We start from the raw sequence: 144,179 nt of genomic DNA on the forward strand, positions 1-144,179 counted from the left end.
GTATCAAAAATATGCTAGAATTAACATACTAGTTATATTTGCGATGATCAACTTTCTGTTATTTTAACACAGTTTGTCAGTGCACAGAGTATTTTCCCTACATAGATCACATTTCATGCAATGGTCTGTGCTTCAACGTACAATGAAGGGGTAAAAATGCATTTCTACCACAATCAAGAAACCCTTGGGTCTCTGAGGATTACTGTTGCAAATGAAGACCTTGCTAAGATGAAATATCCCTTTAAAAGGACGATTTCCCTCACCTACCATAGTTGGCATGCTTCCTTATTGGGAATCTCCTTGCACCATGAAACAACCCCCTCACTGAGAGGGAGGAGTTCAGGCATATTATGTTATAGAGAAAGGTATACTAAATACCACAATAATGAGCTCAGGGTAGTGGGGGCAGCAGAGTGAAAGTTAAAACTTGTTAAAGGGTATGTGGTTTCCATTATTTGTACACCCCTGGGGCAGGATTAAAAATAGGACACTGTGGGAGAAATATATATACACTGTTAGAGTCAATAAGAGGTCAACATGTTTCAGCATATTAACCCTCCAAATAGGTGTTTGCGGCATTCTTCAGGACTTAATCAAAAGTTCTGCCGCTCAATGTACTCAATCAATAACAAGCATTGTCATAGCCAATAGGTCTCGCCTTTGGGACCTCATAAGTGTTTAGCCATGCATATTCAGTAACAATGTGAAATAATTGCTATTAAAAAAAAGAAGACTATAAACTAACTAAGCTAGACGTGACTTTATAACTGGTTAATCAAACATTTCTGGAGGTTTAGTATATATAAACAACTCCTTTTTTCTATGGTGTGTCATATAAAGTTGATGCTTTAAATTTTGGTAAGAGTACACAACGTCAAAAAATTCAATACTGCTTTTATATTAATATACCTTTGAAAGCTTGAAGTGAAAGACAATTCTAAGTGGCATTTGGTTATGAGTAGGCGCTAATGACTATTTCCGGATGACAATGTAATTAGCATTTTTTGTATAAGATGTGTTAAAAGTATGGGTAGGGAAAATGGCTATTTTGGCCAAAGGCTGCCCTTTATATATGCATGCTAGTTTTATTTGTAAACAGAATCACAATTTGTTATGTGGTACACTGTAATGTTAGATGAATCTGTTTTACCCTTCTGATAAGCAAGGGATGACGATGAACCGTTTTTTCATCCCTGGTTTTAAATGGATTCAGGTTGGAACAGAAGAGGTGTTGGTTGACTTTACCTCAGAAAATGGTTGTTTCCCGCATGCTGCTTTCAAGCGACTTAAATCCCTTCAGAGGAAGAGGCGGCTGCATGCCTGCATATATGGCCAGATCAGTACTTGGCTGTTTCGGTTCTCCAGTGGGGCTAGAATAGAAGCTGTTAAGGGCAGGGGCGTAGCTTACCATTGGTGCAGCAGGTGCAGTGGCACCAGGTCCCAGATGCCTTAAAGGCCCACTGAACCCTGATAATTGCTGTTTGTCACAGTTCAAACAGAGGCCTGAGGGGCCCACAGAACAATGATTATTGCTGTTTTCCACAGTCCAAATAAACGGCAGAGGTCACATTTCCTTTCTTGCCTTGGGGCCCAAGGCACACTGGCTAGGCCACTGGTTAAGGATGCAGTGGGGAAGAAGTGGCGAGACAGGTGGATTATCTAAACAGCTTGACGATGACTTCATGCCTGGGTATTAAAGTATTCATTACAATTAAAGACTTAAGCAGGAATAGATATCATAATATAGGAAGGCCTATGTACAAATGCAGCTCGATTAGCGGCTGCCTTTAACTTCTCACTTATCACCTCTCCTAATTTAGTTTTATATTAGATGCAGACATAAATCGTGACCTATGAACATGTTTATCTATCTTTAGGTTCAAATGACCCATCTTTTCCATATACAAGTATCAGACAGGTCGGAAACGCCTAATGGCTTTGAACTTGATAAAGCCACATTAATCACTGGTCTTGAAATGCAAATGGCAGCATTAGGCACGCAGAGGTGTATTCTACATAATCTCATTATGTTCAGGGTACGGGAGAGTGTTTAGGGTATAAAGCACTTTAACAAAAACATTTCTGCCACCTTAGAAATTCAATCTTCCTTGTCCTACCCTAGTATACAAGTAGTACCACATTCTTTGTATACCTGAATTAAATAGGCACACAAAATAGTACCGTATTTAAAGGCCCAATTCAGAATTACAGGGAAGGTGCACTGTCCCAGACTACACAATGGTGCAGTTTTCAGTGGGTGCTATCATCCCACACAAGGGGAGTACACCAGATTATGCTGGAAAAAACATGTGGTGCCCCAACGTAGGCGCAGTTGTAAACCACCAGTCTGCTTACATAGTAAAGCGTCTGGCAGCTATTAAATGAGGTGGCATGTTTCCCCTGCAGGTGGTTGGGGTCTTTCACCATCCTGTCAGGTGGGGGGTATACAATCAGTGTGCCTCCTGACTGCTTGTTTGCCCTTTCGCCCGTGTCAAGAATACAGTGCAGTCCTTGGAGGAGCAGTCAATTTGTATTCATGAAAAACACTTGTGTTTCTCGGATATATAATCCCCAGATGATGCCTGAACTGTTCCCCAATGGGCTATTTGTACATGGTATTGAATTGTATGGTCTTATGAGCACTGTTAATAATAAAAAAAAGATTTAGTGGAGTGTTTATTGCCCCTATGTCACTCTACTTCTAAGCACCTAATACAGCTTGTACAGTGGTTACTGTCATCTGTTCACCCACATTATGCTTAATATAAATAGTGCACAATTTAGGCGTTTGTGTCTGCCTACAACGTGGACCTGATACAAATAGCAGTACCTACAAGGTGGATGGTACAATTCAACAAGAGTCTAAGATACTCCAGCACAGATGACGTTGCATCAACATTACGGGGCATCGGTCTTGATGGCAAGCCAACTTAAAACGTATCAGTATTGTATACATTATTATCAGAAACTATACTTGCCTCTTGGATACAACTTTACAACGGAATTGTATTAATTTTTGTACAGTTGTGTGTATACAGTAAAACAACCTCCCCACCATAAATGATCTGTCTATTCATCTTTGTGGGATCTGGAGTAGCATGCTACTCGCTGAAAAGCACTTCAACACTTCATCAGATAGCAAGCGCTATATAAATGCAAAACCTTCCCTCTTCTATCCCCCTCCTATCTTTTTTAACCCAACTAACAGACCAACATGTCCAGCTCTCAAATACATTTTATATTTCCCTATACTAATTCACCACTAATCATTTTTGGATCCTAGAGTAGTACTCGCCGAAAAAACGCTTCAAAATTCGTCAGGGGTAGTAAGCGTTATAGAAATCTAAATATATTAGAATTACTGTTTACATCGGGCTGCACTAACATGAGGATAAAAGCAGGGTGGGGCTTAGAGTTTATCTGCCCAGAACGCAGCATACTACAGAAAGTGTGTGAACAGTCTATATGTTGTGCGCCTTGCATAGAAAAATACAGCATACAATATTTATCGAAGAGTCTATTGGCTCAGTCAAGGCTTCTATTTTTAATACAAATCATGTTTGCGAGCGCAAGGATACGAAAAAAGCTTTCTAAATATACAAAAGAAAATTGGATGCATTTGAAAAACGTTCCGGCCCACACCCATCTTCCATATACCAGGTAGGATACACTGTGAATGCAATATCTTCTGTGGAAATGTACGCCTTTACAGGAGTTACATTTGAATTATCAAAAACATACCTCCTCCCAAAAAGAAAATGTTACTGGGCAAACTGGAAATTAAATGTAAAGGAATAAATTGGCACTGTATCAATACTGAAGGCATTTTGGACAAACCGGGGTTAAATATTTCAGAAGGCAACAATTTGAGGAACCAGGCTACCAAGGCACAGGAATGTGGCGGGAACCTCCAGCTCTGGGTCGGATTCCTGGAATGATGCACATGCCGCAGGGAACAGATGCAAGGGGCACGCATCATTCTTGTAAACTACCTTGACCTATATGGTGCAAAAATCTAGGCTCTTTCATTATTTGATATTAAAACGCATAGATATAGAAGACAGACCCCACGCTCTGGACCTCAAAAGAATGGATTCTAAGGCATTCTGAAATTTGTTGTGCAAGGAGAGATTTAAAATGAACTATGTCGCCTGCAAAAGGTCAGAGGGCATGGCATGCATGATTTGGTTCCCATAATTCCTTGCAAGAAGGAGCTCGTGAATTTGAGTCTCCACAGAGCTGCCATGGGATCTCTGACTGGTCAGTTCATCTCTCCAAGCTATCACAGAATACATTGCTCCTTGGTTAATGCTTAGAAACTGGCAGACCAGGTCCGTTTTTCAGGGGTTATTCGTACTCCAATCTGCCTCAGCTTCCAGGCACAGGGTGATTAAAAAAAAGCTTTATTAAAAGTACAAAGATCGGTCAGCAGGTTTTACAGCTTTTTGTTAAACATTGAAAAGGTCCCAAAGCAAGAGCGGGAAAGGCAGAAAAGGGGAAGGTGATGAAGAGAGACAGCAAGGATAAATAAGCACACGCGCAAGAGTGTGTTCAGAGTATAAAGCCCTTACTAAAAGCTTCGCAGAGCAACGCATGCGGCCTGGCTCAGGCGAGACCTAAAAATGGTGTATGAACCATATAAGTATAAAGAAGGGTTTTAATATACAAAACCATCCAGTGATCATATTAATCTTCATAGAGTGGTTAATTCACTGGTGGTACCAAAAAGAATACATGTATAGGAAATATAAGAATGGTTTGAAAAAATCGAGGTCAGACATTTGAACAACTGTGCTAGCGTTACATTTCAAAGCTATTCAGTCCAGGACATACAAACCCGTCCAAACGGGACACAACCATATACTGTATAGTCAATGTCTGTTATTCTTAGTATAGGTGAAAAATAAAATAATTTATAGACAACAAGATTCACAACAATAATAATATACTGTTAAAAAGGTTAATCCGCCGACGTCGGGAAATATGCCTCAACTCACCGTGGCATGCGGCTCAGGGTGACTCTCCACCCTAATAAAGAAAATAAGTCTTCTGGAAGGCTGTAACAGTTCTAGGCATTTCAGAACAAGTGTAAAGAAAAAGTGTGCCCATGTAGATTAAAAACTGTCCATATACTCATAGGCGGTGTCTGCAATAGTGACTGAGGTATTTTCGTATGGCTGTGAAGTTCCTAATACGTTCTCCGAGCATGTATTCAGATGTCACTTAGGTTTATCGAGACAAGCGGGCAGCGTAATGGTAGTTAACACTAGGGGGAGACACGCCAAGACCGTGGAGGCAGTCGTGTGTCTGCCTTGAAGTTTGTGTATCAATGTTTTTGATGGCTCGTGCCTCATAACAGGCTTGTGTTGCGGCAGCACAGGATGAACAAAGGCAGAACCTAGTGCAGTAACTTCCAAAGGAAACATGTGGTGTTGTGGGGAAAAAAAAGACACTTAGAGCTAGTTGGCCTAACACAAAAGTACAGCGTGCTTAGATTCCAGAAGCAACTGCCCCATTAAAATATGCAGCGGTAAGGCACATGATAAAACTGCCTAGTTTAAACATAGATGCAGCATTCTTCAAGTTGAAAACTGCGGACGTGTTTGATGTGCACTGCAATAACAAAGCTGCAATGCAGTGGAGTAAATGGCTTAAAATAGTTGACCTCTGCATGGGGGCAGCGTGCTTTGTTTTCAAGACACAACCCCTGCCACATGTGCACTGAGAACTTTCTTACAACACGAGAGAGTGTGCTTTGACACTTCCATATCTTTAACATGAATACAGCGTTCTTTAAATTTTCATAACAATAAAAAAATGAAAAGACGCGCTCAATGCACACAAGATTCAAGTTAAACAAAAAGGTAGGTTCAGGGACCCATTTCTGTATACAGGGAACTCGTTGAAGAAAAAATTACAGATATAACAAACGTAGGGTCAGAGACCCATAACTGTATACAGTGAGCCAGCAATCCGTTATACCACAGGATGGAGGACGGTGTCCAGAGTAATCGCTGTTGCTCGAATAGAGGATCCGGAGCTAGCTAAAGCCTAATTTGGTGTGTGGCTACTGACTCAGGTTGTATAAACGCATTACTCTGATGCAGTCACGTGACCACGAGTACTTGGGAAATGTAGTCCCATGCCAGCAGCATGAATGTGAATGAACGCGCACTACATGCTGAAGGCTTTCTTGCCTCTGTCACACACAGCCACTTTTTCACGTGGAAAAGAATAACTAAAGATGGGCCTCCATCGAATTTAAATGCAAATACCACAATGTACTGGCATGTGTTTTTAAAGGGTCAGCGCTGTATACCCAAGGGCGAAAGAACCATTAGGAAAATCAGCACACCCGAAAACCAGATTGCCCATAGTAGAAATGAGTGATGGGTGTGTAAACAATTTCCCTTGGACTACGCATGTATCCTGTTGCAAGCGGCCAGTCCCATATGTCTAAGGGTATAGAGAGGTCAGTGCACCTGAATCAGAGTGCCCAATCTTGTATGGATAAGTGTAGGATGTTTGGACCATGTCCAATGGACAGTCTGTTACAGGAATCTGGTGGAGGTGAACACCTGCACCACTCTTCCTTTGAAAGAAAGAAGGAATGCCTTCAATGCAAGACGAATCGCCCGGACTCAAGAGGGTTGATGTGGTGCCTGGACTCTGCCAGAGACCCGAGGCCTTTGATCTCCGCCATTCCCATATGGCTGCCCCAACCCAGGAGTGACGCATCCGTCACTACTGTGAACTCAGGTTGGAGAAGGGAGAGGGATCTCCGCATAGGCTTAATCTTATCATTAAAAAATAGATATCAGTCATATGTTAAGAAACAAGGGTGAGTAGAAACCTTTTGGGTGGAGTAATATTTAAAACATTATTATTGTGATTTGTTCGGCAATTAGTTGATTTTTGCAAGCACTAACACTTCTCTGTGTAAAGTAAAGACCTGGAGAGTTTTGTAACTTTCAGATACTCAAATTGTGGATTCTGTTGCAATTAAAAATATTTCCAGGCCTGAAATTTCTTTGGAGGTTGCATGCGGCAAGCCTAAGTTATCCTGCAAGAGTTTCTTGATGAATTCTATTGAAACTACAATATGTGCTCTCTCATGTAAAGTCAGGTTGTTAAAAGCTTTTCTGCAACTCAAGATATGCTTTACTTTACACCTGGTCTGGATGCATTTCTCATGTTTAGTGAGATCTCCTTTCTGAGTATAACGTTTCTGGCTTTCCCCTCCTGTATATGGCTTTAGTCCAGTGTGAATTCTCTTGTGAAATGACATTGTATTCAAGACTAAACATTATCTGACATTCAGAACACACATAAGGCTTTTTTCCACCGTGTGAGTTCGCTCATGTCAAGTGAGAAGTAATTTGTAACCAAAACTTTGCTTGCATTTCTAGCACTCATAAGGTTTTTCCCCAGAGTGGGATCTCTCATGAAGCATAACACTGTCTTTCAGATTCAACCTTTTATGGCATAAGGATTTTCTCTAGTGTGGAGTTTCTCATGGTGAGATAGCGTTTTTCTCGACAGCTTTTCTGGCATTCAGAGCACTCATAAGGTTTTTCATCAGTATGGAGTTGCTTATAGTTAGTGAGGCTGTTCATGTAGAGTGAGATTGAGTTTAAAATGTATGCTTTTCTGGCATTCAGAGAACTGAAATATTTTGATGGTGTGTTTTCTTATGGCGCTTGTAACCATCTCTACCTCTGAATCTTGTCTGACATTTAGAGCACTGATAAGTCTATTCACTAGTGTGGATTCTCACATGTTCAGTGAGATGAGATTTTTGGCTGAAACAATTTTGGCATTCGGAGCACTGATAAGGTTTTTCCCCAGTGTGGACTCTTATATGCTGAGTGAGACTGTTTTTTTGACTGAAACATTTGTGGCATTCAGAGCACTGATAAGGTTTTTCCCCAGTGTGGATTCTTATATGCTGATTGAGACTGTTTTTTTGACTGAAACATTTGTGGCATTCAAAACACTGATAAGGTTTTTCCCCAGTGTGGGTTCTTATATGCTGAGTGAGACTGCTTTTGTCACTGAAACTTCTCTGGCATTCAGAGCACTGATACGGTTTTTCCCCAGTGTGGAATCTCACATGTGCAGTTAGAAGTGATTTAAGTTTGAAATCTTTTGGGCATTCAGAGCACTGATAAGGTTTTTCCCTAGTGTGGGTTTTTATATGTAGGGTGAGATTTCTTTTTTCACTGAAACATTTCTGGCATTCAGAGCACTGATAAGGTTTTTCCCCAGTGTGGAATCGCACATGTGCAGTTAGAAGTGATTTAAGTTTGAAATCTTTTGGGCATTCAGAGCACTGATAACGTTTTTCCCTAGTGTGGGTTTTTATATGCAGCGTGAGAAGTCTTTTTTCACTGAAACATTCCTGGCATTCAGAGCACTGATAAGGTTTTTCCCCAGTGTGGGTTATTATATGCAGCGTGAGAAGTCTTTTTTCACTGAAACATTCCTGGCATTCAGAGCACTGATAGGGTTTTTCCCCAGTGTGGGTTCTTGTATGTCGAGTGAGACAGCTTTTTTGACTGAAAGATTTGTGACATTCAGTGCACTGATAACGGTTTTCCCCAGTGTGGATTCTTATGTGCCGATTGAGACTACTTTGTATACAGAAACATTTCTGGCATTCAGAGCACTGATAAGGTTGTTCCACAGAATGGATTATTGCATGTCGAGAAAGACTTTGTTTGTTACAAAACCTTTCCTGGCATTCAGAGCACTGATAAGGTTTTTCCCCAGTGTGGAATCTCAAATGTGCAGTTAGAAGTGATTTACGGTTGAAATGTTTTGGGCATTCAGAGCACTGATAAGGTTTTTCCCCAGTGTGGGTACTTATGTGCTTTGTGAGACTACTTTTTAAACGGAAACATTTCTGGCATTCAGAGCACTGATAAGGTTTTTCCCCAGTGTGGGTTCCTCTATGCTGAATGAGACTGTTTTTGTACATGAAACATTTCTGGCATTCAGAGCACTGGTAAGGTTTTTTGCCAGAGTGGATTATTAGATGACGAGAAAGACTTTGTTTGTTACAAAACCGTTCCTGGCATTCAGAGCACTGATAAGGGTTTTCCCCAGAGTGGATTCTCATATGTTCAGTGAAATAAGATTTTTGGTTGAAACTTTTTTTGCATTCAGCGCACTGGTAAGGTTTTTCCACAGAGTGAGAGTGGTTTCCCCCTGTGTGCATTCTGTCAAATTCTGTGAGATAAGATTTATGGCTGTATCTTATTTGGCACAGGTAACTTTTTTCCCCAACTTCAGTTATTTTGCCTCGCTTTAAGAGTCGGGCTTGTTTAGATAATGTTCAGCACTTATCTCTAAAAGACAGTGTGTGTAATCTTCTCAACACTTGAATTCAGCAAAAAATGTCAGGAACCAGCCCTGTAACACCTGTTGAAATTTTTCTAGCAGATAATAGTCTTTAAGTAATAGCCTCTCCGGCAGCAACTTCATTTGTGACTGAAGTTTTTCTCAAATCTATTTGTATAGGTTCTTAGCAATGCAGTAATAAAGTGTTAGTCTGATATTTAATGATTAAACTGATAAGTACCTTTTTGCACTGATGTAATGGCAGTAACTGAGGGTGTTAGAACGTTCAGAGTACTATTGTGGATCATTAGTCGCAGAACATCAGTTCCTTCTACTCTTTCTATGTTTGGTGTAAGGTTAAGGTTTGTAGTTCTGAAGACGAGGATTTATTTACATTAGCTATAGCGCAATGGTGATCCTTTAATCCATTTTTATATTTAACAGTTTTACATATCACTCCTGCACAACAGATAATGTTGAGGCGATTTACATAGAACTACAGAACAGTACACAATAAAAATGAAACAATCTGAGATGGTCATGAACACAATAAAGTGGTGAATATTTAAGGTTTTCGCAAGAGTGAGCAGAGTGGGTCGAGGTGTTATATCCCGATAACTCTCAAACTTGAGTAACTGGCTAAAAACGGTTGTTGAACAAAGGTGATTTTCCAATCTTTTGGTTGTTAACGTGTCAGCTTCGTAGTCTTCTTTCAGCGTCTTTTCTTTGATGGTATCCAGAAGAAACCTTTAGTTGTTACTTTCTTTTATGCAGTGTGTGTTTCCTCTCTCGAATTACATGATGCTTTAGATGAACGTTCTTCTGTCATGCTTAGGTAATTTGTCTTTCTGATAATATTTTAGATGAGGATGCTGAAGTGGTCTTCCTACATTATTTCTGAGGCTGTGTGCACAGATATGGCTTTGCTCTGGGTTAATGAAATGCAAAATTAGTGACTTCACTTACAGGTATAGTACTTTCCTCGCCACACTTAGATTTTTGGAAATTGTTTAAACGTATAATGCTGGATGTCCTTCAGTTTTTCAAAACAATCCTTCAAATGGAACTGACATTCAGTTGCTTAGTGCTAAATCTTGCTTTCTTCCTCCATAATTTCAATCACCTATAGTATTAAAATTAAATAGTTAATACATGTACATTTCCAAAAATATAACTAACAAACCAAATCAATGCAGAATTTTGAAAATGTTGAGCTGTTTTTCAGACAGAGCAGAGTGTAGAATGGTAGCATGAGAGTACTTGGATGTAGGAGGGAGGATTTGTAGAATTTTCAACATTTTATTAAGCACACAAAGGATACATGTACCCTATGGAATTGCAACATAGAATCCCAAAGGCAGATATTAAAGTCATATGGACCGGCACCAAACAGATATTTAAAAAATATATACTATTAATTAATTTGTAATGCAGATTTCTGGGAAGGGAATGACTCCTCCACGGACAACAGGCATTTCCCCCTGCCCTGAGTTACCTGCTACTTGTATCTGGTATCCTGACTTTTGAGTTCTGGCCTCTGCCGCACGCAAATCTATTGTGTGCTGCAAGGACTATGCCTAGACCTATCCCTCAACTATGGTCCAGAGTATGAATCAAGGGCAATGAAATTAAGGCGTACTTTCATGTGTTCATTTTATTCCACCTGATTATCAGTTGTTAGGTTTTTCTGCACCTGGATTTACTGGGTGCAGAAAACCAGGACACAATCTTTTTCCAGACAGAAAAATTAGACTGAAAAGTCGCATAAGACTCTGGGTGCAGCAGAAGCAGCTAAGACTTATGCTGTTTTTTTTAATAACTGGGAGAAACACACAATTCTTCCCTCTGTTGGTGTTCACAGTCGTTGTTGACCTGTGATTCGGCGTTGAGTGCAGAGCATATCGGTTAGAGCCGAGGGGCCGAGCCGAGGAGGAGTTGATGAGCAAGCGTGGCGGAGCTTGAGACGCCTGCCCGGGTTTGTTTTGTGACAGGTTTCCGCTCCCGAAGGCGCTTTAAGTTCTACGGATCTGCTGTGGGGGCAGGAATAGCCGCTGCCGGCACGCGGTGCTAAGGCGCTGCTGGTGCTGCTCGTGTGGTGGCTGCTGCAGGGCACCGAGGAGCACAGAGGGGCACAGAGGAGCCTTGGCCTGCTGCCTGATTTTTGTCAAAAATGTGTTTAATCGGGGGGTGGGGGGGGCGTGGCTGGCCGAGCAGCGACATGGCCGCTTTCTAAGCGAGCTCCGCCGGCTGCGCTATTAATCCTGTTCATAATCCTGCCTGGGATGCGAAGTTCACACATCTATCCTGACACAGAGGTTGCTGAGAGCGAGGGGCGGCTGAGGTGAAAATTTGCCGTTGTGGGTGCGAACCAACATTAAGTTATTGGCCTTGAAAGATCTGCCGGTGTGCTGCAGGTGCGGAGCCTGCCTGAGACGGAGCCCTGCTTGGGGGACGCGTCACACTATGGCCCGGTGCCTGGTAGGCCCATTTGTGCAGACCGGAGATATACACTCGGGACCCTGACATCGTGTAGGTGAGCGAGCCACTCCGCCTGATGTGTGCTGGGCGCGTGCATAAACGGACGACCATATCTCCGTGAGGGGGTGTGAAGCTGTGGCCGTGGTGTGTGCTGTTTGCCTGACCTTCGCGAGGCCTGGAGAACCGCCATCTGGAAAGCGGAGGGAAGATCTGATTATTTTGACCGGCGGGCTCCAGACATCCGCGCTCAGGATGACCATAAAGTGGTCATGCGGGGAGGATTTGTAGCACTGCCTCTACAGAGATTGAGCTGACCTTATACCAACGTGGCCGTATCATTGGGCTAAACAGAGACACATCGCCATTTTGCGCGCTTTCCGATGTGAGTGCTTGGGAACCTGACCCGAGTGGCGGAGGGAGTGCTGTGCGATAATTGTGCTGGTGAGAACCCCGGAATAATCCTTCGATCAGTTGACGCAGGCAGGAGAGACGGTAGGTGGTCCCCGCCGCCTTCAACTGCCGAAAGTATTGCTTTCGCCGCATCTGGGGGTTGCGGTGAACACCCTTTTGGATCTGGATCATTTGCTCATCGTTGGTGCCGGGCCTGCGCGATGCATTGCACCTGACGCTTGGCCAGCTGATCTCGCCTGGTAACGACCGCGAGGTGGCCCTAGCTGGCGAGTATTGACCTCCTGGGGGGTCGGCGATTTATAGTGAGCTGCTGGCAGAATTTCCCATACCTGGCCCATTACAAAGGCTCTCGGGAAGTGAACATTGGTCCTGCACATTGGAGGACTGGGGTTTGATAGCGCCCACAGTCTCGGCCACACGTTTGCCTGCATCACCCCCTACATACTTACTACTTCCTGGCCGGGTCCCTATTATATTAATAACAATGGGCAAGGGCGACCCGAAACAACCTAAGATCAGATTTGAGCAGAAACGTCAAGCTAGACAAAATGACCAGGTTTGCGACAATACAGAGCTTAATGCACCTGATACTGAACAAGACATTGATATTAAGGCACTAATGCTGGAGGTGCGTTCCAGTCTTAGAAGTATTGACACTAAACTCGACAACATGACGTCTCAGCTTGAATCGGTTAAAACGCTGGTCGGAACACACGAAACACGCCTGGACTGTCTCGAAAACAGACACACGGAATGCTGCGAATTCCAGCAGGAGTTCAAACAGCATATCACTAATCTGGAGAAAGAGGTTGAACTTTTGCGTGCCAAGGCTGATGACTTAGAGGCGCGTTCCCGTAGATGAAACGTGCGCATAACTTGTATTCCGGAGTCCACCGCCATTGACAGGATGGAGTCCTTTGTCACGGTCCTATTGCACGAACTATTCGATCCACACTTGTCTCAGGTCTTCACAGTGGAGCGTGCCCATAGGGCGCTGGGTCAGAAACCACCTGTGGGCGCACCGCCGAGACTGATCCTTGCCAAGCTACTTAATTATCAGGACAGGGATCTGATACTGCGTCTTGCAAGGGAGAAGGGTAAAATAACGCATAGGGGCAATGCCATCTCGTTTTACCCAGATTTCACCCCACTGGTGCAGGCGTCCAGAAAGGAATTCCTCCCAGCTAAGAAGCTCTTAATGCAGGCCGACATAAAGTACTCCCTTTTGTACCCAGCTAAACTGCGAGTGGTGCATGATGGTACTACTCATTACTTTACGGACGCTAAGTCTGCATTGAAATTCGCAAAACATGTTTGCAGTACCAGGCCAAAGAGGAAACATGCACAGCTGGGGGATGAAGTTGGTCGCCTAAGTGACAATGATTGATTCTACTAGTCTCGTTTTAAAACCCTCTGTACTTAAATAGAGAGCTCTTACTTCCGTTACAGGATTATGTTGGTTCACTGTACGAGTATCATACTATGGAACATTGTTGGTTTGCAGTTGTTGCTCTTTTGTGCCCTTGAGATTGCTGGGCTCTTGTGCTGATCTCCGTGGAGCACCCTGTGCGTTGGCTGCCACATAAATTTGTTGTTATCAAGATCGGTGGCTAGCAACCTAGGCTGAAATGCACAGCCACCCTGTGCAAACAGGGGTGTATGCTCAGGATACCACGCCCTCCAGGGGTGATTCCCAATGTTTGTAACTTTTATTTTATTTTTTTTATTTCCAGTATTTATAAAGCGCAACACTCATCCCGTGGGATATCACGGCGCTATGAAACGAGTTAGACTGCTGATGGCTATGCTGGGGGATTTAGTTTTTTGTGAAGAGGTGAGTTTTTAATTTTTGCCGGAATTGAAGGTAGTTAATGGTATGTCTGAGGTCTACAGGTAACTCATTCCACCTTTTGGCTGCCAGGTATGAGAAGGCACGTCCACCCATTCTTGTCTTATGGATGCGTTTAGGTTTAGCCAGGGCTAGGTGATTCGATCTTAGGTTCCTGTTGGGGACGTAAAAATCAATTTTCCCTTGGAGGATGGTAGGGCCAGTTTTGTAAAGAGCTCTGTGTGCATGACAGAGTATTTTGAAGGTGGCCCTCTGGCGCATCGGTAGCCAGTGAAGTTTCCGGAGGCAAGCGGATGCTGAGTCTCGCTTGCCTTTATTGCAGACCAGCTTGGCCGCCTGATTTTGTAAAACCTGTAGGCGGGAGAAAAGTTGTTCGTTCATTCCTTCGAAAAGTGCGTTGCCGTAATCAAGGCGGCTGACCAAGAGGGCTTGGGTGGCTGTGCCTCGACAATCCAGGGGTATCCAGGGAAAGATTTTTGCCAGAAGTTTGAGTATTGCAAAGCCCTTACCCCAGAGTGATCGTATGTGGTCCTTCATGGACAGTGCGTCGTCCATGATGATACCTACATTTCTGGCGTGTTGTTTTGGAGTAGGGGCTGATCCCAATGGGGTGGCCACCATGTGGCGTTCCATGTCAGTTTTGCTCCTCCAAACAGTAGTATCTCCGATTTGCCGGCATTTAATTTTAAGCAATGGTTATGCATCCATGATGCCATTTCGGTGAGACAGCTGTGTAGCTTTTTCTTTGTTGTCTCCGACCTTTCATCCATTGTCACCATCAGCTGTGTGTCGTCGGCATAGGAACATATGCCGATGCCCCACTTTCTACCAATGTCAGCCAGAGATGAAACATAGACATTGAAAAGAGTGGGGCTCAGCGAGGCCCCTTGTGGGACCCCACGGCTGATGGGACAGGGTTTCGAATGAAACTGGCCCATGTGCACTGCCTGGGTACGGTTGCTAAGAAACGATCTAATCCAGTTTAGTGCTGAGGATTGCACTCCTTTACTCAACAGAGTGTTTAGTAGACAGTCGTGGGATACGGTGTCAAACGCCGCTGACAGGTCAAGCAGTATCAGAGCCACCGATCCACCTTGATCAGTGGTGCATCTGATACTGTCCGAAACTGCCAGCAGCGTTGCCTCTGTGCTATTATTGGTTCTGATGCCGGTCTGTGAGGGGTCTAGGAGTGAATTGTTTTCCAGATATCGGGATAGTTGTATATTGACCAGTTTCTCCAAAGCTTTGGAGAGATACGGGAGCTGAGAAATTGGCCTATAGTTCTCCGGGTTGGAGATGTCAGATCTGGCTTTTTTCAAAAGGGGAGTCACGGATGCGTGTTTCCAGGCTTCTGGAAAAGTTGCGGTGGTGAGCGATTTATTGAAGAGTTTGGTGATAAAAGGGCAGAGTGTTGGTAAAATGTTGGAGAACACGAAATGGGGACAGGGGTATGCAGGAGAGCCGGATTTAACTGTTTTCAGAACTGCTGATACTTCATCTTCAGAGAATGGTTGGAAGCAAGTTAGGCAAGGTGTGTTGCCTGAGTCTGGTTGGTTGTTGCCTTTGTCTGTTATTGGGGTGAGCTTTTCAGGATTGTCAGGAACGGTGGGAGTGCTTAGAGGGGTGAAGGTAGTGTAGATTTTGTTAATTTTATCGACAAAGAAGGTGCTGATGCGTTCACAGGCCTCTGTTGATGGGGTGAGGGTTTGTGAGGTGCTGGACGGGTTGCTGAACTCCTTCACTATTTTGAACAATTCTTTAGCGGAATTGTGGTTCTCATGAATTCGTTGAGTGAAGTATGCTTTTTTTGCGTCTCTAATGGCCAATAAGTATTGATTTTGTTTGGTGACATAGGCAGCTCTAGTTTCCGAGTCTTTAGTTTGTCTCCATCGGTGTTCGTCTTTTTGACATTCCTTTTTGAGGCTCTTTAGGAGAGGGGTATACCATTTCGCCGTTATAGTCGTTTTTTTTCTTGATTTCCGCATAGGGGCTAGTTTGTCTAGCGTTTGGCGAATTCCAGAATCTAAAAGAATGACGTTGTTACTGATAGAGGGGTCATCCAGTATTGTGACATCTGTCTCAAGGAAGTGGGTTTGAAAGTTAGAGTCATCAATTAGTCTCCAGGCTCTATTGGTGACGGGAGGGGTGGATCTAAACTTCAGGGGTTTGCCAGGAAGTTTAAATGAAAAGAGTAGTAAGGAGTGGTCGGACCAGGACAGAGGGAGGATTTCTTTTATGGTGGTTGAATCAATATTAGTAAATAGAAGATCAAGGGTGTGCCCGGCTAAGTGCGTGGGGCCCTCGACCCACTGTTTGAGTTGTAGGATTTCCACATCGTATTTCAACTGGGCGGATCCGGGGGCGTCTGTTTTATCGTAATGAACGTTGAAGTCACCGACGACCATGTAGTTTTCCTGTTTTAAACATAGTGGTAGCAGTTGGTTCAATAATTTGGCGCTTACACTGGCTTGTTGCCCTGGAGGGTTGTAAACAACTGCGCCAGCAAGAATGATGAGGCCGTGGGATACAATTTTGAATGGTAATATCTCATGTTCAGGGTACACAATTGTGTTTTCCGCAAAGCATGTCAGATGGTCTCTAAAGATCACGGCGACTCCGCCTCCTTTTTTCTTGCCTTGTCTGTTTTGTGTAACTATTTTGTATTCTGGGAGAAGGGCATTAGCGAGGTCTGGGGTATTAGAGTCCGATAGCCATGTTTCGGTAATAAAAACTAGGTCCGGGGTCCTGGATGTCAGCATGTCCCAGATTTCTAGGGCATGTTTAGGTAAGGATCTGGCATTAAGGTATAGGCATTTCAATTCTAGCTGATTTTTGGTAGAGTTTGTGCGGAGGTCAGTTGGGGGTTGGCCCATACTCGACCAGCGACAGGCGAGACAGGAGAAAGGTCCATACGATAGTCCGGGGCCGGTTTGATTGCAACGGTGAGATCTAACATCCGTGTTGAGGGCTAGTAGCTCGCTCCGTGTATACTGGATAAGTATCGGCGCAGATGGATTAAGGCCTATAGGGGGTATAGCCCCTAGTCCCGGCCGGTCGCGGACGGGCGCAGACGGGCTTGCCTTAGGCGCGCCTTCGGCGCGCAAACGTCGCGCCCGCTGCGCTCGCCCGCTGCGCGACCGAGGATTGCACATATTTTATACTACTCTGGGGTTGTGGGACGAGGGGGTGTGGCCTGAAAGGGGCGTTTCCTCCGCAGGGGGAGTGTGCGTGTAACGTCAGCGCTGGCTCCGCTGCGTGCACGGCTGTAGTCCGGTAAGTGAAATCACAACACAATTAAGTCTGTGACAATAATTTCTAAAAACAATAATAATCAAGTGACACAAAGTTTAAAAACAATGCTGCCTTACATTTCAATGTGTTTGCGCTATGCGTAATTTAGGGGGGGCTATGACACAACCTGATTGGGGGGTTGCTGTGGGTGGAGGGGGGACGGGGCTGTTGGGTTGTTTGGCAAGTGCTGAGTATTATTCTCGATTGTGCGGTGTGATCATTAGTCTTGGACATGCAACTAGACAATTACTGTATAGTGGTAATGCAGCATCAACATTGCAATGGAATTAACAGGGGTGTTAACTTGGAATATCCGCGGACTTAGAGATGGCAAAAAAGGGAGATTGATGCATGGATATCTTATATGACACAAGATAGACATTTGCTTTTTGCAAGAAACGCACATTAACTCCACTCCATCCCCCAGACTAAAACACTCCAGATGGGGTTCGATTTATTCTGCCATCTACTCTAATTATGCCTGTGGGGTGGCTATCCTTATACGTAGAGGACTAGACTGGAAGGAACATACTGTGCACTGTGACCCTGAGGGCAGATTTGTTGTGATCTACGGCACCCTACTGGGAAAGCCATTGGTGTTGGTAGCGATGTATGGTCCGAATGTTGATGACCCAGAATTCTTCAGATCTGTATGGCCGCAAATTGCATTGATGGATTGCTCAACAGTCGTTTGGGGTGGAGACTTTAATGTTGTACTGAACGATGATCTGGATCGCAAGGGAGCATCTAGACCGCTGCACCCACATGCCAGGCAGGCATTGTTAGACATTCTCCAAGAAGGTTCATTGCTTGACATATGGAGGTGTAGACACCCGAACGTGAGGGAGGGCACCTGTATTTCGAGTCACCATGCTGCCTGGTCAAGGCTAGATTACTGGCTGGTGTCGCCCGATGTGGCTGCATGGACAGTGTGGGTGTGTAATCAGGCTAGATCGCTATCTGATCATGCTCCATGCCTACTGGAAATCAGAATACCAGATGCTCCCACTCGGGCCTTCACCTGGCGCTTACCACCACACTCATTGTTAGACACAGCATTTACCGAAAAAATAAGAGCAGACATAGTCCAATACTTTGAAACGAACGCGGGCTCAGTATCAACGGAGTCTGTGCTGTGGGATGCATTCAAAGTGGTAATCAGGGGGCAGTGTATTGCATGTAGGGCAGGGGTGCTGCGAGCCATTAGAAATACACTAAGCAAGATTGAAGGGGAACTGAGGGCGGTGGAATCCCGTTTCTGCGATAATCCCACGCCTGAGTTAGCGGTTCAAATGAAGGCTAAACTCCTAGACTTTAACGAGGAGGCACAACGGGAGGTAAAGTTTCTGGGCAAACAAGCAGAAGCCGTAGGTACGGGGAAGGTGATAGACCTAGCAGGACCCTGGCTCACCTCATCTCCACCAGACCACAATCCACATACATACACTCCATTAGGGACCCAGATGGGGAGATGGTGGTAGGTCAGGAAGCAGTTCTTCACACTTTCGCTGACTCTAACCTATATAAAACCAGACAGAATGAGACTCCAGAATCCCTCGATACATATTTAGACACGATAGCCTTGGTATGGTTTAACAACGCACACCGCCAATACATGGACGTCCCAATCACAGCGCAAGATATAGCCAAGGTGATTAAGAGTATGCCGTTAAATAAGGCCCCCAGCCCTGATGGTCTCAGGACAGCTTTTTATAAGACTTATGCAGAGGAACTGGCGCCGCGGCTGCACGCAGTGTTCGCTGAGGCCCTTGAAACTGGAATTTTGCCTAAGTCCATGCGCGAAGCCCTAATAATAACGCTTTTAAAACCAGATAAAGACAGCCAGTCGTTAGATTCTTATAGGCCTCTTTCCCTCATCAACGTGGATGTGAAAATCTACGCGAAAATAATTGCTGACAGACTGCAGCCGTTGCTACCGATGGTGGCCCTGCCAGACCAATCAGGCTTCATGCCGGGGCGCGCAACCTCCCATAACTTAAGAACTATATTCTTGGTGTTGCACTACCTTCATCCAACTGTACAAGCAACGGTCGTGTTTTTAGACGCTACAAAAGCCTTCGACTCGCTAGAATGGCCTTATTTATTCAGAATCCTCAGCAGGATGGGATTCAGCCCACTATTCATTAATTTAATACAACTGTTGTACACTTCCCCTACAGCTAGGGTACAAGTGAACGGTTTACTATCCGAGCCCTTTGACATCTCACGTGGTACGAGACAGGGCTGCCCCCTGTCTCCGTTGCTTTTCGCCATTGCCATGGAGCCTCTTTCTGCAAGAATCAGACAACACCACACGGCGAGATGCATAAGTTTTAGTTCCCGTAGTCTATTGATATCTGTGTACGCATATGATGTCCCTCTGTATGTCTCAAACCCCACTGTAAACCATAATCCTCTACTTCGCGTTTTTGTAAAATTTGAAGGTCTGGCAGGTGTATCAATCAATTGTTCTAAATCTGTTGCATTCCCGCTTACAGACACTATCCCTGAAGTGAAGTCCGACTACCCCCTACGCTGGGAAGCGGATTCTGTTAAATATTTAGGCATTTGGATTAGCCGTAACATACAGGACATATGGGCCCTTAACTTTGGTAAAGCGGTGCACTGGCTGGAAACCAAAGTGGCTATTTGGAACACACTCCTTCTGTCCTTGGTCGGGAGGATCGCATTGGCAAAAATGGTGGTATTGCCAAAGTTCCTCTACCTCTTTGCGAATATCCCAATCCCATTAACAAAACACTTTCACACCTGTCTGTGATCTTCCTTATTATCACTGGTGTGGGCTGGAGGTCAGGCCAGAGTATCGTGGGCACTCCTGACACTACCACTCCGACAGGGGGGATTGGGCGCTCCTGACATGCAGCTTTACGCATTGTGTACGCAGGCTCTATTTGTTCATTTTTGGGTATATCCTATGCCGTACCAGCCTCATGTTGCAGTGGAATCAGACTCTGTGGCCCCGCTACCACTGAATGTAGCCTTATATAGCAAAACACCACGACCCTCCCTGGACCATAGATACAGCCAATATGCTTAGGTGGGTGTGGCGAGAACTCCAGAAGAGAGCTCGGCTTCCGCTCCTGTCTGCACCAGCTATCCCGTTGAGATGCAACCCTATGTTGCCCTGCTTGGCTGTCAGTGGAGGGGATGTCTCTATACGTGGCGCACCATTGCGTACCTTTTCTGATTTATACCCGAATGGCGCGTTTCAGGACCCCCAACCGGGTGGCGACGACGAGCCCCTGACTTTCAATTATATTTTTACCTACCATAAGCTGAAACTGTCCTGCAGGGCGCTCTGGGGGTAGTTTCCTGAAGAACCTCCACAATTGCAAGCGCTCCAAAGCGTGCTCGCTAGGGCATCCCCCAAAAAACTGGTCTCTAGATTGTACAACAGTATGCAGGAGCACTCCCCTATTATGGTACCAACATCCATGCAGGCATGGAATGCGGAACTGGAGGACCGTCTGAAGCCGTCTGAAGCAGCTCATCAGAGGTCGCTCCCCCTCGCTCCCTGCCTGTCCCGAGACGCTTTTGCTGACGCTCTGCTGCAGAATTCACCCACTCGAGCGCTTCGGCGATATCGCAGCGCCTGGTATCGTTTTTACATATTTATTTATTTGCGCTGCTCATTGGCCCTGCATTGTGCTTTATTAAATAGCGCTTGGCTCTGAAAAGTGTTTTAATAATCGGCGACTGTGCCCCTGCTTTGTTGTGAGATACCCTACTCCATTTTGTTAGTTTGTTTACCTGGACCCCGTGTCTCCTCCCCGCTCCCGCCTCCCAGCTGCCCCTCTCACACACTAGTTTTGTTCTGCAGCCCCGTCCCCCACTGCCTCTGTGACCGTCTGAAGCAGCTCATCAGAGGTCGCTCCCCCTCGCTCCCTGCCTGTCCCGAGACGCTTTTGCTGACGCTCTGCTGCAAAATTCATCTACTCGAGCGCTTCAGCGATATCGCAGTGCCTGGTATCGTTTTTACATATTTATTTATTTGCGCTGCTCATTGGCCCTGCATTGTGCTTTATTAAATAGCGCTTGGCTCTGAAAAGTGTTTTAATAATCGGCGACTGTGCCCCTGCTTTGTTGCGAGATACCCTACTCCATTTTGTTAGTTTGTTTACCTGGACCCCGTGTCTCCTCCCCGCTCCCGCCTCCCAGCTGCCCCTCCCACGCTCCGCCCCCTCCACTCTCCATATATAAGACAGATGAACCTACGTGCAGCGTCCACGCGCTGCGGCCGCGCCGAAGGTGCGCCAAAGGTAAGCCCGTCTACGCCCGTCCGCGCCTGGACCCCGCCCAGAGCCAGACCCCCTGGCCCCCGCCATGCCCAGCCCACTAGATTCACATATGATGCCGCAACTCTCCTCGCCCTCAACCCCGGACGCAATCAATCAATCAATCAATCAAAGCATTTGTATAGCGCGCTACTCACCCGGAGGGTCTCAAGGCGCTAGGGGGGGGGGGGGGAACCGCTACTGCTCGAACAGCCAGGTCTTGAGCTGTTTCCTGAAGGCGAGGTGGTCCTGGGTCAGGCGGAGGTGGGTCGGGAGGGAGTTCCAAGTCTTGGCGGCGAGGTAGAAGAACGACCGTCCCCCTGTGGTGGCTCTTCGGATGCGGGGGACGGCGGCGAGGGCGTGGCCGGTCGATCGAAGCTGGCGATTGGGAGCGTAGAAGTTGAGGCGGCTGTTGAGGTATCCTGGGCCTTGGTTGTGCAGGGCTTTGTGTGCGTGGGTGAGGAGGCGGAAGGTGATTCTCTTGTTGACCGGGAGCCAGTGCAGGTCTTTCAGGTGTCCGGAGATGTGGCTGCGACGGGGGATGTCCAGGATGAGTCGAGCTGAGGCGTTCTGGATCCGCTGGAGTCTCTTCTGGAGTTTGGCGGTGGTTCCGGCGTAGAGGGAGTTGCCGTAGTCCAGTCGGCTGGTGACAAGGGCCTGGGTGACCGTCTTCCTGGTCTCGGTGGGGATCCACCGGAAGATCTTGCGCAGCATGCGAAGGATGTTGAAGCACGACGAGGAGACGGCGTTGACTTGTCTGGTCATGGAGACGGAGGAGTCCAAGATGAAGCCCAGGTTGCGTGCCTGGTCTGTTGGTTTGGGTGTGCTGCCTAGGGCGGGAGGCCACCAGGAGTCGTCCCAGGCGGAGGGTGAGGATCCCAGGATGAGGACTTTCGTCTTGTTCGAGTTCAGTTTCAGGCGGCTGTTCTTCATCCATTCGGCTACCTCTTTCATCCCTTCGTGTAGGTTGGCTCTGGCGGTGGAGGGGTCGTTGGTGAGGGAGAGAGTCATCGTAGGAGATGATGTTGAGGTTGTGCTGGCGTGCGATGGCTGCGAGGGGATTCATGTAGACGTTGAAGAGGGTTGGGCTCAGCGAGGAGCCTTGAGGAACGCCGCAGATGACTTCGGTGGCTTCTGATCTGAAGGGTGGGAGGCGAACTCTCTGTGTCCTTCCGGCGAGGAAGGAGGTGATCCATTCCAGTGCCTTCTCCTGGATTCCGACGTTGCTGAGGCGCTGTACTAGGGTGCGGTGGCAGACAGTGTCGAAGGCCGCGGAGAGGTCTAGGAGGATGAGGGCCGCTGTTTCTCCGTTGTCGAGCAGGGCTCGGATGTCATCGGTTGCTGCGATCAGTGCGGTCTCGGTGCTGTGGTTGGCCCGGAAGCCAGACTGCGAGAGGTCGAGGGATCCGTTCGACTCGAGGAAGGTGGCCAGTTGCTTGTTGACGGTCTTCTCGATGACTTTTGCGGGGAACGGGAGCAGCGAGATGGGACGGTAGTTCTTGAGGTCCGTGGGGTTGGCTGATGGCTTCTTTAGTAGGGCGCTGAGTTCGGCGTGCTTTCAGCTCTCCGGGAAGGTAGCGGTGTTGAAGGAGGTGTTGATGATGTCCCGCAGGTGGGGTGCGATGACAGCGTCGGCCTTGTTGAAGATGTGGTGAGGGCAATGGTCGGTCGGAGATCCGGAGTGGATGGAGTTCATCGTGCGGATGGTGTCTTCAGTGCTGATCGGGGTCCAAGCGCGGAGGATGGTGGTGGGGGGCGGTGGTTCGGTCGTGGTGTGCGTTGGTTGAGTGCTGAAGTTGTTGTGTATATCCGCGATCTTGTTGTGGAAGTAGGAGGCGAGGGAGTTGCAGAGGTCTTGCGAAGGGGTGGTGTTGTTGTTTCCGGCATTGGGGTTGGAGAGCTCACACCACAATGCTGCGAAGCCACCCCAGGACGTACCCACGGTCCATTCGCCTGTCACACCTGCAAGTTCACCTGCTTCAGGACCCTCTCCAAATCCACTTCCTCCAAACATAGCTCCGACTCTAACCACCTGAAGTGCATCCTGCTAAACACCCGCTCGATCCATAGACACACCACTGAACTCTGGGACCTACTCAACACTGCGTCACCGGACATCTCCTTCCTTACAGAAACTTGGATGAACACATCATCAGCACCCGACATCGCTATAGCCATCCCGGACGCTTACAAGATCACCCGAAAAGACCGCACCAAACAAACAGGAGGAGGCATCGCCATCGTCCATAGGAACACCATCAAAATCACAACCAGCACCAACGATAATCTTGCCACCGCCGAACATCTCCACTTCCAGATCCACACCGACCCTAGGACCACACTTAGAGGCACCTTCATCTACAGGCCTCCAGGACCCCGTACTCAATTCAGCGATGACATCACCTTGAAAACAAACACAACAGCAACACCAACTCCCTTCTGGACAACCTGTCCAATCTCGGACTCAAACAACTTGTGGACACTCCCACCCATGTAGCCGGACACACGCTCGACCCTATCTTCACCTCCAGCAAGCACATTTCCTTCGACCGCACCACAGCCCTCCATGGACGGACCACAGCTGTGTTCACTTCAGCTTCAAAACCACCTTGACCCACAACCGCCCACAACCTATTCCTCGAAGAAACTGGAACAAAATCACCTCCGACCAACTCCTCACATCACTCAACCAAAACCCTCCCACCCTCTCATTGGACCCAAACCAAGCGGCCACCAACCTCAAGCAATGGATCACCCACAGCGCTGACGAATTAGCACCCCTGAAAAAGCACCAGATCAATTCAGGCAGCAAAAAGGCCCCCTGGTTCAATGATGACCTTAAAAAATCTGAGAAGCTATGCCGCACCCTAGAGAAAACATGGAGAAAAAACCCAACCACCGACAACATGGCCACCCTCAAGGCGGCCACCCGCAAACACCACCAACTGATTCGATCCACCAAGAAATCAGCTTTCAAGGATCGTCTCGACAACAACGCCCACAACAGCAAGGAACTTTTCAACATCGTCAAAGAATTCACCAACCCCGCCGCAGCATCTAACGACATCACTCCCTCCCAAGACCTCTGCGATGCGTTATCCTCCTTCTTCTACAACAAAATTGCAGACATTCACAACAGCTTCGAGAATACTCCCGGCGAACAACCCTCCCCACCCCCCTCAGATCCTACACCGCCAACTAACAACCTCAGCACCTGGAACCCAATCACCACCGAAGACACCATCCGCCTAATGAACTCAATCCACTCTGGCTCGCCAACAGACCCCTGCCCCCACCACATCTTCAACAAAGCTGACTCCATCATCGCACCCCATCTCCGTGATGTCATCAACTGCTCGTTCAACTCTGCCACCTTCCCAGATAGCTGGAAACACGCCGAACTCAGCGCCCTCTTGAAGAAACCCACAACAGACCCCTCCGAACTTAAAAACTACCGACCCATATCCCTCCTCCCCTTCCCCGCCAAAGTCATCGAGAAAGCCGTCAACAGCCAACTCGCCGCCTTCCTTGAAGCCAACAACTCCCTCGACCCCTCACAGTCCGGCTTCCGAGCCAAACACAGCACCGAAACCGCCCTCATCGCAGCTACAGACGACATCCGAACGCTACTGGACAACGGAGAAACAGTGGCCCTCATCCTACTCGACCTCTCCGCCGCCTTCGACACAGTCTGCCACAGCACCCTTATACAACGCCTCAGCAACATCGGCATACAAGGAAAAGCCTTGGACTGGATCATCTCATTCCTCGCCAGGAGAACTCAAAGAGTCCGACTTCCCCCATTCAACTCAGAGGCCACTGAAGTCATCTGTGGAGTACCACAAGGATCATCACTCAGTCCCACCCTCTTCAACGTTTACATGAGTCCACTCGCCTCCATTGCGCGTCAACACAACCTTAACATCATCTCCTACGCCGACGACACCCAGTTAATCCTTTCCCTCACCAAAGACCCCAACACCGCCAAAACCAATCTTCACGAAGGCATGAAAGAAGTAGCCGAATGGATGAAACACAGCCGCCTTAAACTCAACTCAGACAAAACGGAGGTGCTCATCCTAGGATCCTCCCCCTCTGCCTGGGACGACTCTTGGTGGCCTTCCGCTCTGGGCACAGCACCCACACCCACTAACCACGCACGCAACCTGGGCTTCATCCTAGACTCCTCTCTCTGGATGGCCAGACAAGTCAACGCAGTCTCATCCTCCTGCTTCAACGTACTTCGTATTCTCAAAAAGATCTTCCGCTGGATCCCCCTCGAAACAAGAAAGACTGTCACCCACGCACTGGTCACGAGTCGACTGGATTATGGTAACACACTATACGCCGGAATCGCAGCAAAACTACAGAAAAAACTCCAACGCATCCAAAACGCATCAGCGAGACTCATATTGGACATCCCTCGCCAAGATCACATTACCGGACACCTAAAAGACCTCCACTGGCTTCCCGTCAACAAGAGAATTACATTCCGTCTTCTCACCCTCGCACACAAGGCCCTCTACAAACTAGGACCCGAATGCCTCAACACTCGATTGTCCTTCTACACACCCACCCGCCAACTTAAATTGTCCAATCAAGCCCTCGCCGCAGTCCCGCACATCCGAAAATCCACCATGGGTAGCAGATCCTTCTCCTTCCTGGCGGCCAAGACCTGGAACTCACTCCCCACTCACCTCCGCCTTACTCAAAACCACATCTCCTTCAGAAAAGAACTTAAAACCTGGCTATTCGACAAAAATTGAACACCCTTCCCCAAGCGCCTTGAGACCCTCTGGGTGAGTAGTGCGCTATATAAATCCCTTGAACTTGAACTTGAGGAGCCTTTAACAGATGATCAGTGGTCCTTTTGCTGTAAACAACTCACTGAACTATCACCTAACTATAGGCTCCAGCAAATTCATTTCAAGTTTTTACACAGATTTTACCGCACACCAGTGTCTATGCATCGTATGTGACTGAAAGATGACTCTAGCTTTTGGAAATGCGGCACCAAACAGGCTTCTTTCTTACATGTCGCCTGGAGCTGCCCTGTGCTTGCTGATTATTGGTCCGCCATTTTTCTGCTATTAATCAGATACCTTTTAGAGCAGATGACCCTTCCCAGGCTCTTGGCCTGTTGGGATATGTAATTGATACTGCACCTAATAATCATAAACTTCATGCCTTACTCCTTCTTTGTGCTAGAAGACAGGTGGCGGTACACTGGGGTCGTAGGGCATTGCCTACATTCGATGCATGGTTAGCAGACGTAACTTATGGCCACACTCAACTAGATAATTATTGGGAGCTCATGCCCTCCGCTTCCCGACCCAGGGACATTTGGGAACCGTTCCTACACTGGACAAGTGCTAGAGTAAACACCCCCAGCTCTGAGCAATCTCCCTCTGAGGTGAGAGACGATGTTCCTAGATGAGTAGATGTAATATCTGGGACTTTGGCTACGTGGGGAGGCCCTGTCTGATGTTTGTCGTATAGGATTTTGTAACTGAAATCTTTCAGTGGTGATTATGTTTCCGAACACTATGTGCACTTCTGCGTGTGAGTGTCTCTATATTTGCCTGGACGAGTAATTGTGTGTCCTCTCGCTCGCTGTATTGAACTGTGCCACATGTCCGGATATAATGGCAATGTTGACTGCAAAGACTGGATATGTAATGATTACGCACGCTGATCTGCTTCCATTTTACTTACAGCACTGAGTTTTGTTTGTATTGGTTTCGTTTAATGGTTGAAAGGGGGGGATAACCGGGGGTTAAAACTAGAAAATGGTCATATCCTATGAACCCTTCATTGCAGTGTAAAATCCTGATTTTGCATGATCTTCTATAGTTCTCATTGCTTATGCCACTGTAATGTAATGACTGTGCAACTTTGAATAAACAAATAAAAAAAATAAAAAAATGTGTTTAATCATTTTTTTTTCCACAGTCCACAGGCAAAAATGACATCATCACTTGGTCCCACGCAGGGGATCAGAAAGCCTCAACAGAAATATAACAGGTGGACAAAGTGCATTGATCAATATAAACAGCTCCTCCTCTTATTAGATAAGCCTTATGAAAGATACAGCTTCTAAGTGCCCCGGAGCTTAGAGAGAGAGATAAAAAAGGAAAAAAAGAAGATCATGCAACTTTGCTAAGCCAGCAGATAGGTCTAAAGAAAACTCAACGGCCTTCTGTAACGGTAATTTCTCCAGGTTGCTCCACCGAGGTGTTGTATGTGAAATAGCCAAAAAGCGTGGACAAACTCATCCTAACATGGGATAAGTAATTATGAATCTAACAAGGAACAAAGAAAAAAGAAAAAAACGCCCCCCACCACACCCGTGGTGGCGGCGTATTCATACTAACGAGAGGTTGGTCGACACAGGAATTGTGATCAAAACTGGAAGAGATGGAGGGCACTGATGGTGGAGGGACACACCGCAGACGGACGGCCCTGGGAGAGGAAGGAGACAAGGGGGCTCAATTTAAATTCGAAATTCTTACAATTATCCCTGAAAATATCAGCCAGGCTAAGCAGTCTCCAAAGACGAGAGTGCCATAGGGAAATAGCTGGAGCCTCCCTTCTCTTCTAGGCGGCTGCCAGGGTGACCTTAGCTGCCCCACACGCACCACTCTTAAAGTATGGGACTCAATTTCAGGCGACGACAGGCGGACTCCTTTTCCATCTCCATTCACTCCAATCCATTTCAATCCAGCTTTCCCCCCGGCCCAACATGAGGGACCCTTTGATGCCTGGAGAAGGGGAGGCTGCTTATCTCTAATACATTTGTTCCACAATTTTGATCCCCTTACTTTTGCTCAATGTCAAAGGGACTTTGAATTGAAGCACACTGAAAGATATCAGTATATCTAATTGATGCACTGGGCCCTCACACCTCAGATACGGGAGGCTGCTACTCGACCTCTCACAAAATTTGAGGCCTTTCTCACCAAGACTGCTAACATGAAAGGGCTGATCTCATTTATCTATAGCTTCTTTCTTAAAATAGTGCTTTCCCCGCGCCCCCGGTATATGTTTAAGTGGGAAGAATTAATTCACCGTCCTATTTCCGATGAGGAATGGGCGCGTCTATGGTCCGACATCGCACGCTTCAATCATTCCTCAGAACTCAGGGAATTGCCGCCTGATTTTACGTATACACCAATCATTGAGCAGAGCAGAGCTGAGCAGAGGAGTGGAGGGAAGTGCCTACATCTGCCGTCTGTAGAGGGACTGGCTGTGGATTCCGCTCTTGCTCCTGAACGATTGCCAGCATTCTCCCTTGTACTCATGACAGCGATGAATAGCAACGAACAAGCAATGAACAGTGAGTGGTGAGTGACAAGTGGCAAGAGGTGTGTGGCGTGTGGCGAGTAGTTAAGGTTGATCGGTCCTTAAGTCGCTGAGCCATTGGAGTCTGTAATAACTCTGTAATACAAAATCTGCGAAATTATACAAAGGGGAAAGTGACAATAGACTTTGACCCTGTTGAAGCACCCCTCGACCCCTGAATTACTCTGCATGCCTAGACCACAGCCCTACCGGGAGCCAGATATTAATCAATCAATTAATTAATTAGTTAATTAAATAAGTAACCAGCAGCACCGGCGGATTCTGTAATGAGGTGTGCTTTGGGGTGTTTTCGTTTGGAGGTGCTTTTCTTCTATCAAAGTACCGTTTGGTCTTGTCACTGGCCCGTTTGATTCTCTGAAAGAAGCAAGACTTCTTCACCTTAGAGGGTGTATTATGAGCTCAGGAAAGTATCGGCCACCTTTCCCTCCTATCAAAAGGAAAAGAAAAATACAACAAACACTAATATTAGATATGTTTAAAATAAAACAGGCAGGTGACATACAGTCCTTTAAATCATCTAAGGTCCATACATTTGGGAAACTGGGAAAGTCGACGTCAAAGTTTGATTTTATGAAAGATCCAACTGGTGCTATGCTAACATTGCTAACTAACCCATATGATCTTTAAACTCCGATTAAACCACTGAGTAGAAAAAATATTATATCCCCTAAGCAAGGAGTAAGTGAACCAGGCCACCCTGAGTCTGAAGCTGAAGTCGAACGAATGTCAAATTCAACTAAGGACCAAGTCAACCATTGGGGTCAAATAACGGACCTAGAGATGTTAACTATTCCACTTACTGGTCGTTCACAACAAGAGGACGCAAAATGCACAAATCTAACAATGGGAGATACTCAGCAATTACTACCAACTAGGCATCCAATGCCAATAGAAGTGCAAGTAAAAATGTTATGTTATTTTATTTATAAAGCGCATAGCTGCCACAGCCAAGTGGCGTCCCAGGGCTATGATGGACAGTACAACACAACACAATGAAGGACCAAACCAGAACAGCTAACGGGATAGGGGAACTATCTAATTTGGGACAAATGAATCAATGAGAGCAAGAAGCTCCAAATGAACTAAATGGTGGGGTGAAAATCATAAGGGAAGCCAATACCCCACTGAAATGGGATCTTACTCTGTCTAAAATAAATTCAGTTAAAAAACAGGACCAGCCGAAATGTAATCAAAATAACGGATCTCAAATTAATAAGGACGAATACAACAGCAACCCAGAAACTCTGCAGCGTTGGAGTACTCCGTATCAAAAAGACGTTTTGAATAGTAGTCCACAATTCATTAATTCTTGTGACGAGGGACATAATTTTCAAGGACCACAAAAAGAGGACTATAAGGACCTATCATTCATAAATGGGCAACACCATAGCCCAGGTACTCAGGTACCAGGAAGTGGGAACACAGGAGCAATTTGGGATTTATTCTTCAAAACCTCGCAATTAACTCTGGAAGCTTTAACATATAAGTCCAACAAAAAGGAGGTCCAAATAGATCTCTTGAGTGCTACGGCATCCTCTGTTGCCGGAACTGAGCAGAAGATAACAACACAAAATCATCTAATAGTAAGGGCACAATCTCAGCCAATATCTACATATGTAGAGTGTAGTTGTGCCCCCACTAATTAACAAACTGGCTACCATTCCGGATATTTTAAAAACAATAATTGACGATGCAAAAGGGAATTTTCCTAATGTGGGAATTCAATCCATCAAGATCGACTGCCCCTCTAAAGATACAATAAAATGTAAAGACAATACTGTTGTTGTTAAAGATAAAATAGATGATAAAACAAAAGATCAAGAAGTGATAAACCTATGCTTGACACAATCAACAATGACAGACGCAGCTCCGTAAGTTTAACCATCAAAAAGTCAGAGGAAAAAACAACGGAAAGCAAGAAATAAAGCTTCTAAAAGTATGAAAAAAATAGAAATGCATCAGATATAGTGAGATTGAACACTGGAAACAACCATGACCAAATATCATATTGTGAAGGTGAGGTTAAACAAATGTCTCCAGCAAAATCCTTTTACCCTCTATTTAATAAAGACCTATCGGAGGTACAAGCAGTTATGAAAAATAAATGCCTAAACAAGCAAGCTGATAGTATAAAAATGATAGAGTATGGGAAAATTCAGTCCTTAGAAATGCTCCAAGTGGAGGAATGTAATAAACAGGTGGAAAATAAGCCATCACAATTGGAAACAAATAGAGCAAAGAGTGAGAGCATCAGAGGGGATAAAACGAATAGAGATTTGTTAAAAACCTGGAAGGATATTAAATTACCACAAGATCTGGGAACCGAAATGAAGCAATTACATAAACATCGACAATCATGGTCTCAAACTGTTAATAATCATAATGGAAGGTTAACTGAGCATGCTCAAGGTGAAAATAGCCTGCAACAAATTAAATTAAATAACCCAGATCAAAAAGAAGGAGTGGTACAGGTAATTTCTACGCCGGAATATAAATCTAGGGGTAATAATGATATCATGACTCGTGGGAACATATTAAAATTGTGTAATGCAGTACCCTCATTAAAGAAAATTAAATGTACTGACATAGAATCAATTGAATTCCACACATCAAGAATAATAATCGCAAATCAACATTAGTAATTTGGACATCTTCTACTGCCGCCAGCCTTATTATGCAAGAACATAATCTCTTTCAGGACTGGGGAATACAAATAACAACTCCCCTGCAACTTTCCTATCCTATCCCTTTTGTTTAAACAAAATTACAAAATCATAACCAATTAGAACCGATAATAATAAGAAATACTCAATATTAAAAAACCCACAGGTATGACCAACGGGCATCTTTTAAAATTCTTCTACTGCCGCCAGCCTTATTATGCAAGAACATAATCTCTTTCAGGACTGGGGAATACAAATAACAACTCCCCTGCAACTTTCCTATCCTATCCCTTTTGTTTAAACAAAATTACAAAATCATAACCAATTAGAACCGATAATAATAAGAAATACTCAATATTAAAAAACCCACAGGTATGACCAACGGGCATCTTTTAAAATTATTAGAGGTAAAAAAAGTAGACCTATTGTTTGACACTGTTCAGGCTCTCATCGGATCCAGATTGGATTATGCCAACATTCTATATCTGGGTCTCCCAGAATACCTTTTACAGCGCATGCAGGTGACTCAGAATGCTGCAGCGCGAGCTATATTCGGCCTGCACCGCCGAGCCAGTGCCTCTAACTTGCTGCAATCCCTCCATTGGCTCCCTATACGGAAGAGGATAATGTTCAAGGCCTTGACATTAGCCCATAAAGCACTGCACGCTACAGGTGCAAAATACCTACAGAAGAGGCTGGAATTTTATCGGCCGACTCGATCCTTAAGATCGGAGTCTCTAGCATTTGCTGTAGTTCCCCGCATAAAGAGGGCACGCCTGGGAGGGCGATCCTTCAGATTTCTGGCCCCTCAGTTATGGAACTCCCTACCATTGTCCTTACGTTCCACATCCAATCTGTTAGCTTTTAGGAAGGGTCTGAAGACTTGGTTATTTGCTATGTAGAGTTCTGTTCCCCTCTTCCTTGTTTTCTTGTTTACTGTTATGTTCTTCTTTAGTATCCTTTCTGGGTCTGGAGCACAAAGCGCCGGGACACTCCTTTGGAGTAGCCGTTGCGCTATATAAGACCCATTAATAACATAACATAACATAACATAACACTGTCAAATTAGGTTGGCTAACAGTAGCCCTCCATAATGTCAGGCAGGATTGACATCTACAATCTGAAGTTCCTTTAAGGGGGCCAACAATTATGAATAAAAGGGTCAGATTATGTTCGTGGAATGTAAATGAGGTTCAAGCAAAGATTCAGAATAACCAACTCGCTACTTTGTGCTGTTTTCAAATCATTTGTTTACAAGAGACTTGGGCTTTAGTTCTTTTTAGATTGGAAGGGTATAGGGTTATTACTCATTAGCTAAGAGAACAAGTAACTATGGCAGACCTTGAGGGGGTTTGCCTATTTTTATATCAACTGAGCTAAAAATGGAAAGTGAAATGGACGTCCCAAGTCAAAAGGATTATCTAATTGTCAAAATACGATACAAGGAACAAAATATAATTACATCTCTTGTAGTAATCAACGTATATAATTACGAAGAACAATGGCGACCAATTTCATAATTATGATATTGCAGCAATTGGACAATGACACCCAACCTGAGATTATTATTACCGGTGGTTATAACATGAATATGCTATGGTCTTACGATAGAGATGTTGAAATACAATGGCAAAATTACTTATGGTCAATTCCAAGTTTTTCATCGACAATGGATATGAGGGAACAAAAGAATGAAAACATCGGCAAGACTCTTGTATAAGAATTAGAAACCATAGGTCTAAGAGTGCAAAATTGGCGATTTCCTCAAGATTTGCCAAAAGCATGCACTTTTCAAGCAGGGGATCATAGTGCTAGAATAGATTATACAATAGCATAGTTGAATCTATTTCATACAATGTTGTCTTATCGGAAAGTGGGAATATATATAAATGACCGCAATCATTCGGAGAATGACTGGCATGACTAGCTGGCGGTGGCGGTTAGAAACGCTGGGCTTGGACTGGTCTGTGTGCGCCTTTTTCCTTTTATAAAATTCAGAAACAGATCTTTTGGGTGAACACCAGGCTCTTGGAAGAGACTACTTCTGTATTAGTTAAGATCTGGCAAGAGGACTTTTTTATCCCTTTTGCTCAAGAAAACACACCCCCCTAGCTCCCCAGCACTCTTTCCATCCCTGCCTCTTTGCAACATTTTTTCCTAATGCGAACACAAAATATGGCATTTGACTTCCTGCTCATCACAGTTGTTTATATTCCTACCATAAATAAGCCCCAGCAGCAATCTGCACTTAATCACAGTTGTTTATATTCCTACCATAAATAAGCCCCAGCAGCAATCTGCACTTAATCACAGTTGTTTATATTCCTACCATAAATAAGCCCCAGCAGCAATCTGCACTTAATCACAGTTGTTTATATTCCTACCATAAATAAGCCCCAGCAGCAATCTGCACTTAATCACAGTTGTTTATATTCCCACCATAAATAAGCCCCAGCAGCAATCTGCACTTAATCACAGTTGTTTATATTCCGACCATAAATAAGCCCCAGCAGCAATCTGCACTTAATCACAGTTGTTTATATTCCCACCATAAATAAGCCCCAGCAGCAATCTGCACTTAATCACAGTTGTTTATATTCCTACCATAAATAAGCCCCAGCAGCAATCTGCACTTAATCACAGTTGTTTATATTCCGACCATAAATAAGCCCCAGCAGCAATCTGCACTTAATCACAGTTGTTTATATTCCTACCATAAATAAGCCCCAGCAGCAATCTGCACTTAATCACAGTTGTTTATATTCCTACCATAAATAAGCCCCAGCAGCAATCTGCACTTAATCACAGTTGTTTATATTCCTACCATAAATAAGCCCCAGCAGCAATCTGCACTTAATCACAGTTGTTTATATTCCTACCATAAATAAGCCCCAGCAGCAATCTGCACTTAATCACAGTTGTTTATATTCCTACCATAAATAAGCCCCAGCAGCAATCTGCACTTAATCACAGTTGTTTATATTCCGACCATAAATAAGCCCCAGCAGCAATCTGCACTTAATCACAGTTGTTTATATTCCTACCATAAATAAGCCCCAGCAGCAATCTGCACTTAATCACAGTTATTTATATTCCTACCATAAATAAGCCCCAGCAGCAATCTGCACGTAATCACAGTTGTTTATATTCCTACCATAAATAAGCCCCAGCAGCAATCTGCACGTAATCACAGTTGTTTATATTCCTACCATAAATAAGCCCCAGCAGCAATCTGCACTTAATCACAGTTGTTTATATTCCTACCATAAATAAGCCCCAGCAGCAATCTGCACTTAATCACAGTTGTTTATATTCCTACCATAAATAAGCCCCATCAGCAATCTGCACTTAATCCCAGTTGTTTATATTCCGACCATAAATAAGCCCCAGCAGCAATCTGCACTTTTGTTAGCAAAGAAGTTTTAATGTGTCACCTTGGGAAAAACTGAAACTGTATTTAACATGGACCCTATTTTACAAGGAAGACTGATCATCAGATTTTTTTTGTTCTTAGGGTGTATCCATTTCTGGTACTAACATTACTTGTCTTAAATCTCTCACCTCCAACTGGACTGACCTTTTACCCAGTGCTCTCTTGCCAGAAGTTTTTAGGGGATTCCCAACGGTTCCCTCTGCCACTTCCTCTGCTTGCTCCACGTCCTCTCATCGAACTCAACTATTCATTCTCTCTTCCAGAGGATTCCTTTGTGGCCAGACCCGGGGGATTGGATGGGGACAAGCAACCAGCTCTCATGCTGCCAGGAGTGCCCCGGAAGTCGATTTGTGCCTGTTCCATCTGTATTGAGGCCTGCCCTGTCCCTGCAGAGCCTTGAAGCTGCCTCCAACCACAGCCTCCCTCACCCCTTCATTACTTGCTCTGCAGCTGACCGACTCCGATCGAGCCTCAAACAATGAACGAAGCTTCACCATGAAAAAGTCAGCACCTGCAACACTCCTCAGGCTTTGGAGCATACCCATGACTCTCAATTCTATAGATCCGGCCCTGAGAAATAGGTGCTTGTGCTTAGAACCTGAAAGCAGCGGCACAAATTAAGCACTGGCACGGAGAAAAAGACACTCAGCCGTGCGTTCATGGAGACATCAGAACCTATCCAATAGCCGAAATCCCCATCAAGTTACCCAATAACAGTACTCTACTGGTTAGGGTAGGAGTATTGGACAACCTACCCGAACAACTCAGTTTGGACACAGACTATCCAGAATTCATCTTGTTGCTCAAAAGCACACTGAGGGAGACTTCTACACCCCCTTGTACGCTGCTCACACAAGCCCCTTGGCTTTCGGACCAGTCATTTCAGTATGCCCATTTCAAAGACCCCACCCGCCAGAATGCCTGGCAACAAGCGTAGAACCCAGTGATACCGTCCTCATTCCCCTCATTCATCCTCAAAAAATTTTTATATACAGGATAGGAAAACAAGACGATCCCCCACAGTTAGTGGTTCTCAAGAGATTTCGCTATCAAATATTATTTTTTGCCCAGTCACACATTCTATCAGGTCACAGTGTGCCTGAAAAAACAACCCAGACTGTGTTGAGATATTTTTTATTGGCCAGGGATATTCGCCAATGTAGATAAATACTGCAGGGAGTGTGAAATATGTCAGAAGAAGGACCCAAAAACCCCCTGCCGTTCCCTTACAACCTCTACCAATCATCGATGACGCCTTTGAGAGGATAAGTATGGATTTACTGGGTCCTCTCCCAAAATCGAAAATATATATCTATATACTGATTATTGTCTATTACGCAACTCGATAACCAGAAGCATTTCCCCTACGAACACCAAGCACGAAAAAAACATCAGTGAAAAGTTACTAGAACTGTTTTCGAGGGTAGGATTTCCCACAGAGATTTTAACAGACCAGGGTACCCCCTTTGTTTCTCGTTTAATGAAACAAGTCTGTAAAACCTTGAAAATTACCCAAATAAGAACATCATCTTATTACCCTCAGACAGAGGGTCTGTGCAAGCGATATAACGCCACCTTCAAGCTAACCATGAAGAAAATGCTAACCACTGAAGGGAAAGAATGGGACATGTTGTTGCCACTCGCCCTCTTTGTTATTTGAAGCCAGGTTTAGAAAAGCTTGGGTTGTTCTCCCTTTGTACTTCTTTATGGGAGACAGCCACAAACCTTGCTAGAAATTACAAGAGAAGACTGGGAACAAGAGAAACACGAAGACACACAACATCTTCTAGAATACACCCAAAGCCTAAGAAACCACATACAGAAACGGCGAGATTTTGCTCACGACAACCTAGAAAAAGCTCAAAGAAGCTAGCAGATGTCTTGCAATAATGGAAAGAGGTGACAGCAGTTATAAGTCCATGACTAGGTGCTCCTACTCCTACCTTCCTCTATACGCCAAAAAAGGTTGTAGTTGTTGAAAGGATAGGCCTCACTACTTACCGGTTAAACCTTTCCTCAACCAAAACCCAGATATCCACATAAATCTACTAAAGAAATGGTTGGGACCCCTGCCCAAAGACACCCTATACGTTTTGTCAGACTAAAAACCCATTCCTTCAACATTGACTCATTTGCTCATAAACGAACATCTAACAGAGGAACAAAAAGTGTCTCTTCAGACCCTATTAGAGTCCTTCTCCTCCATCTTTTCCGACCTCCCGGTAAAAACAACAATCGTCGAGCATGCCATTGTTACCCCACCAAATTAAGTAATAAAACAACGCCTCTACAGAATACCATGCGCTAGGCGGGACGCGGTTCCTGCCACAATAGAGAGCATGTTACAACTAGGAGTCATAAAACCTTCCAGCAGTAACTGGTCCTCCCCCATTGTCATTGTTCTGAAACTGGATGGTTCCATCCGTTTTTGTATAGACTTCCGATCAGTCAATGCCATCTCGAAATTTGAACTTGTCACCACGCCACGGCCCCGGAGAGACTTTGCTCTTCCAGGTGCATGGGCGTCTACGGGGCTTTTGGAAAGGGGCTGAGTCAGAGAGGGACGGGCGGAGAGGCAGAGGGGTGAAAGGGACCCAGGGTAAAGGAAATAAGTGAGACGGAAAAGAAAGACAAAAGCAGAAATCATCAGCTACTCTTTTTCTTTTGGTTATTCCAACCTCTAGCCCCTCCCTTCACATTTATGCAGAGCTATTATTTATTCCTCACATCCTCGCTTGACTAAACCATAAAGCAAAAACACTTACCTGAGCCTTTTCCTTCTGTCCAAGGGATGACGGCGGCCGAGGCTCACCTAAGGGACTGAAGTGGAAGACCCTGTGGGAAAGAAGAATACAAAAGAGACAATCAATCATTGTGATTTCCTGCAATACTAATAAAAAGTGTATACCAAGAAATTATTCAATGCAGTGAGCTCCTTCTCGATCGACTCTTCTACAATGGGGAGCTACAAACTCTCCCTCCAGGGAATAGGAGACAGAGACAAACACACACACACACACACACACACAGTAAAGCATCGTAGGAAAATGCCTGATACAGTTTTTATTTGCTGGCATATGTACATTCTTTTAGAAAGGTGGTGGAACTATTTATTTTGTTCAATGTGCTTATACTCACCGGCAGAACCCAGAGAGTCCGCCTCCCCCTTTCAGATCCAAAGCCACCACGATCACCTGCGGCGTACCCCAAGGATCATCCCTCAGCCCTACCCTTTTCAATATCTACATGGCACCGCTCGCCAACATCATCCGAGCACACCACCTCAACATCATCTCGTACACCGACGATACCCAGCAGATCCTCTCCCTCACCAAGGACCTGGCCACCACCAAATCCAACCTCCAAAAGGGAATGAAGGCTGTTGCAGACTTGATGAAGACTAGCCGGCTGAAACTGAACTTGGACAAGACAGGAGGTCCTCATCCTCAGATCCACCCGCTCCGCATGGGACGACTCCTGGTGGCCGGCTATGCTGGGAGTTGCCCTGATACCCACCAACATCACCTGCAACCTGGAGTTCATTGTGGACTCCACACTCTCTATGGCCCAGCAAGTTAATGCTGTTTCCTCTTCCTGCTTCAACACCCTCCGCATGCTCTGAAAGATCTACAGATGGATCCCCACCAAAACCAGAAGGACGGTCACCCAAGCAATCGTCAGCAGCAAGCTGGACTATGGCAACGCCCTCTACGCAGGAACCACGGCCACACTCCAGAAGAGACTCCAATGCCGACAAAACGCCTCTGCACGCCTCATCATCGGACTCCCTCGCAACAGCCACATCACCGCCCACCTGAGAAACCTGCACTGGCTCCCGGTCAACAAGAGGATCACCTTCAAGCTCCTCACCCGCTGTACAGCAGCACTCTGCAGCACCACTGTACAGCAGCACTCTGCAGCACCACTGTACAGCACCATCCTACAGCACCACTCTACAGCACCACTTTACAGTGCCCCTTTACAGCACCAATGTAAACCACCACTCTGCAGCACCACTCTGCAGCACTACTCTGCAGCACCACACTACAGCAAAAATCTAAACCACTACTCTGCAGCACCACTGTACAGCACCACACTGCAGCACCACACTGCAGCACCACTCTGCAGCACCACTCTACAGTACCCCTTTACAACACCAATATAAACCACCACTCTGCAGCACCCCCTGCAGCACCACTGTGCAGCACCACTCTACAGCACCACTCTCCAGCACCACACTACAGCACCACTGTGGTTGGGTGTGGTTGTGTGTGGTTGTGTATGTTGTTTTGTGTGTGTGTGGTTGTGTGTGTATTTGTGGTTATGTGTGGTTGTGTGTGGGTGTGGTTGGGTGTGTGTGGTTGAGTGTGGTTGTGTGTGGATGTGGTTGTGTGTGTGGTGTGTGTGTGGTTGTGTGTGGTTGTGTGTGTGGGTGTGAGTGTGGTTGGGTGTGGCTGTGGTTGTGTGTCTGTAGTTGTGTGTGTGTGCATGGTTGTGATTGTGTAAGGTTGTGGGTGTGGTTGTGTGTGGATGTGGTTGTGTGTGTGTGTGGTTGTTCATGTGGATGTGTGTGGTTGTGGGTGTGGTTATGGGTGTGGTTGTGTGTGTGTGTGGTTGTGTGTGTGAGTGTGGTTGTGTGTGTGGTTGTCGTTACGTAAGGTTGTGTGTGTGGTTGTGTGTGGGTATGGTTGTGTGTGGTTGTGTGTGTGGTTATGTGTTTGAGTGTGTGTATGGTTGTGTGTGGTTGTGTGTTTGTGGTTGTGGTGTGTGGTTGTGGGTGTTGTTGTGGGTGTGTGTGGTTGTGTGTTTGTGTGGCTGTGTGTGTGGGTATGTGGGTGTGTGTGTTGTGTGTTTATGTGTTGGTTGTGACGAAAGGCTAGGCAGCGAAGGGGGTCTGAACAGAGGACGAGGGCTGCGTGGGAGGGGGTGGAGGAGCATGCTGTAAGGCTTACTGAGCCATGAAAGAAAGGAACAACCTACTTAATGACCCGTGACTGAGGAGACAGATGGCGGCTGCAGCGTGTGCACGCTCGCGTGAACGCAAGGCTGTAGCCACTCTGTAGCATTTTCAAAACTCACTTACTAAAGTCTCTCCGAGCAATGCATGCGCGCTGACTCAGCGAGACCTAAAAACACACTGACATTTTTAATTGGACCATTCCAGTTTGTACCCAGCCATGTGCTAATCAATCTTGACCCTGCACCCAATGGGAACAGTCTAGCCCGAACTGACAGGCCAGGCCCTCCCTGAACTGGAAACAAGCATTCTAGGACCGGTTTCGGCCTTTTAGCCCTCATCAGCCAGGATAGCTTGACTCCAGTGGCATGGATAGTGTGGGACCCACGTCTGGGCATACCTGGCCCACTCGAGGTGACAAATGCAAAACAAGCCTTGACATAGCCAATAGATCTCGCCTTTGGGACCTTATAACAATTTAGGTATGCAGCAAAATATCCTTGGTGCAACAACATCAAGGTCCCAAAGGCGAGACCTATTGGCTATGCCAATGCTTGTTAATGTATGTTGAATATCTAATTAACTATAGTACCATGTAAACAAGCATTTGTAAATGCATTAGGTTTCTCCTATCTGATTAGTAATTTTGTAAAAAAGTTTTGGGTGAGCAGTTCTGCAATATAATTTAAATGAACTTTGAAAAAGCGTTATGACTTGTTTGAGAAAGGTAAATAATTAAAGGTAACGTGTGCAGTTCTATGCAGGGAAGAATACTAGTTATCAGTGGTGTAAGTTACAAAGAAGAGACCACGAACAGAAGAATGGGAAACTGCTAAGTGTCTGCTGTATGTCTTGTGTGACGTAATTCATTTCTGGCATGCTTCACTTTCCCAGATCATTGAGAGTGCACTATGGCGCTGCGAGGACTGTACGGATCGATTTGAATGCACTTTCTTTTCTTAAGTCACAAATGTATGAAACAGTTCAGAGTCTGGAAACCACTGTACATACAGCCCATTGCCCTGAATGTTTACTCTCAGTGTTGTGAATATGCACCCATGCTAGTGAGTCACCCTAGTTGCATCAGATAAAAAAGCAACGACTATGGCTTCGTTGTTTAGAATATTGAAAATGCTTCACTTCTGAAATGATGAGACTGTGAAAGAACTGTAAGGCGACTCTTTGAATTTACATAAATAGTGAAGGGTGGCACTGCTAGATAGAGACCCGTCCCACTTAAAGCCCCGCATAGGACAATATGAAAGAAGCGTGTGAACAGATACAAATACTATTCTTCTGTAGAAAGTACGCATGTTTACCTGCCAATAAACACAAAGCATCATTTCTGAAATGATGAGACTGTGAAAGAACTATAAGGAGTCTCTTTGAATTGACATAAATAGTGAAGGGTGGTCCTGCTAGATAGAGACCCGTCCCACTTAAAGCCCTGAGTATGACAATATGAAAGAAGCATGTGAACAGATACAAATACTATTCCTCTGTAGAAAGTAGGCATGTTTACCTGCTAATAAACACACAGCATCATTTCTGAAATGATGAGACTGTGAAAGAACTATAAGGAGTCTCTTTGAATTGACATAAAGAGTGAAGGCTGGTACTGCTAGATAGAGACCTGTCCCAGTTAAAGCCCCGCATATGGCAATATGAAAGAAGCATTGGAACAGATACAAATACTATTCCTCTGTAGAAAGTACACATGTTTACCTGCTAATAAACACAAAGCATCATTTCTGAAATGATGAGACTGCGAAAGAACTATAAGGAGTGCCTTTGAATTGACATAAATAGTGAAGCGTGGTCCTGCTGGGTAGAGACCCGGCCCACTTAAAGCCCTGCGTATGACAATATGAAAGAAGCCTGTGAACAGATATAAATACTATTCCTCTGTAGAAAGCACGCATGTTTACCTGCTAATAAACACAAAGCACCATTTCTTCACGGTGCTTACATCAAATGAAATGAATGCATGACCTGAATCTCTGCTTTAAACCCATTGACTTGTAAACTTGTGACGCACACTGTAGCTGCAGAGCATCCTTTCTGTCACCAGGCTGAGCTCACGCCCACAAATGCTGCAATCCTATTATTAATAACCCTCCTGCCCAGATGCTCCTTGCGGCCTCTGTTTACGCGCTCCCCTCCAAAGACTACATCCGTCTGGGAGACCTCAACTTTCACCTTGAAAAGATCAACGACCGCAACACCACCACCCTCTTGGACAACCTCGCCAACCTCGGACTTAAACAACTGGTCACTTCCCCCACCCACATCGCAGGTCACACACTCGACCCCATCTTCACCTCCAGCAATCATGTCTCCTTCAGCCACACTACGGATCTCCTCTGGACTGACCACAGCTGCGTTCACTTCACCTACAACAAGCCAAAACCCATCAACCACCTCCAACCAACTCTGCAAAGAAACTGGAACAAAATCACCATCGACCAGATCTCCTCATCGCTCCTTCTAAACACCCCAGCCCACTCTTCTAACCCAGACCAAGCCACCGGCTAACTTCACCCTATGGTTATCCAACACCACCGACACCTTAGCACCACTGAAAAAACGTCAAAGCAAACCTGGCAACAAGAAGGCCTCATGGTTCAACGATGATCTTAAGAAGTCCAAGAAACTCTGCCGCTCCCTTGAAAAGGCCTGGAAAAAAGACCCAACCACTAGCACCAAGGACGCCTTCAAAAACGCCACCCGCACACACAACCAACTAATCCGAAAGGCCAAGAAAACAGCATTCAAGGATCGACTTGACAACAACGCCCACAACAGCAAGGAACTTTTCAACAACGTCAAGGAATTTTCCAATCCCTCGGCCAACTCCAACGACATCACCCCCTCTCAAGCCCTCTGCGACTCCCTAGCCTCATTCTTCCACAACAAGATTGCAGACATCCACAACAGCTTCGACAACCAACCCGGAGACCAACCCGCCCAACCATATGCTGAACATTCTCCCCCCGTGAACACCCTTAACGACTGGAACCCAATCTCCACTGAGGACACCATCCGCCTGATGAACTCCATCCACTCAGGATCCCCCACAGACCCATGTCCTCACCACATCTTCAACAAAGCAGACTCCGTCATAGCACCGCACCTCCGAGACGTCATCAACTGCTCCTTCAACTCCGCAACCTTCCCGGAGAGCTGGAAACACGCTGAACTCACCGCCCTTCGGAAAAAACCCACAGCGGACCCCACCGAACTCAAAAATTACCGCCCCATCTCGCTCCTTCCATTCCCGGCCAAAGTAATCGAGAAAGCTGTCAACAACCAGCTCGCCACTTTCCTCGAAGCCAACAAATCCCTCGACTCCTCACAATCTGGCTTCCGAGCTAAACACAGCACTGAGACCGCCCTCATCGCAGCAACAGACGACATTCGAACTCTACTGGACAATGGAGACACAGTCGCCCTCATCCTCCTCGACCTCTCTGCAGCCTTCGACACAGTCTGCCACAGCACCCTTTTACAACGCCTCAGTAACATCGGAATACAAGGAAAAGCACTTGAATGGATCACCTCGTTCCTCACCGGAAGAACCCAGAGAGTCCGCCTTTCACCATTCAAGTCCGAGGCCACTGAAGTCATCTGTGGCGTACCACAAGGATCCTCAATCAGCCCCACCCTCTTCAACGTATACATGAGCCCCCTCGCGACCATCGCCCGCCAACACAACCTCAACATCATCTCTTACGCGGATGACACTCAACTAATCCTTTCTCTCACCAATGACCCCAGCACCGCCAAAACTAACCTACACGAAGGAATGAAAGAAGTTGCCGAATGGATGAAACACAGCTGTCTGAAACTGAACTCAGATAAAACAGAAGTCCTCATATTAGGTACATCCCCCTCTGCATGGGACGACTCTTGGTGGCTGGAAGCCCTTGGAAAAGCACCCATCCCGACAGACCACGCACGGAACCTAGGCGTCATCCTGGATTCTTCACTCTCAATGAACAGACAAGTCAGCGCCGTATCCTCATCCTGCTTCAACATTCTTCGCATGCTCAAAAAAACATTTCGCTGGATCCCCACCGAAACCAGGAAAACAGTCACCCATGCTCTGGTAACGAGCCGACTGGACTACAGAAACACCCTCTACGCAGGTACTACCGCTAAACTCCAGAAGAAACTCCAACGAATCCAAAACGCCTCAGCCAGGATCATATTAGACATCCCGCGCAACAAACACATCTCTGGTCACCTGAAAGACCTCCACTGGCTACCCGTCAATAAGAGAATCACTTTCCGACTGCTAACCCACGCACACAAATCACTCTACGACATCTGACCAGAATGCCTCAACTCACGACTGTCCTTCTACACCCCCTCCCGCCAACTACGTTCTTCCAGCCAAGCCCTCGCCACTGTACCTCGCATCAACAAGACCACCATGGGAGGCAGATCCTTCTCATACCTGGCTGCTAAATCATGGAACTCACTCCCTACTTACCTTCGCCTTACCCAGAACCACCTAGCATTCAGAAAGCAACTTAAAACGTGGATATTTGACAAATAATCCTCCTCCCCTTCCTAAGCGCCTTGAGACCCTCTGGGTATGTAGTGCGCTATATAAATTCTTTGACTTGACTTGGCTTGACATGTGTCTCCGAGCGTTTTCTGGTTTGAATCAAACCTTTGCTCCTCGGATACCTCTGACTTCAGTCTCTCTTCGGTGGTTGTTGTTATTCCGGGTTAAGCGCAACTGATTCAGGGCATGACCCCATCTACACGTGCAAACAAACATGGCATCTCAGGCTGCGCACGCGCAGCACCGCGCATCACAGCTGCACACGTGCGGGGCGAAAACACTACTTCCTATCGCCGAGATAGGACCTTGCACGGAATGCAGCCTGTGCCCTGTGAACTGCCCTGGACAGATATCTCAGTTTCAGTGCGCCTGCGCAGAGGAAAGACAGTTACCCCCCTCCACATAGAGGAGCCAACCCGAGGACTATTGCACATAAATCTCAGCATGTGCTGTGGCGCGAGGCGCCTCGTGCTCCGTGGCGGGAGGCCGTGTCTGTCCTCAGCGCATGCGCAGTTAACCCCACGCTCATGGTTCAGTCCTGGCCTCAGTCTCAGCTGGGCCGGCGGAGGATGCCGGAGCACAGCAGGGAGAACAGGCCCCATATGAAACCCCAGGTGAAGTCATGATCCACAGCAGGGTGCACAGACCCCGTATGAAACCCCAAGTGAGGCCATGAGATACAAAGAATGTCTGATGCTCGGAGGGTCTCAAGCCTGCTGTACGGGATTCATGTTTGTTGTTGTTGTCTGCATCGATCAATGATTATTTTGTATCAACAATGCTCATTGACCCTCATTGGTGGAGTTGGGTCACTCTTTTGAAGGCCTCAGCAAACGTTGACATTTTTTTCACCTGAAAAGTCTGTGTGATGAGAAGATTGACTTGAATTCCGTTTTTGGCTTTCACCAGAGTAAAGGGGGGCAGCCCCGTCAATTGAAAGTGAAAGAACGCACTCCCAGTCAGCACCGACTGCGCCTCATTGCACCTAGGCTCGGCGTGCACAGCATCATCTGATGAGGCTAAAACTCTCCCAAATATGTCTCAACCTCACTAGGGCCTCAGTAACCAAGTAACGGTCAGCCAATGCCCATCAGGTAAACAAGCATTGGCATAGCCAGTAGGTCTCGCCTTTGGGACCTTATAAATGTTTAGTTATCCAGCACAATATCCTTGGTGCAACAACATCAACTGTTGCATGGCTAAACACTTATAAGGTCCCAAAGGCAAGACCTATTGGCTATGCCAATGCTTGTTATCATTGGTTCCTGTTCGTGACTTTTAGAGATGCATGCTTCTGTTTCGTCCTCGTGTCAAACTACTTCCGCCTTTTGTTGATCTAGGTCACGGGTACTAATAAACATTTTCCCGAGGGCCGCAAAGTTTGGTCTATGATGTGACCGAGGGCCGCACTGATGCCAGCAGGGTGTAAAGTCGGGGTAGGAAAACAAAGCCTGTATATCTAGTGGCTGCCTTTAAGAATGAAGGTGTTCCTAAAGTTAAAGGCCTAGTTACCTCCTTTTCCTAACTGCAATTAACCTGTAAATAAGTGTTTGCTGTATGTGTAGGTTTCTTTTTCATGTTAGTTCTGAATCAAGTAAACGGCAGCCCAGTGCTGCTGCTCACCAGGGGTCCGCATGTAAAGACCTGGAGGGCCTTATGCGGCCCCTGGGCCGTACTTTGAGTATCACTGATCTAGATCCTCCCGGCGACCGCCCCAGCTACATGTGTATTTCCATTTTCCTTAAAAAGGGGTTGCAGTTGAGCCGGGGCCGATGTATCTCCTTTGCTTTCGTTGGTCCCATGGGAGTAAAAGCTGCTCATTCTGCTAAACCTTCCCTAACTTTCCAGAAGTGTCAGAGCAGACAGGCTCGTCAAGTCTTCAAGGAAGTGTGAGTGTGACGAGGCTGGTTTATTAATTGACCACTTAACTAATCAGTCTCCTGCCCCTCCGTCCTCACTTAAGCCACAATTTGTGACACATTTGCTGTTTTAAGGCTTGTAATAACATCACTTTTGTATATTTAAGTCTATACAGATACTGAAAACAGCAAACCACAAGTACGAAAATGCAGAGTACAGGGGGCACGAGCCCTAAACAAAACAAAAAATAGGTTTTAGAGGGGCAGGGTTTGCAAAGTAGCATAGGCAGTGTGCAGTAATGTCACAGAGATGGACATTGCAAGTCTATTATACCTCTCTTTAATGGTAATGAACCGTGATTCACGTATCATAAGCACGCACATGAGCAGTGTATGCCCTCATGTACATAAATAAAGAAGGCTTAAATGTATTTTGGTACAACAATGTGGGAGAGTTTTAATGGAACCTGTGGGAACATGTTAACATTGACATTTATTGGGCAGAGCAAGTTTCCAGTGGGAGAAAGCTAAAATATTGTAATGCATGATATAGAATGAATATAGCGCTCTCTGAATCTGACTTGCATACCTATGCATTGCACAGATGTTCTACGCAGTATTCTATTATTAATTTCCTTTTGCATGATAGCGTGCATTACAGTTAGCGTATAGATGCCACTTCTTCAGCTATTAACTAATGGTGAGCATTTTTATTTTGGTGCCCGTAAATATTCTCTATCTCAGTGCGACCCTGATAGTTGGCAGCCCACTAGCGATTCATTTGATGTCTACTAAAAACCAGGCAGTTGGGGTATGCCTGCTACTACCTACCAAATGGGTGTTTGGACACACAACAAACTGGAACAAGCATTTGCAATGCAATTTGTCTCGCATTTACACACGTTTGAGCTTTTGGCATTGTAAATGACAATGCCTTTTATTTATATTTTGGTTTTCAAAAAATAATTAAAATACTTTGTCATTTACAATCCCAATAGCTTAAACTTGTGTATATGCGCGACCTGTTGCTTTGCAAATGCTTGTTATCTTCAATCAATAAATCAATCAACAGAATTTGTATAGCGCGCTACTCACCCGTAAGGGTTTCAAGGCGCAGAGGGGGTAGGGGGGGGCGCTACTGCTCGAACAGCCAGGTCTTAAGTTGTTTCCTGAAGGAGAGATGGTCCAGGGTCAGCCGTAGGTGAGTGGGGAGGGAGTTCCATGTCTTGGCTTCCAGGTAGGAGAAGGATCTTCCTCCGACGGTGGATTTGCAGATTCGTAGGATGGAGGCGAGGGCGAGGCTGGCGGATCGGAGCTGGCGGGTGGGTGTGTAGAATGTGAGGCGACTGTTGAGGTACTTCGGGCCCGTGTCGTGGAGAGCCTTGTGTGCGTGGGTGAGGAGTCTGAGCGTGATCCTCTTGTTGACGGGGAGCCAGTGCAGGTCTTTCAGGTGGGCAGAGATGTGGCTGTGGCGAGGGATGTCCAGGATGAGTTGTGCTGAGGCGTTCTGAATGCGCTGGAGTCTTTTCTGGAGTTTGGCTATGGTTCCAGTGTAGAGGGTGTTCCCATAGTCCAGACGGCTGGTGACGAGGGCCTGCGTGACCGTCTTCCTGGTTTCGGTGGGGATCCATCGGAAGATCTTTCGGAGCATGCGCAGGGTGTTGAAGCAGGATGACGAGACGGCGTTGACTTGCTTGGTCATCGTGAGGGAGAAGTCCAGGATGAAGCCCAGGTTGCGTGTGTGGTCCGTTGGCTTGGGTGCGGTGCCCAGGGCAGGGGGCCACCAGGAGTCATCCCAAGCAGAGGGAGATGGTCCGAGGATGAGGACTTCTGTCTTGTCTGAGTACAGTTTCAGATGGCTGATCTTCGTCCATTCCGTAACGTCTTTCATTCCTTCCTGGAGGTTGGCTTTGGCGGTGGCGGGGTCGTTGGTGAGAGAGAGGATCAGCTGGGTGTCGTCGGCGAAGGAGATGATGTTGAGGTTGTGTTGGCGTGCGATGGCTGTGAGAGGGCTCATGTAGACGTTGAAGAGGGTGGGGCTGAGTGAGGATCCTTGCGGAACGCCGCAGATGACTTCGGTGGCCGCGGATCGGAACGGGGGAGGCGGACTCTCTGGGTTCTTCCGTCGAGGAACGAGATGATCCACTCCAGGGCCGCTCCTTGGATTCCGGTGTCGAAGGCTGCTGAGAGGTCCAGGAGGATGAGGGCAGCAGCTTCCCCGTTGTCGAGCAGGGACCTGATGTCGTCGGTGGCTGCGATGAAGGCGGTCTCGGTGCTGTGTTTTGCTCAGAAACCGGACTGTGAGGGGTCGAGGGATCCGTTGGTCTCGAGGAAGGCGGAGAGTTGTCTGTTGACGGTCTTCTCGATGACTTTGGCTGGAAAGGGGAGGAGTGAGATGGGGCGGAAGTTCTTCAGGTCCGTGGGGTCCGCGGTGGGTTTCTTCAGAAGGGCGCTCAGCTCGGCATGTTTCCAACTCTCCAGGAAGGTGGCGGATGCGAAGGAGCTGTAGATGATGTTCCCGAGTTGGGGTGCGATGATGGAGTCGGCTTTGTTGTAGATGTGGTGTGGGCAGGGGTCGGTAGGGGAGCCGGAGTGGATGGTGTTCATCAGGCAGGTGGTGTCTTCGGTGCTGATAGGGGTCCAGGTGCAGAGGGTGGTGGTGGGGGGCGTTGGTTCGGTGGTTGGGTGCATGGTCAGCGCGCCGAAGCTGTTGTGTATGTTGGCGATCTTGCGGTGGAAGAACGAGGCACGTGAATCGCAGAGGTCTTGCGAGGGTGTGATGTTGTTGTTGCAGGCGCTGGGGTTGGAGAGCTCTTTAACGATGCTGAAGATTTCCTTGCTGTTGTGGGTGTTGTTTTCCAGTCGTTCTTTGAATGTTGTCTTCTTGGTGGTGCGGATCAGCTGGTGGCGTTTGCGGGTGGCGTTCTTGAGGGCGGTCATGTGTTCTGCTGTCTGGTCGTGGCGCAAGGCTTTCTCGTGGGTGAGGCAGGTTTTCTTGGAGTTTTTGAGGTTGTTGGTAAACCACGAGGCTTTCCTGCTGCTGGGTCTGCTGGGAGGATTCTTCAGTGGTGCGAGTTCGTCGGCGCAGTTGGTGAGCCACTGTGTGAGGTTGCGGGCTGCTTCGTTGAGGTCCGTCATGTTGGTGGGCGGGTTCTGGCTGAGGGCGGTGGTGAGCTGGTCGGCGGTGATCTTGCTCCAGCTTCTGCTGGGAACCTGTTGCGGGTGGTGGTGGGTCGTGGTTCTCCTAAAGTTGAAGTGGACACAACTGTGGTCTGTCAAGTGTGGTCCGGTTAAGTGGCTGAAGGAGATGTGCTTGCTGGAGGAGAAGATGGGGTCGAGTGAGTGGCCGGCGTAATGAGTGGGGGTGTTCACCAGTTGCTTGAGTCCGAGGTTGGCGAGGTTGTCCAGCAGGGCGGCGGTGTTGCAGTCTTTGTTGTTCTCCAGGTGGAAGTTGAGGTCCCCTAGGAGGATGTAGTCTGTGAAGGTGAGGGCGTGCGGGCTGACGAAGTCTGCGATGGCTTCGCTGAATTGTGTGCGTGGTCCCGGGGGTCTGTAGATGAGGGTGCCTCTGAGGGTGGTCTTGGGGTCGGTGTGAATCTGGAAGTGAAGGTGCTCGGCGGCGGTGAGGGTGTCGTCGGAGTTGGTTGTGATGCGGATGGTGTTTCTGTGGACGATGGCGATGCCTTCTCCTGTTTGGTTGACGCGGTCCCTCCGAGTGATCTTGTAGCCCTCCGGGATGGCTATGGCGATGTCGGGGGCTGAGGAAGCGTTCATCCATGTTTCTGTGAGGAAGGCGACGTCTGGTGAGGTTGAGTCGAGGAGGTTCCAGAGTTCGACGGCATGCCTGTGGACGGAGCGGGTGTTGATCAGGATGCACTTGAGATGGTTCTTGCTGGAGCTCGGCTTGGCGAGTGCGGGTTCAGAGGCAGGTGAATTGGCAGGCCTGGCAGGTGAAGGGTCCGTGGGTGCGTTTCAGGGTGGCTCGGTAGCAAGCGGTGTTCCGGCTGGCCTTGAGTACGTTGAGGGTGGCGGCGTCGTAAGTTCGTCGGGAACGTTGGCATCGTTAAAGGACCAGGGGTCCTGGCGCTGGGCGCGGTCCAGGCGCGGACGGGCGTAGGCGGGCTTGCCTTTGGCGCACAGTTCGCTGCGCATCCGTGCGGTGACCTCCATTAATGGCGAAGTGGGAGGGAGGAGCAGCTGGGAGGCGGGAGCGGGGTGGCCAATGGGCGGGGTACAGAATTAAAAAGGGGGCGGGCCGCAGGGGAGCAGCGGCGGGGAGGGGGAGAAGCGGCTGGAAACAGGCGCGGGCACACGGGGACGGTAAAATTACAAGGGCACAGCTAATACAGAAACAGAGAGACCGGAAAAAAATACAGGGGCACAGGCTAAGAAAAAAAAAGAAACTGGCACAAGTCACACGCAACAGTCCTGGCAGGCAGGCACTCAGGCACTGAGGCAGCAGCTGAGGGCTCACGGCAGTAGCGGAGGGGTCAGGGGTCCTGGCACTCACGGGGGAGGGAGACGCGTAGTACATGGGGCGAAGGTCCTGCAAGCAGGGACAAGGTATCATGGTCTTTTTAGTAACATTAGAAAACTTAAATTTGAAGCTTTTGTGTGGGCCCTTACGGCCAAGGGCGCTGTACACACAACCATAAATTTCTAATTCGTTGTCAACAAAGTCTGAATTTGAATGATTCTGTCCAAGTTTAACCAAAAGCTATCTGTTACTGAAACATTTTGCATAGTGTATTTTCTTGTCAACAAATAAACATATGTGTGGCATAAATGCCTCAGTGCCTGCCTACTTCTTTGAAGTACTATTGTCCTTATAGTAATGTCCCCAATTTAATTATATTCAAATTAGATTTATGGATTTCCCCCTTCCCACCCCACAACAGAAGCAATGGATTACCTAGATACCTGTGTGAGTGGTTTGATTGCCACAGTTGTCCTTGAGGACTCCGATTCTGGTGTGCATTACTGGGTCAAAGGTGAAGATGGACAGATACTGTTTGGAGAAGTCATGTCCAGCGGTAGCTTTGGCAGCGGCTATAATCCGCTCGCACCTCTTTGTCCCATGGTTCACTGCAATCCCACGGATTTTTCATGGAAGATTAAATCTGTCCCTGTAAGTGTATCCCGCCCCTGGGAAGCCTGTGGGATCCATTCAAAGCCAATCGCCTGTTACATTAAACCACGCAAGCTACCAGGGCAGAACCCACAGATCACTGCCGCGGTGCGTGTGTCTGTGGCGCGGCGGCTGTGCGCGCAGGACTTCTACGCACTTGGTTTCTTGGCCGCCAGGTGTAATATTACTGGAGCACTAAGGCCGCAGGCCACGGATCTCATTCAGTCAATTTTTTTCGTAAATGTATTGTTTAGGTGAGGGGTTAAGTTTCACTTAATTTCCAACAGGAAGAGGATTTTTCTGCAGATGCGCCACTGAATAATCTGTTAACGTTATTCATTGCATAGAAAATTATGGTGGTGGACATGGTGGTGGTGGATGCGGTAGTGGTGGACATGGTGGTGGTGGTGGACATGGTGGTGGTGGTGGACATGGTGGTGATGGACATGGTGGTGGTGAACGTGGTGGTGGTGGACGTGGTGGTGGTGGATATGGTGGTGGTGGACATGGTGGTGGTGGACATTGTGGTGGACATGGTGGTGGTAGACATGGTGGTGTTGGACGTTGTGGTTGTGCAGGTGGTGGTAATTGATGAGGTGGTAGTAGTGGACGTGGTGGTGGATGTAGTGGTGGTGGCAGTAGTGGTGGATGTAGTGGTGGACGTGGTGGTGGACGTGATGTTGTTAGTGGATATGGTTGTGGTGGACATGGTGGTGGTGGATGTGGTGGTTTTGGACATGGTGGTGGTGGTGGACATGGTGGTGGTGGATGTGGTGGACATGGTGCTGGTGGACGTGGTGGTGGTAGATGTGATGGTGGTGGTGGACGCGTGGTGGTGGACATAGTGGTGGTGGATGTGGTGGTGTTGGTGGACATGGTGGTGGTAGATGTGGTAGTGGTGGACGTGGTGGTGGTAGACGTGATGGTGGTGTACGTGGTGGTGGTGGACGTGGTAGTAGTGGACGTGGTGGTGGATGTGGTGGTGGTGTGGTGGTGGTGGACGTGGTGGTGGACGTGGTGGTGGTAGTGGATGTGATGGTGGTGGACGTAGTGGTGGTGGACATGGTGGTGGTGGGTGTGGTGGTGGTGGATGTGGTGGTGGTGAAGGTGGGTGTGGTGTTGGTGGACATGGTGGAGGTGAACGTGGTGGATGTGGTGGTGGTGCACGTGGTGGTGGTGGTGGTGGTGGACATGGTGGTGGTAGATGTGAAGGTGGTGGTGGACATGGTGGTGGATGCAGTGGTGGTGGACATGGTGGAGGTGGTGGACAGGGTGGTGGTGGATGTGGTAGTGGTGGACGTGGTGGTGGACGTGGTGGTGGTGGATGTGGTGGTGGTGGTTGATGTGGTGGTGGTGGTGGACTTGGTGGTGGACGTGGTGTTGGTGGTAGATGTGGTGGTGGTGGATATGGTGGTTGATGTGGTGGTGTTGGTGGTGGACATGGTGGTGGTGGACGTGATGGTGCTGGACATGGCGGTGGTGGAATTGGAGGTGGTGGTAGTGGTGGTGGTGGGTGTGGGGGTGGTGGACATGGTGGTGGTGGAGGGTGGTGGTGGTGGACGTGGTGGTGGTGAACATGGTGGTGGTGGACGTGGTGGTGGTGGACGTGGTGGTGGTGTACATGGTGGTGGTGGACGTAGTGGTGGTAGATGTGGTGGTGGACATGGTGGTGGTGGATGTGGTGGACATGGTGGTGGTGGATGTAGGGGTAGTGGATGTGATGGTGGTGGAGGAGATGGTGGACATGGTGGTGGTGGATGTGGTGGACATTGTGGTGGTGGATGTGGTGGTGGTGGACGTGGTGGTGGTAATGGATGCGGTGGTGTTGGACGTGGTGGTGGATGTGGTGGACATTGTGGTGGTGGACGCGGTGGTGGTGGACACAGTGGTGGACGTGGTGGATGTGGGGGTGGTGGACCTGGTGGTGGTAGTGGTATTGGTGATGGTGGTGGACGTGGTGGTGGTGGAGGTGGAGGGTGGTGGTGGTGGATGCGGTGGTGGTAGACATGGTGGTGGTGGACGTAGTGGTGGTAGATGTGGTGGTGGGTGTGGTGGTGGTGGACGTTGTGTTGGACATGGTGGATGTGGTGGTTGTGGACGTGGTGGTGATGGACGTGGTGGTGATGGACATGGTGGTGGTGGATGTGGTGGTGGTGGACGTGGTGATGGTGGTGGACATGGTGGCGGATGTGGTGGACATGGTGGTGGTGGACATGGTGGTGGACATGGTGGTGGTGGTGAGGGACGTGGTGTTGGTGGATGTTGTGGTGGTGGGGGATGTGGTGGTGGACGTGGTGGTGGTGAACGTGGTGGTGATGGACATGGTGGTGGGTGATGAGTTAGTGGTGGACGTGGTGTTGGTGGAGGTGCTGGTGGACATGGTAGTGGTGGGGGTACTGGTGGACGTGGTGGTGGTGGATGTGGACGTGGTGGTGGTGGTGGATGTGGTGGTTGTGGTCGACGTGGTGGTTTACATGGTGGTGGTGGTGGATGTGGTGGTGGTGGTGGACATGCTAGTTGTGGACGTGGTGGTGGTGGTGGTGGACGTGGTGGTGGTGGTGGTGGACGTGGTGGTGGTGGTGGATGTGGTGGTGGACGTGGTGGTGGTGGTGGACATGGTAGTGGACGTGGTGGTGATGGATGTGGTGGTGGTGGACATGATAGTGGTGGATGTGGGGGTGGTGGTGGACATGGTGGTGCTGGTTTATGGTGATGGTGGTGGTGGACGTGGTGGTGGTGGACGTGGTGGTGGATGTGGTAGTGGTGGACGTGGTGGTGGTAGACGCGGCACGATTGGTGGATGTGGCACGATTGGCACGTTTGGCCGCCTCACTTTGGCACTAGCAAAAAAGGACAGAGGCTGTACCTGGCAGCTATTTTTCCTTTCAAAAAAGAGGGGAAAAGGGGACGAAAGTTTGGCTGAGGGGGACATAATTTCGCAATAAAATAACAGTTATTTCAAAATGCAAACAAACTTTGACAAGGCAAGAGAAACAAGGACATTGCAAGCTTTTCAAATGACACAAATAAGGAGCTTTCAACCCAATTTGGGCACGCACGGACGGAGCCACTGCCTGCTGACTTTGCAACTATCGCAGAGAATCCTGGCTACATCTGCTATGTTGCTGTACAAAGTTGGCCAGCGACCGACAGCGATTGTTGCGTCCGGCATTACGGATTCTGGGCCATAGAACACGCAGAGAGGCCTCGGACTGGTGTTTCTCAGAATCCACGACCTGCTTATTAGCCAGGGTAGGCAACTTCATCCATCAAGTTAAAATGGCACTCGATTCCCAACTAAAGGCTACTATTTCGATGGGCCCGGATAGTGGGCTCTGCGCTTTCCCCGTTGCCCCAAAGTTGGCAGCTCACAGGTAATTCAGGGAGACGCCGAAAAGAAATTGGTACCATCGGACTGTGGTATTTAACCCGGGTCGACTAAGGGTCGGATGAAGTCCGCAGTGCGACTGATGATGTCGAACTTTTATACGTGTCACAGACTCTAGTAAGCGTGGTCTCATGGTGAATTCAAATCCCTTATTCTTTTAATAATGTATAATAGTAGTGAACACAGTTAGTCTTGGGACAATATAGCTGCACCAATGGTATTACCTGGTTTTGGCCAAGAAGGGGGGGGGGTATTTTATTTTACTGTATTTTATTGAAGTTCATTGTATTTTATACTGTAATGATTTTAAGTAATCTCACAGTTTTCTAATAAACATACTTGCTCCTCCCAAAAAAATAAGGAGCTTTGCATCACCCCACCAGTATAAACAAGCCAAGCCACGAAAGCGAAAGTTAAAGTGATCGGACGGACGCAGAGAGGAAAGAAATTTAATGACCCGTGATGGAGGAGACAGATGGCTGTTCTGCGCTTGTGCACTCAAGCGTGTAGCCAGCCATGAAATCCTGGGTAGCACTTTCGAGATGCCCTTTACTATAAGTCGAGCAATCTAGGCTCGACCTAAAAATTGAATGTGATGTGTTTTCACTAGAATAACTAGGCTGATTGTTGGTGTCTCATCATTTTCATTTGTTTCAGTTGGTAATTTGTAGGTCTCGCCTAGGCAGCATGCATGCGCTGTCTCTCCAAGACATCTAATAATCTATATGCTTGGGGATACTCCGCCTATTGCGGGATAATTTCTCCCCGCTTGCCATTAGTTAACTTTCCCTTTTTAGGTCTCGCCTGAGCCAGCGCATGCGCTGCCCTGCGAGACATTTTGTTAGGCCTTTTAAAAATGCTGCTACACGGCCTAGCGCTTGCGTTCACGCGCGCAGCCACCAGCTTTCAGCGCCCTGGCCTCTCCTTCTTTCGTGCGCACCACTCGCATGTCTTTTTTTGCACGTGTGTGCGCACAACTCCCGGGCTTGTTGCTCGCGCTTCTTGTTTAAATTTTAATGTTGGTATGTGCTGTACTTAACATGCCTCCTGACGAGATCCCTGGCACTTAAGTTTTTAACAAATTATTCAATGGGTGTAATATCTTTTCACAAGCCCTGTCACCACCCACTGCACGTGTGTACATGTAGCACAGAATTCCCGGGAGCTATAATTACACGCTGAAGTCAAAATCCTTTGTATATATCGATTTTACGAGTGACCATTCAGCGTTACTTGCATCTCGGAGTGTGCCAAATATTTACTACCAGATTTAACAGGACATGTTTCACCTCCTCTGTACCCCGGACAGGCCTCGCCTCCTCTGCTCCCCCTGGACAGGCATCTCCCCTGCACCCCTCAGGACAGGCATCACCTCCTCTGCACCCCTGGACAGGCTTCACCTCCCCTGCACCCCTGGACATACCTCTCCTCCTCTGCACCCCTGGACAGGCCTCTCCTCCTCTGCACCTCTAAGCGGGCCTCACCTCCTCTGCACTCCTGGACAGGCCTCACCTGCACCTAACCCCATGGACAGGACAAGCTTTACCTCCTCTGCACCCCGGACAGGCCTCGCCTCCTATGCACCCCTGGACAGGCTTCACCTCCCCTGCACCCCTGAACAGACCTCTCCTACTCTGCACCTCTGGATAGGCCTCTCCTCCTCTGCACCCCTGGACAGGCCTCTCCTCCTCTGCACCCCCACGGAACAGGCCTCAACTCTTCTGCACCAGCTTCGCAGGCCTCATCACCTCGGCACCCATGGACAGGCCTAACCTCCTCTCCTCCCCCTGGGGAGGCATCACCTCCTCTGCACCTCTTGACATGCCTCACCTCCTTTGCACCCTGTGGACAAGCCTCACCTCCTCTGTACCCCTGGACAGGCCTCTCCTCCTCTGCACCCCTGGACAGGCCTCACCTCCTCTGCTCCCCTGGACAGGCCTCACCTCCTCTAACCCCTGGACAGGTCTCACCTCCTCTGCACCCCTGGACAGGCCTCACCTCCTCTGCACCCCTGGACAGGCCACTCTTCCTCTGCACCCCTGGACAGGCCTCACCTCCACTGCACTCCTGGAGAGACCTCACCTCCTATGCACCCCTGGACAGGCCTCACCTCCTCTGCACCCCTGGACAGGCCTCACCTCATATGCACACCCCAGGACAGGGCTTACCTTCTCTGCACCCCTGGACAGGCCTCTCCTCTGCACCCCTCAGGACAGGCATCACCTCTTCTGCTCCCTTGGACAGGCATCTCCTCTGCACCCCTCAGGACAGGCATCACTTCCTCTGCACCCCTGGACAGGCCACACCTCCTCTGCACCCCCACGGAACAGGCCTCAACTCTTCTGCACCCACTTCGGAAGCCTCATCACCTCTGCACACATGGACAGGCCTCACCTCCTCTCCTCCCACTGGGGAAGCATCACCTCCTCTGCAGCCAGGGACAGGCCTCACCTCCTCTGCACACAAGAACAGGCCTCACTTGCTCTTAACCCCATGGACAGGACATGCTTCACCTCCTCTGCACCCTGGACAGGACTCGCCTCCTCTGCTCCCCCTGGACAGGCATCTCCCCTGCACCCCTCAGGATAGGCCTCACCTCCTCTGCACCCCGGGACAGGCCTAACCTCCTCTGCATGCCCCGGGACAGGCCTCACCTCCTCTGCACACCCCGGGACAGGCCTCACCTTCTCTGCACCCCTCGACAGGCCTCTCCTCTGCACTCCCTGGACAGGCCTCACATCCTCTGCACCTCTGAACAGGCCTCTTCTCTGCACCCCATGGACAGGCCTCACCTCCTATGCTCTCCTGGACATGCCTCACCTCCTCTGCTTCTCTGGACAGGCCTCTCCTCCTCCCCTCCTCTGGACAGACCTCACCTCTTCTGCACCCCTGGACAGGCCTCACATCCTCTGCACCCCTAGACAGGCATCTCTGCTGCACCCCTGGACAGGCCTCACCCCCTCTGCTCCCCTGGACAGGCATCCCTCCTCTATACCCCTCGGCAGGTCTCACCTGCTCTGCACCCCTGGACAGGCCTCACCTCCTCTGCACTCCTGGACAGGCCTAACCTCCTCTGCATGGCCCGGGACAGGCCTCACCTCCTCTGCACCCATGGACAGGCCTCACCTCCTCTATACCCCTGGACAGGCCTCACCTCCTCTATACCCCTGGGCAGGCCTCACCTCCTCTATACCCCTGGACAGGCCTCACCTTCTATATACCCCTGTACAGGCCTCGCCTCCTCTGCACCCCCTGGACAAGCCTCACCTCCTGTGCACCCCTGGACAGGCCCCTCCTCCTCTGATCCCTGGACAGGCCTCTCCTCCTCTGTACCCCTGGACAGGCCTCACCTCCTCTGTACCCCTGGACAGGCCTCCCTCCTCTGCACCCACTGGACAGGCCTCTCCTCCTGTGCATGCCTGGACAGGCCTCGCCTTCTCTGCTCCCCTTGACAGGCCTCACCTACTCTGCACCCCTGGACAGGCCTCTCCTCCTCTGTGCCCCTGGACAGGCCTCTCCTCCTCTGCACCCCTGAACAGGCCTCTCCTCCTCTGCACCCCTGAACAGGCCTCACCTCCTCTGCACCCCTGGACAGGCCTCACCTCTTCTTCACCCCTGGACAGGCCTCTCCTCCTCTGCACCACTGGACAGGCCTCACCTCCTCTGCACCCCTGGACAGGCCTCTCCTCCTTAGCACCCCTGGACAGGCCTCACCTCCTCTGCACCCCTGGACAGGCCTCTCCTCCTCTGCACCCCTGAACAGGCCTCACCTCCTCTGCACCCCTGGACAGGCCTCACCTCTTCTTCACCCCTGGACAGGCCTCTCCTCCTCTGCACCCCTGGACAGGCCTCACCTCCTCTGCACCCCTGGACAGGCCCCTCCTCCTCTGCACCCCTAGACAGGCCTCTCCTCCTCTGATCCCTGGACAGGCTTCACTTCCCCTGCACCCCTGGACAGACCTCTCCTCCTCTGCACCCCTGGACAGGCCTCTCCTCCTCTGCACCCCTGGACAGGCCCCTCCTCCTCTGCACCCCTAGACAGGCCTCTCCTCCTCTGATCCCTGGACAGGCTTCACTTCCCCTGCACCCCTGGACAGACCTCTCCTCCTCTGCACCCCTGGACAGGCCTCACCTCCTCTGCACCCCTGGACAGGCTTCACTTCCCCTGCACCCCTGGACAGACCTCTCCTCCTCTGCACCCCTGGACAGGCCTCTCCTCCTCTGCACCCCTGGACAGGCCCCTCCTCCTCTGCACCCCTGGACAGGCCCCTCCTCCTCTGCACCCCTGGACAGGCCCCTCCTCCCCCTGGACAGGCCCCTCCTCCTCTGCACCCCTGGACAGGCCCCTCCTCCTCTGCTCCCCTGGACAGGCCCCTCCTCCTCTGCACCCCTGGACAGGCCTCTCCTCCTCTGATCCCTGGACAGGCCCCGCCTCCTCCGCTCCCCACTCAGGCTCAGCAGGGAGGGCTCCTGAGTCCTGCACTCCCTCGGCACACGCACTCAGCTGAGCTCTCCTGACCTCACCGTGAATACCTCAATTCTCTATTGATTTTTCATATACAATGAGCATATAGCAGGTATGGAAGTTTATCAATTCAGCAGAGTCCAAGATACTCTGTAAACTAGAACTTGTGAGAAGACATTGAAAACAGGAAAAACAATAAATGAAATAACCCGTCTAGATAGAGGTGATGTGGCTCAGAAAATCCTGCAGATGATCAGGGAAGGAGGATGAGGGAGAACACGAGGGGAAGGGACATGGGAAGAGGAAAAAAAATGTCAGGGTGCCAAGCCCCATGGTGTCCCACAAAAAGCCAACTCCCACTATGAAGGCCATGGCCAGCTAACAATTACAGTGGTGGGTTAAATCTTGGAAGGCTGACATTTTGTGAAGCAAGGTCAGACGGGCCATCAATTGCGGTGCCACCCCTTGGTTGGTCATCAAGGTATCCCAAACATGACAGGCACCGCGCGGTACCTGCCATGTTGTACTGTGAAACCCCCCACCTCCCCCCTTCACCCTGGGGGCCCGCAACGGCCCCCAAAGCAAGAACCGTATGCCTTTGCCGCCACGGAAAGGCATTCCCCTCAGCCCATCCTAATATGGCTGGCGGTGTAAGATAGACACCGCTACCATATTAGACCTTTTCCGCCGCGTTCGCATGGTGACCGCAGCGGTAAACCGGCGGACGGTCTTCCCGTCTGCCACAGTCCCCCCCGTCATTGTAATATGGCAGGGGGAAATAGGTGGCGGACGGGCAAGGATGGCAGACGGATCGCCACCGCCAGCATGGTGGTGGCGATCCGTCCACCATTCTTATCGTCCCCTAAGTTAGCGGCCTCTGTCAGGCATTGATACTTGGGACTGTCTCTTTGTTTGTTGCTTTGTTGACCACCTCCCTCTCTCTATCAGTTCAATACTTTATTTTGCATAAAAGTGCCTAAAACATTTACAATAATTTAATAAAAAGACATTAAATATGAAATAGTGCCAGTATAGGGATACAAATATCTAACAACACTACCAAGCTTGTTTTAGATCAGTTTGTTATCCCACAACAAATTGACTTAAAAAAAATCATAAAAGGCAAATCGTCTTAAGTAAACTGAATAATCTATTGTGTTTCTCTCCAGATGGTCAATAATCCTATATTTCCACCATAACCACTTCATCTATCACTGGACACTCATCAACACCAATAATAGTCGACAAAAAAAAAAAACTACCTCTCTCAAGTATGAGTCACTTAAAAAAAATAAACAAGCAATAGCGTAGCCAATAGGTCTCGCCGACGGAACATAATAAGTGTTTAGCCATGCAGGAGAATAGGGTTTGGGCGGAGGGGTGGGTTTGCTTAGACTAGCACTAATCTTTGAAGCTACCGTATATGGGGTCATGCTGCTGCAACACAAATCAACCACCAACAGAACCAAGCAGATCCAGGCACACGTACAAGCATACACACTCGTGCAAGCAGGCAATGAAGAGGGAGCATGCGGGCACCTGATCTGCCAGCCAGAGTCTGTGCCCAGCTCCTCGTGCTGCCCAAGCAGAGCCACCCGCACACTGCGCCAGATGCCTTAGGCACGTCTCTTTTATTACCCAGAGTGACTAAATCGATGATATCATGGATAATGAGACAGCAAGCACCGTGGCACTGTTAATTGTTAATTGGCAGCTCGCCTTTTTTTTTTTTAAATGATTGTCGCCATTGCTAAACTGGCAGCCAGTGCCAGGTCGCCATGCCAGGCACACCATGGGAAGGCTTTTACAGCAAAGGTGACAAATCTCCCTTAAGGGAAGAAAGAGAGAGATGGATCCTGCAGAAGAGGCAGCGATTTCGGACATCCCTTTTCCCAGTCCTTCCCCTCCCCCTCCTTCTACCCCAACACTGACGCCCCTTGTGTACCGGCTTGGCAGACAAGCATCGGCAAAGCCAATAGGTCACGCCTTTTGGCTTTGCCAATGGTTTTTGCTGACTCTGTTCAGCCTTTTAATAAACAGTGTTGTGCCGCAGGCGGGCAAGGGCGGGGGAGCACCTCACGGGCCGCCGCAAGTGAAGAGGCAGGCAGAAACAAAAAAGAAATGCAGACAACGGGAGGAGGGCGGAGCATGTTCAACACGGACAAAGGAGGAGGGCGGGAGCAAAGGGTATCCGGACAGCGGGGGACGATAGCCTGGTGAACACGGACAAAGGGTGGAGGGTGGGAGCAAAGTAACAGGAAATTAAACAAGCGCGCCGCTAAAGTGAAAGTGACTGCACTATGTTTAATTAATAACCTGATCCAAAATGAGGAATGCAGCTGCCACCCTGCGTGCCGCTGCTCGCTCCCGAGAGCAAAACGAGGTGGGAGTGAAGCTTTGAGAAGAGGTGGGACATGCACCCCCCTTTGTCCGTTTGTGCGCTTCCATTATTGGAAGACACACGCAAAGACCAATCCAATGTGTGGGAGGAGTCAGACCCATACGGAGAAGTTTAGAGTGTTGACAAGAAGCCTCCCATAGAGCTAGGCTTGACCTAAAAAAGATATTGTTCAAACAAGAATTCCTAAGAGAGAGCAAAAGTAAGAGACACCGCTTGCCTCCCGCACTGCGTTTTTAAGCCCTTCAAACACTTTACATTTTACCTTTCTCATTTTAAAAATACCTCACTCATTTGTACATTGCTTATTTGTACTTTCATGCCACGGGGCGATGTTGTCATACAAGTTTGGGGTAGCTTTTAGTTTTTAAATTTACTGGGGGGTTTACAATTCGAATTTGCTTGAATACGATCTGGATTTGCTTGAATTTGAAACAGCTTGAATCACTTTTACCTGCATTCAAATGGCGGTGGTGTAACTCCACTGCGAAGCTTTCGCTTCCCCGCTCCAGTGTTTAGCAGTAGGCGGGGCAGCTTACTCTTTTCTCTTCTAACACTTCTTAAGATGTTCAAAGTGCAGATGTGCCACTGGTGTACTGAAGGCGAGCCTAAGGCAAGCCCATCTGCAGCCGTCCGGGTTCCGTAAGCAACCAGATTCTAGCACATCAGACGACGTCAATGGGAATAGCAATTGCTCCTGCTGCAGATAATGTCTTACCAATGCCCAGTGCTTCAGGGGCAAAGAAATGCATGTGACAAGAGAGATTCCTTATGAAAGGTCTGCAGGTTAAACCTTTCAGCACAATCTAAAGCACCTGAAAGAGAAAGGAATCTAGACTCTTCATGAAATACACATCAACAACAAGAGAAATACCGACTGAGAAGGGCTCCTCCACCAGCCCCATGCATGGTCAGGGCCGCATATTTTCTATTCACTACAGATTTGTTACTAAAGATGACTGCATCAAAGAGCTGGTACTGGACGTCATTGCTGATATAATTGTTTTTCTAGGTTGATACAGTCCCCATGTTTTGTCTGCAGCCCACCTTGGTCCAGTTTGATATCGCTGTTTGACGATTACCTGGTCTTCTGGAGTACTTCCTTTGCCCGTTGTTGCTGCCGCCTAGAGCCTCCTGAGATTTGTGGGCTCAATCCTTACATCAAGCCATCCACACGCTTTCCTCGCGGACCGCGGACTGCCGGGGAACTACATCCCCCAGAAGGCAGTGCGGTCTCGCGGGAAGAGGAGCGAGAGGGCCCGCGTCACCACCACATAAATCTGCCAGGGAGACCCCGCGGCGCGGGACGCTGTTTGCCGATTACCTGGTCTTCTGAAGTACTTCCTTTGCCCGTTGTTGCTGCCGCCTAGAGCCTCCTGAGATTTGCAGGCTCAATCCTTACATCAAGCCATCCACGCGCTTTCCTCGCGGACCGCGGACTGCCGGGGAACTACATACCCCAGAAGGCAGTGCGGTCTCACGGGAAGAGGCGCGAGAGGACCAGAGTCACCACCAGACAAATCTGCCAGGGAGACCCCGCAGTGCGGGTCGCTGTTTGCCGATTACCTGATCTTCTGAAGTACTTCCTTTGCCCGTTGTTGCTGCCGCCTAGAGCTTCCTGAGATTTGCGGGCTCAATCCTTACATCAAGCCATCCACGCGCTGTCCTCGCAGACTGCGGACTGCCGGGGAACTACATCCCCCAGAAGGCAGTGCGGTCTCGTGGGAAAAGACGCGAGAGGACCCGCGTCACCACCACATAAATCTGCCAGGGAGACCCTGTGGCGCGGGACGTGCTCGGGCTCGCCCAGGCAAAGCCCGGGCCAAGGGCGGGCCCGTTTGGGCCCGTCCTGGACCGTTCGAGGCCGGGCTGGGCCACCCCCATGATATTGCCATTCCAAGGACAGCTGGACCCTGCAACGGTGAGTGGAGTGTATTTTTTAAAGTACCTATTGAATTTCTGGGGTAAAACACACCATGGGCAAACGAAATCCAACCGCCACAGCTCGTAATGCTACGTCTATAGATACTATGTTGGAAAGGGCGATGGACATAGTCAGTACCGAGATCGAACTGACAGAGAGACGTTTGTCCCTGGGTCTCACGAACCCCAACCTGCAGTACAAGTTGAGAACACTGATATAAGTGACCCTCAAATAATGGTATACAATGAGGCTGACCACTGTCCACACCCATTAATTGGAGATAACTTACTGAACGTGGAAAGCTCTGACCATATAGGTGCAATAGTGGACTCTTTATCTAGGAGCTGTCCAATTGACATTACAGTTTTGGTTAATTCGGACATATCCCCTAACCCTGAGGTATGCGGAGTGAAAAGGAAGAGGAAGGCGGTGAATCCAGTTTGCTCCAAACGGAAACAACATCCACGCTTGAACTCAAAATGCACAACATTGAATACATGGATTAAGGGGCTGAAGGCCATAGTAGACCCAATCCCTAGTAGTGACTCAATTAATTTAGTTTCATTGGATGTTTTAAGTAACTCTGTATACACACAGATGGAGTCCACACAGGCTGCTTTTTCTAATTTTACACTTGGGGACACTGCCATAGATAATATTATAGACACACTGTATGAACGTGTTAAAGGGATTGTGGATAAAAGCTTTGCAAAACTATGGAAGCGTCTAGATTGCCTGGAATCCTTAACCACTAAGGCAAAATCTCCCTGTAGGGAACCTAATCAGCAGCCTGAAAAGGCCAGTCCCCAGGGAAATTTAGCCCAGAGTGGGCAATATGTACCTCAAACTGCAAAGTCGTTATCTGCCCCCTGTGATATTAACAGTAAAACTAATGATTCTGCAGCTTTAAAAACACGCATTGGACCTGCTAATATTCAAAACATGAGTGTCATTTGTGCTCATGACGGCCCGACAGTCCGCTCGAATACTGTCGATATTAATATCTGCAAACATATTGAGCCAAACAAGGATGTTTTAAATCTTTTTAAATCTACCTCCAGCATCTTGCCCGTATGCTTTGGTTCTTGCACGGGTACCTCCATTAGAGAAAAACAAATTAGAGTCCTGGGAACAACTTCGGAACAAAAGTGTGGATTTGCTGGCTAAATACAAAGGGTACAGGAGGGGGGATATACATTATATTCTAATGGTACAAAGGGTAGGCTGGGTGGGACCAGCAGAAAAAACTATTAGGGGTGATTGTATTGTCATCAACTTTCGCCGACCAGGTATTAAAAGATCTATACTAGTTGTTAGAGAGACTAATTGCCCCCTACCCACATACATATGTACACTACCCCTCGGCTTCTTTTATAGACCACCACCGACACAGTGCTCATTCATTAGCCCATTTTCCCAATCGGTAAATAGGTTCTCTCCCATCTCTGACCTAGACACTCTTGATTGACCTTTTTCTAAATCTCAACCAACTGTTTCTGTATTCGCGGCACCCTTTGAGACTCCTAAAATTAATATTGACACTGAGGTGGAAACTTTCTCCAAATGATCATTCTGACTCATTACTACTGGTGCTGAGCTGGAATGTGGCTGGTCTGGCTCCTAAACTAGACATTGTTATGTTATGTTATGTTAAAATTAGTTATACCGCGCTCGGTCACCGGACGGTTTCATGGCGCTCATAACAAATGCGGAGGGCAGGAACGGGTATTACTTAAAGGCTGATTAGAAGAGAAACGTTTTCAGCATCCTACGAAAGCAGTCGTAGGTGGGGCAATGTCGGAAAGCAGACGGAAGGGAATTCCAGATTTTGGGGGCCAAAAAAGAAAAACATAAACCACCATGTTTTTTGCGTTTGATTTTAGGGATAACTAAAAGGATGTGAGAGGAGGAGCGAAGATCTCTCGAGGGAACATATCGCTTCAGACTAGAAGAAAAGAAAACAGGAGCCAAATCAGACAGAGCTTTGAATATCGTGCAGCCCAGTTTGAAAATGCAACGCTTAGCCACCGGGAGCCAATGCAGGCTCCGCAGCAGCGGCGAAACATGCTGATGCTTAGGCTGATGGTAAACCAAGCGTGCTGCCTGATTTTGCACCAGCTGCAACCTGTGGAGGTGGTATGCAGGAATTCCCACATACAGAGTGTTGGCGTAGTCAATTCTCGACATAACAAGGGCCATGATGACAAATATAAGTGCATCTCTAGTGAGAAATCTGCTGGTTTTACGTATCCTGCGCAGATGGAAAAAGCAGGATGACGTGACAGCACTAATCTGAGGCCTCATAGATAGGTCACTGGAGATGACTATGCCAAGACTCTTCACAGAGTTGACGGGGCAGGGAGGAGGCCCTAATGAGGGAGGCCAAAAGCTGTCATTCCATGGGTTGGCTGCTCCGCCCACCAGCACAAGCTCGGTCTTGGTAGGATTTAATTTGAGCTGGCTGTGGTACATCCATTCCGATATCTCAAGCATGGTAAATTGGAAGCTGGTGCAGGAGGAAAGGGAGGTGTCAATAGGAAAAATTAACTGCAAGTCGTCCGCGTAATTAAAGATAGTGGCTGCGGATTTGCGAAGAGAAGCAATTAGGGGCTGCATGTACAAATTAAATAACAAAGGGGATAAAGCGGAGCCCTGTGGGACTCCACAGGATAGGGGGGAATAGGAGGCGGAGAAGGTAGACAGGTGCACTGCCTGAGAGCGTTTATCCAGAAAGGATCTAACCCAGTTGAGAACTACGCCCTGAATGCCGGCATTTCCGACACGGTCGATCAATATTGCATGATCGACCGTGTCAAAGGCCGCCGATAAGTCCAGCAAGACAAGTGCTTGGGAGATGTTATTGTCGGTGCCCCTTCTCAGGGTATCCATCAAAGCCACAATGACCGCCTCGATGGAATGAAGTGGGCGGAAACCGGCTTGCTGGGCCTCCAGAAAAGACGCGCTCTCAATAAAAGCACTCAGGCAGCGAGTGACATATGTCTCCAAAATTTTCCCCAGATAGAGGAGAAGGGAGATGGGCCTATAATTGCTCAAGACCGTAGGGTCGGCATTGGTCTTTTTTAGGATCGGTATCACAACTGCCTGTTTAAAGGAGTCCGGGACCACCCCCGTCGCCAGCGAGTTGTTCAGTAATGCCAGGGGAGGGTCGGGGAAGGCCAAGAAGATTTCCTTAAGGACTTGGGGAGGGCAGCAATCATTGGGGGAGCCAGAGTTCACTTTATGCAGTAACGAATAAAACTCCGAGAGGGAGATCGGGGAAAGACATCCAGGCAGCAAGGATTTCTGGGAGGTAAAGGAGGAGGAGAAGAGGATGAGGGCGGGGGGATATTGTTCTTGATAGTGATGATTTTATCAATGAAAAAAGCATTGAGTGAGTCGCACAAGGACTGTGTAGGTTGAGGTTGAGGAGTGACACGGTCTGGCAAAGAGAGCTCATTCACTATGGAGAAAATATCCTTTGCCTTGGAAGCAGACTCCATAATTTTTTGGGAAAAATAAATTGTTTTAGACGATAAGATGGATTTTTTATAGGCTTTCAGACGGTCCACAAACTCAGCTTTAAGTTGATGGTCATAATTACACCTCCAGCGGCGCTCAGCCTGGCGTAGGGCTAATTTGTCTAGCTTTAGTTGATCCGTAAACCTCTTCCAGTTCCGAGTAGTGAAATTGGTCGTAGGGGAGGGGCGACTGGGGGTAGTCAAGTTAAAAGAAAAAGAAATAAAGCAATGATCTGACCAAGAACAAGGGGTCGCTATAGGGGACGAAATTTCGAAATTGGCCGTCCACACTTGATCTAAGATGTGGCCTTTGCAGTGAGTGGGTATTTTAATGTGTTGATGACAGTTCAGGCCTGATAAGAGATCAGAGAATTCCTCTGAGAGATGGCTTTCCCTGGGGTCAGAGGGCCAATAATTGAAGTCACCGATAATGATAACCTTAGCATGGTTGATGATGAGTTGGGAAATAAGATCACCAAACTGTTGAGGGAAGGAGGGCATAGGGTCAGGGGGTCTATACACAAGAACAACGATAAAAGAGAACCTGGGAGAAGTGAATTTGATAGTGAGACTTTCCGTTTTGGAGATCCTAGCACAAGCTAAGGTTGTAAAAATATACTGGGAGCATGTGATGGCTGCCACCCCGCCGCCGGCTTGCCCAGCTGGTCGATTAGATTGCAGGATGTAATAGCCGGCGGGGATAGCAGCAAGGATGTCAGGGGCGGAGTCCTCAGTCAGCCAAGTCTCTGATAAAAGGAGGATATCCACAGCTCTATCGTCTAGCAGCTGGAAAATTTCGAGTTGATGTTTCACCATTGACCGGGTATTGAGATATATCACGGTCAATGGAGTGGCCCCCAGAGTTGACGATTTGAGGCGAGAAGATATCGGCTTAGAGCAGGGAGAAGGAGTCTCCAAAATAGGAGTATCCAGGGAAACAAGAATGCCACAATCCAGAGCAGCCCTTGCGGCGCGGGCCTGTAAGGGTACCGTGCGGCAAAACATTAAAAGGTCAGTGGAGGAATAGGTGATGAGTTGGGCAATGTGACTGGCCCCAGGGCCCGGTCGGCCGCGGACGGGCGCAGACGGGCTTAACTTAGGTGCAACTTTGGCGCGAAGTCGGCGCTCCCGCTGCGCTCGTCCGCTGAGCATCCGCCAGGCCACCATTTATACTACCCAGGAAGTAAGCCACTAGACCGCTAACCTGCGAGGTGGAGGGGCAGGGCGGAAGTGGTGTTAGGAGCAGAAAATGGCACTCAACTAGACGACCCGCCGCACAAACGGCACAATGCCGGGGCAGAAAGGGGCCAAGAGCGTTAGGAACAGGTAAGTGAGCTCTAGTACCCTTAAGCATACAACACCGAATAAATTGTACAGTCAAGTTAAAATTGCAACACAGCTATTAGATCAGCTTTTAAATTAAAGTTCAGCGAGACAAGCACACACCCGCAGCCTAAATTGCTGCGTTTATCTGAGGAAATGTGCAACTACCGTGCCTAAAATAGAAAAATGTCTGCAGCCACTAGACCGCTAACCTGCGAGGTGGAGGGGCAGGGCGGAAGTGGTCTTAGGGGCAGAAAATGGAGCTCAACTAGACGACCCTCCGCACAAACGGCACAATGCCGGGGCGGAACGGGGCCAAGAGCGTTAGGAACAGGTAAGTGAGCTCTAGTACCCTTAAGCATACAACACCGAATAAATTGTACAGTCAAGTTAAAATTGCAACACAGCTATTAGATCAGCTTTTAAAATAAAGTTCAGCGAGACAAGCACACACCCGCAGCCTAAATTGCCGTGTTTATTGAAGAATGGGTTAATATGGTAAATACATTTGATATCCTTATGTTCCAGGAGACCTGGGCAACTAAAGAATTATACCTAGAAGGATATGAGTTCTATAATATTATACCCCCTCACCCCAAACACGGTAGACCCTCTTGTGGTTTATCAATGTGGGTCAGTATCGCATCAGGTGGCAGACCGAAATTAATTCCCATTAGAAACGCTAACTTTCAAGTACTGATTAATACATGGGGGGTTCTATTTGTTTTATTAATTTTTATAGTAGACTTCTTAATCACACCTAACGTTAATTTTGTTAATCTTTTTAACTTTATTTCGGACATGGATAATCTACTGGGAAAGCATAAACCGGTAGGGATATGTTTGGGAGGTGACTTTAATGCGAAGATAGTAGGGGGAAATACTGCGAGTCCCACCCAGCATATCTCAGTTAATCCATGTAAGAGAGGACACAAATTAATAAACCACCTATCAAATAGCAGCCTTTTAAATGTTATGGATATTGTTTCTGTAAATAATGGGGAACGTTCAACACTGTCTTATAGAGGTTTTGGTCGAGCCTCAACTATAGACTATGTTTTTATATCTGCACGATTAGAAGATCATCTGGTTTTGGCAGAGGTTAGGGCATCGAGTTTTGGGGATCGCAATCCCATCTTAGTCTCTTTCTGGGCAGCCCCGAGACCCAAAACTAGAAAGGAGCCAGGGGCTGGCAATTTAGACATTTCCACTTATAACCTAAGAGTTAAATGGAAAGCATTGGACTGCACAAAGGTGTTCCAAAAGATGGTATAAAACTATCCATCGCTCTGTGAGACTTGCCTAACACTGGCTAACCCTAACCCAGAGGCAGTCTCTGCTTTTATCTTACTATGCGCAGGTATTGAAGAACTAATCTCCAGACCCGCAGATACACCTATACCCAACCCTAGGTGGTTTGATAACATTTGCTCCAGGGCTAACAGAGAACTCAGAGCTGCCCTATCAGCTTCCCCTAGAGATCCTAACCTCATTAGAGTACTAAGGCACACTTATAAAAGTGCAGTAAAGCACAGGGGAGATGTGGCTTTAAAAGAGCTCAGCCCTGGGGCCCCGGATAGAAGAGCCCAGCTCAGCCCCAGGGGCCCGGGGATAGAAGAGCCCAGCTTAGCCCCCGGGGCCCAGGATAGAAGAGCCCAGCTCAGCTCCCCAGGGGCCCCTGGATAGAAGATCCCAGCTCAGCCCCAGGGGCCATGGATAGAAGAGCCCAGCTCAGCCCAGGGGCCCCGGATAGAAGAGCCCAGCTCAGCCCAGGGGCCCCGGATAGAAGAGCTCAGCTCAGCCCCTGGGGCCCCCGGATAGAATAACCCAGCTCAGCCTCAGGGCCCCCGGATAGAAGAGCCCAGCTCAGCCCCAGGGCCCCCGGTTAGAAGACCCCAGCTCAGCCCAGGGGCCCAGGATAGAAGAGCCAAGCTCAGCCTCACAGGCCCCCAGATAGAAGAGCCCAGCTCAGCCCAGGGGCCCCCAGATAGAAGAGCCCAGCTCAGTCCCAGGGGCCCCCGGATAGAAGAGCCCAGCTCAGCCCCAGGGGCCCCAGATAGAAGAGCCCAGCTCAGCCCCAGGGGCCCCGGATAGAAGAGCCCAGCTGCAGAGATTCCCTCCAGGATTATTCAGTCTATTTCTACAAACAAAGCATGAGGTGCTGACAATCTCCTACCTGAGCAGAGACCCGTGCAGACATGTCCAGGCTCTCTCCTCCTTCTGGAATGCCGGGGGGGGGGTGGGTTTGCGGGAAGATCTGTGGTCTGAAGGGGGAGCAGGGACAGATCTGGGGTCTGAGGGGGGCGCCGGGGCAGATCTGGGGTCTGGGAGGGAGGGACAGATCTGGGGTCTGGGGGGAGGGGCAGATCTGGGGTCTGAGGGAGGGGTCTGTGAGGGTCTGTAGATGGCGGTAACTGCCCACCAGACAGGGCTCCTTCCTCCTCTGCAGCAGGCTGAACACCAGTAGAGGCCGGAAGTGATGTCAGCATCTGCTGCTGGTGCTGTCTCTGCCGCCACTGACCCGGAAGAGGAAACCCTTCTCCCTTTCATCCAATGTGCAGTTCAGTGGGTTTCATCAGCAGGTGAAGATCGCCCTCTGGTGGCTGCTGACGGAACCGCCACCTCCAGGCTCCAGCGGTGAATTCATTCCACACAAACAAGCATTTATACCTGTAAGGACCTGGGATTTCAGATGTCACAGACGTGAATGTTTTTAAGGGTCAGACAGTTCAAGTGCAGGCCTCACACTTGGCTGCTGCTGTATAAAAGTATTTATAGCTTCTCTTCAGATGAGCATCTTCCAAACACTGATGTAAAGGACTGAAGAGTATTTACAGAAAGGTGACAACTGGAAGTGATAGTCCGTATTTCAATTAATATATCTGTATTTCAATGAATTATATGTATTTCAATGAACATATCTGTATTTCAATGAATATATGAGCATATCGGTCAGTTTTGCAACTAAACTGCGCAGCTTATTTATTTATTTAACTCATGTATTCGCAGTTTTTCAAATCCACAGCGTGGTACATAGGAAAGTAAACAGAGGAAAATACCATGGTGTTTTAAACACCAGATCAGTGACAATGAGGCATATGTCATGTGTTAAAGCTGAAGGGGACAGACCTGTATCCTCAGCACTTCTTGAGTGGGGTGCAGGGGGGAGTCATCTAGACAGTCACCTTGAGGATTGTCTTAAGCTTTCTAGAGTGTTCATAGGACTTTGCTCTTTCTGGTCCCTACACGCCGGGAAAGAACGTGCATGTGCGTGATCCAAAGGATCAGAATCAGCTTCCGGCCTGGCCATAGTAATGTCAGCCAAGCGCATTGCTCGCATTCTGGTTGTCTATTTGTACCATACGTTATCTTAACAGCATCTATCTAACATTTTCTAGCTTTACAATTGCACCAAAATACGTTCTTATTAATGTCATTCTTTTTTGAAGGCCCTTGGATTTCTATCCATGGGCTGTGTGTGGATGCGTATCATTGGAAGAGATTTCTAAAGTATCAGGTTTTAAATTAGTTATGCCACTGATGGCCGTACGAACCACATATTCCTAAACATAATGGGGTGCATTGTTGTGGCAGCTTGTGACTTTTGAAAGTAGTAAGGCGTAGAAGTTGGGGCTGAGTGTTACATCGGAACCAAGCAAAGCAAGCAAGCCTGATCAACAAAAGGGGTTTGGGGGGTTGTCCCCTCTGTGAAAATGTTTAAAAAGAGTGCACTTTAATACAAAATAATTTTACATACAATTAGACATGGGGTCACAAATTTTAAAAAATACTAGCAACTGCCTCCTCAAACTGACCGACTCGCGTGCACAACTGTACCTTTTATAATGTGTATATGTAATTGTGATTGTGTGTACATGTAGTGTGTATGAAGCATGAGCTGCTGTACTGTACCTGCTATGTGTGTGTAAAGCTTGTGCTGTTGTTGCCTGACTGTACATGTCATATGTAAGTGAGCGAGAGAGCGAGTGAAGCTTTTTCTGATACTGATGTGTGTGTGTGTTTCTGTATGTTTGTGAAAGCACATGTATGTGCAGCACTGCTTCTGCCAGAAGTGCCTGCCAGTGTGTGTGTGTGTGTGAAGCTTGTACTACTGTTGCCTGACCGGCTGCTGTTCTGTGCGGGAGAGCAGAATGAAATGGTGAAGCTTCTGCTTGTTAGCGTAATAATCGAATCTCGAGATGAATGTTTACACTACACAAACACTAAAACTGCTGGCCACGGACACTGCTTGCTGCTTTACTCACCAAAACACGGGGTGTGCAGCAGCGCCTACTAGTGCCTAGAAAACCTGCTCTCCGGCGCCTCGGTGACGATGTCGAGTGGTGAACCGCCCTCCTCATACCTGACTCTCTCAGGGCTGACTCTACCTGATTATCTGCTCTGAGGAGTTGGAGAAAGTGGGTTTCCAAAGGCCACAATTAAGAGGTAGCCCCATCACTCCTCTCAGCGAGCCCTATGTAATTGCTGCGCCGTTTGGCTTTTTAAACCTTTCTTGGGGAGAGAGAAGCCCTTCATTACCAGGTCTTAAATACTTGTGTCAACTGATAAGGGGGAGGCGTGAAGGAGCCGGGATAATGCCAAGCCCAGGAGCTATGTGCTCTGCCCATCAAGGCCTCTGCTACTGCCTGGCACCGCGGAACAGCTTTGGGGACGGATCTAGGAACCTACAGCCTACCAAACAAGCATTAAAAATGCAATAGGTCCCGCCTTTAATTAACTTAAAGCTACTTGCTTTGCTATACAATACCATTAGCAAAGCAAATGACTTTAACTTAATAAAAGGCGAGACCTATTGCATTTTCAATGCTTGTTATCGTATTGCCTCAAGGAATGGACTGCCACCGACCGCCTTCGCATTAGTTAAGAACCTTGGAGTTGTAAGTCTAGCTCAGCTAAGATTGCAGTAGCCTTCCTGAGTGACCTTTAATTTGGGATTTAGTGCCTACCTGCCCTGCCCGGCGTAAGGTCCATCTATCAGTGCAGCTTTTCAATGCAGAGGGCTTTACTTTGGATTTTCTGAACTGTATCAGTAATGACATCCAGTACCACCTATATGGTCAGAGCCTTCACGTTCAGTAAGTTATCTCCAATTAATTGGTGTGGACAGTGGTCAGCCTCATTGTATACCATTATTTGAGGGTCACTTATATCAGTGTTCTCAACTTGTACTGCAGGTTGGGGTTTTGTGAGACCCAGGGACAAACGTCTCTCTGTCAGTTCGATCCTGGTACTGACTATGTCCATCGCCCTTTCCAACATAGTATCTATAGACGTAGCATTACGAGCTGTGGCGGTTGGATTTCGTTTGCCCAGGGTGTGTTTTACCCCAGACATTCAATAGTACTTTAAAAAATACACCCCACTCACCGCTGCCGGGTCCAGCTGTCCTTGGAATGGCAATATCAGGGGGATGGCCCAGCCTGACCTCGAACGGTCCCGTACCGGCACAGACGGGCCTGCCCTTGGCACGGTCTTTGCCCGGGCGAGCCCGCGCACGTCCCGCACTGCGGGGTCTCCGTGGCAGATTTATGTGGTGGTGTTATGTTATGTTATGTAAAAGTATTAGTAAAGCGCGACTACCACCTGACGGTTTCTTGGCGCTGTGAACGTGTGAGGGCGATCGGAGGGGGACTTAGCTGTGTGCTTTACGAAACAGATGGGTTTTGAGAAGGGACCTAAAATGGGGGTAAGAAACAGTAAGCCTAAATTCTAAAGGGAGTGCATTCCAGGAGGATGAGGCCAGGAAGGAGAATCTGAGCCCTCCATGTTTCTTGCGCTTAAAAACAGGGATATTGAGTAGGGCAAGATGGGAAGAACGAAGATTGCGGGAGGGAACATAGTGATGAAGAAGAGAAGAGATGAAAAGAGGGCCAAGGCCAGCTAGGGCTTTGAAGATGATACAGCCTAGTTTAAAGTAGCAGCGTTCTGCTACCGGGAGCCAATGAAAGGTCTTCAGCAGGGGGCGCACGTGCTGGTGCCTAGGTTGATGGAAAATTAGCCGTGCAGCCTGATTCTGAACCAGCTGAAGGCGATTCAGTTGATAGGTGGGAATGCCAGCATAAAGAGAGTTGGCATAATCAATTCTAGAAATGGCCAACGCCAAAAGGGTCAGGGTGGTGACGCGGGTCCTCTCACGCCTCTTCCCGCGAGACTACACTGCCTTCTGGGGATGTAGTTCCCTGGCAATCCGCGAGGAAAGTGCGTGGATGGCTTGATGTAAGGATTGAGCCCGCAAATCTCAGGAGGCTCTAGGCGGCAGCAACAACGGGCAAAAGAAGTACTTCAGAAGACCAGGTAATCGGCAAACAGCGTCCCGCGCCGCGGGTTCTCCCTGGCAGATTTATGTGGTGGTGACGCGGATCCTCTCGCGCCTCTTCCCGCGAGACCGCACTGCCTTCTGGGGGATGTAGTTCCCCGGCAGTCCGCGGTCCACGAAGGCCAGGTAATCGGCAAACAGCGATATGAAACTGGACCAAGGTGGGCTGCTGACAAAACATGGGGACTGTATCAACCTAGAAAAACAATTATATCAGTAATGACGTCCAGTACCAGCTCTTTGTTGAAGTCATCTTTAGTAACAAATCTGTAGTGAATAGAAAATATGCGATCCTGACAATGCATGGGGCCTGGTGGAGGAGTCCATCTCAGTCGTTATTTCTCTTGCCGTTTATGTGTATTTCATGAATAGTCTAGATGCCTTTCTCTTTCAGATGCTTTAGATTGTGCTGAAAGGTTTAACCTGCTGACCTTTCATAATTGATCTCTCTTGTCACATGCATTTCTTTGCCCCTGAAGCACTGGGCATTGGTAAGACATTATCTGCAGCAGGAGCAATTGCTATTCCCATTGACGTTGTTTGATGTGCTGGAATCTGATTACTTCCGGGATCCGGACGGGCGCAGATGGGCTTGCCTTAGGCTCGCCTTCAGTACACCAGTGGCACATCTGCACTTTGAACATCTTAAGAAGCTTTAGAAGAGAAAAGAGTAAGCTGCCCCGCCCACTGCCAAACACTGGAGCGGGGAAGCGAAGGCTTCGCAGTGGAGTTACACCACCGCCATTTGAATGCAGGTAAAAGTGATTCAAGCAGATTCAAATTCAAGCAAACCCAAATCGTTTTCAAGCAAATTCGAATTGTATACCCCCCAATAAATTTTAAAACTAAAAACTACCACAAACTTGTATGACAACATCGCCCCGTGGTATGTAAGTTCAAATAAGCAATGTACAAATGAGTAAGGTATTTTTAAAATGAGAAAGGTAAAATGTAAAGTGTTTGAAAGAGCTTAAAAACGCGGTGCGGAAGGCAAGCGGTGTCTCTTACGTTCGCTCTCTCTTAGGAATTCTTGTTTCAACAATACCTTTTTTAGGTCGAGCCTAGCTCTATGGGAGGCTTCTTGTGAGCACTCTAAACTTCTCCGTATGGCTCTGACTCCTCCCACACATTGGATTGGTCTTTGCGTGTGTCTTTCAATAATGGAAGCGCGCAGACGGCCAAAGGCTGGTGTATGTCCCACCTCTTCTCAAAGCTTCACTCCTACCTCGTTTTGCTCTCGGGAGCGAGCAGCGGCGCGCAGGGTGGCAGCTGCATTCCTCATTTTGGATCAGGTTACTAATTAAACACAGTGCAGTCCGTTTCACTTTAGCGGCGCGCTTGTTTAATTTCCTGTTACTTTGCTCCCATCCCCCACCCTTTGTCCGTGTTCACCAGGCTATCTTCCCCGCTGTCCACATACCCTTTGCTCCCGCCCCCCTCCTTTGTCCGCGTTGAACATGCTCCCGCCCTCCTCCCGTTGTCTGCATTTCTTTTTTGTTTCCGCCTGCCTCTTCACTTGCGGAGGCCCGTGAGGTGCTCCCTTGCCCGCCCGGCGGCACACCACTGTTTATTAAAAGGCGAACAGAGTCAGCAAAAACCATTGGCAAAGCCAAAAGGCGTGGCCTATTGGCTTTGCCAATGCTTGTCTGCCATGCCGGTACACGAGGGGCGTCCGTGTTAGGGTAACGGATCCGGTGAGGAGAAGGAGGGGGATGGGAAGGACTGGGAAAAGGGATGTCCGAAATCGCTGCCTCTTCTGCAGGACCTTGAGGGAGATTTGTCACCTTTGCTGTAAAAGCCTTCCCATGGTGTGCCTGGCATGGCGACCTCTCCCCGGCATGGGCACTGGCTGCCAGTTTAGCAATGGCGACAATCATTTAAAAAAAAAAAGGCGAGCTGCCAATTAACAATTAACAGTGCCACAGTGCTTGCTGTCTCATTATCCATGATATCATCGATTTAGTCACTCCGGGTAATAAAAGAGACGTGCCTAAGGCATCTGGGGCAGTGTGCGGGTGGCTCTGCTTGGGCAGCACGAGGAGCTGGGCACAGACTCTGGCTGGCAGATCAGGTGCCCGCATGCTCCCTCTTCATTGCCTGCTTGCACGAGTGTGTATGCTTGTGGGTGTGCCTGGATCTGCTTGGTTCTGTGGTGGTTGATTTATGTTGCAGCAGCATGACCCCACATACAGTAGCTTCAAAGATTAGTGCTAGTCTAAGCAAACCCACCTCTGCGCTCAAACCCTATTCTCCTGCATGGCTAAACACTTATTAGGTCCCGTCGGCGAGACCTATTGGCTATGCCATTGCTTGTTTATTTTTTTTAAGTGAATCATACTTGAGAGAGGGAGGTTTTTGTTCGATTATTATTGGTGTTGATGAGTGTCCAGTGATAGTTGAAGTGGTTATGGTGGAAATAGAGGATTATTGACCATCTGGAGAGAAACACAATAGATTATTCAGTTTACTTATGACGGTTTGCCTTTTAGGAATTTTTTTAAGTCAATTTGTTGTGGGATAACTAACTGATCTAAAACAAGCTTGGTAGTATTGTAAGATATTTTTATCCCTATACTGGCACTATTTACATATTTAATGTCTTTTTATTGAATTATTGTAAATATTTTAGGCACTTCTATGCACTTTTATGCAAAATAATGTATTGAGTTGATAGAGAGAGGGAGGTGGTCAACAAAGCAACAAACAAAGAGACAGTCCCAAGTATCAATGCCTGACAGAGGCCGCTAACGTAATATTTTAAGAGGCAATTGTGCTCTTAAACCAGAAACTCTACACCTAATTTGGGCCACAATTTCAATCTTGTTCGAAGATGTAAAACCATATTAAATATAAGGAATTTCCCACATACATAGGAAAATGCGCAATCTTTCCTTAAAATGTTTGCTTTGACACATGCAGGTGGTGGCGATCCGTCCGCCATCCTTGCCCGTTCGCTACCTATTTCCCCCCCGCCGTATTAACATGGCGGACGGACCGTGGCGGACGGGAAGACTGTCCGCTACTTTAAGGTGACCGCGGCGGAAAATGTCTAATATGGTGGCGGTGTCTATCAGACACCGCCAGCCATATTAGGATGGGCTGAGGGGAATGCCTTTCCGTGGCGGTAATGCCACCACGAAAAGGCATACGGTTCTTGCTTTGGGAGCCCGTTGCGGGCCCCCAGGGTGAAGGGGGGGAGGGGATGGGGGTGCACATGGGGGGTACCTGTGGTAATTGGGGGGGCCGCAATGTTAAAAATGCGGGGTGCACCCGCCACTGTGGCGGGTGCATCCTAATTGGGGGCACGGTTCCTCCGCCCTTGTGGCGGACGGTACCTGCCCCAGACAGGATGGCGGACGGACTTTGCCCGTCTGCCATCCTAATCTACCCCTTAATATTTTAAGAGGCCATTGTGCTCTTAAACCAGAAACTCTACACCTAATTTGGGCCACAATTTCAATCTTGTTCCGAGATGTAAAACCATATTAAATATAAGGAATTTCCCACAGACATAGGAAAACCAGCAAGCTTTCCTTAAAATGTTTGCTTTGACACACACTTTATTTGATCTAGTGCATAAAACTGTTTGCTTTGCTATGAACCGCGCTGTGCATTTGAATAACCTGATAAAGTTCTTAAAAATTGCACCACTGACCAATATTCTCTTTTATTCCATGGAATACAATCTGTCACTTCCAGATGTCATCTTTCTGTAAATACTTTTAGTCCTCGATATCAGGTTTTGGAAGATGCTCACGTGAAGTGAAGCTATACCTACTATTCTACAGCAGCAACCAAGTGTGAGGCCTGCACTTGAATGAGCGTACCCTGAAAACATCCACAGAGCGGCCAAGGTTTCAGATTGCTATGTGCGACATTTTCATAATTTCAGTGTAATTATGGGTGACATTTCAATGATTATGAGCGATACTTTTTCGCAAGGAAAATCAAGCAATGAAACATATAGGGGACATAAATATCAGAAATTACACCCATTCGAGCAACGAAAAACTCAAAAAAATCACTGAAGACACAACATTGATCTCATATTTTTTCATGTATGTTTTATTCCCTTTTTGTGGGTGGAACAAGTTAACCTACATGCATAAAATTTGTATCTGTTTCAAATGAGTGAGATATAAATTAGGAAAACTATGCCTATGACTCATTTGGTGTAAACTAATTGGAATTGTGGCCTACGACTGTTAAAACATCTGCCTGCTGCGGTCAGAGAGAACTTCAGTACAGACTCAGGGCCCAATTCACAAAGGTATACACTTTTTCTCAGTTTAACTTAAGTTTGCACTCAGTTATACTTAAGACCAAAACTTAAATTAAACGGAGACAAAAGTCTAACTTTACGTAAATTCCCTTTGTGAATACCAAAAGTTGCAAAGTTAGACTTTCGTCTCAGTTTACCTTTGTGAATCGGGCCCTAAGTGCGGGACTCCCCCAGGCTGCCAGTTCACATGTGCGTGGGGGAGTGTGTCTGCCCATCGGAGCCCTTCACTGGTGACTTGGCAGTGGCGCTTGTGCTGAGGCCCTGGCTCAGGGCTGCAGTAAGTCCACCCGCATGAGAGTCTGCTGGCTGCAGACATGAAGTCGTCCGAGTTGTCACTCTGATATCTGGCGCTAGGATGCAGCAGACCGAATGCTCTCCTGACCTGACTATGGCAGGCTCAAGCACACCAGGAAAGAGTACATTCACTGCTGCTGCCTGCTGCAAAGCTAGTGGCCCTTTGGGGGGTATACAACCGTTACAACGCAACTTTTACAACGACCTACCATTACAACGCAACTTTTACAACGCAAACTATTACAACGCATTGCGCTGGGGGGCGCTCTAAGATAGGGAATAGGTTAATTTACTATCCAATAACCTTCCCTACTATCCACGGGGACTGGAGTTGGAATAGTAAATTAAACTATTCACTATCCAGCGCCTAAAAGCATTATGCGTTGTAATGGTATGCTTTGTAAAAACCGCGTTGTAAAGGTAGGCGTTGTAAAAGTATGCGTTGTAACGTCATACATCCCTTTGGGGAGGTGCTGGAATGTCTACCTCGCTGCAATTATGAATAAGCGTGGCAAGCCTTGCCAGAACATATCAACAGGCAAGGCACAGCCTCATGGATCCATGTGTGCCTGGCGCTGTCTGCAGGTGATGGCAGTTATCTTATCAACATTTGAGTACCAGCTACGCACGCGATAAGACATGGTCTGACTAGGCTTCTAATAATAATTTAGGATTTTTTTTGCCTGCGCCAGAACCCAGACCAGAGTAAAATCGACAACATAATGCAAGCACCCCCCTCCCCAGGATTGGGGTTGTAGGACATAAATACGGGCTGTGGCAGGCACTATTGTGACAGAGCAAGCCACGGCCCGACTGGAAACTGAAACCGGCCCTGGCAAACAGCTGAGCATTGGGCAAATCGTTGCAATCTCACGTGACGGATTGGAGTGCCATGACTGAATGTAACTGAACCAGAACCCCTAAACGTGCGTTGCCAGATTTGCTCAGTTTTACTTCTAATTATTATAGCATCGCTCCAGCACTTGACAGCTCAGAAAGCTATAAAAATGTGTGACTCTGCATTTCAGTACGGTGATGCGGACCACCACATTGAAATGCGTTAGTCTAACCTGTGATGCGTTGTACTTTGCAGGCCTGTTCCCCTCAACGCAGGCACCCTTGCACTATGGTCCGCCTGGGTCCCTACACTGCCAAAAAAACTCCCACATCCTGCGGAGTCCCCCAGGGCTCCTCCTTCTCCCCGCTCCTATTTAATTTATATCTTCGGCCACTGATTCAGTCTCTTCTAAAATAGGACATTACCACTTATAACTACGCCGACGACCTACAAATCATTTTCTCACTCAACTCCCCACATGCCATTAAAACTTTTCATCGAGCCTTGATCCACATCCAACTCTGGATGAATGAGAACCAACTGAAGCTGAACCCCGGCAAAACCGAGCTCCTCCTCCCTGGATTCAGTCACACCCATTGGGGCCCGCAGTTCTGGCCTCCAGACTTTGGCTCCCCTCCTACCCCAGCTAAAACAGTAAAGAGCCTGAGCGTAATCATTGATGCCGAACTCTCCCTCAAAGCTCAAATCGGCGCGGTAGTCTCATCCTTGACCTACCAACTTCGGAGGATTCACAAAGTCCGTCACCTTCTTCCCCCCGCAGCACTCACCCAAACTGTCATCTCACTCGTCCTTTCCCGTCTGGATTTTTCTAACTCCATCTATCATGGTCTCCCTCAAATTCTGTTACAACATCTTCAAGTTGTCCAGAACCAAGCGGCCCGCTTGATCCATGGAACCCCTAGATGGCAATCAGCCAAGCCTCTGCTCATCAGCCTCCACTGGCTCCCTATTGACCAAAGAGTCACCTTTAAGGTGGCATGCCTTACCTTCAAAGCCCTTCACTACTCTGGCCCCATGTTCCTCAAATCTTTCATCCGCCCTCACTGCCCATCACGTAACCTCAGATCAGCCCACCGTGATCTGCTAATCACCCCCAAAAGCAAAACTAAGAAATTCGGCAGCTGCCGTTTCTCTTTCCTAGCTCCAGTGCTCTGGAACCTTCTTCCTCTCTCAATCAAATCTTCCTCTTCCCTCCTCAAATTCAGGAAACTGTTAAAAACTCATCTCTTCCCCACCCTCTGCTAGTACCCCGCCTCCTGTGCTCCCCCTCATTTGCCCTGTCTATCAGCGCCAGGAAGCTTCTGTGTCAGTGCGCTTTATAAATTGCACCTAAGATAAGATAAGATAAGAGGCACTCAAGGCTGCTTGCATGACAATGCTGCAAAGAGTTGACGCACTCACTAATCAGCGGTGTATTGATGACGAGCGTACTATGATATAGGGTCCTATGTGAAGGAGTACAATATTTTCGAGTAGTGAAATGCCCCTCCCCTGTTCCTCAGACCAGTAACACCCACTCATTTTTATGATACAATGTAAACTGTGTCAGAAATGTCTGGTTCATACTTGGTTGCCCTATCTTAGGAATTCATTGTTTCAAAGATAAATTGCTTTATTTTTTGTCAGTGAATCTTTGTTGAGAGAGGATGGTGGTTACAGTAAACAAAAAAACAAAGCCTGGAAGAGACCGCTATCTTAATATTTTAGGAGACAGTTGTGCTCTTAATCCAGGAACTCAAAACCTAATTAGAACCTACAATTCAGTCTTGTTTGAGGATATAAATCCAAATTAAATATAAGGAATAAGCCACAGACACAGGAAAATTAAAAATAAGCTCCTTCAATTGTCGCTTTGACACATGACCTATGCTGCATTGCATAGCTGCCAAGGTTTTAGATTGCCATGCGTGACATTTTTCAAATTTGAGTGAAATTATGAGTGACATTTCAACGACTATGAGTGACACTTTCTCGTGAGCAAAAATCATGCAATTAAGGTGAGGGAAACTTATAAATATCAGAAATAACAGCCAATTGAGCAACAAGAAACTCAAAGAACTTCTTGAAACAGTTGCAGAGCACCAGCAATGGGAGGAGACTCTGTCTCTGTGACTCAGTGTGTTCCGGGCAGGCCTCTACACAAATTAGAAAAAAAGACACTGATCATGTGAAGAACACTGAAGAGATTGTAAATGTCCATGCACTGACCCCACTTCGGACTTGATGATAATACCCACCCACTATTCACAGCCCTACATGACACTCAGAGCAGCTGCTAATGTGATAACACGTGCTGCAGAGGTATTAGGTAAAACTAAACCAGGACTAAAGGCAGCAGGCTCTCTGACTCCGTAAGGATGATCAGACAGAGCAGACCTGCAGATCGATGCTTTTTAGTATTTGAAATTATTTTGTTTCACTGCATCATGACTCATGTTAGTAAAGGTCACGGTGGTGCTACGGTCAGGCAAGTAGAATACATGCCGCAGTGCTCTTTGTAGAAGGTCCAAGGGGAATGGGCTGTAATAATGCTGAAGGCTTAGTTCTTACCTCTCTGCGTAGGTGCTGCTGTGTGACCGTGTCTCACCTTCTGGCTGGCTTACCGGTACCCAATTTCTTTGAAAACTAGTGTTCCTACATTCGCAGCCCTTGCTTTGTGCCTTTTTTTTTAATAAACGCATGTCACGGGAGGCAAGCGGCTACAAAGAAGTTAAGAGCTTTGAGCTCTTGCTGAGTGTCACTTTTCTCTTAACATACTGGTTGCTACCTCCTACATTTTGTTTGCTTTAGACACTTGCACCAGTGCCACCATTGCCTACGTAACGTTACGTTTGTTCTTGTGGAGTGTGTGCCATTTATTGCACTATTATAGGCTCTACTTGTTACTGTGCACGCTTTTAATAACTTGCACGCGTCACATGCCACTTTTTCCTGTAATGCGTTTGTGCTACCTCTTGTATTTTGTTTGTTCACGATTGTCACTTTTAACAACTTTGCTTTTTGTGTAATAATTTGTTGCCTCATAACTTTCTCCTCATGTATCAGTACTGTCTGTCTGTTCGTATAATTCTCTGACACCCAGGGTAACTGTCCGCGTCACTCACGCTGCAAAGTGCATACATAAAAGTAAATAAATAAAACAGTGACACTGAACGGCGTCGAGTGCGCAGCGTGGACACTGACGAACACTCACACTTACTTAGTTAGTGACCTGCTCAGCTGCTGCCCACCCAGCCACGATGTTGGCCACTCTGTCTCTGCGGCCAGCTGTGCCTGCTTCATCCAGGCTGCTCTGTCCACTCCTGTCGCGCCGACGGACATTCCTCCTGCCAGAGCTGTGAGTCTGTCTCTGGGGCTCTGCTGAGGAGCTGCTAGAGGTGGTCAAGGTGCGGCTTGCAGCTGCAGTGTGAGCAGGAGCCGCGGCGCGCAGCCATCATGGCGCAAGAGAGCCTGAGAAAGCGTCTCGTGCGCAGCCTGCACTCGCTAATCCCCTGCCGTTTCAGCACTTGACCCTACTCCTCCGGACGTGATGGCACTATCGCGGCCGGCACATCCGGATTTAATCCCGGCCCCCTCGTGCGGCACCACACGGTGATTGACACTCTGAGTATCGACTCAGAGGGCAGCCCGGGCCCCCTGCAGACTGTAAGGAGTCTGAGTAGCCGCGCTGGCGCCACACCATGATTTGCGCATCTGTTTCCAGGGCAACAGAGCCTCAGTCGGACAGCAGGCAGCATAGACAAAGATACATTGTAGCGCACCGCTCTCAGAGCTGAGAGCTGCAGCAGAGTCTCAGTTAACTGTTTAGGCACTCGGCTGGCAGCACCTCTCTCAGAACACAGCAGAGAGAGCCCGGGCACAGGAGTGCCGCTGGCGCGCCAGGCACAGGTCGAAAATGGGTGACAATGCATTTCAGTGCGGTGATGCGGATCACCGCACTGAAATGCGTGAGCGTCACACCTCTTGCGTGACGCTTGGCAGGACTGGTACTGCTGATGCCACAGCATCATGGCAATTGGCCCTGAATATTCAGTTTAGTGCCCCTATTGAAGAGAGATCTGCTAGCCTGTGGGTGAGGACTGGACTTGGCCCATACAGTGTGCTGACTGGACTGAGGCTGAATGAAGAGGCACCGTGGGTGACAACGCCCTGAGCTGGCGGGCTGTCTCCGCTGCGAACTGCAGAAGCTGCTGACGGAGACCAACTGTGCCGCTCAGAAGTTACTGCAAGACTGCCAGCGGGGCTGCTGAAGTGCCCGAAGCCGCAACATGTGGTGAGTTCGAGTGACAGCGCCCGGCACTGGAATCCCCACCTGGGTACTCTGTGGGCCTTGGATACGCTGTGGGGTCCGCAACCAGGCCCGCGCTGTGGTTCTGATCAGTGGAGGGTCTCAGTACATGTGGCAGTTTGTACAGATCTGGGGACTGGCTGAAAAGTCGCTTGGGACTATTTGGGTCCCTAGAGTGGAGAGTCTGGTGCTTCCGGCTGTCAGTAGACCTATGAGAAATGCAGCGGAGGTGGCCCACAATGAAGTGGCCCAACTTGCTCTGGAGCTGCTGGCAGTCAGTCCTAGGAGCCCCAGATGGAACACCCCCTGTGATGGTACCAAGCAACACAGGCACCTGTAAGGTATGGTGCCCCAGAACGGGGGAAAAATTCATTGAATAAGGTCCAGTCGACATTATCAGTCTGGGGGGCTGCGTATGGCACAAGGGTCTTGGTGAGCTGGGAGAGACTATCATCTGTGGTTGACGTTGGCCCAGGCCTAAAAAGAGCAGCAGTGATGGCGCTGTGTATAGGGGGGTGGTCCAAGCGGTGTGCAGGCTCACTATGGCACAGAGCTCCACGGGTGACCCTAATGTTTTTATCTCCTCTATTATTCGAAGGAGTTCAGAAACAAGTTTTCCCTAGAATCACCTCTGATCATGCTCCAGTTGTGTTGGACATTCCTACACTCGGTATTAGCACAGCTTCATGGGTGTTTACTTTTGATAGGAAGCTTTTCCTGGATAATACTTTTATCAATCATATGAGAGTCTGGATTAAGGACTTTTTTCAAAACATTTGTCACTCCATGATGTGTGGGTTGTCTGGGATACTTTTAAAGTGTGTTTTAGAGGGGAAGTCTTGAGTAAAGGACTAAATAAACAAAAGCAAGCTAAATGTATAATACAGGAATTGTATAACAAACTTGAAGTAGCTGAAGAAAATTTGCATGTGGGATCCCGCAGGGAATAATACTACAGAGCTGCAAGCAAATGTGGCCAGATGTAAGGCTAACATCAACCTGGCATGGAGTAAAGAAATTGCCCTAAATTATCAGCTTTATAAAAAAGAATGTTATGAGTATGGTGAGGCCACAGGGCGTTCTTTAGCTCAAAGGTTAAGTTCAAAGGAGGCCGCTTAAAGAATACAAGGCACATGATACCCAGGAGATTCTAAAGATCTTTCAGAATTTTTATAAAGAACTCTATACAGAACAGGATATGGGTCGAGACGCTAGGGACCTGGGGCTTCAACATTTACCATTTAAGCGGTTAGATCAGGAGGAAGTGAGATACTGGATAGCCCTATTACTATTGATGAATTAGAGCAGGCTATCAATAGTATGACGATCGGTAAGGCATTGGGTCCAGATAAGCTTCCTTCCGAGGTCTATAGGACCTTTTTGCAAGACCTCAAAATGGATTAGCTGGCCATCTTCAAAGCAGCTCAAATTGGGGGTGCACCGCAATCATAGGATGAGGCTAACATTGTTGTATTCAAGAAGAAGGACAACCCATCTGACCTTCTGGGGTCTTTTCGCCCGATTTCACTTACGAACTGGGATGGAAAAATGTATGCTAAAATCCTCGCGAATCAATTAGCCAAGGTCATCTTCCCTTTGGTTTCCCTAATACAACACAGGTTTATACCTGGTAGGGGGTCAGTGAATAATATTGCAAGATGTGTGACCCTGCTTTATATTGCACAGGCTGAGTCCAGGGATTTAGGAATGATTTTGGTGGTATACTCCCGTTACAACGCAACTTTTACTCCGCACTACCATTACAACGCGGGCATTACAACGCATGACATTACAACGCATTGCGCTGGGGGGCGCTCTAGGATAAGAGGTAAGTTTAATTTACTATCCAACACCTTCCCTAGGGTCCACGGGGACTGGAGTTAGAATAGTAAATTATACTTACCACTATCCAGCACCTCAAAGCGCTATGCGTTGTAATGGTATGCGTTGTAAAAACCGCGTTGTAATGGTATGCGGAGTAAAAGTATGCGTTGTAACGACATACATCCGATTTTGGTCGATGCTGAAAAAGGCATTCGACCGCTTTGCATTGGATTTCTTTTGAGAGATCCTACAGCAGATGGGGTTCGGCCAAGGGTATATTCAGGCCTTGCAGGTCTTATATCATTCTCCTGTGGCCAGGATATGTTCAATGGTGGACAATGGAGAAACAGCGGCCCTCATCCTCCTAGACCTCTCCGTGGCATTCGACACTGTCTGCCACCGCACCCTAGTACAGCGCCTCAGCAACGTCGGAATCCAGGACAAGGCGCTGGAATGGATCATCTCCTTCCTCGACGGAAGAACACAGAGAGTCCGCCTACCACCATACAAGTCAGAGGCCTCCGAAGTCATCTGCGGCGTCCCTCAAGGGTCATCTCTGAGCCCCACCCTCTTCAACGTCTACATGAGCCCCCTCGCGGCCATCGTACGCAAACACAACCTCAGAATAATCTCCTACGCCGACGACACCCAGCTGATCCTCTCCCTGACCAACGACCCCGCCTCCGCCAGAGCCAACCTGCACGAAGGGATGAAAGAGGTAGCCGAGTGGATGACGACCAGCCGCCTGAAACTGAACTCTGACAAGACGGAGGTCCTCATCCTGGGCTCTTCACCCTCCGCCTGGAACGACTCCTGGTGGCCTCCCGCCCTGGGCACCGCACCCAAACCGACAGACCATGCACGCAACCTGGGCTTCATCCTGGACTCCTCCCTCTCCATGACCAGGCAAGTCAACAACGTCTCCTCGGCGTGCTTCAACATCCTACGCATGCTACGGAAGATCTTCTGGTGGATCCCCACCGAGACCAGGAAGACCGTCACCCAGGCCCTCGTCACCAGCCGACTGGACTACGGCAACGCCCTCTACGCCGGTACCACCGCCAAGCTCCAGAAGAGACTCCAGCGGATCCAGAACGCCTCAGCCAGACTCATCCTCGACATCCCACGAACCAGCCACATCACCGGACATCTGAGAGACCTTCACTGGCTCCCCGTCAACAAAAGAATCACCTTCCGCCTCCTCACCCACGCACACAAAGCCCTACACGACCAGGGCCCGAGCTACCTCAACAGCCGAATCAACTTCTTTGCTCCCAAACGCCACCTCCGATCAGCCAACCACGCCCTCGCCGCCGTCCCCCGCATCCGAAGAGCGACTACGGGAGGAAGGTCCTTCTCCTACCTGGCCGCCAAGACCTGGAACTCCCTCCCGACCGACCTGCGCCTGACCCAAGACCACCTCTCCTTCAGGAAGAAGCTGAAGACCTGGCTGTTCGAGCAGTAGCGGCACCCCCCCACCCACCCCCCCCGCGCCTTGAGACCCTACGGGTAGGTAGCGCACTATATAAGTGTCACTGATTGATTGATTGATTGAATGGGATTGGCATCTGAACCTGTTCAGCTTTCTAGAGGTACACAGTAGGGGTGCCCCTGCTCCCGCTATGTTTGAGCCGTATATCAACCCTCTTTTGGATATGTTGGAGAGAAATGTCAAGATAAAACCGTTTTCTGTTCGGCAGGATCATTTTTGTGTCTTCGCATACGTGGATGACATAGCCATTGTAACATCTGATCCTGTAATGGCTTTACCTGAAATCGAACATCTGGCACAGGAACTTGGCTGCATGTCAGGCTATAAGCTTAACACGTCTAAAACGCAGATTCTCTGTACTAATCACATTCTGGCTAATGATTCTAGAGTCGTTAACGAGGTTATATATTTGGGTATCAAGATACGGGTGTGTCTGAAAGAGCTGGTTGAGGTCAACTGGGGACTTATTGGGAATATTAAACAGGCACTTGAGAGATGGGATGTTTACATCTCTCTTTGGTGTTTCGTGTTATAAAACAGTGATGCATTACATTAAATAGTCACTAACGCATACATTATAGTTTAGATCATCCGACTAACAGCAGTGTATTTTAATTCCGACATTGCATATCTAGGGTTTTCTTTTGCACCCTCATCATTGTCCACATCATACTATTCTCAGTTTAGTAGCTAGGCACTGTCTCTGATAGTGATTCTTCTTGTGGGGGTTCACAGATATTGCCCCAGAACGTATTCCACTTTCCCCATACCCGGGTCCATGTTTTGGGGCATGCCCTGTGCAAAAATACAGATTTTTAAGTTATCACCACACCGTCCATGTCCTGGCACCATCGTCTAAGGGTAGTGGTTGATCTGGAGCCCCAGAGATGCGCTATATTTCTTTTCGCTTTTGTCATACCCAGTGCCACCCAGTCTTGAGCATTTTGCTGTATCTGAAACAGTAAATGAATAGTCACATTTTATGTTAGTCATATATGTGTGCAACTGTGTAGGATATAATTAAAAAATAATCCTTTTCATGTGAATAGTGCTGGAACCGCATAGCACTATAAATGCACGTCATTATTCCTCGCAGCCAGGATTCAGCCCTGCGACTCCCTGGTAACACTCACAGACACATGAAGTGACCACCTTAACCAACTCAGCTGGCATCGTATAAAACAGTGCATTTCCCTGATTAACGTACATTTATTTTTAATCTAACGTGCGTTATATTTTATAGCTATTTACCTGAATATGTTACTCCAACAGAATGATCATGGTGTTAGTTTCAGACAAGCCTCTGGCCCCCCCCTCCCCGACCCATCCCTCCTCCCAAGTTCAAGGTTCTCTCAACTTTTTATTATGCATAATAACCGCCCGCTAAACCTACGAATCTTCCCACTTTATAAAGAAACCCCCAGTCCTCGACCCTGAAGTCTCCTTTGAAAGGCGGGGTATTTTATATCACTTTCTTGCAGGGATGAAGAACGGGGCTTCCCGGGCCGTTTGTTGGGTTTAGTCCATTCACCCTCCCCGGTCGCCCCTCCCCCGGAGCTGCCATGACTCAGTGGAGGAGTTTGGCAATGTGTGCCTCACCCTGTGGTGTTTAAAACTCCATGGTATTTACCTCTGTTTACTTTGCTATCTAGGACGTTGTGGATTGGAAAAACTGCAAATAAATTATTTAAAAGAATAAATAGGCTGCCCAGTTTAATTGGAAAACTGACTGATATTCTGATATATTCTTTGAAATACAGATATATTCATTGAAATACAGACTGCCACTTCCAGTTGTCACCTTTCTGTAAATACTCTTAAGTCCTTTACGTCAGTGTTTGGAAGATGCTCATCTGAAGAGAAGCTATAAATACTTTTTTACAGCAGAAAAGTGTGAGGCCCTGTACTTGGACTGTCTGACCCTTAAAAACATTCACATCTGTGACATCTGAAATCCCAGGTCTTTACAGGCACCAATGCTTTTTTGTGTGAGTCCGGAGGCGGTGGTTCCGTTAGCGACCACCAGAGGGCGCCCCTCGCCTGCTGATGAAGCCCAGTAAGCTGCATGTTGTATGAAAGGGAGAACGGTTTCTTCTTCCGGGTCAGCGGTGGCAGAGACAGCATCAGCAGCATTGGTGACATCACTTCCTGTCTCTCCTGTTGTGTCCAGCCTGCTGCAGAGGAGGAAGGAGCCCTGTCTGGTGGGCAGATACCTTCATCTTCAGACCCTCACAGACCCCAGATCTGCCCCTGCCCCCCTCAGAACCCGATCTGCCCCCCAGGAGGAGGAGAGAGCCTTGATAGGTTTCTGCTCAGGTAGGAGAGCTGCTAACTTACTTGGCTGCAATTTATTAATACATGGATCTTCCTCCTGCTGAGCCTGAGTGGAGGTGAGGCCTGTCCAGTGGTGCGGGGGGGGGGGGGCGAGGGGGGGAGTGAGGCCTGTCTAGGGGTGCAGAGGAGGCGAGGCCTGTCCAGGGATGCAGAGGTGGTGAGGCCTGTCCAGGGGTGCAGAGGAGGTGAAGCATATCCAGAGGGGTGCAGAGGAAGTGAGGCCTGTCCAGGGTTGCAGGAGGGGAGTGAGGCCTGTCCAGGGGTGCAGAGGAGGAGGGGCCTGTCCAGGGGGTGCAGAGGAGGTGAGGCCTGTCCAGGGGTGCAGAGGAGGTGAGGCATATCCAGAGGGGTGCAGAGGAGGTGAGGCCTGTCCATGGGTGCCGGCGGGGGAGTGAGGCCTGTCCAGGGGTGCAGAGGAGTAGGAGCCTGTCCAGGGGTGCAGACAAGGTAAGGCCTGTCCAGGGGTGCAGAGGAGGTGAGGCCTGTCCAGGGGGTGCAAAGGAGGTGAGGCCTGCCCAGGGGTATAGAGGAGGTGAGGCCTGTCCAGGGGTATAGAGGAGGTGAGGCCTGTCCAGGGGTGCAGAGGAGGTGAGGCCTGTCCAGGGGTGCAGAGGAGGAGAGGCCTGTCCAGGGGTGCAGAGGAGGTGAGACCTGTCCAGGTGTATAGAGGAGGTTATGCCTGTCCAGGGGAGCACAGGGGGTGAGGCCTGTCCAGGGGTGCAGAAGAGGTGAGGTCTGTCCAGAGGAGGAGAGGCCTGTCCAGAGGAGCAGAGGAGGTGAGGCCTGTCCAGGAGAGCAGAGGAGGTGACGCCTGTCCAGGGGGTGCAGAGAAGAGGCCTGTCCAGGGGTGCAGAGGAGGAGAGGCCTGTCCAGGGGTGCAGAGGAGGTGAGGCCTGTCCAGGGGTGCAGAGGAGGAGAGGCCTTCCAGGGGGGTAGAGGAGGTGAGACTTGTCAAAGGGTGCAAAGGAGGTGAGGCATGTCCTTTTCAGGGGGGGTTGCAAAGACGCATGTCAAGAGGTGCAGAGGAGGTGATGCCTCCCCAGGGGGAGGAGAGGAGGTGAGGCCTGTCCTTGGGTGCAGAGGTGATGAGGCCTGCGAAGCTGGTGCAGAAGAGGTGAGGCCTGTTCCGTGGCGGTGCAGAGGAGGAGAGGCCTGTCCAGGGGGCAGAGGAGGAGAGGCCTATCCAGAGGTGTAGAGTAGGAGAGATGTGTCCAGGGGTGCAGGGGAGGTGAAGCTTGTCCAGGGGTGCAGAGGAGGTGAGGCCTGGCCTGAGGGGTGCAGGGCAGATGCCTGTCCAGGTGGAGCAGAGGAGGCGATGACTGTCCGGGGTTCAGAGGAGATGAAGCATGTCCTGTCCATGGGGTTAGGTGCAGGTGAGGCCTGTCCATGAGTGCAGAGGAGGTGAGGCCCGTCCAGAGGTGCAGAGGAGGAGAGGCCTGTCCAGGGATGCAGAGGAGGATAGGTCTGTCCAGGTGTGCAGGGGAGGTGAAGCCTGTCCAGGGGTGCAGAAGAGGTGAGGCCTGTCCTGTGGGGTGCAGGGGAGATGCCTTCTCCAGGGGGAGCAGAGGATGCAAGGCCTGTCCGGGGTGCAGAGGAGGTGAAGCATATCCTGTTAAATCTGGTAGTAAATAATTGGCACACTCCGAGATGCAAGTAACGCTGAATGGCCAGTCCCACACGAAATACTGGCTGCACACAGAGTTTCCACCGCGTGGGATGGGATCGTCCACTCGTAAAATTGATATATCGAAAGGATTTTGACTTCAGGGTGTAATTATAGCTCCCGGGAACTCTGTGCTACATGTACACGCGTGCAGTGGGTGGTGATAGGGCTTGTGAAAAGATATTACACCCATTGAATAATTTGTTAAAAACGTAAGTGCCAGGGATCTCGTCAGGAGGCATGTTAAGTACAGCACATACCAACATTATAAATAAAACAAGAAGCGCAAGCAACAAGCCCGGGAGTTGTGCGCGCACACGTGCAAAAAAAAACACGCGAGTGTTGCGCACGAAAGAAGGAGAGGCCAGGGCGCTGAAAGCTGGTGGCTGCGCGCCTGAACGCAAGCGCTAGGCCGTGCCGTGGTGTGGCAGCACTTTTAAAAGCCCTAACAAAATGTCTCACAGAGCAGCGCATGCGCTGGCTCAGGCAAGACCTAAAAAGGGAAAGTTAACTAATGGCAAGCGGGGAGAAATTATCCCTCAATAGGCGGAGTATCCCCAAGCATATAGATTATTAGATGTCTTGGAGAGACAGCGCATGTACGCTGCCTAGGCAAGACCTAAAAATCACCAACTGATGAGACACCAACAATCAGCCTAATTATTCTAGTGAAAACACATCACATTTCATTTTTAGGTCGAGCCTAGAACAGCACATGCGCTGTTTGCTCGACTTATAGTAAAGGGCATCTCGAAAGTGCTTCCCAGGATTTCATGGCTGGCTACAAGCTTGAGTGCACGTGCGCATGCACGCACAGAACAGCCATCTGTCTCCTCGGTCACGGGTCATTAAATAGCTTTCCTTTCTGCCTCCGTCCGATCACTTTAACTTTCGCTTTCGTGGCTTGGCTTGTTTATACTGGTGGGGTGATGGAAAGCTCCTTATTTGTGTCCTTTGAAAAGCTTGCAATGTCATTGTTTCCCTTGCCTTGGCAAAGTTTGTTTGCATTTTGAAATAACTGTTATTTTATTGCGAAATAATGTCCCCCTCAGCCAAACTTTTGTCTCCTTTTCCCCTCTTTTTTGAAAGGTAAAATAGCTGCCAGGTCCAGCCTCTGTCCCTTGTTGCTAGTGCCAAAGTGAGGTGGCCAATCGTGTCAATCGTGCCACATCCACCAATTGTGTCATGTCTACCACCACCACGTTCACCACTACCACATCCACCACCATGTCCACCACCACCACGTCCATCACCACCACGTCCACCACCACCACCACCACCGTAAACCACAACCACCATGTCCACCACCACCCCCACATCCACCACTAGCACGTCCACCACCAGCACATCCACCATCACCACGTCCACCACCACGTCCATCACCACATCCACCACCATTTCCACCAACACATCCACAACCACCACCATGTCCACCACCACCACCATGTCCACCACCACCCCCATCATGTCCACCATTAGCATGTCAACCATCACCACCACATCCACCACCACCACCATGTCCTCCACCACGTCGACCACTGCCACCACATCCACCAACACCACATCTACTACCACTACCACCACCACCACTACCACCACAAATACTACCACCATCACATCCACCACCACCACGTCCACCAGCACCACCACCACCACCATGTCCACCAGCACCCCCACCACCACCACGCCCACCACTAACACGTCACCCACCACCATGTCCACCACGTTCACCACCACCATGTCCACCACCACATCCCCCACCACCACCACGTCCACCACCACGTCCACCACCACCATGTCCACCACCATCACCACCCTGTCCACCACCACGTCCACCACCACTACATCCACCACCACATCCACCACCACGTCCACCACCACGTCCATCATCACATCCACCACCATTTCCACCACCACATCCAAAACCACCACCATGTCCACCACCACCACCACCACCATGTCCACCACAACCCCCACCATGTCCACCATTAGCATGTCAACCATCACCACCACATCCACCACCATGTCCTCCACCACATCGACCACCGCCACCACATCCACCAACACCACATCTACTACCACTACCACCACCACCACTACCACCACACCCACCACCATCACATCCACCACCACCACGTCCACCAGCACCACCATGTCCACCAGCACCCCCACCACCACCATGTCCACCACTAACACGTCACCCACCACTATGTCCACCACGTTCAACACCACCACATCCACCACCACATCCACCAACACAACGTCCACCACCACCACCACCACATTCACCACCACCATGTCCACCACCACCATGTCCACCACATTCACCACCATGTCCACCACCATCACCACCTCCATCACCACCACGTCCACAACCACCATGTCCACCCTGTCCACCACCACGTCCACCACCACCACACCCACCAACACATCCACCACCACTACATCCACCATGTCCACCCCCACCGTGTCCATCACCACCACCCTCCACCTCCACCACCATCACGTCCACCACCATCACCACTACCACCACCACCACCACCACCATCAGGTGCACCACCCCCACATCCACCACCGCGTCCACCACCACCGCGTCCATCACCACTGTGTCCAACACCACCGCGTCCATCACCACCACGTCCACCACCACATTCACCACCACATCCACCACCACCACATCCACCACCACAATGTCCACCACATCCACCACCACGTCCACCATCACCATGACCACCACCTCCTCCACCACCACCACATCCACCACCACTGCGTCCACCACCACCATGTCCACCACATCCACCACCACCATGTCCACCACATCCACCACCACCATGTCCACCACTATCATGTCCACCACCACGTCCACCACCACATCTACCACCACTACATCCACCACCACCATGTCCACCACGTCCACTACCACCACCCTCCACCACCACCATGTCCACCACCCCCACACCCATCACCACCACCACTACCACCACCACCAAGTCCACCACCGCCATGTCCACCACGTCCACCACCACCATGTCAACCATCATCACGTCCACCACCACCACGTCCACCACCACCACATCCACGTCCTCCACCACTACATCCACCACTACCATGTTCACCACCAACACCACCACATCCACCACCACCACATCCACCACCACCACATCTACCACCAACATCATGTCCACCACCACATCCACCACCACTACGTCCACCACCACCACATCCACCAACACCACGTCCACCACCACGTCCACCACTACCACGTCCACCACCACCCCGTCCACCACCACCTTCACATCCACCACCACCATGTCCACCACCACCACCACGTGCACCACCACCACATCCACCACGTTCACCACCACCATGGTCACCAACACCACACCCACCTCCACCACCACCACGTCCACCACCACCACATCCACCACCACCACGTCCACCACCATCACATCCACTACCACCACCATTCCACCACCACATCCACCACCACCACGTCCACTACTACCACATCCACCACCACCAAGTCCACCACCATCACATCCACCACCACCACATCCACCACTACCACGTCCACCACCACCATGTCCACCACCACGTCCACCACCACTATGTCCACCACCACTGCTTCCACCACGTCCACCACTACGGCGTCCACCACCACCATCACATCTACCACCATCACGTCCACCACCACCATGTCCACCACATCCACCACCATCACGTCCACCACCACCACCATGTCCACCACCACCACGTCCACCACGACCATGTCCACCACAACCACATCCACTAACAATATCACATCCACCACCACATCCACCACTACATCCACCACTACATCCACCACCACATCCACCACCACCACATCCACCACCGCCATATCCATCCTCACTACATCCGCCACCACCATGTCCACCACATCCACCACCACCACCTCGTCAATTACCACCACGTCCACAACCGCCATATCCATCCTCACTACATAGAATAGAATAGAATAGAGAATAGAAAATCTGCACCCTGGTTCTCCCCCGAGCTAAAAGCCAAACGTACAGAGATCAGAGCTCTCGAAAAGAAATGGCGTCAAAACTATGATCCAAAGGAAGCTCTTGCCTATAAAATCGCTAGGAAACTATATCACTCTATGATAAAAAACGCCAAAAAAGACCATTTTCTTCAAAGAATTAATCGGTCCAACAATAATCAGAAACAGATCTTTAAAATTGTTGACGAGTTTATGAACCCCAGAATCCTCAGGCAAGAAATACCACCCTCACTGGCTCTCTGTAACGACATAGCTGACTATTTCGAACAGAAAATACTTAAACTTACCACAGACTTCCCTGACCCTCCTGAACCCCCCCCTATGACGCAACGCGACCAAGTGACAACAAACCCCAGCTGAAAAATTTTACTCACATCAGTCTCGACGAATCCCGACAAGCAATCCTCTCCAGTAAATCAGGCTCCCCGTTTGACCCATGCCCCCCAATGCTGCTCCACACTCTGGTGGACATGGTAAATCCAGCCATAAACTCCATCATAAACTCCTCTTTGGCCACTGCATCCATTCCGGCTGAATGGAAGCTCGCTGCAGTCAAACCTCTGCAGAAAAAGCCCCTACCTGACCCCACTACGCTCTCCAACCTTCGCCCCATCTCGTTGCTCCCACTACTGTTCAAACTGACCGAAGCTGCAGTAAATAAACAGTTGACTAAACATCTAGAGGAAAACCACCTATTTCATCCTAACCAGGCTGGTTTTAGGGCCAAACACTCCACGGAGTCAGCCCTCCTACATACTGTAGAGACCCTCAAGATGGCACTGGACCAAGGGAAAAAGGCCGTCCTGATCCTGCTCGACCTGTCGGCGGCCTTTGACACGGTCTCACACCCCGTGTTGATAGGCCGCCTGACAGAGTCAGGGCTAGCAGGAACCGCCCTCGAATGGCTGAAAAACCTCCTAAGCCATAGGAGACAAGTCACCATGCTAGGAAACTACTGCTCGGATGAAAAAACCATAAAAACAGGGGTACCACAAGGCTCAAGCCTGAGCCCGGTTTTGTTCAACCTTTATATGACCCCCCTGATTGAACTCATCACATCCTTTAACATCAGCACGATGTCTTACGCTGACGACACCCAGCTCATCCTAGTACTGGATAACAACTCTTCCAAAGCGGAGGAAAATTTAAGAAACTGTCTGACGGCAACCTTTGAATGGATGCGAACGAACCATCTCAAATGTAATTCAGGTAAAACTGAAATCCTCCCTTTCGGCCAAAACAACCTTTTTTCCCCCACCAATTGGTGGCCCCAAGACGCCGAAATCCCACCAAACACCATCACGTCGGCCCGCAACCTTGGGATAAGGTTTGATGAAGCCTTATCCTTTAAGCAACAAGCAGGTACAGTGGCAGGGTCATGCTTCAATATCATCAAAGGTCTTAGAAGGTTCTTCGACCTCCTTCCCCTAACAGCTAGAAAGACTGTGGCAGTAGCCCTCATCACATCCCGCTTAGACTACTGCAATAGCATCTATGCAGGCTCAAACAGAGCTGTTCTGCACAAGTTGCAGATGGTTCAAAACACCGCCGCCCGCCTGGTGCTTAGACTACCCAGGAAATCATCTGCCTCAAAAGCACTCAAAACCCTGCACTAGTTACCCATCCACAAAAGAGTGTTATTTAAAATCCTGCTCATCACGTTCAGAGCCTACCACCAGTCGGGACCGACATACCTGTCCCAAAGGTTTGGAAGATACACTCCCTCACGGTCACTCAGATCATCTAACCTAAACCTACTCGCAGTTCCCAAGTTCAGACTAACCACAAAAGGTGGAAAATCCATCGGAGTACTTGGAGCCAAAGCCTGGAACAAGCTCCCACCACAAATGCGCCTGATCCATTCCGAAAAACTGTTTCGTAAAACGCTCAAAACATGGATGTTCAAAACCGAAGACTCACTCTGCTTGGCGATAATCTAACCTTACACTTTATTCATAGACCAGGATCTATGAATATGATCTACCTTAAGCAGCATCCCCCCCTTCTTCTTTTTCGGGACAGTGATGTCTAGCGCCAAGATGCTCCCTGGAGTGTAAGTGCGCTCTATAAAAGCCTATTCACATTCACATTCACATCCGCCACCACCATGTCCACCACATCCACCACCACGTCCACCACCACCACCTCATCAATTACCACCACGTCCACCACCACCACGTCCACCACCACCACGTCCACCACCACCACGTCCACCACCACCATGTCCACCACCACCACCATGTCCACCACCACCACCATGTCCACCACCACCGCATCCACCACCACCCTGTCCACCACCATAATTTCCTATGCAATGAATAACGTTAACAGATTTTTCAGTGGCGCATCTGCAGAAAAATCCTCTTCCTGTTGGAAATTAAGAGAAACTTAACCCCTCACCCAAACAATACCTTTACAAAAAAAATGGACTGAATGAGAGCCAGGGCCTGCGGCCTTGGTGCTCCAGTAATATTACACCTGGCAGCCAAGAAACCAAGCGCGTAGAAGTCCTGTGCGCACGGCCTCCGCGCCGCAGACGCACGCACCGCGGCGGCCATCTGTGGGTTCTGCCCCGGTAGCTTGCGTGGTTTAATGTAACAGGCGAATGGCTTTGAATAGATCCCACGGGCTTCCCAGGGGCGGGATACACTTACAGGGGCAGATTTAATCTTCCATGAAAAATCAGTGGGATGACAGTGAAGCATGGGACAAAGAGGCGCAAGCGCTTTATAGCCGCTGCCAAAGCTACCGCTGGACACGACTTCTCCAAACAGTATCTGTCCATCTTCACCTTTGACCCAGTAATGCACACCAGAACAGGAGTCCTCAAGGACAACTGTGGCAATCAAACCACACACACAGGTATCTAGGTAATCCACAGGATTGGTTCTGTTGTGGGGTGGGAAGGGGGAATTCCATAAATCTAATGCCATTTGAATATAATTAAATTGGGGACATTACTATAAGGACAATCGTACTTCAAAGTAGTAAGCAGGCACCGAGGCATTTATGCCACACACATGTTTATTTGTTGACAGGAAAATACACTATGCAAAATGTTTCAGTAACTGACAGCTTTTGGTTAAACCTGGGCAGAATCATTCAAATTCAAACTTTGTTGACAACGAATTAGAAATGTATGGTTGTGTGTACAGCGCCCTAGGCCATAAGGGCCCACACAAAAGCTTCAAATTTAAGTTTTCTAATGTTACTAAAAAGACCATGAGACGGAAGATAACAAGCATTTGCAAAGCAACAGGTCGCGCATTTACACAAGTTTAAGCTATTGGGATTGTAAATGACAAAGCATTTTATTTATGTTTTGAAAACCAAAACATAAATAAAAGGCGTTGTCATTTACAATGCCAATAGCTCAAACTTGCGTAAATGCGAGACAAAGTGCTTTGCAAATGCTTGTTCCAGTTTGTTGTGTGTCCAAACACCCATTTGGTAGCAAGTAGCAGGTATACCCCAACTGCCTCGTATTAAGTAAATATCAAATGAATCGCTAGATAGAGAAAATTTATGAGCACCAAAATAAAAATGCTCACAATTAGTGAATTAAACATCTGAAGAAGTGGCATCTATAAGCTAACTGTAATGCACGCTATCATGCAAAAGGACAATAATAATAGACTACTGCGTAGAATATCTGGGCAATGCATAGATATGCAAGTCAGATTCAGAGAGGACTATATATATTCATTCTATATCATGCATTACAATATTTTAGCTTTCTCCCACTGGAAACTTGCTCTGCCCAATAAAAGTTAATGTTAACATATTCCCCCACGTTTCATTAAAACTCTCCCACATTGTTGTACCAAAATACATTTAAGCCTTCTTTATTTATGTGCATGAGAGCATACACTGCTCATGTGCGTGCTTATAATACGTGAATGACGGTTCATTACCATTAAAGAGAGGTATAATAGACTTGCAATGTCCCTCTCTGTGACGTTACGTTACACTGCCTATGCTACTTTGCAAACCCTGCCCCTCTAAAACCTATTTTTTGTTTTGTTTAGGGCTCGTGCCACCTGTACTCTGCATTTTCGTACTTGTGGTTTGTTGTTTTCAGTGTCTGTATAGACTTAAATATACAAAAGTGATGTTATTACAAGCCTTAAAATAGCAAATGTGTCACAAATTGTGGCTTAAGTGAGGACGGAGGGGCAGGAGACTGATTAGTTAAGTGGTCAATTAATAAACCAGCCTCGTCACACTCACACTTCCTTGAAGACTTGACGAGTCTGTCTGCTCTGACACTTCTGGAAAGTTAGGGAAGGGTTAGCAGAATGAGCAGCTTTTACTCCCATGGGACCACCAATAACAAAGGAGATACAGCGGCCCCGGCTCAACCCCGACCCCTTTTTGAAGAACATGGAAATACACATGTAGCTGGGACGGTCGCCGGGAGGATCTAGATCAGGGGCCGCATAAGGCACTCCAGGTCTTTACATGCGGACCCCTGGTGAGCAGCAGCAATGGACTGCCTTTTACTTGATTCAGAATTAACATGAAAAAGAAACTTACAAATACAGCAACACTTATTTACAGGTTAATTGCAGTTAGGAAAATGAGGTAACTAGGCCTTTAACTTTAGGAACACCTTCATTCTTGAAGGCAGCCACTAGATATACATGCTTTGTTTCCCTAACCCGGCTTTACACCCCCGCTGGCATCAGTGCGGCCCTCGGTCACACCATAGACCAACCTTTGCGGCCCCCGGGAAAATGTTTGTGAGTACCCGTGACCTAGATCAACAAAAGGCGGAAGTAGTTTGGCACAAGGACGAAACTGAAGCTTGCATCTCTAAAAGGCACAAACAGGAACCAATGAAAACAAGCATTGGCATAGCCAATAGGTCTTGCCTTTGGGACCTTATAAGTGTTTAGCCATGCAACAGTTGATGTTGTTGCACCAAGGATATTGTGCTGGATAACTAAACACTTATAAGGTCCCAAAGGCGAGACCTACTGGCTATGCCAATGCTTGTTTACCTGATGGGCATTGGCCGACCGCTACCTGGTTACTGAGGCCCTAGTGAGGTTGAGACATATTTGGGGGAGTTTTAGCCTTATCAGATGATGCTGTACACGCCCAGCCTAGGTGCAATGAGGCGCAGTCGGTGCTTCCTGGGAGTGTGTTCTTTCACTTTTAATTGACGTGACTGCCCCCCTTTACTCTGGTGAAAGCCAAAAACGGAATTCAAGTCGATCTTCTCATCACACAGACTTTTCAGGAGAAAAAAATGTCAATGTTTGCTGAGGCCTTCAAAAGAGTAACCCAACTCCATCAATGAGGGTCAATGAGCATTGTTGATACAAAATAATCTTCGATCGATGCAGACAACAACAACAAACATGAATCCCGTATAGCAGGCTCGAGACCCTCCCAGCACCAGACAATCTTTGTATCTCATGTCCTCACCTGGGGTTTCATACGGGGTCTGTGCTCCCTGCTGTGGGTCATGACCTCACCTGGGGTTTCATACAGGGCCTGTGCTCCCTGCTGTGCTCGGATGTTCTACTCCGGCCCTGCTGAGACTGAGGCCAGGACTGAACCATGATCGCGGGGTTAACTGCGCATGCGCTGAGGACAGGCACTGCCTCCCGCCACGGAGCACGAGGCGCCTCGCGCCACAGCACACGCTGAGATTTATGTGCAAAGGTCCTCGGGTTGGCTCCTCTTTGTGGAGGGGGGGGGCAAGTGTCTTTCCTCTGCGCAGGCGCACTGAAACTGAGATATCTGTCCAGGGCAGTTCACAGGGCACAGGCTGCATTCCGTGCAAGGTCTTATCTCGGCGATAGGAAGTAGTGTCTTCGCCCGCACGTGCACAGCTGTGACCCGCGGTGCTGCGCGTGCACAGCCGTGAGACGCCTTGTTTGTTCACGCGCGTAGATGGGGTCAAGCCCTGAATCAGCTGCGCTTAACCCGGAATAACAACAACCACCGAAGAGAGACTGATGTCAGAGGTGTCCGAGGAGGCAAAGGTTTGATTCAAACCAGAAAGCGCTTGGAGACACTTGCACAAGACAACAGAGGCCGCAGGAGCCTCTGGGCAGGAGGGTTATTAATAATAGGATTGCAGCATTTGTGGCCGTGAGCTCAACCGGGTGCAGAAAGGATGCTCTGCAGCCACAGTGTGCATCACAAGGTTACAAGTCGATGGGTTTAAAGCAGAGATTCAGGGCCTGCACTCATTTCATTTGATGTAAGCGCCGTGAAGAAATGATGCTTTGTGTTTATTAGCAGGTAAACATGTGTACTTTCTACAGAGGAATAGTATTTGTATCTGTTCACAGGCTTCTTTCATAGTGTCATACGCAGAGATTTAAGTAGGACCGGTCTCTCTCTAGCAGGACCGCCCTTCACTATGTATGTCAATTCAAAGAGACTCCTTATAATTCTTTCACAGTCTCATAATTTCAGAAATGATGCTTTGTGTTTATTAGCAGGTAAACATGCGCACTTTCTACAGAGGAATAGTATTTGTATCTGTTCACAGGCTTCTTTCATATTGTCATACGCAGGGCTTTAAGTGTGACGGGTCTCTATCTAGCAGGACCACCCTTCACTCTTCATGTCAATTCAAAGAGACTCCTTATAGTTCTTTCACAGTCTCATCATTTCAGACGTGAAGCATTTTCAATATTCTAAACAACGAAGCCATAGTCGTTGATTTTTGATCTGATGCAACTAGGGTGACTAACTAGCATGGGTGCATATTCAGGACACTGAGGTTAAACATTCAGGGCAGGGGCTGTATAGTGCTTTCCAGACTCTGAACTGTTTCATACATTTGTGACTTAAGAAAAGAAAGTGCATTCAAATCGGATCCGTACAGTCCCCGCAGCGCCATTGTGCACTCTCAATGTTCTGGCAAAGTGAAGCCTGCCAGAAATGAATGACGTCACGCAAGACATACAGACACTTAGCAGTTTCACATTCTTCTGCTCGTGTTCTCTTCTTTGTAACTTACACCCCTGATAACTAGTGTTCTTCCCTGCATAGCACTGCACACGTTACCTTTCATTATTTGCCTTTCTCAAACAAGTCATAACGCTTTTTCAAAGTTCCTTTAAATTATATTGCAGAACTGCTCACCAAGCTAAAACTTTTTTTTAAAATTACTAATCAGATACGAGAAACCTAATGCATTTACCAATGCTTGTTTACATTGTACTACAGTTAATTAGATATTCAACATACATTAACAAACATTGTCATAGCCAATAGGTCTCGCCTTTGGGACCTTGATGCTGTTGCACCAAGGATATTGTGCTGCATAACTAAATAGTTATAAGATCCAAAAAGCGAGACCTATTGGCTATGCCAAGGCTTGTTTTGCTTTGGTCACCTCGTGTGGGCCAGGTATGCCCAGACGTGGGTCCCACACTATCCATGCCACTAGAGTCAAGTTATCCTGGCTGATGAGGCCTGAAAGCCCGAAACCGGTCCTAGGATGCTTGTTTCCAGTTCAGAGAGGACCTGGCCTGGCAGTTCGAGCTGGACTGTTCCAATTGGGTGCAGGGTCAAGATTGATTTGCATATGGCTGGGTCCAAACTGGAATGGCATGGTGAGCAAAAAAAAATGGATTTAGGCCCAGACCCATCAGTGAGCCTGCCTAAAGATATAATGTTCTTGAAATCCAACACTCTCCAGATTCTCGAGGCAGTGCAAATGGAATAGTTAATGAACCAGAAACCGGAACAGAAACTGAGGAAGCTGGAGAAGGAATAAAAGACTTTGATGCACAAGACAACCCACTGAGAGATGGTCCGTTTGTGCACGCCCGTCCCTTCTTAATGCCCACTTAGCCAACAAAAAGTTGGTTGTCCACCCGGAACTGTTGTGCGCGGTTCAGGTAAAAAGAAAGTGCACGCTTTGGGTCCAGACGGTGGAGTCTCTCTTCCTCTTTCGAAGGATGCGGAGGCGGAAAGAAGGTGGGCAAGGTAATGGTCTGTGCGATATGAAAGGCAGTAACCACCTTGGGTAGAAAAGAAGGACGAGTCCTCAGAACAACTTTGTCCAGATGGATGGAGAGGAAAGGAGGCTTAGAGGAAAGAGCCTGGAGCACACTCACTCTTCTGGCAGAGGTGATGGCAACCAGGAAAGCAGTTTTGAGAGTCAGAAGACGAAAAGGACAGTTGTGGAGTGGCTCAAACGGAGCACACATCAGATAGGTTAATACTAGATTCAAGTCCCACTGGGGCATTACGAAAGGAACAGGAGAAAGCATGTTAGTAATGCCTTTCAAAGAACCTACTTACAACGGGGGACTTAAAGAGAGAAGGCTGATCAGGAAGCCTCAAGAAGGCTGAAAAAGCTGAAAGATATCCCTTGATGGTGCCCAGAGCAGAACCCTGCTGGGTCAGGGAAGAAGAAAAAGGAGAACCTCAGAAAGAAGGGCGGAAAGGGGATCCACAGCCTTTGCTGTTGACCATGCCACAAATTTGTTCCACCTGCAGGCGTATACCGTTTTTGTGGCGAGACGCCTGGCTGCCAGAATGACATCACAGACTTCAGGAGGCAAGTCAAATGGCATCAGCTGCCGCTGCTCAATCTCCACGCATGGAGGTGGAGGCTGGACAGGTTCGGATAGAGGACCATCCCCTGCTGCTGCGACAGAAGGTCTGTAGCAACCCCCTTCCCTGCCTAGCCTTTCCTCACGACCAACACATAAACACATAACACACACACAACCACACACACACACAACCACACACACACAGCCATACACACACACAACCACACACACGCACAACCACACACACAGCCATACACACACAACCAATCCTACAACCTCACACAACCACAACCACACACACAAACACACACACACAACCACACCCACGACCACACACACAACCACACCCACAACCTTACACAACCACAACCACACACACAACCACAACCACACACAACCACACCCACAACCTTACACAACCGCAACCACACACACAACCACACACACAACTACACACACAAACACACACCCACAACCCTAAAAATCTTTTTTTCCTCACCAATTAAAAATGTCAGTGTGCTTTTAGGTCTCGCTGAGTCAGCGCGCATGCACTGCTTGAAGAGACTTTAGTAAGTGAGTTTTGAAAATGCTACAGACTGGCTACAGCCTTGCGTTCACGCGGACATGCACACGCTGCAGCCGCCATCTGTCTCCCTCAGTCACGGGTCATTAAGTTGCTTGTTCCTTTCTTTCATGGCTCAGTAAACCTTACAGCACGCTCCTCCACCACCTCCCACGCTGCCCTCCTTCTCTGTTCGAACCCCCTTCCCTGCCTAGCCTTTCGTCACAACCAACACATAAACACACAACACACACACCCACATACCCACACACACAGCCACACAAACACACACACCCACAACCACACCCACAACCACACACAACCACACACAACCCCACACACACACTCACACACCCAACCACACTCACACACATAACCACACTCACACAAACAACCATACCCATAACCACACCCACACACACAACCATACCCACACACAACCACACCCATAACCACACACACAACCATACCCACACACAACCACACCCACAACCTTACACAACGACAACCACACACACACAACCACACACACACAACCACACAACCACACCCACAGCCTTACACAACCACATATAACCACACACACACAACCACACTCACACACACACAACCACACCCCCAACCACACAACCACACACACAACCACACAAACAACCACACACACAACCACATCCACACACAACCGCACACACAACCTTACACAATCACAACCACATACAACCACACCCACAACCACACACCCACAACCACACACACACACACAAACACACACACAACCACACACAATCACACACACACACAACCACACACAACCACACACACAACCACACACACAACTACACCCACAACCACACCCACACGCAGAACGACAAATACACACACACCACACACAACCACACACACACACAACCACACTCAACCACACACACCCACACATAACCACACATACAACCACACACAACCACACACACAACCACAAATACACACACAACCACACACACACACAACCACAAACCACACACAACCACAACCACACCCAACCACAGGGGTGCTGTAGATTGGTGCTGTAGATTGGTGCTGTAGAATTGCTGTAGAGTGGTGCTGCACAGTGGTGCTGTACAGTGGTACTGTACAGTGGTGCTGCAGAGGGGTGCTGCAGAGTGATGGTTTATATTGGTGTTGTAAAGGGGTACTGTTGAGTGGTGCTGCAGAGTGGTGCTGCAGTGTGGTGGTTTAGATTGGTGCTGTAAAGGGGTGCTGCAGAGTGCTGCTGTAGAGTGGTGCTGCAGAGTGGTGCTGTACAGTGGTGCTGCAGAGTGCTGCTGTACAGTGGTGCTGCAGAGTGCTGCTGTACAGCGGGTGAGGAGCTTGAAGGTGATCCTCTTGTTGACCGGGAGCCAGTGCAGGTTTCTCAGGTGGGTGGTGATGTGGCTGTTGCGAGGGAGTCCGAGGATGAGGCGTGCAGAGGCGTTTTGTAGGCATCGGAGTCTCTTCCGGAGTGTGGCCGTGGTTCCTGCGTAGTGGGCGTTGCCATAGTCCAGCTTGCTGCTGACGATTGCTTGGGTGACCGTCCTTCTGGTTTTGGTGGGGATCCATCTATAGATCTTTCAGAGCATGCGGAGGGTGTTGAAGCAGGAAGAGGAAACAGCATTAACTTGCTGGGCCATAGAGAGTGTGGAGTCCACAATGAACCCCAGGTTGCATGTGTTGTTGGTGGGTGTCGGGGCAGCTCCCAGCATAGCCGGCCACCAGGAGTCGTCCCATGCGGAGGGGGTGGATCTGAGGATGAGGACCTCTGTCTTGTCCGAGTTCAGTTTCAGCCGGCTAGTCTTCATCCAATCTGCAACAGCCTTCATTCCCTTTTGGAGGTTGGATTTGGCGGTGGTGAGGTCCTTGGTGAGGGAGAGGATCCGCTGGGTATAGTCGGCGTACGAGATGATGTTGAGGTGGTGTGCTCGAATGATGTTGGCGAGCGGTGCCATGTAGATATTGAAAAGGGTAGGGCTGAGGGATGATCCTTGGGGTACGCCGCAGGTGATCGTGGTGGGTTTGGATTTGAAAGGGGGAGGCAGACTCTCTGGGTTCTTCCGGTGAGGAAAGAGGTGATAAAAGTAAATAGCAGTATAAGCACATTGAACAAAATAAATAGTTCCACCATCTTTTTAAAACAATGTACATATGCCAGCATATAAAAACTGTATCAGGCGTTTTCCTACGATGCTTTCCTGTGTGTGTGTGTGTGTGTGTGTGTGTGTGTGTGGGTGTGTGTCTCTGTCTCCCATTCCCTGGAGGGAGAGTTTGTAGCTCCCCATTGTAGAAGAGTCGGTCAAGAAGGAGCTCACTGCATTGAATAATTTCTTGGTGTGCACTTTTTATTAGTATTACAGGAGATCACAATGATTGATTGTCTCTGTTATATTCTTCTTTCCCACAGGGTCTTCCACTTCAGTCCCTTAGGTGAGCCTTAGGTGAGCCTCGGCCGCCGTCATCCCTTGGACCGAAGGAAAAGGCTCAGGTAAGTGTTTTTGCTTTATGGTTTAGTCAAGAGAGGATGTGAGGGATAAATAATAGCTATGCATAAGTGTGAAGGGAGGGGCTAGAGGTTGGAGTAACCAAAAGAAAATTGTAGCGAATGATTTCTGCTTTTGTCTTTCTTTTCCGTCTCACTTATTTCCTTTTCCCTGGGTCCCTTTCACCTCTCCGCCTCCCTGCCCGTCCCTCTCTGACTCAGCCCCTTTCCAAAAGCCCAGTAGACGCCCACGCACCTGGAAGAGCAAAGTCCCTCCGGGGCCGTGGCGTGCTGACGAGTCAAATTTCGAGATGGCATTGACTGATCGGAAGCCTATACAAAAACTAATGGAACCATCCGGTTTCAGAACTATGACAATGGGGAGGACCAGTTACTGCTGGAAGGTTTTATGACTCCTAGTTGTAACATGCTCTCTATTGCGGCAGCAACTGCGTCCCGCCTAACGCCTGGTATTCTGTAGGGGCGTTGTTTTATTACTTCATTTGGTGGGGTAACAATGGCATGCTCGAATATGGTTTTTTTTTCCGGGAGGTCGGAAAAGATGGAGGAGAAGGACTCTAAGAGGGTCTGAAGAGACACTTTTTGTTCCACTGTTAGATGTTCGTTTATGAGCAATTGAGTCAATGTTGAAGGAATGGGTTTTTAGTCAGACAAAGCGTAATGGGTGTCTTTGGGGAGGGGTCCCAACCATTTCTTTAGTAGATTTATGTGGTATATCTGGGTTTTGGTTGAGGAAAGGCGTAACCGGTAAGTAGTGAGGACTATCCTTTCAACAACTTAATATGGTCCCTTAAATTCTGCCCTTGTTTGGTGTATAGAGGAAGGTAGGAATAGGAGCACCTAGTCATGGACTTGTAACTGCTGTCACCTCTTTCCTTTATTGCAAGACATCTGCTAGCTTCTTTGAGCTTTTTCTAGGTTGTCGTGAGCCAAATCTCGCTGTTTCTGTATGCGGTTTCTTAGGCTTTGGGTGTATTCTAGAAGGTTTTGCGTGTCTTCTTGTTTCTCTTGTTCCCACGCTTCTCTTGTCATTTCTAGCAAGGTTTGTGGCTGTCTCCCGTAAAGATATTCAAAGAAAGAACAACCCAAGCTTCTCTGAACCTGGCTTCAAATAACAAAGAGGGCGAGTGGCAACAACATGTCCCATTCTTTCCCTTCGGTGGTTAGAATTTTGTTCATGGTTAGCTTGAAGGTGGCGTTATATCGCTTGCACAGACCCTCTGTCTGAGGGTAATAAGCCGATTTTCTTATTTGGGTAATTTTCAAGGTTTTAGAGACTTGTTTCAATAAACGAGAAACAAAGGGGGTTCCCTGGTCTGTCAAAATCTCTGTGGGAAATCCTACCCTCGAAAACAGTTCTAGTAACTTTTCACAGATTTTTTTTCGTGCTTGGTGTTCAGAGGGGAAATGATTCTGGGTATCGAGTTGCGTAATCGAAAATAACCAGTATATAGATACATAATTTTTCCGATTTTGGGAGAGGACCCAGTAAATCCATACTTATCCTCTCAAAGGGGTTATCGATGATTGCTAGAGGTTGTAAGGGAACGGCAGGGGTTTTTTGGGGGCCTTCTTCTGACATATTTCACACACCCTGCAGTATTTATCTACATTGGCGAATATCCCTGGCCAATAAAAATATCTCAACACAGTCTGGGTTGTTTTTTCAGGCACACTGTGACCTGCTAGAATGTGTGACTGGGCAAAAAATATTTGATCGCAAAATCTCTTGAGAACCACTAACTGTGGGGGATCGTCTTGTTTTCCTATCCTGTATATTAAATTGTTTTTGAGGATGAATGAGGGGAATGAGGACGGCATCACTGGGTTCTGCGCTTGTTGCCAGGCATTCTGGCTGGTGGGATCTTTGAAATGGGCATACTGAAAGGACCAGTCCGAAAGCCAAGGGGCTTGTGTGAGCAGAGTACAAGGGGGTGTAGGAGTCTCCCTCAGTGTGCTTTTGAGCAAAGAGATGAATTCTGGATAGTCTGTGTCCAAAATTAGTTGTTCGGATAGGTTGTCCAATACACCTACCCAGTAGAGTACTGTCATTGGGTAACTTGATGGGGATTTCGCCTATTGGATAGGTTCTGATGTCTCCATGAACGCAGCAGATGAGTGTCTTTTTCTCCGGGCCAGTGCTTAATTTGTGCCGGTGCTTTCAGGTGCTAAGCACAAGCACCTATTTCTCAGGGCCGGGTCTATAGAATTGAGAGTCATGGGTATGCTCCAAAGCCTGAGGAGTGTTGCAGGTGCCGACTTTTTCATGGTGAAACTTTGTTCATTGTTCGAGGCTCGATCTGAGTTGGTCAGCTGCAGAGCAAGTAATGAAGCGGTGAGGGGGGCTGTGGTTGGAGGCAGCTTCAAGGCTCTGCAGGGACAGGGAGGCCTCAGTGCAGATGGATCAGGCAGGGCTCGGCACAAATCGACTTCCGGGGCACTCCTGGCAACGTGAAAGCTGGTTGCTTCTCCCCATCCAATCCCCTGGCTCTGGCCACGAAAGAATCCTCTGGAAAAGAGAAGGAACAGTTGAGTTCGATGAGAGGACGTGGAGCAAGCAGAGGAAGTGGCAGAGGGAACCGTTGGGAATACCCTAAAAACTTCTGGCAAGAGAGCACTGTGTAAAAGGTCAGTTCAGTTGGAGGTGAGAAATTTAAGACAAGTAATGTTAGTACCAGAAATGGATACACCCTAAGAACAAAAAAATATCTGATGATCAGTCTTCTTTGTAAAATAGGGTCCATGTTAAATACATTTTCAGTTTTCTCCAAGGTGAAACATTGAAACGTCTTTGCTAACAAAAGTGCAGATTGCTGCTGGGTTATTATGGTAGGAATATAAACAACTGTGATTAGCAGAGATTCAAATGCCATATTTTCTGTACGCATTAGGAAAAATGTTGCAAAGAGTCAGGGATAGAAAGAGTGCTGGTAGCTAGGGGAGTGTGTTTTCTTGAGCAAAAGGGGAAAAAGTCCTCTTGCCAGATCCTAACTAATATAGAAGTAGTCTCTTCCAAGAGCCTGGTGTTCCCCCGAAAGATCTGTTTCTGAATTTTATAAAAAGAAAAAGGCGCGCACAGACCAGTCCAAGCCCAGCGTTTCTAACTGCCACCCTCAGCTAGTCATGCCAGTCATTCTCCGAAGAGGCAGTTTGCCCTTAGGCCCAATGTGGTGCGCGCTCTGTCAGAGATGGTGCTTGGCGCTGGCGGAGGCAAATGTCGTGTGTCGAGGACTCCAGTCTACCTTTCACTATTGCTTATACTCTGAGCACAAGGGGGCGCTGCAGGACCCGGGCTTCACAGGACAGTGCCATGAGTGCGCGGCCAGTCATTCATGCTGCAATGACGAGCATTATTAACACACCACCATGGCCACCACAGGAATGTGCATCCCACAGAGAGCAGCGTTACACTCTGGAACAAGCTCCACACGGGCACAGCCCACCCTCTCAATCACACTCTCACCTCCTAGGTCCAGTGACTCCTCAGCGAGGAGCTGGTACAGAGTTGTGATTCTGTTATGGTGACACGGAGGGATGTATGTGTCTCAGTTTTATCAAAGGACCTAACAGAGTGTTTATTTAGGGTTTTACTTGCAGGGGCTGATTTTAGGACTACTTGTCTTGGTTTGGAATTAACCAGGAACGTTGTTTCCATTGATGCAGCAGGTGCAGTAGCACTGAGGCCCATTCAGTTGGCCTACTGCTGTTGTTTACAATCCAAACAGCAGCTAGCAGTGGGTGTGGGTTGGGGCATTTTCTGCTTTGCACTAGAGCCCATGACACACTGGCTACGCTATTTGAACAAAACGTTCTAAAATCAAATCTTGGCTTCCCATTCCAAAAAGAGTCAAGTCAAGTCAAGTCAAGTCAGATAATTTATATAGCGCACTACATACCCAGAGGGTCTCAAGGCGCTTAGGGAGGAGAGGAGGATTACTTGTCAAATATCCACGTTTTAAGTTGCTTTCTAAATGCTAGGTGGTTCTGGGTAAGGCGAAGGTAGGTGGGGAGTGAGTTCCATGTTTTAGCTGCCAGGTATGAGAAGGATCTGCCTCCCATGGTGGTCTTGTTGATGCGGGGTACAGTGGCGAGGGCTTGGCTGGAAGAACGTAGTTGGCGGGAGGGGGTGTAGAAGGACAGTCGTGAGTTGAGGCATTCTGGTCCGATGTCGTAGAGTGATTTGTGTGCGTGGGTTAGCAGTCGGAAAGTGATCCTCTTATTGACGGGTAGCCAGTGGAGGTCTTTCAGGTGGCCAGAGATGTGTTCGTTACGCGGGATGTCTAATATGATCCTGGCTGAGGCGTTTTGGATTTGTTGGAGTTTCTTCTGGAGTTTAGCGGTAGTACCTGCGTAGAGGGTGTTACCGTAGTCCAGTCGGCTCGTGACCAGAGCATGGGTGACTGTTTTTCTGGTTTCGGTGGGGATCCAGCGAAATGTTTTTTTGAGCATGCGAAGAATGTTGAAGCAGGATGAGGATACGGCGTTGACTTGTCTGTTCATTGAGAGTGAAGAATCCAGGATAACGCCTAGGTTCCGTGCGTGGTCTGTCGGGATGGGTGCTTTTCCAAGGGCTTCCGGCCACCAAGAGTCGTCCCATGCAGAGGGGGATGTACCTAAGATGAGGACTTCTGTTTTATCTGAGTTCAGTTTCAGACGGCTTTGTTTCATCCATTCGGCAACTTCTTTCATTCCTTCGTGTAGGTTGGTTTTGGCGGTGCTGGGGTCATTGGTGAGAGAAAGGATCAGTTGAGTGTCATCCGCGTAGGAGATGATGTTGAGGTTGTGTTGGCGAGCGATGGCCGCAAGGGGGCTCATGTATACGTTGAAGAGGGTGGGACTGAGTGAGGATCCTTGTGGTACGCCACAGATGACTTCAGTGGCCTCGGACTTGAATGGTGGAAGGCGGACTCTCTGGGTTCTTCCGGTGAGGAACGAGGTGATCCATTCAAGTGCTTTTCCTTGTATTCCGATGTTTCTGAGGCGTTGTAAAAGGGTGCTGTGGCAGACTGTGTCGAAGGCTGCAGAGAGGTCGAGGAGGATGAGGGCGACTGTGTCTTCATTGTCCAGTAGAGTTCGAATGTCATCTGTTGCTGCGATGAGGGCGGTCTCAGTGCTGTGTTTTGCTCAGAAGCCAGATTGTGAGGAGTCGAGGGATTTGTTGGCTTCTAGGAAAGCGGAGAGTTGGTTGTTGACGGCTTTCTCGATGACTTTGGCTGGGAAAGGAAGGAGCGATATGGGGCGATAATTTTTGAGTTCGGTGAGGTCCGCTGTGGTTTTTTTCAGAAGGGCGCTGAGTTCGGCGTGTTTCCAGCTTTCCGGGAAGGTGGCGGAGTTGAGGGAGCAGTTGATGACGTCTCGGAGGTGCGGTGCTATGACGGAGTCTGCTTTGTTGAAGATGTGGTGAGGACATGGGTCTGTGGGGGATCCTGAGTGGATAGAGTTCATCAGGCGGATGGTGTCCTCAGTGGAGATTGGGTTCCAGTCGTTAAGAGTGTTCAAGGGGGGAGGATGTTCATCATTTGGTTGGGTGGGTTGGTCTCCGGGTTGGTTGTCGAAGCTGTTGTGGATGTCTGCAATTTTGTTGTGGAAGAATAAAGCCAGGGAGTCGCAGAGGGCTTGAGAAGGGGTGATGTCGTTGGAGTTGGCCGAGGGGTTGGTAAATTCCTTGACGATGTTGAAGAGTTCCTTGCTGTTGTGGGCGTTGTTGTCTATTCGATCCTTGAATGCTGTTTTCTTGGCCTTTCGGATTAGTTGGTGGTGTGTGCGGGTGGCGTTTTTGAAGGCGTCCTTGGTGCTAGTGGTTGGGTCTTTTTTCCAGGCCTTTTCAAGGGAGCGGCAGACTTTCTTGGACTTCTTAAGATCATCGTTGAACCATGAGGCCTTCTTGCTGCCAGGTTTGCTTTGACGTTTTTTCAGTGGTGCTAGGATGTCGGCGTTGTTGGATAACCATAGGGTGAAGTTGGCGGCGGCTTGGTCTGGGTTAGAAGAGTGGGCTGGGGTGTTTAGAAGGAGCGATGAGGAGATCTGGTCGATGGTGATTTTGTTCCAGTTTCTTTGCAGAGTTGGTTGGAGGTGGTTGGTGGGTTTCGGCTTGTTGTAGGTGAAGTGAACGCAGCTGTGGTCAGTCCAGAGGAGATCCGTAGTGTGGCTGAAGGAGACATGATTGCTGGAGGTGAAGATGGGGTCGAGTGTGTGACCTGCGATGTGGGTGGGGGAAGTGACCAGTTGTTTAAGTCCGAGTACCCTGATCAAGCTACTCAACCTCTGGGTCCCACTTCTGTTTGCCATGGCCAGGAGTCATACACTTTGCTCTCCTGCTGTACCATTTTGCACCGATATTTGCACTTCTGCCTGATATGCAAAATCAGCTATTTACTGAATGATGTGTGAAAATTGAAGTTTGCAATGGTTAACAGGTTCAAAAGATATTGATTACACTGTGGGCAATCTATAGACATGGTAGAGGAAAACTCTATTGCATCAGTACCAAACTGCGTAATTTGGACACAAGAACAGAAGAATGACCAATCATGGCAAGAGAAAAAAAGTTAATCTCACAGACGTTGATTTTTTTGAAACCTTACCAGCTATGTTCCTTTAAAAAATACACAATGCATTGGCAAAAGAAAGTGAAAAGGACGGAGTACAGTTTGTGCGTATTAGGCAAAAACTACGTTGACATTCTGGCCATTTCAATAAATAAACACTTAGGCGTGACTTCACACCTGGCTTGACACACAAAATCATAATCACTAGCTTTTTCTAATCACTAAGACCGCAACTCAGCACTTAAAAAAATATTTATCTTTAGGAAACTGAGTATAGAAGTTAATATTTCATCAATAAAAGCATTGGTGCCATATCTTGGCTTTAATATTTGCTAAGTGTTAGCGTGTTTCAAGAAAGATACACAGCAGGTTTTGTGTTTACATCCTGGCAGCCACGCCAGCCTCCATCACCGCTTAAGACTCCTTGGCGGTAGGTTGGCGGTCACTTATCCATCAAACAATCTTCCCCCACAACTCAACCTTCGGTTATACACAGAACCAGGCGCACTGCAGCCTCGTTCGCATATAATAATATTATGTTATGTTTTATTGATTTGCATAGTGCATTAATCACTCAAGAGGGTATCCAGGCGCTTGGACAGGTGTGTAGGTGTGAAGCCCCCCAAGGTGCTTATGTGAAGAGCCGGGGTTTCAGCTTCTTGCGGAACTCAAGAGGTGAGGAGGCGGCTCTGATGTGTTGAGGCTTATGGTTGTGGGTGGAGCTAATAAATGAAGTGGGTGGGGCCACTGAGGAAAGGGCGGGGCAGGGGGAGTGGGTGTGGCCTCCTTAAAAAATGTGAGCACCTGCACCTAATATTTTACAAATTGAGCACTGCTCCGGGCAGATCTGAAAGTCTTTCACCAGTGTGCTCTGTACGACGGACTGCCTACAACCCGAATCCAGTAAGGCTGTCACGTTTTTTTCCATTGAGTGTAAGACTTACGTAGAAGCCAGAACCCATTTCTTCTGTATATAGGATGGTTTTGGGTATACAACTGACATCCATCGGTTCTTCCGTTGACTTTTTTGGTGGACAGGTCCTAGCTATATACCCACACTCCCAACACTCGTAGCATTGGGGTCCCTGGAACGGAGCGGCCTCACCTCTAGAGGGCTTGCCTTTCAGAGACTCCGGGGTGGCCCGGTTTTCTTCTCATTTTGCATGCATCCTGTGGCATACCGTGAGGACCTATCAGGTTCAAAAGCTAGTGTCTTTGGTTGGGCCCGAGCAAAGGACGTTGCCATCTCCACAGGTTGATCCACAGAGAGATGTGGCTGTTGACATAGCCACCTCTGGGTGGGTGTTGGTAAGGCCTCAAGAAACTGCTCCAGATAAATGACCACCAATATTTGTTCCTTGCTGTTCTCTTGGGGTCTTACCCATTTATCAGCAGCCGCCTTTAACTTTAAAAATATTGTCTTTGGGGTACCTCCAGGGTTACCTCGTTCCTTTCTGAATCTTGACCGATATGCTTAGGAATCCATTCCCAAATGGTCCAATATGACAGTCTTAATCTCCTTGTAAGGAGTGTTTCCTGTGGGGTTAGCCACCTGGTACCCAGCCTGGGCCTCCCCTGTCAATAGCAGTGCTAAAAAGAAAGGCCACTTCCCCCCCGGCCACCCACAGCTTGGGCCGCCCTTTCGAAATTCGTAAGGAAGGCATCCGGGTCCTCGCCCGGTTGATATTTCTGAAGGGATATGTTGGGGGGCCCTGCATGTACCCCTTGGTGGCTCTGTTGATTCGTGGTTTAGTGCGTTTGACTGTCAGCAACCTTATGTATGCATTCAACCTGCTGGGTGAGCAAAGCCTTGAACATTTCCCTGTCCACTTGGGCCGTCATCATCTGTCTCTCTGGCCCATTCCAATTTTTCATGACCATGAATTAGTTGTTGCATTAAGCTTTCCATCATCTCGGACTAATGGAATTATGCCCACATTCTACACCACGTATGTAGAAGAGTCGGTCAAGAAGGAGCTGTCTGCATTGAATAATTTATTGGTGTGCACTTTGTATTAGTATTACAGGAAATCACAATGATTGATTGTCTCTGTTATATTCTTCTTTCCCACAACGTCTTTCACTTCAGTCCCTTAGGTGAGCATCGGCAGCCGTCGTCCCTCGGACAGAAAGAAAAGGGCCAGGTAAGTGTTTTTGCTTCATGGTTTAGTCAAGGGAGGATGTGAAGGATAAATAATAGCTATGCATAAAAGTGAAGGGAGGGGTTGAGGTTGGAGTAACAAAAAAGAAAAAGAGTAGCCAATGATTTCTGCCCTTGTCTTTCTTTTCCGTCTCACTTATATCCTTTTCCCTGGGTCCCTTTCACCCCTCCTCCTCCCCTCCCGTCCCTCTCTGACAGAGCCCCTTTCCAAAACCCTTTAGACACCCGGACGCACCTGGAAGAGCCACGTCCCTCCGGGGCCGTGGCGTAGTGACTATACGTCCTTCATTGAGGTCTGGTCTCCTTCTTCGGCTTTTCCTCCTCCGCCGGGTTGGAGTGTTCTGTTCACGGACAAGCTGTGACCTCTCCAGGGCTCCGGTTCTCTCTCTCAGAAGGCTGTTAGGTGTTCTCCGTCTGGTTTCTCCACCTTGCGCTCCCTTGCTGCATGTAGCTGGACCAACTACTGACCAACCTGACGCGCTCTCCGTCCCGCCTTCTTGAATCGTGTATCGTCTGACGTCTGTCCTCATCTCCGTCTTAAAGGGGCCTCCTGCCGATTCCCCTCTCTCCACTTCTTACTGGCAGCAAAGCGGCCAACTGGTAACAGGGGACTGTGAATATAGGAGGGGAGAAACATATGAAGGGATGGCATGGCACTCTTATTCTCTATCTCATTGTGTACTACAGGGGCTTCCTGACACCCGTCTTGCTCACAGGTTGGACATCCCTCCTCGCAGAGTGATTGGCAAGCAGCTGGGTTAAGGTTTTAGCATGGAGTGACCTTGCAATGACAGCAAGTGCTCCTCTGCCCCAACCCAGAAATGCTTGTTTATTTATTGCAAAAGCATTCTTGTTCCCAGGCCGAGACCTTAGTCAGGCCGCCCTTGTTCATGATCTATTGATAGCTGCTTCGCCTCATGGACGAATAACAAACCGTCTCATCTGTACAATGTATGTTCAGACCTTATGAGTTGGTCAAGGTGAAGTGATAGTGTTCTCACGAAGTGGAATTCGTAAGCAAATGTAGTTTCATAGAAACTAATCCTTCACTTTCACAGATGCAAATGCGTCAAAAGTCATCATGTGAAAGAAAAGGCAACTTTGTCGAACGTGTCCATGTTAAAATGGCAGCGTTTCTCACTGGGCCTAACTGAGCCATGTGACAAACCGTCGCAAGTAAGATTTTGAGAAGGAATAATACAATAGCAGTTTTGAAGCAGTGAATAGATATTAGTTAAGCTGGAGAGATTTAGTAATGAGGTTCAGCTGAGAAATTTATCCAAAAAGTGTTTAACATTCATGCCCATGAAGAGGTCAGATGGTGTGCAAGATGGATTGGCTGATTTGAGGATTGCAATCAGTTCTCTAGGTGAGAAAAAGAATTAAAGTGAGAGTGTTCAGCAAAGAGATAAAAGAGAGATGAGGGGCAGTAAGTGAAGTAGCGGGGTGTTCCCAAAAGTGGTGATCTTAGAGGAAAGTACGAAGTAAGGTTAGTGGTAGAGAGTGTGGAGTGAATGATGAGTGGGCTTAGTGGGGAGTTTAAGTTAGATGAAGGATGTGGGTGAGACTGTAGTCATCAGATGATATCTTGAAAGTATGTGCACTTGATATTAGCAGCAGCTAGAGACTGTGGGCCAGATGTAGGAAGGCAGATACCGGTCGGTAACGGCCGATTTCGGCCGTTACCGACCAGTATTTTGATTTTGGGATGTAGGGGCATGTTAAAATACAGAATCGGTAATTTTACAGATTCGGTAAAATACCAACTCTGTAAAATTATCGAATCTGTATTTTGACATGTAGGTAGCACTTAAATCAGTGCTACAGGGGTTTAAGAAGTCGTTATTTACCACCAACTAGAAGTTGGTGGTAAATAATGAAAACCCTTTCAAAAGCATTTTTTTGGCTTTTAAAACAGTGCCATGTTGCAGACATACATGCCCTAAGGGCATGTATGTCTGCAACATGTGCACCCATGCACAATTGAGGGGTGCAACAGGCTGTCAAAGTGACACCGTGCCACCCTTCTATGTTTCCCCCAATTACCGAATCGGTATTTACCGATTCGGTAATTGACATTCATTCCTATGGGCCTCCAGGCACATAGGAATGAATGGCAATTACCGAATCGGTAAATACCGATTCGGTAATTACCGAATCATACCAATTCGGTAATTAATTCAGTATAATTACCTACATCCCGATTGCCAGTTCTTAAATACCGAATCGGTATGATTCGGTATTTAAGAATCAGTAATCTGGGATTACCTACATCTGGCCCTGTGTGTTTAGTGCATTTATGTTAGTGGCAAGATTTTCTTGTTTAATTTGTCGGGAGGTCAGTAGAATGAATATAGAATTTTATAATTGTCTGGAGTAGGCCACATTAATTTGCTGCATGTGCAGTAGCCTGCCTACACATGATTCTGTTTTCACTCTGGCATGAGCAGGTTGTCAGCTCATCTGGTTCTGTTTACTGATAATGTTAAACGCAGATCTAAATCACTTGTTGATTGGTCCATCCCATGTGGTAGATCCTATTTTTTAATCCTCTCTTTTCTCCAGTGAGTTTGGTCAGTAACATACCAATCCCGGTACAGGAGAGAATCCGCTTTAAGGCTCAATGCGTCACCCATAAATCTCTGAAGGGAAACGGTCCACCCCTCATCAGGGCCCTGGTTAGACCTTACAAGGCCTCCAGAAGACTTCGCTCTGACGAGCTCCACTTGGCAGAGGTTCATAGAATAATGAGGGCCAGATCGAGTGGTTGCGACTCCTCATACAATGAAATGAAATGAAATGAAAGGAGGATTTATAAAGCGCGATTGCTGCCCTGAGGCGTCCAAGCGCTAAAGAAAGAAAGTGGTACTGACCGCTGAACCAATCGTCACAGAGAACTAGTTAATTCAATTCCACTAAGCTTTGGAATTCCCTACCACTCTCTCTCCGGAAAGAATCTAACCACCTGGCTTTCCGTAAACAGCTGAAGACCTGTCTCTTTCCCTAAGGGCCCCCCCTTTAGTCCTGCCTCTGGGTAGCCATGCGCTATATAGAAGCCTTTTTCATTTCATTTCATTTCAATCCTGCCCCCTGCCCGTACAGTTTCTTTATTACCTTAACTCTCTGTTTGTACTAAGGGTTTCAACCGAGATCTGTGTAACTGTGCAGCTCGTATAACATTTTGCCGACCACTGGTAACTATCAGCTACTCAGCGCTAGCCTTAAAATAGACGCTTCCAATGCTGAGCAAGTGCCTTATTTAGAGTTTGGAGGGCAGGGGACTCCTTCCTAATGTGGTGGGTGTCCCACCTCCCATATTTGAAGAGCCATTAACGTTAATGCATTGGTAATATCGCAGACTGGACATCCGCCGTGTTTATGATGGTGTCTGCCAAACTCTGAATAAGGCCCTGAGGCTCCGTATTCGTTTCTATTTGGATTATGAATACATTCTAGTCCGTCATCTCTCTTCATTCTAGATAATATCGGAGTTAATCCTACAACTTTTCCTTGGTATAATTGTTTAAAACTGCTGCCCTCCAAGGAGACTTGATTAAAGTTTGGCCTCCAGAAAAGCTCTATTTAATACAGCTCTCCATGTTCATAGGAGACATTTCAAGGTTGTCTGGAGAGTGCTACAGTGCATTTATTGTCTATTTGTAAAAAACCTTCAATTATTTTCAAAACTGCTGGCCTGTCCAGAAGTGAATTGAGGTATAACAGACCCACAGGAGTTTAGCAACTTCACGGTGTCTTTATTTTGCATCAAGGTTCTGTAAATTCGTCCTTTGATTCCCACGCTTTTGTTTGACTAAAGTATAATTTTGGATGATGAGGTCTGATGTTTGGGTGAAGGAGTTTGCCAACTGATGTTTTACGGCAAAAAAATCCTTTTTTGATAACTAATTTTATTGATTTTGGAAAACAGGAATAACGACACAGCGCTGATTCAGCCGATGCCCATGCGCACTATGGTACAAAGGAGGAGTCACCTACCTCGTGACTTCCAAAGACTTTTCCAGGACAACAACAAAGTGCAAACATCTGGTCCCAACACCAGATGGCGATCTATGCACAGTGTGTGACTCTGCAACTCTACATGCCAAGGACAGATGCATACTGGTAAGTAGCATTTCCCATTCCACCTGGCCCAACCGCCAAATTACATATATATCATTGCAATTGATTAATACCGTCAATAGAAATTCAACAAGATTTAAAAAATAACCGTGTTTCAACAAATGCCTCCCATCTCTGAGGCAAATAATTGTCTTAATATTCCAATTAAGTTATTGTAAAAGGAAGATGTACCCTTCCTCATACAATTGTCTTCTTTCATTTAGAAAAAATCACAGTAGTAAATTCTAAGCAGCTTACTTCACAATGTGGTCCAAGTGTGACCTGGTATATATCCACCAACAATTAAACAAGTTAAACAAGTTTCTTTGGAGATCCTGTTATCAGTCTAAAAACAGAAGTCAATATATATAATAAGTGGACTATCTTGCTTAATTATTTAATGGAGCTATTACCTGCTTATACTTATCCACAGGACTAGATTTGGAGTTACTATAGTTCGAAGATCAAATGTCCTCCAGTCTTTGGCTTTGGGCAGTTTTTATGCTTCAGATCTAGACATAAATTACATATGTCATTTGTATTTAGTAGTTTCTATCTACACGCTGCACTACCTCAAGCCTTATTACGATTTAATCTAGATGGGCAACTTATAATCAGGTATCAATAAATACTGGGAACTGCTGTTATATTTCTACATCATATTATGGTTGCCTCACACACATATCTCTCGATGTATATCCAGGGTTAATACTAATAGAGGTATTGAGATGTTCTCATTCGATGGCTCAGCAAAACAAGTTCTTACAGTTGTGTTTAGCCGTACTGGGCAGGTTTTGTTTACCGGCCTCGGTAATATAGGTTGTGTCATATTCAGTGTAAGAAAAAGGCAATATTAGTGCAAATTGACCAAAGTGAAACCTGTCTTCACTACAATTGCTACCTAAATGAATCGCAGACACTTAAAGTCTAGCATTCAGGTTATCATTAGAGAGACACGCTTGAGTTTAGTACCATTCGTGCTAGCCTCACTTATTTCACAGATTCAATCCAGCGCAGTCTGTCGAACTCTCAGTGCGTCACGTCAGCGATAGCCTATATGTGCTGCACCACTGGGATTGAACCATGTGACCCGGAAGTGTAATCAACTCTGAGCAATACATGTTGCTCAAAAAGTGTCGGCCATCTTAAACACACCAGTTCATCATATATATTGATATATTTTCAATATCTTGCCAAAAAATTGTATAATCGAAACCGTATTTGTGCGCTGTTATTACCTCACTCAGTTTGTGAATCTAAATATTTAAATATCACACGGGACAGAAAATAAAAAGAGTATTGTCACCTGAGTGCCCAAAATATCAGTTGTGTAACACCTAATGTTGTTAATTAGATGTGTCTTGTTTATACTGTGTCAACAAAAAGAAAGGGAGTTAGAGGAACTTTAGCTAGGCTCGCCCTCCAAATATTAAGTCAAACAAAAAAGGTCTCTGTTTCCAGATACCTAAGAGCCTTGCTAGATAGCAGTCAGCACACACTGGGGTTGACTGTGGAAATATGTTATTGTGTACAAAAAAGGAGAATTGCTCCTTTTTTAGGTGTCCCCTCACTCACCGGGGTTGCCCCACGGTGACATGCTTCATCATTGGGGCCATCCCAGTCCTCTACGGGCTGGGGCGTGCTGCGAAGTTACGTAGGAGCACTTTATAAGACTATGTGTGGTGCATGTGTATTGTGGGGAGTGGACTATGTGATGTGTGTTAAAAATACCTGCCCAGTAGGTTTTCAATAAACTTTATTCCTGCCTCTAGGTGGTAATATTAAAAACGGGGTGGAAAGATAGGCTGCCCTAAACGTAATGTGTCCAGATGTACCTATCAACTCCTATAGTCAACTATAGGAGTTGATAGGTACATCTGGACACATTACGTTTAGGGCAGCCTATCTTTCCACCCCGTTTTTAATTTTACCACCTAGAGGCAGGAATAAATACACATGCACAGGCCCTGTAGGTTGATGCAGGTTCTGGGCGCCCGGTACCGGGGAGAGGGATGGCGGAATGCGGGGATGGTCGCCTGGTGGTAGGGTCGAGTAGGGAGCGGGGCGGACAGGGGACGGGACGACCAGGGGTTTCTGGGTGCGGGGCTAGGCTATCGGGGTGCTGAGGAACGGGGGGAACCACGCCACAAGGCCAGGTCCAACACCATCGATCTGTAGTTATTGTGGATTAATTGGAGAAGAAATGGGATATCCGCCGTCCAAATTTGGTCGGATTGATGGGAAGAGCGGTTGGTAGTGATCACTGCTTTTTTGAGCAATCTCTACCTGTGAAGGAGGATTTCCCTCTGTACTGCTTGTAAGAAACAGCCTGCGGTTGTCGAAATGACTGCTGGTCCAAGGAGGAGGAGTAGCCCGGTTGGCCTTGAAAGGGTTGGTCTTGCCGGTATTGGTTGTAACCTCCCCCAAAAAAAGAGGAGACACGACCCCTTGCGGTACCAAAGGGCGGCTTTTTAAACTGTAGAGTGCCGAGAGCACTTGCTGGGTAAGTGTCTTTCTTTATTGCCTGGCGGGCGTCATCAATGTGCTGGCCAAAAAGTCATTCGCCGTCGTAAGGCATGTCAATAATCTTTGTTTGTACTTCTTGCTGAAAAGAAGTAGCTTTTAACCAGTCTTGACGTCAGAGGAAATATAACAGCAGTTCCCAGTATTTATTGCTACCTGATTATAAGGCCCTGCGAAACTTAGGCTTCAGACGCGCCATGCCCGGCTGGGGATAGAGGACTTCCTGAGTGAGATAAGACAAGGAGTTTCGATTGCACCTCCGGCCTCCCCTGGGAGACTGGTTTCTCTCACACCTCTGGCCTTCCCCTGTGGGCTGGTTTCGATCACACCTTTGGCCTCCCCGAGAACTGGCTCTAGACCCTGATGGGCGTCTGGGAATCCCCGGGCACATCTTCTAAAGGATCAAAGAGCCAGCCGACGGAACCCTCCAATGACCAGCCCTGAGGCAAGGGATCCTCGCCTGCGAGGGTCCGGACATCAAAGGGGCACTGCGCTATATCAAGGCTCGTCCAAGAACTAGTAGTCAGTTGTATCCTGGACAAGAGAGCCCTGCTTATCTGATCGCGGCTCAACCCTTGGGGAGAAGACTGGAAACCTGGACCTTATCGAGCCCTGCTGACGCTGTCACGGCTCATCCTCGTGAAGAAGGAACTGGAACCTCGGAGCCCTGCTGACCTCGTCGCGGCTCATCCTTGAACTCTAAAGGACATTCGTTGAACAACCTGAGCCCTGCTGACATGGTTGCGGCTCCTCAAGAACTGACAGACACTCTTTTCACTCCGGATCGAACCCTGCTGACCTCGTCGCGGCTCAAGGAGTACTCTGGTCCGCCGGCTGGACCATTGACGCTACCACCACGAACGGGTTCGAGAAGAAGTGAGTAGAACAGCCAGTACGGTCGCCATCTTCCGTATCCCCCGGCTCCAGGATTGAGAGCTGTGCGCAGGGTACGCTTCGTGCTGGCCTAAAGATCGAGACTGTACCGCTTCCCTCTTCCTCATCACTGAGACTTTACGATCCCTCAATCGCATTTTGCCTAAATCTCTACTGTTGATAAAGAACTTACTTATTGAAAGCAACTGTGTGGTGTCCGTTCATAAGTGGGGTGTGAACTCAGTGTGTACGATCCTAGACTCTAAGTCCTCCCCGGCGAGGACCTCACGTTAAGACTCGGCATTATTTGTGGGAGAGGTGGTTCACGGAGTGGTCGGGAGAGACTAACCTGGCCCTCTAGGATCGCCCCTTCTAACAGATGGGTTTTGGACATAGTGTCCAGAGGCCACACTCTGGAATTTGTGAAATTCCTTCAAATTCTCCCCCCAGAGTTCCTCCTCCTGCCCATCTGGGGGCCATCATAGACACACAGCAAACAAGGGCTTTTGTCTCAAACGGAAGGCAACAGCGGATTTCCAAACTGGCAACTCTCCTGCGCACAAAATAGTAAGTTTCTGTTCAACAGTTCAAATCGCTTCTGTAGATGCTGTCTTCCCCTATTCCCCTAATTCGCAACTGTTGCCTCAAAATGAGACCCTTAAAGGAGGAATTCGACAACGAGTGGCAACAAGTCTCCGCGTCCTTCGACAATGTCATCAACATCACGTCCCAGATACAAAGAGCATTGCTATGGTGGACTTGCATACCTAACATCTCAGCAGGCCGTTTGTTTGTAGTGGATGCTCCAAGTTTCATCCTCACGACAGATGCCTCTCTCGAATGGTGGGTAGCGCATCTTCAAGCCCTCACAGTCACGGGGAAATGGGCCACCCACCAACTTGGCACATAAACCTTTTGGAGTTACTGGTGATATTCCTGGCTCTTAAGTCCTTTTGCACCTTCATTCAAGGAACTTCAATGTTGATCCGAATGGACAACACAACAAGCATGCATTATAACAGAGGGCAGAAGGGCACGAAAAACGAGGGAAACAGGGCAGAAGGGCACAAAAAACGAAGGAAACCTCGGGCAGAAGGGCACAAAAAACAAGGAGAAAACGAGTGAAACAGAGGGCAGAAGGCCACAAAAAACGAGGGAAACAGAGGCAGAAGGGCACGAAAAACGAGGGAAACAGGGCAGAAGGGTACAAAACAAGGGGAAAACGAGTGAAACAGAGGGCAGAAGGGCACAAAAACGAGGGGGAAACGGGTGGAACAGAGGGCAGAAAGGCACAAAAAAACGAGGGAAACAGAGGGCAGAAGGGCACAAAAACAAGGGGAAAACAAGTGAAACAGGGCAGAAGTGCACAAAAACATGGGGAAAACGGGTGGAACAGAGGGCAGAAAGGCACAAAGAACGAGGGAAACAGAGGGCAGAAGGGCACAAAAAACAAGGGGAAAACAAGTGAAACAGAGGGCAGAAGGACACGAAAAACAAGGGGAAAACGAGTGAAACAGAGAGCAGAAGGCCAAAAAAAACAAGTGAAACAGAGAGCAGAAGGCCACAAAAAACAAGGGAAACATCAATCAATCAATCAGTGACACTTATATAGCGCGCTACCTACCCGTAGGGTCTCAAGGCGCTGGGGGGGGGGGGGGGTGCCGCTACTGCTCGAACAGCCAGGTCTTCAGCTTCTTCCTGAAGGAGAGGTGGTCTTGGGTCAGGCGCAGGTCGGGAGGGAGGGAGTTCCAGGTCTTGGCAGCCAGGTAGGAGAAGGACCTTCCTCCTGTAGTCGCTCTTCGGATGCGGGGGACGGCGGCGAGGGCGTGCTTGGCTGATCGGAGGTGGCGTTTGGGAGCATAGAAGTTGATCCGGCTGTTGAGGTAGCTCGGGCCTTGGTCGTGTAGGGCTTTGTGTGCGTGGGTGAGGAGGCGGAAGGTGATTCTTTTGTTGACGGGGAGCCAGTGAAGGTCTCTCAGATGTGCGGTGATGTGGCTGGTTCGTGGGATGTCGAGGATGAGTCTGGCTGAGGCGTTCTGGATCCGCTGGAGTCTCTTCTGGAGCTTGGCGGTGGTACCTGCGTAGAGGGCGTTGCCGTAGTCCAGTCGGCTGGTGACGAGGGCCTGGGTGACGGTCTTCCTGGTCTCGGTGGGGATCCACCGGAAGATCTTCCGTAGCATGCGTAGGATGTTGAAGCACGCCGAGGAGACGTTGTTGACTTGCCTGGTCATGGAGAGGGAGGAGTCCAGGATGAAGCCCAGGTTGCGTGCATGGTCTGTCGGTTTGGGTGCGGTGCCCAGGGCGGGAGGCCACCAGGAGTCATCCCAGGCGGAGGGTGAAGAGCCCAGGATGAGGACCTCCGTCTTGTCAGAGTTCAGTTTCAGGCGGCTGGTCGTCATCCACTCGGCTACCTCTTTCATCCCTTCGTGCAGGTTGGCTCTGGCGGAGGCGGGGTCGTTGGTCAGGGAGAGGATCAGCTGGGTGTCGTCGGCGTAGGAGAATATGCTGAGGTTGTGTTTGCGTACGATGGCCGCGAGGGGGCTCATGTAGACGTTGAAGAGGGTGGGGCTCAGAGATGATCCTTGAGGGACGCCGCAGATGACTTCGGAGGCCTCTGACTTGTACGGTGGTAGGCGGACTCTGTGTTCTTCCGTCGAGGAAGGAGATGATCCATTCCAGCGCCTTGTCCTGGATTCCGATGTTGCTGAGGCGCTGTACTAGGGTGCAGACCGTGTCGAATGCCGCGGAGAGGTCAAGGAGGATGAGGGCCGCTGTTTCTCCATTGTCCATCAGGGCTCGGATGTCATCGGTGGCGGCGATGAGGGCGGTCTCGGTGCTGTGGTTGGCTCGGAAGCCAGACTGCGAGGGGTCGAGGGATCCGTTCGTCTCGAGGAAGGCGGCCATCTGCTTGTTGACGGTCTTCTCGATGACTTTGGCTGGAAACGGGAGGAGCGAGATGGGGCGGTATTTCTTGAGTTCGGTGGGGTCCGCTGTTGGTTTCTTGAGTAGAGCGCTGAGTTCGGCGTGTTTCCAGCTCTCAGGGAAGGTGGCGGTGTCGAAGGATGTGTTGATGATGTCTCGCAGGTGGGGTGCGATGACAGCGTCGGCCTTGTTGAAGACGTGGTGAGAGCAGGGGTCGGTCGGTGATCCGGAGTGGATGGAGTTCATCGTGCGGATGGTGTCTTCGGTGCTGATCGGGGTCCAGGCGTGGAGGGTGGTGGTGGGGGGTGGTTGTTCGGTCATGGTGTGCGTTGGTTGGTTGTTGAAGCTGTTGTGTATGTCCGCGATCTTGTTGTGGAAGTATGAAGCGAGGGAGTTGCAGAGGTCTTGTGATGGGGTGATGTCGTTGTTTCCTGCGCTGGGGTTGGAAAGCTCTTTCACGATGTTGAAGAGTTCCTTGCAGTTGTGTGCGTTGTTGTCCAACCGGTCCTTGAATGCTGTTTTCTTGGCGGCGCGGATCAGCTGGTGGTGCTTCCGGGTGGCAAGCTTGAAGGAGGTCCTGTTGTCCGGTGTAGGTTCCCTTCTCCAGACTTTCTCGAGGGCTCGGCAGTTCTTCTTGGAGCTCTTGAGTTCGTCAGTGAACCACGGGGCTTTCTTGCTGCCGGGTCTGCTGGGCGGGGTCCTCAGCGGGGCGAGCTCGTCCGCGCAGATGCTGATCCACTTCGTGAGGTTGTCGGCGGCCTGGCTGGGGTTCGCTGAGCTGGCAGGAGGGTGCTGGCTCAGGGAGGTGGCGAGCTGGTCTGCTGTGATCTTGTTCCAGCTTCTGCGGGCGGCCTGTTGCTGGTGGTGGTGGGTCGTCGTTCTCTTGAAGGTGAAGTGGACGCAGCTGTGGTCCGTCCATTGAAGCTCTGTGGCGTGGCTGAAGTCGATGTCTGTGCTGGAAGAGAAGACTGCGTCGAGCGTGTGTCCGGCGAGGTGGGTGGGGGTGGACACCAGTTGCTTGAGTCCCAGGTTGGCGAGGTTGTCCAGCAGGGTGGTGGTGTTGTGGTCGTTGTTGTTCTCCAGGTGGAAGTTGAGGTCCCCCAGGAGGATGTAGTCAGCGGAGGGGAGGGCATGCGGGCTGACGAAGTCGGCGATGTCCTCGCTGAATTGGGTGCGTGGTCCAGGGGGTCGGTAGATCAGGGTGCCTCTGAGGGTGGTGTTCGGGTTGGTGTGGATCTGGAAATGCAGGTGTTCGGCGGTGGTCAGGGTGTTGTCGGTGCTGGTCGTGAGACGGATGGTGATCCTGTGGATGATGGCGATGCCTCCTCCCATCTGGTTGGCGTTGCGGTCCCTCCGGACGATCTTGTAGCCCTCTGGGATAGCGATGGCGATGTCGGGAGCTGAAGAGCCATCCAGGTCTCCGTGAGGAAGGCAACGTCAGGGGCTGTGGCGTCTAGAAGGTTCCAGAGTTCGATGGCGTGTCTGTGGACGGAGCGGGTGTTGAGCAGGATGCACTTGAGGTGGGTGCTGCTGGTGTTCGACTTGGCGGGTGCTGGTGCGAGGCAGGTCCGGATGCAGGTGAATTTGCAGGCGTGGCAGCTGCAAGGTCCGTGGGTACGTCGTGGAGTGGCTTGATGGCATTCTGGGAGTCGGCCGGTGTTGAGTGCGATGAGGGTGGCGGCGGAGTACGTCAGGCGGGTCGGTCGGGGTCTTCGGGGGCCAGGGGTCCTGGCGCTGGTCGCGATCCGGTCGCGGACGGGCGCAGACGGGCTTACCTTTGGCGCGCCTTCGGCGCACAATCGCCGCGCCCGCTGCGCGTTCGCACGGTCGCCATTTAAGGCGAAGCGCGCGGGTGGGCGGAGCAGCTGGGAGGCGGGAGCGGGGAGGGAAAAGAAGAGAAAAGGGGCAGGGCAAATGGCGGTGGCGGGAAGCGGGAAGCGGGGAGGGAGAGCGGAGGGCGGCGAGGTAGGCGGGCAAACAGGAAGGAGACTGAAACACGGCACAGAGGTTACAATCAATTAAACAGGCACAAATGGAGGGCAAAATGAAAGGCAAAACGGGAAGGAAAACGCTGTCACGGCACAAAAAATACAGGCACAAATGGCGGGCAAAACAATGGTAAAAACAGCTGAAGAGACGATCACACGGCACAAAAAGAAACAAGCACAAATTTAGGGCAAAACAACTGGCGAAAACCAAAGGGGAGCGACCAAGGCGGCAGCGAGGCCGGCGGTGAGGCAGAAGGCAGGCAATGGGGCACACGCAGCAGCTGGTGGCTGTGCGGCGTGGGGGTGTCCCACAAGTGGGAAACAGAGGGCAGAAGGGCACAAAAAACAAGGGGAAAAGGAGTGAAACAGAGGGCAGAAGGCCACAAAAAACTAGGGGAAACAGAGGGCAGAAGGGCACAAAACAAGGGGAAAATGAGTGAAACAGAGAGCAGAAGGCCACAGAAAACAAGGGAAACAGGGCAGAAGGGCACAAAAAACAAGGGGAAAACGAGTGAAACAGAGGGCAGAAGGCCACAAAAACAAGGGGAAAACGGGTGGAACAGAGGGCAGAAAGGCACAAAAAATGAGGGAAACAGAGGGCAGAAGGGCACGAAAAACAAGTGGAAAACGAGGGCAGAAGGGCACGACAAATGAGGTAAACAGAGGGCAGAAGGGCACAAAAAACAAGGGGAAAACGGGTGAAACAGAGGGCAGAAGGCCACAAAAAACGAGGGAAACAGAGGGCAGAAGGGCACGAAACACGAGGGAAACAGAGGGCAGAAGGGCACGAAAAACAAGTGGAAAACGAATGAAACAGAGGGCAGAAGGGCACGAAAAATGACGAAAACAGAGGGCAGAAGGGCACAAAAAACAAGTGGAAAACGAGGGCAGAAGGGCACGACAAACGAGGGAAACAGAGGGCAGAAGGACACAAAAAACAAGGGGAAAACGGGTGAAACAGAGGGCAGAAGGCCACAAAAAACAAGGGAAACAGAGGGCAGAAGGGCACGAAACACGAGGGAAACACAGGGCAGAAGGGCACTGTAGGAAGGGGGAGTCTCTAGTTGACGCAGTGCAACACTAGCGGCAAGCAGGGACTCTCCTCTTCCTCGTCAGGGCTGAGGGTTACCTTCCAGACAACCTCTGCTTACCCTCTAGGTAGTGTGGCTTAAGCAGTCGTAGGCTAATCTTTGGGGCACATAGGGTTAAACACTTGCAATATTACACCTTCACAACCAACCCACCACACAACGAGACCAAACTGTATTCTGTAAAAATATATATCTTTATATAGATTTTAAGCAGGCTTGTGAATACAGTTAATGACTTTCAAATATCGGTTCCAAATTACTTAGTTCAAGTTGCCACAGTTCTTTCTAGCAATAAGCGTTTCTTTCGGGCCTTCTGGCCGGTTTCAACAAAGTTCTTGTGGAGCGGGCGGCTTCCAGGGGAGCTGTCCCACGTCGCGTTGCCTTCCTGGGTTCGCTGTTCGTTGCGGCTCTCAGCCGAGCAGGTCACGGGTCATCCGGGGCAGCGGTGCTCTGTGGCGGCAGGGTCCTTCCTTTGGCGTTCACTCCGACCCTGGAGGCGGTGGCTGGGTGGTGGCGGCAAGTGGCAGTACGGTCCTCAAGTGCAGGACGTACCCAGCCAAGTGCCGGTGCAGCTGTGCGCTCACAGCTGAGCTGTCGGGCAAGATACCGACTCGGTGGACTCTCGCAGGGCAACTGTCCGTCTTTGCAAGTGGGTTGGCTGCTCGTGGCGCAGTCAACTCGAGAGCTCGGACCGGACGGGTCCTCCTTCGCTTTGCTTTCGGGCTCCCGGTGCAGTTGCGGTCACGGTGTTCGGGCCAGCGGCGGCTGGACCTCACTTTGCTTTCGCTGTTGCTTTGGGCCCCGGTCACGGTGGTCAGGTGCATGTCGTTGCCTTGGAGGAGATTCCTCCGTCGGTACTGCGGCGATAAGCAGCACCCACAGTTGTTTCCTTCAGGGTGTAGCGCCCACTGGTCCTGGGGCGCTGGTCAGGGGGCAAGTTCACAGCAAGCCCTTGGAGATCTCTCAACAGAGTTTGGCACAAAGTCTTGTAAAGCAAAAGTCTTCTCGTAGTCTTTCCTTTCTCCTCTCCTTCGGCAGCAAGGCACCAGACACAGGCAAGAGACAGCACCCTTCCTTGTCCTTCACGGTCCTTCTCGTCGGGCAGAGTTCCTTCTGTAGCCCAAACCGGATCTAACTTTCAAGGAGCAGGGCTCCTTCTTTTATAGGGCACTTCTTTTGTTCTCGCAGGCCAGGGGGGCCTTTGCATAGCCACTTTCAGTCCTTGAGTACCCCGGCGGGTGTACTCCGGCTTCTGCTTTCAGTGTGAGGGGCAGGCGCATCAGACGCCCCACAGGAGGTGGAGCCAGCATTGTGCGGACAGGGGCAGCCAGAGTACCTTGTTGATGGGGCTTCGCCCTTCCTGGGCCAGATGTCGGCTGAGTCATCAGTCGCTCTCCAGGAGGGTGGAGCCAGCATTGTGGTGGCAGAGCACAGCAAGATCCAGAGTCAAGAGCCACTCCTACTTCCCACTAAGGTGTAATCTGCGCATTCACCACCTGCCCTCTCCCCAGCCCTGTCACTCACACATCCCAGACAGTCAGATACACATACCGGCAGAGGCGGGCTGAAATGGTTAGGCAAGCAAATGCTAACTTTCTAAAAGTAGCATTTGCAAACACAGGATACTAAAATAAACTTGACTACAAGAAATATTTTATCATCCTGAGTTCAGGCATACTAAACATGACTCGCTACCATGCTCCTTGAGCCTGCTGGGATTATAGCGTGTAATAATTCCAGCAGCTCAGTCTGGCCTAATGGAGCAGGTAGCCTTCAATAGTGAGCTACGGTTTTGGTTGTAAGTCACTACTAGGACACGCCACACACATCAGGGCTTGTCCTACCTCGCACCTACAATGCACCCTGCCCGCAGGCCTACCATAGGGGTGACTAATATGTAGTCAAGGGAAGGTTCGGGGGCTGGCAAGTGGGGGCACTTGCCCAGCCAGCGTGACAGTACGAGACCGCACACGGGTTCTGCGGGCGCAGTTCCCAGACACATCTTTACGGCTGCTACGGTGGGTGGCGCAACCAGCGCTGCAGGCCCACCAGCAGTATTGGCATCTACAAGCCCCGGCACTCTCTAGTGCGCGTTACTAGGGACTAACAGTAAATCCAATGCACCAATCATGGATACCAATCGCATGTATAGTTTACAGTAGGGAGCACTTGCACTGCGGCACGGGTCAGCCGTGGCGCAGTGCCCTGAGTATCGAAAAACCAGCAAAACATCGGAGGCACATCAGCAAAAAGTGGAAGGGAAACTCACGCCAAGGTGCCAGGTCTAACAGGCACGAAAAACGAGGGAAACAGAGTGCAGAAGGGCCCAAACAAAAAACGAGAGAAACAGAGGGCAGAAGGGCACAAAAAAAGGGGAAAACGAGTGAAACAGAGAGCAGAAGGCCACAAAAAACAAGGGAAACAGAGGGCAGAAATGCACAAAAAACGAGGGGAAAACGAGTGAAACAGGGCAGATGGCCACAAAAAACGAGGGGAAACAGAGGGCAGAAGGGCACAAAACAAGGGGAAAATGAGTGAAACAGAGAGCAGAAGGCCACAGAAAACAAGGGAAACAGGGCAGAAGGGCACAAAAAACAAGGGGAAAACGAGTGAAACAGAGGGCAAAAGGCCACAAAAACAAGGGGAAAACGGGTGGAACAGAGGGCAGAAGGCCACAAAAAATGAGGGAAACAGAGGGCAGAAGGGCACGAAAAACAAGTGGAAAACGAGGGCAGAAGGGCACGACAAATGAGGGAAACAGAGGGCAGAAGGGCACAAAAAACAAGGGGAAAACGGGTGAAACAGAGGGCAGAAGGCCACAAAAAACTAGGGAAACAGAGGGCAGAAGGGCACGAAACACGAGGGAAACAGAGGGCAGAAGGGCACGAAAAATGACGAAAACAGAGGGCAGAAGGGCACAAAAAACAAGTGGAAAACGAGGGCAGAAGGGCACGACAAACGAGGGAAACAGAGGGCAGAAGGACACAAAAAACAAGGGGAAAACGGGTGAAACAGGGCAGAAGGCCACAAAAAACAAGGGAAACAGAGGGCAGAAGGGCACGAAACACGAGGGAAACACAGGGCAGAAGGGCACGAAAAACGAGGGAAACAGAGTGCAGAAGGGCCCAAACAAAAAACGAGAGAAACAGAGGGCAGAAGGGCACAAAAAAAGGGGAAATGAGTGAAACAGAGAGCAGAAGGCCACAAAAAACAAGGGAAACAGAGGGCAGAAGGGCACGGAAAACAAGGGGAAAACGAGTGCAACAGAGGACAGAAGGCCACAAAAAACGAGTGAAACAGAGGGCAGAAGGGCACGAAAAACGAGGGAAACAGGGCAGAAGGGCACAAAAAACGAGGAAAACCACGGGCAGAAGGGCACAAAAAACAAGGGGAAAACGAGTGAAACAGAGGGCAGAAGGGCACAAAAAACGAGGGAAACAGAGGCAGAAGGGCACGAAAAACGAGGGAAACAGAGGGCAGAAGGGCACAAAACAAGGGGAAAGCGAGTGAAACAGGGCAGAAGGACACATAAAAAGAGGGAAACAGAAGGCAGAAGGGCACGGAAAACCAGGGGAAAACGAGTGCAACAGAGGACAGAAGGCCACAAAAAACGCGTGAAACAGAGGGCAGAAGGGCACGAAAAACGAGGGAAACAGGGCAGAAGGGCACAAAAAACGAGGAAAACCACGGGCAGAAGGGCACAAAAAACAAGGGGAAAACGAGTGAAACAGAGGGCAGAAGGGCACAAAAAACGAGGGAAACAGAGGCAGAAGGGCACGAAAAACGAGGGAAACAGAGGGCAGAAGGGCACAAAACAAGGGGAAAACGAGTGAAACAGAGAGCAGAAGGCCACAGAAAACAAGGAAAACAGGGTAGAAGGGCACGAAAAACAAGGGGAAAACGAGTGAAACAGGGCAGAAGGGCACAGAAACAAGGGGAAAACGGGTAGAACAGAGGGCAGAAGGGCACAAAAAACAAGGGGAAAACGAGTGAAACAGGGCAGAAGGGCACAAAAACATGGGGAAAGCGGGTGGAACAGAGGGCAGAAAGGCACAAAAAACAAGGGAAACAGAGGGCAGAAGGGCACAAAAAACAAGGGGAAAAAGAGTGAAACAGAGAGCAGAAGGCCAAAAAAAACAGTGAAACAGAGAGCAGAAGGCCACAAAAAACAAAGGAAACAGAGGGCAGAAGGGCACGAAAAACAAGGGGAAAATCAGTGAAACAGAGGGCAGAAGGGCATGAAAAACGAGGGAAACAGAGGGCAGAAGGGCACAAAACAAGGGGAAAATGAGTGAAACAGAGAGCAGAAGGCCACATAAAACAAGGGAAACATGGCAGAAGGGCACAAAAAACAAGGGAAAAACGAGTGAAACAGAGGGCAGAAGGCCACAAAAACAAGGGGAAAACGGGTGGAACAGAGGGCAGAAAGGCACAAAAAACGAGGGAAACAGAGGGCAGAAGGGCACGAAACACGAGGGTAACAGAGGGCAGAAGGGCACGAAAAATGAGGGAAACAGAGTGCAGAAGGGCACAAAACAAGGGGAAAACGAGTGAAACAGAGGTCAGAAGGTCACAAAAAACAAGGGAAACAGAGGGCAAAAAGGCACGAAAAACAAGGGGAAAACGAGTGAAACAGGGCAGATGGCCACAAAAACGAGGGAAACAGAGGGCAGAAGGGCACAAAAAACAAGCGGAAAAGGAGTGAAACAGGGCAGAAGGCCACATAAAAAGAGGGAAACAGAAGGCAGAAGGGCACGGAAAACAAGGGGAAAACGAGTGCAACAGAGGACAGAAGGCCACAAAAAACGAGGGAAACAAGAGGGCAGAAGGGCACGAAAAACGGGGGAAACGGGGCAGAAGGGCACAAAAAAAGAGGGGAACAGAGGGCAGAAGGGCACAAAAAACAAGGGGAAAACGAGTGAAACAGAGGGCAAAAGGCCTCAAAAAACGAGGAAAACAGAGGCAGAAGGGCACGAAAAACGAGGGAAACAGAGGGCAGAAGGGCACAAAACAAGTGGGAAACGAGTGAAACAGAGAGCAGAAGGCCACAGAAAACAAGGGAAACAGGGCAGAAGAGCACGAAAAACAAGGGGAAAACGAGTGAAACAGAGGGCAGAAGGGCACAAAAACAAGGGGAAAATGGGTGGAACAGAGGGCAGAAAAGCACAAAAAACTAGGGAAAAAGAGGGCAGAACGGCACAAAAAACAAGGGGAAAACGAGTGAAACAGAGGGCAGAAGGGCAAAAAACAAGGGGAAAACGGGTGGAACAGAGGGCAGAAAGGCACAAAAAATGAGGGAAACAGAGGGCAGAAGGGCACAAAAAACAAGGGGAAAACGAGTGAAACAGAGGGCAGAAGGGCACAAAAAACAAGGGGGAAACGAGTGAAACAGAGAGCAGAAGGCCAAAAAAAACAAGTGAAACAGAGAGCAGAAGGCCACAAAAAACGAGGGAAACAGAGGGCAGAAGGGCACAAAAAACAATGGGAAAATGAGTGAAACAGAGAGCAGAAGCCCACAGAAAACAAGGGAAACAGGGCAGAAGGGCACAAAAAACAAGGGGAAAACGAGTGAAACAGAGGGCAGAAGGCCACAAAAACAAGGGGAAAACGGGTGGAACAGAGGGCAGAAAGGCACAAAAAAACGAGGGAAACAGGTCAGAAGGGCACGAAACACGAGGGAAACAGAGGGCAGAAGGGCACAAAAAACAAGGGGAAAACGAGTGAAACAGAGGGCAGAAGGCCTCAAAAAACGAGGGAAACAGAGGCAGAAGGGCACGAAAAACGGGGGAAACAGAGGGCAGAAGGGCACAAAACAAGTGGAAAACGAGTGAAACAGAGAGCAGAAGGCCACAGAAAACAAGGGAAACAGGGCAGAAGGGCACGAAAATCAAGGGGAAAACGAGTGAAACAGAGGGCAGAAGGGCACAAAAACAAGGGGAAAATGGGTGGAACAGAGTGCAGAAAGGCACAAAAAACTAGGGAAACAGAGGGCAGAACGGCACAAAAAACAAGGGGAAAACGAGTGAAACAGAGGGCAGAAGGGCACAAAAACAAGGGGAAAACGGGTGGAACAGAGGGCAGAAAGGCACAAAAAATGAGGGAAACAGAGGGCAGAAGGGCACAAAAAACAAGGGGAAAACAAGTGAAACAGAGGGCAGAAGGGCATAAAAAACAAGGGGGAAACGAGTGAAACAGAGAGCAGAAGGCCAAAAAAAACAAGTGAAACAGAGCAGAAGGCCACAAGAAACAAGGGAAACAGAGGGCAGAAGGGCACAAAAACAAGGGGAAACGGGTGGAACAGAGGGCAGAAAGGCACAAAAAACGAGGGAAACAGAGGGCAGCAGGGCACAAAAAGCAAAGAGAAAATGAGTGAAACAGGGCAGAAGGGCACAAAAACATGGGGAAAACGGGTGGAACAGAGGGCAGAAAGGCACAAAAAACAAGGGAAACAGAGGGCAGAAGGGCTCAAAAAACAAGGGGAAAACGAGTGAAACAGAGGGCAGAAGGGCACAAAAAACAAGGGGAAAAAGAGTGAAACAGAGAGCAGAAGGCCACAAAAAACGAGGGAAACAGAGGGCAGAAGGGCACAAAAAACAATGGGAAAATGAGTGAAACAGAGAGCAGAAGCCCACAGAAAACAAGGGAAACAGGGCAGAAGGGCACAAAAAACAAGGGGAAAACGAGTGAAACAGAGGGCAGAAGGTCACAAAAAACAAGGGAAACAGAGGGCAAAAAGGCACGAAAAACAAGGGGAAAACGAGTGAAACAGGGCAGATGGCCACAAAAACGAGGGAAACAGAGGGCAGAAGGGCACAAAAAACAAGAGGAAAAGGAGTGAAACAGGGCAGAAGGCCACATAAAAAGAGGGAAACAGAAGGCAGAAGGGCACGGAAAACAAGGGGAAAACGAGTGCAAAAGGGCACGAAAAACAGGGGAAACGGGGCAGAAGGGCACAAAAAACGAGGGGAACAGAGGGCAGAAGGGCACAAAAAACAAGGGGAAAACGAGTGAAACAGAGGGCAGAAGGCCTCAAAAAATGAGGAAAACAGAGGCAGAAGGGCACGAAAAACGAGGGAAACAGAGGGCAGAAGGGCACAAAACAAGTGGAAAACGAGTGAAACAGAGAGCAGAAGGCCACAGAAAACAAGGGAAACAGGGCAGAAGAGCACGAAAAACAAGGGGAAAACGAGTGAAACAGAGGGCAAAAAACAAGGGGAAAATGGGTGGAACAGAGGGCAGAAAAGCACAAAAAACTAGGGAAAAAGAGGGCAGAACGGCCCAAAAAACAAGGGGAAAACGAGTGAAACAGAGGGCAGAAGGGCAAAAAACAAGGGGAAAACGGGTGGAACAGAGGGCAGAAAGGCACAAAAAATGAGGGAAACAGAGGGCAGAAGGGCACAAAAAACAAGGGGAAAACGAGTGAAACAGAGGGCAGAAGGGCACAAAAAACAAGGGGGAAACGAATGAAACAGAGAGCAGAAGGCCAAAAAAAACAAGTGAAACAGAGAGCAGAAGGCCACAAAAAACGAGGGAAACAGAGGGCAGAAGGGCACAAAAAACAATGGGAAAATGAGTGAAACAGAGATCAGAAGCCCACAGAAAACAAGGGAAACAGGGCAGAAGGGCACAAAAAACAAGGGGAAAACGAGTGAAACAGAGGGCAGAAGGCCACAAAAACAAGGGGAAAATGGGTGGAACAGAGGGCAGAAAGGCACAAAAAAACGAGGGAAACAGGTCAGAAGGGCACGAAACACGAGGGAAACAGAGGGCAGAAGGGCACAAAAAACAAGGGGAAAACGAGTGAAACAGAGGGCAGAAGGCCTCAAAAAACGAGGGAAACAGAGGCAGAAGGGCACGAAAAACGAGGGAAACAGAGGGCAGAAGGGCACAAAACAAGTGGAAAACGAGTGAAACAGAGGGCAGAAGGCCACAAAAACAAGGGGAAAACGGGTGGAACAGAGGGCATAAAGGCACAAAAAAACGAGGGAAACAGGTCAGAAGGGCACGAAACACGAGGGAAACAGAGGGCAGAAGGGCACAAAAAACAAGGGGAAAACGAGTGAAACAGAGGGCAGAAGGCCTCAAAAAACAAGGGAAACAGAGGGCAGAAGGGCACGAAACACGAGGGAAACACAGGGCAGAAGGGCACTGTAGGAAGGGGGAGTCTCTAGTTGACGCAGTGCAACACTAGCGGCAAGCAGGGACTCTCCTCTTCCTCGTCAGGGCTGAGGGTTACCTTCCAGACAACCTCTGCTTACCCTCTAGGTAGTGTGGCTTAAGCAGTCGTAGGCTAATCTTTGGGGCACATAGGGTTAAACACTTGCAATATTACACCTTCACAACCAACCCACCACACAACGAGACCAAACTGTATTCTGTAAAAATATATATCTTTATATAGATTTTAAGCAGGCTTGTGAATACAGTTAATGACTTTCAAATATCGGTTCCAAATTACTTAGTTCAAGTTGCCACAGTTCTTTCTAGCAATAAGCGTTTCTTTCGGGCCTTCTGGCTGGTTTCAACAAAGTTCTTGTGGAGCGGGCGGCTTCCAGGGGAGCTGTCCCACGTCGCGTTGCCTTCCTGGGTTCGCTGTTCGTTGCGGCTCTCAGCCGAGCAGGTCACGGGTCATCCGGGGCAGCGGTGCTCTGTGGCGGCAGGGTCCTTCCTTTGGCGTTCACTCCGACCCTGGAGGCGGTGGCTGGGTGGTGGCGGCAAGTGGCAGTACGGTCCTCAAGTGCAGGACGTACCCAGCCAAGTGCCGGTGCAGCTGTGCGCTCACAGCTGAGCTGTCGGGCAAGATACCGACTCGGTGGACTCTCGCAGGGCAACTGTCCGTCTTTGCAAGTGGGTTGGCTGCTCGTGGCGCAGTCAACTCGAGAGCTCGGACCGGACGGGTCCTCCTTCGCTTTGCTTTCGGGCTCCCGGTACAGTTGCGGTCACGGTGTTCGGGCCAGCGGCGGCTGGACCTCACTTTGCTTTCGCTGTTGCTTTGGGCCCCGGTCACGGTGGTCAGGTGGATGTCGTTGCCTTGGAGGAGATTCCTCCATCGGTACTGCGGCGATAAGCAGCACCCACAGTTGTTTCCTTCAGGGTGTAGCGCCCACTGGTCCTGGGGCGCTGGTCAGGGGGCAAGTTCACAGCAAGCCCTTGGAGATCTCTCAACAGAGTTTGGCACAAAGTCTTGTAAAGCAAAAGTCTTCTCGTAGTCTTTCCTTTCTCCTCTCCTTCGGCAGCAAGGCACCAGACACAGGCAAGAGACAGCACCCTTCCTTGTCCTTCACGGTCCTTCTCGTCGGGCAGAGTTCCTTCTGTAGCCCAAACCGGATCTAACTTTCAAGGAGCAGGGCTCCTTCTTTTATAGGGCATTTCTTTTGTTCTCGCAGGCCAGGGGGGCCTTTGCATAGCCACTTTCAGTCCTTGAGTACCCCGGCGGGTGTACTCCGGCTTCTGCTTTCAGTGGGAGGGGCAGGCGCATCAGACGCCCCACAGGAGGTGGAGCCAGCATTGTGCGGACAGGGGCAGCCAGAGTACCTTGTTGATGGGGCTTCGCCCTTCCTGGGCCAGATGTCGGCTGAGTCATCAGTCGCTCCCCAGGAGGGTGGAGCCAGCATTGTGGTGGCAGAGCACAGCAAGATCCAGAGTCAAGAGCCACTCCTACCTCCCACTAAGGTGTAATCTGCGCATTCACCACCTGCCCTCTCCCCAGCCCTGTCACTCACACATCCCAGACAGTCAGATACACATACCGGCAGAGGCGGGCTGAAATGGTTAGGCAAGCAAATGCTAACTTTCTAAAAGTAGCATTTGCAAACACAGGATACTAAAATAAACTTGACTACAAGAAATATTTTATCATCCTGAGTTCAGGCATACTAAACATGACTCGCTACCATGCTCCTTGAGCCTGCTGGGATTATAGCGTGTAATAATTCCAGCAGCTCAGTCTGGCCTAATGGAGCAGGTAGCCTTCAATAGTGAGCTACGGTTTTGGTTGTAAGTCACTACTAGGACACGCCACACACATCAGGGCTTGTCCTACCTCGCACCTACAATGCACCCTGCCCGCAGGCCTACCATAGGGGTGACTAATATGTAGTCAAGGGAAGGTTCGGGGGCTGGCAAGTGGGGGCACTTGCCCAGCCACCGTGACAGTACGAGACCGCACACGGGTTCTGCGGGTGCAGTTCCCAGACACATCTTTACGGCTGCTACGGTGGGTGGCGCAACCAGCGCTGCAGGCCCACCAGCAGTATTGGCATCTACAAGCCCCGGCACTCTCTAGTGCGCGTTACTAGGGACTAACAGTAAATCCAATGCACCAATCATGGATACCAATCGCATGTATAGTTTACAGTAGGGAGCACTTGCACTGCGGCACGGGTCAGCCGTGGCGCAGTGCCCTGAGTATCGAAAAACCAGCAAAACATCGGAGGCACATCAGCAAAAAGTGGAAGGGAAACTCACGCCAAGGTGCCAGGTCTAACAGGCACGTAAAACGAGGGAAACAGAGTGCAGAAGGGCCCAAACAAAAAACGAGAGAAACAGAGGGCAGAAGGGCACAAAAAAAGGGGAAAACGAGTGAAACAGAGAGCAGAAGGCCACAAAAAACAAGGGAAACAGAGGGCAGAAATGCACAAAAAACAAGGGGAAAACGAGTGAAACAGGGCAGATGGCCACAAAAAACGAGGGGAAACAGAGGGCAGGAGGGCACAAAACAAGGGGAAAATTAGTGAAACAGAGAGCAGAAGGCCACAGAAAACAAGGGAAACAGGGCAGAAGGGCACAAAAAACAAGGGGAAAACGAGTGAAACAGAGGGCAAAAGGCCACAAAAACAAGGGGAAAACGGGTGGAACAGAGGGCAGAAAGGCACAAAAAATGAGGGAAACAGAGGGCAGAAGGGCACGAAAAACAAGTGGAAAACGAGGGCAGAAGGGCACGACAAATGAGGGAAACAGAGGGCAGAAGGGCACAAAAAACAAGGGGAAAACGGGTGAAACAGAGGGCAGAAGGCCACAAAAAACGAGGGAAACAGAGGGCAGAAGGGCACGAAACACGAGGGCATCAGAGGGCAGAAGGGCACGAAAAACAAGTGGAAAACGAATGAAACAGAGGGCAGAAGGGCACGAAAAATGACAAAAACAGAGGGCAGAAGGGCACAAAAAACAAGTGGAAAACGAGGGCAGAAGGGCACGACAAACGAGGGAAACAGAGGGCAGAAGGACACAAAAAACAAGGGGAAAACGGGTGAAACAGGGCAGAAGGCCACAAAAAACAAGGGAAACAGAGGGCAGAAGGGCACGAAACACGAGGGAAACACAGGGCAGAAGGGCACGAAAAACGAGGGAAACAGAGTGCAGAAGGGCCCAAACAAAAAACGAGAGAAACAGAGGGCAGAAGGGCACAAAAAAAGGAGAAAACGAGTGAAACAGAGAGCAGAAGGCCACAAAAAACAAGGGAAACAGAGGGCAGAAATGCACAAAAAACAAGGGGAAAACGAGTGAAACAGGGCAGATGGCCACAAAAAACGAGGGAAACAGAGGGCAGAAGGGCACGGAAAACAAGGGGAAAACGAGTGCAACAGAGGACAGAAGGCCACAAAAAACGAGTGAAACAGAGGGCAGAAGGGCACGAAAAACGAGGGAAACAGGGCAGAAGGGCACAAAAAACGAGGAAAACCACGGGCAGAAGGGCACAAAAAACAAGGGGAAAACGAGTGAAACAGAGGGCAGAAGGGCACAAAAAACGAGGGAAACAGAGGCAGAAGGGCACGAAAAACGAGGGAAACAGAGGGCAGAAGGGCACAAAACAAGGGGAAAGCGAGTGAAACAGGGCAGAAGGACACATAAAAAGAGGGAAACAGAAGGCAGAAGGGCACGGAAAACCAGGGGAAAACGAGTGCAACAGAGGACAGAAGGCCACAAAAAACGAGTGAAACAGAGGGCAGAAGGGCACGAAAAACGAGGGAAACAGGGCAGAAGGGCACAAAAAGTTAGGAAAACCACGGGCAGAAGGGCACAAAAAACAAGGGGAAAACGAGTGAAACAGAGGGCAGAAGGGCACAAAAAACGAGGGAAACAGAGGCAGAAGGGCACAAAAAACGAGGGAAACAGAGGGCAGAAGGGCACAAAACAAGGGGAAAACGAGTGAAACAGAGAGCAGAAGGCCACAGAAAACAAGGAAAACAGGGTAGAAGGGCACGAAAAACAAGGGGAAAACGAGTGAAACAGGGCAGATGGGCACAAAAACAAGGGGAAAACGGGTGGAACAGAGGGCAGAAGGGCACAAAAAACAAGGGGAAAACGAGTGAAACAGGGCAGAAGGGCACAAAAACATGGGGAAAGCGGGTGGAACAGAGGGCAGAAAGGCACAAAAAACAAGGGAAACAGGGCAGAAGGGCACAAAAAACAAGGGGAAAAAGAGTGAAACAGAGAGCAGAAGGCCAAAAAAAACAGTGAAACAGAGAGCAGAAGGCCACAAAAAACAAGGGAAACAGAGGGCAGAAGGGCACGAAAAACAAGGGGAAAATCAGTGAAACAGAGGGCAGAAGGGCACGAAAAACGAGGGAAACAGAGGGCAGAAGGGCACAAAACAAGGGGAAAATGAGTGAAACAGGGAGCAGAAGGCCACATAAAACAAGGGAAACATGGCAGAAGGGCACAAAAAACAAGGGAAAAACGAGTGAAACAGAGGGCAGAAGGCCACAAAAACAAGGGGAAAACGGGTGGAACAGAGGGCAGAAAGGCACAAAAAACGAGGGAAACAGAGGGCAGAAGGGCACGAAACACGAGGGTAACAGAGGGCAGAAGGGCACGAAAAATGAGGGAAACAGAGTGCAGAAGGGCACAAAACAAGGGGAAAACGAGTGAAACAGAGGGCAGAAGGTCACAAAAAACAAGGGAAACAGAGGGCAAAAAGGCACGAAAAACAAGGGGAAAACGAGTGAAACAGGGCAGATGGCCACAAAAACGAGGGAAACAGAGGGCAGAAGGGCACAAAAAACAAGCGGAAAAGGAGTGAAACAGGGCAGAAGGCCACATAAAAAGAGGGAAACAGAAGGCAGAAGGGCACGGAAAACAAGGGGAAAACGAGTGCAACAGAGGACAGAAGGCCACAAAAAACGAGGGAAACAAGAGGGCAGAAGGGCACGAAAAACGGGGGAAACGGGGGAAACGGGGCAGAAGGGCACAAAAAAAGAGGGGAACAGAGGGCAGAAGGGCACAAAAAACAAGGGGAAAACGAGTGAAACAGAGGGCAGAAGGCCTCAAAAAACGAGGAAAACAGAGGCAGAAGGGAACGAAAAACGAGGGAAACAGAGGGCAGAAGGGCACAAAACAAGTGGAAAACGAGTGAAACAGAGAGCAGAAGGCCACAGAAAACAAGGGAAACAGGGCAGAAGAGCACGAAAAACAAGGGGAAAACGAGTGAAACAGAGGGCAGAAGGGCACAAAAACAAGGGGAAAATGGGTGGAACAGAGGGCAGAAAAGCACAAAAAACTAGGGAAAAAGAGGGCAGAACGGCACAAAAAACAAGGGGAAAACGAGTGAAACAGAGGGCAGAAGGGCAAAAAACAAGGGGAAAACGGGTGGAGCAGAGGGCAGAAAGGCACAAAAAATGAGGGAAACAGAGGGCAGAAGGGCACAAAAAACAAGGGGAAAACGAGTGAAACAGAGGGCAGAAGGCCACAAAAAACGAGGGAAACAGAGGGCAGAAGGGCACAAAAAACAATGGGAAAATGAGTGAAACAGAGAGCAGAAGCCCACAGAAAACAAGGGAAACAGGGCAGAAGGGCACAAAAAACAAGGGGGAAACGAGTGAAACAGAGAGCAGAAGGCCAAAAAAAACAAGTGAAACAGAGAGCAGAAGGCCACAAAAAACGAGGGAAACAGAGGGCAGAAGGGCACAAAAAACAATGGGAAAATGAGTGAAACAGAGAGCAGAAGGCCACAAAAACAAGGGGAAAACGGGTGGAACAGAGGGCAGAAAGGCACAAAAAAACGAGGGAAACAGGTCAGAAGGGCACGAAACACGAGGGAAACAGAGGGCAGAAGGGCACAAAAAACAAGGGGAAAACGAGCGAAACAGAGGGCAGAAGGCCTCAAAAAACGAGGGAAACAGAGGCAGAAGGGCACGAAAAACGGGGGAAACAGAGGGCAGAAGGGCACAAAACAAGTGGAAAACGAGTGAAACAGAGAGCAGAAGGCCACAGAAAACAAGGGAAACAGGGCAGAAGGGCACGAAAATCAAGGGG

General features: G+C 48.9%; 1 protein-coding gene across 1 annotated transcript; it reads right to left on the minus strand.

Annotated features, from left to right (window-relative positions):
- Positions 1-7,390: 7,390 nt before the first annotated feature.
- On the minus strand, positions 7,391-9,583 carry LOC147737616 (uncharacterized). The gene is made up of 2 exons (XM_086938521.1): positions 8,922-9,583; positions 7,391-8,864 (listed from the first exon to the last, which is right to left on the minus strand). Exons 1-2 carry the CDS (start codon positions 9,218-9,220, stop codon positions 7,754-7,756), a joined length of 1,410 nt encoding a protein of 469 aa, XP_086794647.1. The 5' UTR covers positions 9,221-9,583; the 3' UTR covers positions 7,391-7,753.
- Positions 9,584-144,179: the final 134,596 nt, after the last annotated feature.

This window comes from Lissotriton vulgaris, chromosome 1_1 (genome assembly GCF_964263255.1).
Source record: "Lissotriton vulgaris chromosome 1_1, aLisVul1.2, whole genome shotgun sequence".
Lineage (NCBI taxonomy): Eukaryota > Metazoa > Chordata > Amphibia > Caudata > Salamandridae > Lissotriton > Lissotriton vulgaris.

Excerpts from the sequence above, each read along its gene's own strand:
- LOC147737616 (XM_086938521.1), bottom strand. The coding sequence starts at position 9,220 with ATGCACACAGGGGGAAACCACTCTCACTCTGTGGAAAAACCTTACCAG. Across the intron at positions 8,865-8,921 it reads ACTGGGGAAAAACCTTATCA|TACCCACACTGGGGAAAAAC; the intron begins GTGCTCTGAATG and ends AAAGCACATAAG.